General features: G+C 46.1%; 8 protein-coding genes across 8 annotated transcripts in view; 3 read left to right on the forward strand and 5 right to left on the reverse strand.

Moving 5' to 3' along the window:
• Positions 1 to 12,568, reverse strand: part of ZSWIM5 (zinc finger SWIM-type containing 5) — a 65,301-nt gene extending 52,733 nt beyond the window's left edge. The window contains exon 1 of the mRNA XM_075287211.1: positions 12,074 to 12,568. Coding sequence (XP_075143312.1) covers positions 12,074 to 12,560 — 487 coding nt within the window. The 5' untranslated portion in view covers positions 12,561 to 12,568. The remainder of the gene's footprint in view (positions 1 to 12,073) is intronic.
• Positions 12,569 to 22,188: 9,620 nt separating this feature from the next.
• LOC142218447 (selenoprotein Pb-like) lies at positions 22,189 to 27,793 on the reverse strand. The gene is made up of 4 exons (XM_075287191.1): positions 27,588 to 27,793; positions 25,204 to 25,416; positions 24,884 to 25,025; positions 22,189 to 22,443 (listed from the first exon to the last, which is right to left on the reverse strand). Exons 1-4 carry the CDS (start codon positions 27,791 to 27,793, stop codon positions 22,189 to 22,191), a joined length of 816 nt encoding a protein of 271 aa, XP_075143292.1.
• A 10,774-nt stretch (positions 27,794 to 38,567) lies between these two features.
• On the forward strand, positions 38,568 to 41,680 carry HPDL (4-hydroxyphenylpyruvate dioxygenase like). The gene is made up of 2 exons (XM_075286432.1): positions 38,568 to 38,612; positions 40,430 to 41,680. The coding sequence occupies exon 2, from the start codon at positions 40,452 to 40,454 to the stop codon at positions 41,613 to 41,615; it is 1,164 nt and encodes a 387-aa protein (XP_075142533.1). The 5' UTR covers positions 38,568 to 38,612; positions 40,430 to 40,451; the 3' UTR covers positions 41,616 to 41,680.
• Positions 41,681 to 42,264: 584 nt separating this feature from the next.
• On the reverse strand, positions 42,265 to 55,723 carry MUTYH (mutY DNA glycosylase). The gene is made up of 16 exons (XM_075287217.1): positions 55,687 to 55,723; positions 55,273 to 55,364; positions 55,081 to 55,199; positions 52,559 to 52,598; positions 48,018 to 48,091; positions 47,889 to 47,930; positions 47,460 to 47,531; positions 47,258 to 47,371; positions 47,087 to 47,184; positions 46,760 to 46,904; positions 46,450 to 46,540; positions 46,035 to 46,220; positions 45,811 to 45,956; positions 45,260 to 45,412; positions 42,698 to 42,748; positions 42,265 to 42,624 (listed from the first exon to the last, which is right to left on the reverse strand). Exons 2-16 carry the CDS (start codon positions 55,361 to 55,363, stop codon positions 42,514 to 42,516), a joined length of 1,533 nt encoding a protein of 510 aa, XP_075143318.1. The 5' UTR covers position 55,364; positions 55,687 to 55,723; the 3' UTR covers positions 42,265 to 42,513.
• A 152-nt stretch (positions 55,724 to 55,875) lies between these two features.
• Positions 55,876 to 60,956, forward strand: TOE1 (target of EGR1, exonuclease). Its single transcript, XM_075287163.1, has 8 exons — positions 55,876 to 55,932; positions 56,075 to 56,191; positions 56,950 to 56,990; positions 57,202 to 57,298; positions 57,461 to 57,619; positions 57,748 to 58,007; positions 58,284 to 58,455; positions 58,589 to 60,956. The coding sequence occupies exons 2-8, from the start codon at positions 56,081 to 56,083 to the stop codon at positions 59,204 to 59,206; spliced, it is 1,458 nt and encodes a 485-aa protein (XP_075143264.1). The 5' UTR covers positions 55,876 to 55,932; positions 56,075 to 56,080; the 3' UTR covers positions 59,207 to 60,956.
• Positions 60,949 to 95,059, reverse strand: TESK2 (testis associated actin remodelling kinase 2). The gene is made up of 11 exons (XM_075287162.1): positions 94,942 to 95,059; positions 90,281 to 90,584; positions 85,542 to 85,663; positions 83,250 to 83,298; positions 79,399 to 79,545; positions 70,251 to 70,333; positions 67,346 to 67,430; positions 66,401 to 66,484; positions 65,673 to 65,759; positions 64,646 to 64,787; positions 60,949 to 63,797 (listed from the first exon to the last, which is right to left on the reverse strand). Exons 2-11 carry the CDS (start codon positions 90,491 to 90,493, stop codon positions 62,893 to 62,895), a joined length of 1,917 nt encoding a protein of 638 aa, XP_075143263.1. The 5' UTR covers positions 90,494 to 90,584; positions 94,942 to 95,059; the 3' UTR covers positions 60,949 to 62,892.
• Positions 95,060 to 107,291: 12,232 nt separating this feature from the next.
• On the forward strand, positions 107,292 to 135,658 carry LOC142218594 (uncharacterized). Its single transcript, XM_075287401.1, has 5 exons — positions 107,292 to 107,663; positions 126,727 to 127,137; positions 127,371 to 127,610; positions 134,170 to 134,333; positions 134,806 to 135,658. The coding sequence occupies exons 1-5, from the start codon at positions 107,594 to 107,596 to the stop codon at positions 134,848 to 134,850; spliced, it is 930 nt and encodes a 309-aa protein (XP_075143502.1). The 5' UTR covers positions 107,292 to 107,593; the 3' UTR covers positions 134,851 to 135,658.
• A 630-nt stretch (positions 135,659 to 136,288) lies between these two features.
• On the reverse strand, positions 136,289 to 144,119 carry MMACHC (metabolism of cobalamin associated C). The gene is given in 5 exon segments (XM_075287881.1): positions 136,289 to 136,667; positions 142,838 to 142,894; positions 142,896 to 142,991; positions 143,084 to 143,279; positions 144,068 to 144,119. Coding segments are annotated over 4 exon segments (564 nt in total). The 5' UTR covers positions 143,189 to 143,279; positions 144,068 to 144,119; the 3' UTR covers positions 136,289 to 136,361.
• Positions 144,120 to 144,179: the final 60 nt, after the last annotated feature.

The following is a 144,179-nucleotide window of genomic DNA, read 5'->3' on the forward strand; positions in this document are numbered from 1 at the left end:
GATATAGGCGGTGGGTACAAAGCCCCACAGGCGGTATGTTTATATGGGGGGGTCCTCAGGGTCGCTCTGGGAAGACTTCACTAGGGGTCTGGGGGATTCTTAGCTACTTCTTCTCATTGTCTCCATTCACTTATAAACCTGCCGGTCACCTATAGAAACCCACGACAGTCTATAGCCCGAGGACTGCCATATGTGACCAAAGCTGCCGCTACACCGTGTCAGCCAAACCCTCCCAAATACCCCCAAACACACGCATGCTCTGCTAGGCACAACCGTGTCCCCTTATAGACTCCACTGTCACTCTGTAGGACCCCCTGTCCCCCTGCAGACCCCCTGTCCATGTGCAGACCCCCTGTCCCACTGTCCATGTGCAGACCAGCCCCCCTGCAGACCCCCTGTCCATGTGCAGACCAGCACCCTGTTCCCCTGCAGAACCCCTGTCCTAGTAGTGCGCACACCGCTATAATACTGCAGACTGGCCTAGTAGTGCACACACCGCTATAATACCGCAGACTGACCTAGTAGTGCACACACCGCTATAATACCGCAGACTGACCTAGTAGTGCACACACCGCTATAATACCGCAGACTGGCCTAGTACTGCGCACACCACTATAATACCGCAGACTGACCTAGTAGTGCACACACCGCTATAATACCGCAGACTGGCCTAGTACTGCGCACACCGCTATAATACCACAGACTGGCCTAGTAGTGCAGATGTGAACTGGCCTGTCAAGGATCTAGACTGGATACACTGTAACAAATCCTCAGCTGTGAGAATCAGGAGGTCTGTTCAGTATTTTTGCTGCTACTTGTTTTTTCTTGCAGTAAGAAGAGATATTACCTCACTAACTATCATCTATCTATCTATAATCTATCTACAGTGTTGGCCAAAAGTATCGCCCCCTGCAGTCCTGTCAGATAATCCTCGCTGTCCCCCAGATAATGATTACAAGCACAAACTCTTATATAGTATATAAGTGACACAGGGTATATACAGTATAAGTATCGCCCCCTGCAGTCCTGTCAGATAATCCTCGCTGTCCCCCAGATAATGATTACACAGCACAGACTCTTATATAGTATATAAGTGACACAGGGTATATACAGTATAAGTATCACCCCCTGCAGTCCTGTCAGATAATCCTCGGTGTCCCCCAGATAATGATTACACAGCACAAACTCTTATATAGTATATAAGTGACACAGGGTATATACAGTATAAGTATCGCCCCCTGCAGTCCTGTCAGATAATCCTCGCTGTCCCCCAGATAATGATTACACAGCACAGACTCTTATATAGTATATAAGTGACACAGGGTATATACAGTATAAGTATCGCCCCCCCCCCTGCAGTCCTGTCAGATAATCCTCGGTGTCCCCCAGATAATGATTACACAGCACAGACTCTTATATAGTATATAAGTGACACAGGGTATATACAGTATAAGTATCGCCCCCTGCAGTCCTGTCAGATAATCCTCGCTGTCCCCAGATAATGATTACACAGCACAGACTCTTATATAGTATATAAGTGACACAGGGTATATACAGTATAAGTATCGCCCCCTGCAGTCCTGTCAGATAATCCTCACTGTCCCCAGATAATGATTACACAGCACAGACTCTTATATAGTATATAAGTGACACAGGGTATATACAGTATAAGTATCGCCCCCTGCAGTCCTATCAGATAATCCTCGCTGTCTCCCAGATAATGATTACACAGCACAGACTCTTATATAGTATATAAGTGACACAGGGTATATACAGTATAAGTATCGCCCCCTGCAGTCCTGTCAGATAATCCTCGCTGTCCCCCAGATAATGATTACACAGCACAGACTCTTATATAGTATATAAGTGACACAGGGTATATACAGTATAAGTATCGCCCCCTGCAGTCCTGTCAGATAATCCTCGCTGTCCCCCAGATAATGATTACACAGCACAGACTCTTATATAGTATATAAGTGACACAGGGTATATACAGTATAAGTATCACCCCCTGCAGTCCTGTCAGATAATCCTCGCTGTCTCCCAGATAACTACTACTTTTGTCTCCTCTGACCAGAGAACATTCTTCCAGAACAGTTTTGGCTTTCTCAGGTAAGTTTTGGCAAACTCCAGCCTGGCTTCTGTCTGTGGGTAAGAAGTGGGGTCTTCCGGGGTCTCCTACCATACAGTCCCTTCTCATTCAGACGCTGACGCTGGAGAGTACGGGGTGACACTGTTGTACCCTCGGACTGCAGGGCAGCTTGGACTTGTTTGGATGTTAGTCGAGGTTCTTTATCCGCCATCCGCACAATCTTGCGGTGAAATCTCTCGTCAATGTTTCTTTTGCGTCCACATCTCGGGAGGTTAGCCACAGGGCCATGGGCTTTACACTTCTTGATGACACTGCGCACGGTAGACACAGGAACATTCAGGGCTTTGGAGATGGACTTGTAGCCTTGAGATTGCTCAGGCTTTCTCACAATTTTGCTTCTCAAGTCCTCAGACAGTTCTTTGGTCTTCTTTCTTTTCTCCATGCTCAATGTGGTCACACAAGGACACAGGACAGAGGTGGAGTCAACTTTAATCCATTTCACCTGGCTGCAAGTGTGATTTAGTTATTGCCACCACCTGTTAGGTGCCTCAGGTAAGTAACAGGTGCTGGTAATTACACAAATTACAGAAGCATCACATGATTTTTCAAACAGTGCCAATACTTTTGTCCACCCCCTTTTTTATGTTTGCTGTGGAATTATATCCAATTTGGCTTTTTGACAATTCTTATTGTGGTTTTCCATTGAAGACAAATTAAATGAAGAAAATACCAAAGAATTTGTGATTGCAATCATTATCTGGAAGAACATGAGGATTATCTGACAGGACTGCAGGGGGCCAATACTTTTGGCCAACACTGTACACTACATATACTCTATACTATACATTATACACTATATACTCTGTTCCAATTAAATATACCCGTGCAATATCTATCTTGCAGAAAACCAGAACCCCCATATGACTAGGAGGCCCCACTTCTCTGCGGTGCCCCTGTGGGCGTGCGGGGGGCTCCTGCGAACCACGGAGGGGGGCGGGTGGAATCTTTTAGGTGATGATTTTCCACCATCTGCCTACACCGATGGCAATCAGAAGAAGCGACACCAAACGCCCGCAAAAGGGCAGCAGCAGCAGCACGCCCGCACCCCCTCCTGTCAGTATCAGCCACAGTCCGATCAACAACAGCCAACATGACAGGTCAACCTGGGACAGCACCGTGTATCCAACCTCTATGAAGCCACGGCTTAGATACACCCCGTAAAGCTGGGTTATTACAATATGGCTGCCACTGCAGGTTTCACCACTGACACGGAGGCTACAACCAAAGAGCGCACCACATCTATAAAGTTGGATAACAATCAGTAGGACACGCCGTCAGCCTGCTGACAACCTTAGAGAAGTGACCATACTGGTTGTCACAAACGAACAAAGATAAGAAACTACTGAATATTTTCAAGGACCTGACAGAAGCCGAGGACTGGCGGACCAGACATCTATATACTATATACACTACCGTATACTATAATATCATTACAGGCGGAGAAACGCGCCAGCCAAATGGTGAAGTCTGGATCAAACCAGAGACATAGAAGGGGCCGAGCAGAACAGATCACAAGGGCCGCGACAAATTCTACTTCATTTTCCGCCATTTTCCCTTACACAGTATCGCCATCCATGACGTAACATGGAAACATATTCCGTGTGCGCCAAATATTTGACACTCTTGATACATTTGGTGCTGATCACTGCGCCCCGCTATACTGTTACCAGGCGGTAAGATTATCCTCTGGCCCGGAGACACCAAGTGCATTAAGAAATTACCTTCTGTCATTATCCCCTCAGCTAAGAAGGCAGGACGTCTGCGCCGCCGAGGAAGATAAGACGAGAATGTACAAACAGTATATAGAGGGCGCCCGGACCCGCCGCTGTCCCTGCGTTCTTTATAGTCACATTATTCGCTTAATCTCTCCGCACTACATTCCAGGGAAGAGTAACAAGAAAAGCCGGATCTTACATACACAGAGCAGGCACCGGGGGAGGGGGCCACAATCAGACCGCTTGTACCGCTGCGCCAGCCTGGGATTGGCACATGTGTATAGCCGGGGTAGTCACACGATGCCACCTGCATTTATGGGAGACAAGGAGACTGCGCCCCCCCCCCCCCAGCACCTTGTCAGCCCCCTCCCCATTATATGTACGCTTAGGGCAAGAAAGGGGATAAGTTATGTATGTTCTAGGAGCAAGTCCAGCAGCCAAGTGTGTCCTGCAGAGAGCCGAGGTGACAGGCGGCTACCCCAGGGGTGACGGCAGAACCCACATGTAGGGTGATACCATTATTATCGTGACCCCTACGCACACACACACACACACACACACACACACACACACACACACATATATATATATATATATATATATATATATATGTATACTAGCCGCTGCCCACAACTTCATCTACGTGTTGTCGGCATCGATGATCCGCTTATATTCAGCAAATTGCTGCCGTTGATGGTTCGCCTGCTCCAGCGTTTCGGCAGCTCTTAAGCTTTCCAACGGCTGAACTTGTTCCTCGCACTGTGCCTGTGATTGTTCCGGCATCTCAGCAGCTCGCTGGGACGTCATATAATGAGCTTGTTGTTGCATCGATGACACCCCTGAGCTCCGCTTGAGGAGACCTCTGTGACTTCTGGCTCCTTCATAGATCTCGTTGTCTTAGAATTTTGCGACAAATTAGATTTTCTTTTTCCCGCCATGTTTAATATCAGCAAACTACCAATGTGGAGTAAAGGGGTTTTCCCTGCAGTGTGTCAGCACTGCCTGGAGCAGATCAGATAATATGCAGATGCTTGTACACAATGGACTGAGGGATAGCTGAGTGTTACATAGAGAGATAACAGACCTGGGACCTGAGATAAGCGGCTGCAGGAGCAGTGTAATATAGTATGTGACTATAAATCCAGAACAGTAGTGAAGCCATGTCATGTACCGGGATACAAAGTAGCCGATGTGTTACTCCAGGTTACAGAGTATCTATGGGACACGTAATATAGTATGTGACCATAAATCCAGAACAGTAGTGAAGCCATGTCATTTACCGGGATACAAAGTAGCCGATGTTACTCCAGGTTACAGAGTATCTATGGGACACGTAAATATAGTATGTGCCCACAAATCCAGAACAGTAGTGAAGCCATGTCATTTACTGGGATACAAAGTAGCCGATGTGTTACTCCAGGTTACAGAGTATCTATGGGACAAATCTCAGCCAAATCCGCTCAGTGGTTTCTGTGATTGAGGAACAAACATCCAAACTGTCACATGTATAATACAATAGTAAAGTAATAGTAATAATAATAGTATAGTATAGTAAGTATATATATATATATATATATATATATATATATATAGTATATTAAGTATAGTATAGTATAATAGTAGTAGGATATACCGTATATATATATATATATATATATATATATATATACTGTCACATGTATAATAGTAGTAGGATGTATATATATATATATATATATATATATATATACTGTCACATGTATAATAGTAGTAGGATGTATATATATATACTCAGCCTCAGCTCCATCACCACCATTTATCTACAATTGCTGGAGATTTGGGGCCCCCTCTACACAACATACAGGACTCTGTGTCTGATCTAGTGTCAGGAGACTATTCCGGCCCATGCACAGATGTCGGCAGAGTTACACGACGGGCCGGTGATAGCACAGACCTCAGCGCTGCAGCAGGAGAAGCTCGTGTAGTCGTAGTCAGTAACCATAAGAGAAGCCGCATCTGTATACCATCAGGCCAAACCATGACGGACCTTGTTAAAAGGCAAAGTGGACGCTCACAGTGACGGGCCTGTGCTATAAACAGAAGCCTTGACATCAGTGTGAACAAAGCCTAAACAATTCCCACCATCTACTCCACATAACATTCCCTCCTCCATCCTCACTCGCTCTTCGTTCTTTCACTATCTGCTCACATATAAGCTCCATCCTGTGGAAAGTTTCGGTGGCCGCCATGTATCCTGGGGGTGGATGTGACAGGGGGGAAGTTACTAACCGTGGTCTGCTATAGATGACTGTACACATGGTGCGTCTTTGGCCACAGTCCGTTCTTGTGCCACATCGATCCTTCTTTGCCGCACTCAACTTTTTTTTTTGTACAAAGTGGTCGGAGAACTCAGTCCAACATATTTACTATAATTCACGCCAGAAAACGGTACCCGAAATCTGCGCCAGATCCTGAATGATGTAAGACTGGTGCACAGAGCGGCCAGCCGTAATAAACCTGCCCAATGTATCCTGCCTCCGCCATACTGCTTGTGTATGGCCGCACCTCGGGGGTTAATCTGGAGGACACAACCATAATGCAGGCGACCCGTGTGAGAAGGGCACTCGCCCCACCGATGGAAATCTGGACAACTTCCAGAAAATGTGTTCAAGGTCCCTTGACCATAAGAGCTTACACTCTAAGGCTGTGTGAGCTCAGCAGCATACAGTGTGCTCTCATACTGAGTCTTTGGCTCGTCCTGTGCCGCCCTATAGTGCTCTGTACAGCAGCGTATTAAGGTCATACTCAAACCTATCTCAGCATCCCATGGAACAAGCCACCATTTGTCTTCCAGGCAGACTCTTGGACTTGTAGCCATGAATGTTACAGGCCGTTCTGGTGTTCTCTGCAGGAGACAGATATAAAAGCATGGCCTTCTAGGAAGCACTATGGCTTTATTCACACGCTGCAGTCACATTGCATATTGTTGCTGTGATATTAGAGCAAGGTCTAGAACATGTGAACAAAGTGTCTGCAGACGGAGGAGCCCATAAGAGGGAAGCCATGACGGGTGCAGCACGGCGCAGAGGAGCTGACAGCTCAATATTCATTTCCTGCAGAAATTGTGCAATCACATCTACGACAAGGCTGCAGGTCCCTGAGCGTCCGTGTGCAATGCCAGGGTGCTTCATACTTGCATCAGGCTCTCGGGGGACGTCCTCTAATACAGACCCCCCAGACTATCCCCTGCACAGGGTGAGACGTCCTTCATGCAGATGTGAACCAGGCCTTAGCCATTCATCTCTATGGCCCCATACACACCTGAGTACTATCACAGCCCTGTGTATGCGGCCAGAGCCCTGGAGCAAATCTCAGGAAGCTCCTATACCTGTCCATTGGTTGCCACAGAGACACAGACAGTACACGGATATCATCCATGTGCCATTCAACCACAGAGCGGGCACATGCAGACGGGTGTATGTCGCCTAAGGCCTGAACATCGCACAGAGGTAAAATATAATAATTTGCTCCTGTTCTGCGGTTTCGACCCAATCACTGATGTGTGAATTAAGCCTAAGTGCAGACGCTCCTGAAGATCTGATTCACTGCCGGGGCTTCCAGGTTTATGGCCGCTACTGCTGCAAAGAACATGACGCACAGGTCTATCACAAGGGAAACAACGGAGATGGGCAGAAGTTTTCATCCATTTGTATCTTGGCAAAATATCTGCCAATAAATTCATAGCCCTGGACGTCCATGTGACAAGAGCTAAAGCTGCTGCAAATACACCCCAAATCCCTATGAGCAGCGACCTGTGTGTGGTCTGTGGTGAGCGGCGGTGACCAGCGGATACAGAGATCATTTCCAGAAAGCTAGATGGTGGCCGGGCGCACATCCCTGCACAGAGCTGCCGCCGCACGCTGCACACGCCGATGGCCTCTTTCTGAGCCGCTTTGTTCCTCTTTTTTTCTAAATGCCTAATTAAATCCCTTTGAATCTGGAACTGGGAATTAAAAAAAAAAAGCCTCTCGGAGGGATGAAAGGAGATGCATGTAAAAGTTTTCAGCGGCTGGATGAAGAAGGCTTTGGAGTTCTCGCTTTCCCTCCCCCTGGAAACTTGCAGCCAAATGTTAAGATTTTAGGGGCTTTTGGGTTCTGGAAGAAGTTAACGAAATTCCATAACCCTGGAAAAAAAAAATAGGAAGGGTGTCTGCTTATAAACAAGTGACCCTTTCATGGCTCCCATCGGTGGGGCGTCCGGAATCACACAAGTGGAAACTCTAGAGGGGGAGCCCGGCCTACGATAACTGGAAGATATCAGACACCAGATGATGATACAAATGTCCTCATTGTCTGATACTTGTACAAAGCCGGGGAGACTGATTGACCGCCATCACTAGTCACATCAAGGTGTTACCTGTCCCCCCCCCAGCACAGAAAGGTGGGTCACAGACATGGCAGCACAGAGCTAAACCTGGAGCCGTCCCTGAAGATGGCAAGTGCTGTCCCATGGATTCTGCAGATCGCTGGTCACTGATGTCAAACTACTCTCAGCGTCTCTAGACGGCCATAGGCTGGGAGTTGTAGTCCTGCAACACTTGGAGGACGGGAGATGAAAGACTAGCGGTGTCACTGCAGCCAGAGGAGAAAAGTACAAGATGGAGAACTCTGCAGATATCCTGCTCTGTATGAACCTATACAAGGTCACGTGGATGGATCAGTGGCTAAGGCAACCCCTAACAGGACAATCCCAAAGGCTTCATCAGGGAGTCAGAGCTGGTGACCAATCACATTATAATCGCCAGAATCCATCAGAATTATGGAGGATGTCTGGAAAGGTTGTCACATATCTTTGTCCATCCACACTACACGGTCATACTACATGGTCACACTACACGGTCATACTACACGGTCATACTACACGGTCATACTACACGGTCACACTGCACAGTCATATTATATGGTCATACTACACGGTCATACTACACGGTCACACTGCACAGTCATATTATATGGTCATACTACACGGTCATACTACAAGGTCACACTACACGGTCATACTACACAGTCATACTACACGGTCACACTGCACAGTCATATTATATGGTCATACTACACGGTCATACTACAAGGTCACACTACACGGTCATACTACACAGTCATACTACACAGTCACACTACATGTGTAATCTCTATGACCAGTAGTGTGCTCAGTACAATCTTCTGCCGGTGGCGCTATGTAGCAGCACAGGACACCAATGTGCGCGATTTCACCGTGTCAGTAACGTTGGGTTCACACCAGCTCCCTGATCTCCATTTCCAGGTTTCTGTCTTCTGCTGATAGAAGACCGAAAACCAGATTTTTTTAACTGGACACAAAGTCCTGCATGTCCGACTCTGTGTCTGGTAAAAAAAAAAAAAAACGTTTTGCCGCGGAGAGCATAAAACGCTCACGGGCGCTCACGGCCGGACACTTTCTAAACCTATTCACATGAATGAGATGGAGAAATGGCTGCAGGTTTCCGTCTCGTGTCCAGTTTCGGGCAGGAAACGGAAACCTGCAAAACGGAGACCAGGGCGCAGATGTGAATGAGCCCTTACTTTTCAGAGTGGATGGTGGATGAATCAATATTAATATCGCTGGACTTGCTCATCTCTCCGCATTGTTCTTTTTTTTCCCCGCGACTGAAAATAAACGGTGTGAAATAAGAGAGCGATCGCCCCGTGAATCGATTTACTGCATCTCAAGAAATAACCCTGAAAGAAGAGACCGTGGAGAGATAAACAGGCGGCCGCCATCAGAGACGGAAAAATAACACCACTTAAATTAGATTTCTGCCCCCCACCCCCCAGGAAAAGGGCCTGATAGAGCTCCGCTGCCCTCTGACACTGCAGGCAAGAGCAGTCATTGCTTTGTCAGGCTGACAGCCTTGTGATTGTCTGGCCCCGGGATTTTACCCTACAAAGCCTGTTAGAGTCAATCCATAGCTGATAAGGTGGGGGGGGGGATAATCTCTCCGCTTGTCTGGAGAATGTCACTTATTAGCAAAGCTTCCCTGGAAACAAACATAATTACAAAAATGCTCCGAAATAGGAGGAGACAATGAAGAGGAGGATGATGAGGAGGACGAAGAGGGCGATCGCCTCACACTGCTGCACAACACAGATTGTAATAAAAGTAGAGGATCAAACAACATAAGGAATACAATGTAACTAAATAAGGAACAACTGTGTATACAACCGCAGGAAAACAATGGAACTACAAGAAAGCAACAATATATACAATGTAACTACAGGAAAGCAATGGTATATACAATGTAACTACAGGAAAACAACGGTATATACAATGTAACTACAGGAAAACAACGGTATATACAATGTAACTACAGGAAAGCAACAGGATATACAATGTAACTATAGGAAAACAACGGTATATACAATGTAACTACAGGAAAACAACGGTATATACAATGTAACTACAGGAAAGCAACAGGATATACAATGTAACTATAGGAAAACAACGGTTTATACAATGTAACTAAATAAGGAACAACTGTATATACAACCGCAAGAAAACAATGGAACTACAGGGAAACAACGGTATATACAATGTAACTACAGGAAAGCAACGGTATATACAATGTAACTACAGGAAAACAACTGTATATACAATGTAACTACAGGAAAACAATGGTATATACAATGTAACTATAGGAAAACAATGGTATATACAATGTAACTATAGGAAAACAACGGTATATACAATGTAACTACAGGAAAGCAACGGTATATACAATGTAACTACAGGAAAACAACTGTATATACAATGTAACTACAGGAAAACAATGGTATATACAATGTAACTACAGGAAAACAATGGTATATACAATGTAACTATAGGAAAACAATGGTATATACAATGTAACTATAGGAAAACAATGGTATATACAATGTAACTACAGGAAAGCAACGGTATATACAATGTAACTATAGGAAAACAACAGTATATAAGATTTAACTATATCTATCTACATAGCAAATAGGAAAAACTAGTTGGGGACAGCTCTGCCGATACCCCCAAAACATCCCCAAATCCAAGATGATACCGGTAATGCCAAGGACAGAAGCATCAGCTAGGAGACTGTCTGTGCCTGTAGTGTCCCTGCCAGGACGGATGAAGAACCTCTGATCCCCACACTCCTGTCTAAGCTTTCAGGATGTTGTATCCTCTATCTGGAACCCCCCAATAATAAATGGGTGCTCATGTGCAGAACTAATCCACACCGACACTAAAGGCTTTCCTGTAGAATGCAGAATTTCACAGATTTTACAGGAGGACACCATGTCTAACGGGGTCAGAAGATCCAGGACTATGACCAGGACTGAACCCGACATCTACAGAAGACAGCATCAAAGGCTGACGTGAGACAGAGCTCTGATGGGAAACCTGTCAGGAGGCCGGAGCGGTGATTAGTTTGGCAGTCCCCAGGCTCAGTCCCACACCTCATTTACAGGACTGAATATCTCATTACTCATCCATCGCCTCAGCTCATCACTCAGCGTTCCCTCTCCTGGTCCTGACAACCAGACCTGCCCTACACCAGCCATCCTGTGCAGACTGACCCTCCATCCCCTGTCACATCAGTCACTGACTCACTCGGCTTCTGTCAATAGTCCGTGGTCCTGAATAGGGCTCACTCATTAAGGCCTCGGCCATGGTCCTGAACGGTACCCAACACTTAAACAGGGTCTGCAACTGATCTGCACACTCAGCCAATGCCCAACCAGCATCCTAAACTGGCCCCAACACCCAACCGGGGTCTTAAACTGGCCCCAACACCCAACCGGGGTCTTAAACTGGCCCCAACACCCAACCGGGGTCTTAAACTGGCCCCAACACTCAACCGGGGTCTTGAACTTGCCCCAACCCTGAACCGTCTCCAGCTCATCCCAACACCCACCCAGGGTCCTGACCTCGGATAACCCCCCTCCTCAGGGTCTTGCCCCGGGGTAGACACCCAGTTTGGGGCTTCACCAGTGACAGTAACATCTTCAGGGATCTGTCGCCACCACCAAGGGACCAAAGCTGTTCTTGGGCTACAGACCGGCCATCCCGAGCAGCCCTGTGCAATGCCAGAACCTAATGCCACACAGGGGGGCCTGGAGCAGCCCCTCACCAGCCCCCAGCACAGGGGCCCCCACCCTGCACAATTCAGGGGCCACTCACCGACTTGCAGGACGTTCTCCACACAGCCGCTCTCCAGGAGTCGTATTCCCCGACGGAATGGCAGCCCCTCACCTCCTCCTGTCCCTGGGGCCCCTGGTCCCCCAATGCCTGGCAGGGCAGCGCTCTGGCCCGGCCCCAGGGCTCCTCCTATGGGCCCCCCGGCCGGGGCCCCCGGCTCCTCGCCTCGGTACTGGAAGGAGGAGTACATGCAGATCTCTCGCTCGTTGCGGGGGAAGGACCAGTAGACGATGCGGCGCTGCACGGGTTCCGGGATCCGCTCGAACCGCTCCTCCACCCGTTCGAAGGCCCATTTCTCCGCCACCGCCTTGGCGGCGCAGTCCAGTAAGGACTCGGGCTGGTAGTGAGGCCGGGCGGCGGCTCCTCGCTGCTGGGGACACTGCTGGGAGGGCGGGCAGCTCCGGGAGCACAGCCGTTTGGCCGGGGGGAGCTGGAGCGGCGGTGGCGGAGCTCTCTCACCCTCCGCCATGTCCGCTCTGCTCTCTCTGACTGACTAAGCGCCGGGGCCGAGCCGCGCGTCCTCGAGCACCGCGGAGCTGACGTCTGATTGGCTGCTGTCCGGGACCGCGCATAGAAACTGCCATCTCATTGGTCAGTGTCCGGGAGCGTGCACAGAAGGAGCCCACTGATTGGTCGGCAACAAGAAAGGCCAGGAAGCCGGGGAGGAATGTGACACTCAGCAGCTGTCAAAGCCCAGAGCTCAATGTACACAGTGCAGATGTACAGCGGTATACAGCACAGGAGGGGAGTATACAGCACAGGAGGGGAGTATACAGCACAGGAGGGGAGTATACAGCCCAGGAGGGGAGTATACAGCACAGGAGGGGAGTATACAGCCCAGGAGGGGAGTATACAGCACAGGAGGGGAGTATACAGCACAGGAGGGGAGTATACAGCACAGGAGGGGAGTATACAGCCCAGGAGGGGAGTATACAGCACAGGAGGGGAGTATACAGCACAGGAGGGGAGTATACAGCACAGGAGGAGAGTATACAGCACAGGAGGGGAGTATACAGCACAGGAGGGGAGTATACAGCACAGGAGGGGAGTATACAGCCCAGGAGGGGAGTATACAGCACAGGAGGGGAGTATACAGCCCAGGAGGGGAGTATACAGCACAGGGGATACTGGAGGGGAGTATACAGCACAGGAGGGGAGTATACAGCACAGGAGGGGAGTATACAGCCCAGGAGGGGAGTATACAGCACAGGGGATACTGGAGGGGAGTATACAGCCCAGGAGGGGAGTATACAGCACAGGAGGGGAGTATACAGCCCAGGAGGGGAGTATACAGCACAGGGGATACTGGAGGGGAGTATACAGCACAGGAGGGGAGTATACAGCACAGGAGGGGAGTATACAGCCCAGGAGGGGAGTATACAGCACAGGAGGGGAGTATACAGCCCAGGAGGGGAGTATACAGCCCAGGAGGGGAGTATACAGCACAGGAGGGGAGTATACAGCACAGGAGGGGAGTATACAGCACAGGAGGGGAGTATACAGCACAGGAGGGGAGTATACAGCACAGGAGGGGAGGGAGTATACAGCCCAGGAGGGGAGTATACAGCCCAGGAGGGGAGTATACAGCACAGGAGGGGAGTATACAGCCCAGGAGGGGAGTATACAGCACAGGAGGGGAGTATACAGCACAGGAGGGGAGTATACAGCCCAGGAGGGGAGTATACAGCACAGGAGGGGAGTATACAGCACAGGAGGGGAGTATACAGCACAGGAGGGGAGTATACAGCACAGGAGGGGAGTATACAGCCCAGGAGGGGAGTATACAGCCCAGGAGGGGAGTATACAGCACAGGAGGGGAGTATACAGCCCAGGAGGGGAGTATACAGCACAGGAGGGGAGTATACAGCCCAGGAGGGGAGTATACAGCACAGGAGGGGAGTATACAGCACAGGAGGGGAGTATACAGCACAGGAGGGGAGTATACAGCACAGGAGGGGAGTATACAGCACAGGAGGGGAGTATACAGCACAGGAGGGGAGTATACAGCCCAGGAGGGGAGTATACAGCACAGGAGGGGAGTATACAGCACAGGAGGGGAGTATACAGCACAGGAGGGGAGTATACAGCCCAGGAGGGGAGTATACAGCACAGGAGGGGAGTATACAGCACAGGAGGGGAGTATACAGCCCAGGAGGGGAGTATACAGCACAAGAGGGGAGTATACAGCACAGGAGGGGAGTATACAGCACAGGAGGGGAGTATACAGCCCAGGAGGGGAGTATACAGCACAGGAGGGGAGTATACAGCACAGGGGGGAGTATACAGCCCAGGAGGGGAGTATACAGCCCAGGAGGGGAGTATACAGCACAGGGGGGGGAGTATACAGCACAGGGGGGAGTATACAGCACAGGGGGGGAGTATACAGCACAGGAGATACTGGAGGGGAGTATACAGCACAGGAGGGGAGTATACAGCCCAGGAGGGGAGTATACAGCACAGGAGGGGAGTATACAGCCCAGGAGGGGAGTATACAGCACAGGAGGGGAGTATACAGCACAGGAGGGGAGTATACAGCACAGGAGGGGAGTATACAGCACAGGAGATACTGGAGGGGAGTATACAGCACATGAGGGGAGTATACAGCACAGGAGGGGAGTATACAGCACAGGAGATACTGGAGGGGAGTATACAGCACAGGGGATACTGGAGGGGAGTATACAGCACAGGAGGGGAGTATACAGCACAGGAGGGGAGTATACAGCACAGGAGGAGAGTATACAGCCCAGGAGGGGAGTATACAGCACAGGAGGGGAGTATACAGCCCAGGAGGGGAGTATACAGCACAGGGGGGGGAGTATACAGCACAGGAGATACTGGAGGGGAGTATACAGCACAGGAGGGGAGTATACAGCACAGGACGGGAGTATACAGCCCAGGAGGGGAGTATACAGCACAGGAGGGGAGTATACAGCACAGGAGGGGAGTATACAGCACAGGGGGGGGAGTATACAGCACAGGAGATACTGGAGGGGAGTATACAGCACAGGAGGGGAGTATACAGCCCAGGAGGGGAGTATACAGCCCAGGAGGGGAGTATACAGCACAGGAGGGGAGTATACAGCACAGGAGGAGAGTATACAGCACAGGGGATACTGGAGGGGAGTATACAGCACAGGGGATACTGGAGGGAGTATACAGCACAGGGGATACTGGAGGGGAGTATACAGCACAGGGGATACTGGATATACAGCACAGGAGATACTGGAGGGGAGTATACAGCACAGGAGGGGAGTATACAGCACAGGGGATACTGGAGGGAGTATACAGCACAGGGGATACTGGAGGGGAGTATACAGCACAGGGGATACTGGAGGGAGTATACAGCACAGGGGATACTGGAGGGGAGTATACAGCACAGGAGGGGAGTATACAGCACAGGGGATACTGGAGGGGAGTATACAGCACAGGAGATACTGGAGGGGAGTATACAGCACAGGAGGGGAGTATACAGCACAGGGGATACTGGAGGGGAGTATACAGCACAGGAGGGGAGTATACAGCACAGGGGATACTGGAGGGAGTATACAGCACAGGGGCTACTAAGGGGGTTTATACTGTGTTTGCTTCTTATTAGGGAGATTCATGTGATGTCATCAGTCTGGTATAATGAGGTCACATATGGCTCTTATGTGTGATTATCCTGTATATAATATATTCCCAGCCGTATGTGACATGGCAGACTGGAGCGCACAGTTCAGTATATATCACCAGTCTATATATCTGTATGGTGATGCACAGGGGGTTAGATTGCAGATCCTGGGGCCCGATGCTATACATGGCCCCCCCATATGTCACTGGTCTGTGGATCCCTCAGGAGCCGGCTGTAACCTCTCCACCCCTACAGCTGGTGACATGAGGCCCTGACACATGGAGTAGTCGTACATGACCTGGACTGGTTGTCACCCAGAGATCATAAAGATTGTGGGGGTAAATTAACTCATTTACATAAATCCCCAAATTCTGCGGCCAAAAAGTCACTGACCCCAGGAGCTGACACTCTATCCTCCCTATAGCATACACAACGTATCAGTCCCATCATCTTCACAGTATATTGACACATGGGGGTCTCTGATACTGTCATTGTGGGGAGGGGGGGTCCTGGCTGCGGGGATTTGATGATTTGCAGCCTCCACATCCTTCCAGCAGGACATCCTATGTCATATCCTGCAGTGTGGGGGAGGGCGCCCCCTGTGTGTAAACATGGGGTGTAGGATGTTGTGTGAGGACAAGACCCTGAATGACCCCGCACACCCGTCCAGACATTACAGGACGCTTCCTCCATCTGCACCAGCTCCTTCCTGTGTAATGAGCCCCTCTCTGCCCACTGGCCACCATTCTTTACCTTCCCTTATCTCTCACAATGATTGTTATTGTAAATACAGCCATGGTCTGAACCCAGACAGTGTATCTAATCCTATCCTGTGTGACACTGTATACTGAGCCGTGTATCTAATCCTATCCTGTGTGATACTGTATACTGAGCTGTGTATCTAATCCTATCCTGTGTGATACTGTATACTGAGCCGTGTATCTAATCCTATCCTGTGTGATACTGTATACTGAGCTGTGTATCTAATCCCATCCTGTGTGATACTGTATACTGAGCTGTGTATCTAATCCTATCCTGTGTGATACTGTATACTGAGCTGTATCTAATCCTATCCTGTGTGATACTGTATACTGAGCTGTGTATCTAATCCTATCCTGTGTGATACTGTATACTGAGCTGTGTATCTAATCCTATCCTGTGTGATACTGTATACTGAGCTGTATCTAATCCTATCCTGTGTGATACTGTATACTGAGCTGTATCTAATCCTATCCTGTGTGATACTGTATACTGAGCTGTGTATCTAATCCTATCCTGTGTGATACTGCTGCTGAGCTGTGTATCTAATCCTATCCTGTGTGATACTGTATACTGAGCCGTGTATCTAATCCTATCCTGTGTGATACTGTATACTGAGCCGTGTATCTAATCCTATCCTGTGTGATACTGTATACTGAGCTGTGTATCTAATCCTATCCTGTGTGATACTGTATACTGAGCTGTGTATCTAATCCTATCATGTGTGATACTGTATACTGAGCTGTGTATCTAATTCTATCCTGTGTGATACTGTATACTGAGCTGTATCTAATCCTATCCTGTGTGATACTGTATACTGAGCTGTATCTAATCCTATCCTGTGTGTTACTGTATACTGAGCTGTGTATCTAATCCTATCCTGTGTGATACTGTATACTGAGCTGTGTATCTAATCCTATCCTGTGTCATACTGTATACTGAGCTGTATCTAATCCTATCCTGTGTGATACTGTATACTGAGCTGTATCTAATCCTATCCTGTGTGATACTGTATACTGAGCTGTGTATCTAATCCTATCCTGTGTGATACTGTATACTGAGTTACTGTATCTAATCCTATCCTGTGTGATACTGTATACTGAGCTGTATCTAATCCTATCCTGTGTGATACTGTATACTGAGCTGTGTATCTAATCCTATCCTGTGTGATACTGTATACTGAGCTGTGTATCTAATCCTATCCTGTGTGATAGTGTATACTGAGCTGTATCTAATCCTATCCTGTGTGATACTGTATACTGAGCTGTGTATCTAATCCTATCCTGTGTGATACTGTATACTGAGCTGTGTATCTAATCCTATCCTGTGTGATACTGTATACTGAGCTGTGTATCTAATCCTATCCTGTGTGATACTGTATACTGAGCTGTGTATCTAATCCTATCCTGTGTGATACTGTATACTGAGCTGTATCTAATCCTATCCTGTGTGATACTGTATACTGAGCTGTGTATCTAATCCTATCCTGTGTGATACTGTATACTGAGTTACTGTATCTAATCCTATCCTGTGTGATACTGTATACTGAGCTGTATCTAATCCTATCCTGTGTGATACTGTATACTGAGCTGTGTATCTAATCCTATCCTGTGTGATACTGCTGCTGAGCTGTGTATCTAATCCTATCCTGTGTGATACTGTATACTGAGCTGTGTATCTAATCCTATCCTGTGTGATACTGCTGCTGAGCTGTGTATCTAATCCTATCCTGTGTGATACTGTATACTGAGCCGTGTATCTAATCCTATCCTGTGTGATACTGTATACTGAGCCGTGTATCTAATCCTACCCTGTGTGATACTGTATACTGAGCTGTATCTAATCCTATCCTGTGTGATACTGTATACTGAGCTGTGTATCTAATCCTATCCTGTGTGATACTGTATACTGAGCTGTGTATCTAATCCTATCCTGTGTGATACTGTATACTGAGCTGTATCTAATCCTATCCTGTGTGATACTGTATACTGAGCTGTGTATCTAATCCTATCCTGTGTGATACTGTATACTGAGCTGTGTATCTAATCCTATCTTGTGTGACACTGTATACTGAGCTGTGTATCTAATCTTATCCTGTGTGATACTGTATACTGAGCCGCGTATCTAATCCTATCCTGTGTGATACTGTATACTGAGCTGTGTATCTAATCCTATCCTGTGTGATACTGTATACTGAGCTGTGTATCTAATCCTATCCTGTGTGATACTGTATACTGAGCTGTGTATCTAATCTTATCCTGTGTGATACTGTATACTGAGCTGTGTATCTAATCCTATCCTGTGTGATACTGTATACTGAGCTGTATCTAACCCTATCCTGTGTGATACTGTATACTGAGCTGTGTATCTAATCCTATCCTGTGTGATACTGTATACTGAGCCGTGTATCTAATCCTATCCTGTGTGATACTGTATACTGAGCCGTGTATCTAATCCTATCCTGTGTGATACTGTATACTGAGCTGTGTATCTAATCCTATCCTGTGTGATACTGTATACTGAGCTGTGTATCTAATCCTATCCTGTGTGATACTGTATACTGAGCTGTGTATCTAACCCTATCCTGTGTGATACTGTATACTGAGCTGTGTATCTAATCTTATCCTGTGTGATACTGTATACTGAGCTGTGTATCTAATCCTATCCTGTGTGATACTGTATACTGAGCTGTGTATCTAATCCTATCCTGTGTGATACTGTATACTGAGCTGTGTATCTAATCCTATCCTGTGTGATACTGTATACTGAGCTGTGTATCTAATCCTATCCTGTGTGATACTGTATACTGAGCTGTGTATCTAATCCTATTCTGTGTGATACTGTATACTGAGCTGTATCTAATCCTATCCTGTGTGATACTGTATACTGAGCTGTATCTAATCCTATCCTGTGTGATACTGTATACTGAGCTGTGTATCTAATCCTATCCTGTGTGATACTGTATACTGAGCTGTGTATCTAATCCTATCCTGTGTGATACTGTATACTGAGCTGTGTATCTAATCCTATCCTGTGTGATACTGTATACTGAGCTGTAGCTAATCCTATCCTGTGTGATACTGTATACTGAGCCGTGTATCTAATCCTACCCTGTGTGATACTGTATACTGAGCTGTGTATCTAATCCTATCCTGTGTGATACTGTATACTGAGTTGTATCTAATCCTATCCTGTGTGATACTGTATACTGAGCTGTGTATCTAATCCTATCCTGTGTGATACTGTATACTGAGCTGTATCTAATCCTATCCTGTGTGATACTGTATACTGAGCCGTGTATCTAATCCTACCCTGTGTGATACTGTATACTGAGCTGTGTATCTAATCCTATCCTGTGTGATACTGTATACTGAGTTGTATCTAATCCTATCCTGTGTGATACTGTATACTGAGCTGTGTATCTAATCCTATCCTGTGTGATACTGTATACTGAGCTGTGTATCTAATCCTATCCTGTGTGATACTGTATACTGAGCTGTGTATCTAATCCTATCCTGTGTGATACTGTATACTGAGCTGTGTATCTAATCCTATCCTGTGTGATACTGTATACTGAGCCGTGTATCTAATCCTATCCTGTGTGATACTGTATACTGAGCCGTGTATCTAATCCTATCCTGTGTGATACTGTATACTGAGCCGTGTATCTAATCCTATCCCGTGTGATACTGTATACTGAGCCGTGTATCTAATCCTATCCTGTGTGATACTGTATACTGAGCTGTATCTAATCCTATCCTGTGTGATACTGTATACTGAGCTGTATCTAATCCTATCCTGTGTGATACTGTATACTGAGCGGTGTATCTAATCCTATCCTGTGTGATACTGTATACTGAGCTGTATCTAATCCTATCCTGTGTGATACTGTATACTGAGCTGTGTATCTAATCCTATCCTGTGTGATACTGTATACTGAGCGGTGTATCTAATCCTATCCTGTGTGATACTGTATACTGAGCTGTATCTAATCCTATCCTGTGTGATACTGTATACTGAGCTGTGTATCTAATCCTATCCTGTGTGATACTATATACTGAGCTGTGTATCTGGTTCGGGGTCTCTCTGGTTCGGGGTCTCTCTGGTTCTGGTTCGGGGTCTCTCTGGTCCGGGGTCTCTCTGGTCCGGGGTCTCTCTGGTTCTGGTTCGGGGTCTCTCTGGTCCGGGGTATCTCTGGTTCTGGTTCGGGGTCTCTCTGGTCCGGGGTATCTCTGGTTCTGGTTCGGGGTCTCTCTGGTTCGGGGTCTCTCTGGTTCGGGGTCTCTCTGGTCCGGGGTCTCTCTGGTTCTGGTTCGGGGTCTCTCTGGTCCGGGGTATCTCTGGTTCTGGTCCGGGGTCTCTCTGGTTCGGGGTCTCTCTGGTCCGGGGTATCTCTGGTTCTGGTCCGGGGTCTCTCTGGTTCGGGGTCTCTCTGGTCCGGGGTCTCTCTGGTCCGGGGTATCTCTGGTTCTGGTCCGGGGTCTCTCTGGTCCGGGGTATCTCTGGTTCTGGTTCGGGGTCTCTCTGGTTCGGGGTCTCTCTGGTCCGGGGTCTCTCTGGTTCGGGGTCTCTCTGGTTCGGGGTCTCTCTGGTCCGGGGTATCTCTGGTTCGGGGTCTCTCTGGTTCGGGGTCTCTCTGGTTTTGGTCATGGGCAGCTTTGGTCAGTTCCATCTGTGTATTTGCCGCTTATCCTTTGCTTGGTTCATTCTGGTTTCGCTCTCATTTCCTCTCCCATGGGGTCTCCGGTCATCACGACCTCCCTGACCTCACGCCCCGTGTCCTGCAGGTGACCCCAGACCGCCACTTCCCTGATACATCCTCTCATCAGTCTGATGCACAGAGGGCAGCAGGAAAAGGGGGGAGACATGACAGCCCCCCCCCCCTGCGCCCCTCTCTCCAGTGCTGGCAGCCGTCTTACAGTGGAGTTATTGGCGCCGCTTATCAGTCTGTCACCTCCAGATCTAGAGAAGACAGCGCAGGTCCAGTACAGGGCTCAGCAACCCTCTGCACTCCTGCTGCTGTGAAACTACAATTCCCAGCATGGGTCAGTCACTTGTATGAGATCTGGGACAAGTGCATGCTGGGAGTTGGTTTCAGACCTGTCCTACGAGCTGCAGCCTTGTAGATTGTTCTCTGTTTGCTGTCAGTGAATTTTCATTGTAAATCTCCAGACGGAGAGACCTTGTACCGATATAGTGTAACAAATCCTCAGCTGTGTGAACAGGAACATAACCACAGATCATCTTATTCCTGTTTACACATCTGGGGGGTTGTTACATTGTATCAGTGCAGAGAGCAGGGTGGACATTCCCACTGATATATTGTAACAAATCCTCAGCTGCGAGCAGAAATATGGTCTGTGACCCCCCCCCATAAGGCTGAAGAATAAAGGGCCCCGCCATTAATAGCGCCATGTATTACAACAACTGCAACTTTATTATAAGTTACATTACAACTACAATTCCCATCATCCCATCCGTGTCCACGTTATAGAAAAATTCACTTCTGGAATCTGCAAATATCCCACAAGGCCGCGCCGACACTCGCAGCGATACAGCGCAGAGGACGGGGGCCAGAGTTCTTCCTGATGATTGGACAATGAGGATTATAGTCGCTGATGATTGGACGATACTACAAATTATAAATAATTGTCAGTGACCCTGACAGATGATTGGAGGATTCATGCTTGGTTACATGTTGATTGGATGATGAGGGTCGTAGTCCTGGTTAATCAGATTTGGAGGTTTTACTGATGTTTTCCCGTTTCTTGGAATGGTTTATGGCGTTCTTGGTTGTTGCTGATTGGTCGGGGGCTTCTTGGGCCTTTGCTTGCTGGTTATTATTGTTCTCCTCCTCCTCCTCCTCCTCGCGCCCCTCTCGGTGGTGATGATGTCGGTCACCGGGTTTATTTTCCTGCTGATCGTCTTTTTCAGGCCGCTGTTCCGGTGTGACGTCTGTCATGCTATTCACAAAGGTTTCATTCTGATAGACAATAAAGGAGACAGTCAGCAGAACAAATCCTGTGAGGTTGTGCAGTGGAGCAATTCATCTGGGGGCAGTTTTCTGGCGTATCAGGATGACATTAGGGCAGGTATTGGGGACAAGACCCTTTCTTATGCCAAATGTGCGCCACAAACGCGGAGAGCGGAGTAGGACGGGTCAAGGTTGGAGAGCGGGGCGAGAAATGGGGCCAGGAGTGGGACAAGGAGTAAGATGAGGAGCGGAGCGAGGCATAGGGTGAGGAGCGGAGCGAGGAGTAGGGTGAGGAGCAGAGCGAGGAGTGGGGTGAGGAGCGGAGAGAGGAGTAAGGTGAGGAGAGGGGGAGGAGCAGAGCGAGGAGTAGGGTGAGGAGCGGAGCGAGGAGTAGGGTGAGGAGTAGGGTGAGGAGCGGAGCGAGGAGTAGGGTGAGGAGAGGGGGAGGAGCAGAGCGAGGAGTAGGGTGAGGAGCGGAGCGAGGAGTAGGGTGAGGAGAGGGGGAGGAGCAGAGCGAGGAGTAGGGTGAGGAGCGGAGCGAGGAGTAGGGTGAGGAGCGGAGCGAGGAGTAGGGTGAGGAGCGGAGCGAGGAGTAGGGTGAGGAGCGGAGCGAGGAGTAGGGTGAGGAGCGGAGCGAGGAGTAGGGTGAGGAGCGGAGCGAGGAGTAGGGTGAGGAGCGGAGCGAGGAGTAGGGTGAGGAGCGGAGCGAGGAGTAGGGTGAGGAGCGGAGCGAGGAGTAGGGTGAGGAGCGGAGCGAGGAGTAGGGTGAGGAGCGGAGCGAGGAGTAGGGTGAGGAGCGGAGCGAGGAGTAGGGTGAGGAGCGGAGCGAGGAGTAGGGTGAGGAGCGGAGCGAGGAGTAGGGTGAGGAGTGGGGCAGGTCAGGGCAGAGGCTGATTTATTATAACTCATAACAGTTTCCTACCTGGCTTAGATTTCCATTCTGGTGAAGGGACGATTATGGAAAACCATACAGCAGTCTTACTAAATCTGCCCCAATGTATCTATACCGCTCTGTTATCATCTATATGGGGATACAATGTATCTATACCGCTCTGTTATCATCTATATGGGGATACAATGTATCTATACCGCTCTGTTATCATCTATATGGGGATACAATGTATCTATACCGCTCTGTTATCATCTATATGGGGATACAATGTATCTATACCGCTCTGTTATCATCTATATGGGGATACAATGTATCTATACCGCTCTGTTATCATCTATATGGGGATACAATGTATCTATACCGCTCTGTTATCATCTATATGGGGATACAATGTATCTATACCGCTCTGTTATCATCTATATGGGGATACAATGTATCTATACCGCTCTGTTATCATCTATATGGGGATACAATGTATCTATACCGCTCTGTTATCATCTATATGGGGATACAATGTATCTATACCGCTCTGTTATCATCTATATGGGGATACAATGTATCTATACCGCTCTGTTATCATCTATATGGGGATACAATGTATCTATACCGCTCTGTTATCATCTATATGGGGATACAATGTATCTATACCGCTCTGTTATCATCTATGTAGGGATACAATGTATCTATACCGCTCTGTTATCTATATGGGGATACAATGTATCTATACCGCTCTGTTATCATCTATATGGGGATACAATGTATCTATACCGCTCTGTTATCATCTATATGGGGATACAATGTATCTATACCGCTCTGTTATCATCTATATGGGGATACAATGTATCTATACCGCTCTGTTATCATCTATGTAGGGATACAATGTATCTATACCGCTCTGTTATCATCTATATGGGGATACAATGTATCTATACCGCTCTGTTATCATCTATATGGGGATACAATGTATCTATACCGCTCTGTTATCATCTATATGGGGATACAATGTATCTATACCGCTCTGTTATCATCTATATGGGGATACAATGTATCTATACCGCTCTGTTATCATCTATGTAGGGATACAATGTATCTATACCGCTTTGTCATCTATATGGGGATACAATGTATCTATACCGCTCTGTTATCATCTATATGGGAATACAATGTATCTATACCGCTCTGTTATCATCTATATGGGGATACAATGTATCTATACCGCTCTGTTATCATCTATGTAGGGATACAATGTATCTATACCGCTCTGTTATCTATATGGGGATACAATGTATCTATACCGCTCTGTTATCATCTATATGGGGATACAATGTATCTATACCGCTCTGTTATCATCTATATGGGGATACAATGTATCTATACCGCTCTGTTATCATCTATATGGGGATACAATGTATCTATACCGCTCTGTTATCATCTATGTAGGGATACAATGTATCTATACCACTCTGTTATCTATATGGGGATACAATGTATCTTTTCACCTCTGAGATTCATTCATTCCATTCCTTTTGGGATCTACATAAATGTGACAATTTTTACCAATTTATTCTTAGTGATATTTGAATAGAAGCTGCAGTTCTGACAATAATCTTCGAAATAGGTGGAGATGATGGCGGCTTCCACATAGGGATAGAAGAGGTAGCTGAAGGGTAGTCGGATATGGAAGGTGAGGCGTCCGCACCTGGCATGAAGAAATACAGTCCTGGTCATCACAGAGTATTACAATGGCAGCGCCAGCGACATCCCCAGGTAAGACCCTGATATCTGACTGCTCTATGTCTAATCAGGGTTTGCGGCTGCTTCAGGGGGGCCTGGGGTTAATGCAGTCCCTGTATAGTCCTGTGCCCGCGGTCACTCACCTGTCATAGATCAGGAAGTCGTCCTTATTTCCATCCAGGATTTCCCAGACGTCCTCCTGGTTGGGCAGCTGGTCGTACACGGGGATCCCGGCCGGGGCCCTTCTCTTCAGCTCGGGGTACATCAGCTTTGATACAAGGCTCTGATCATTGACAATGATGTAACTGATGTTTGTGAGCCCTCGAGCGGACAGCTTATCACGTAGCGGACCCATGCTGATAGAGAAGAAGGCCGCATAGTTAGTACAGCGCCACTCCTTGGTGATAATGTGTACTGCATGCTCTAAGCAACCTATTGCTGCAGCTTTCTAATCGGCCTTAAGTTTCAGATCTCTGTTTGTTGTCAGTGAATGAAAACCCTTCCAGTCCGAGCCCTGCTTGTTATCTACATACTATAGGAAGAACACGCAGTTGCTATAGGGCCCCCATGGAAAGGGGCCCCAAACCATGTACAGTGCATTAATGTGTGGTGAGAACATGTGCAGGGATAGGGGGCAGACAGGACGCACATCCCCACCTCCGGATAGGGGTGCTGTGAAAGTCACACATCATGCCCAAATCCACCTCAGATCCAAAGACAATCTGAGGCCAGTGAATGGGATTTCTAGAACCCTGTTCACATGCTGTAGAACCCCAGGAGGAAGAATGACAACTGATGAAACTACAGCCGCCAGCTGATATATGAGTATAAATGTATAACCCTGCCTCACACACTGGAGAGGGAAGGGGTTAAATCTGTCACATGGGTTTATGGCATCTTACAGAAATCACTGACCTGTGACCCCGAGATCTGATAAGAACCTGAAGTGTTACATTGTTTCTACCAATTACTAATAACCCCCCCCCCCCCCTTCCTCCAGGAATTCTCTCCCTATGTGTCCTCTGTACATAAATATGCAGGGTTTTATGGTTTTAAATTTACTTGAGAAAGGAGCCGAGAGATCCGAAACGTTGTAATCTGTCATCATTATTAGTCAGCCATTAATAGGGATCAACTACTGAAGACTCGCAAGATTTTTGTTTTTTTTTATATTTCCTACCCACCGGCTAACACAGTACGAGAAGAAACATTCTCCTTCTACTAAAGATGTGAATGTAAGATGTGTCTGCCCCCTAGAGGTCACACTGCAGTACTGCGCCACGGTCCTGCTACCTGTTATAGGGCTACGTTTATCCCATCAAAGGCATTAGCCGTATTAAAGTCTCACTATACAATCCCCCTGTCCTGTATACAATGTATCACTCCCATCACCCCTGACCCCAAGAGCTCACCATACATCCCCCTGTCCTGTATACAATGTATCACTCCCATCACCCCTGACCCCAAGAGCTCACCATACATCCCCCTGTCCTGTATACAATGTATCACTCCCATCACCCCTGACCCCAAGAGCTCACCATACATCCCCCTGTCCTGTATACAATGTATCACTCCCATCACCCCTGACCCCAAGAGCTCACCATACATCCCCCTGTCCTGTATACAATGTATCACTCCCACCACCCCTGACCCCAAGAGCTCACCATACATCCCCCTGTCCTGTATACAGTGTATCACTCCCATCACCCCTGACCCCAAGAGCTCACCATACATCCCCCTGTCCTGTATACAATGTATCACTCCCATCACCCCTGACCCCAAGAGCTCACCATACATCCCCCTGTCCTGTATACAATGTATCACTCCCATCACCCCTGACCCCAAGAGCTCACCATACATCCCCCTGTCCTGTATACAATGCATCACTCCCATCACCCCTGACCCCAAGAGCTCACCATACATCCCCCTGTCCTGTATACAATGTATCACTCCATCACCCCTGACCCCAAGAGCTCACCATACATCCCCCTGTCCTGTATACAATGTATCACTCCCATCACCCCTGACCCCAAGAGCTCACCATACATCCCCCTGTCCTGTATACAGTGCATCACTCCCATCACCCCTGACCCCAAGAGCTCACCATACATCCCCCTGTCCTGTATACAATGTATCACTCCCATCACCCCTGACCCCAAGAGCTCACCATACATCCCCCTGTCCTGTATACAGTGCATCACTCCCATCACCCCTGACCCCAAGAGCTCACTATACATCCCCCTGTCCTGTATACAATGTATCACTCCCATCATCCCTGACCCCGGGCGCTCCTGATTTACCTTCCATTCTCTAATACATAGAAAATGATCCTGACATAAGGTGTGCTGGGGCTCAGGGGGTAAATCGCTGACCCCGTGGCGTGAAGGTCCGGTGCGGTGTGTGCAGGGTGTAGACATAACATCAGGGTTACCTCTGTCCACATTGCCAAGTCCGCAGCCCCCACTGCTGGTAAATACGACCTTTGTCTGGTTAATATTTGCACTCTACTCCCAGTTTTCTGACTTACTTGGCCGCCTGGACAAGGCAGAAGCTGCAGCTGGCCTGTAGGAGCGCCACCACAGCCACCTGACCCATAGCGCCCCCCATGGGCTCCTCGTCCCCGATTCTCCAGGAAGGCGGCCGCTTACAAAATGACGTTTCATTGCGTGCAGATGAGGCCACAACCAGGAGCCCCAAGAGGGAGGTGATAAAGAGACAGGGACCCCTCATCATAGAGACCGGTCCCTCAAGAAACCTGCAAGAATAAACAGTAACCTCAAAAACAGCCGCCACTGCCGCCGAGACCAGTGTACTAAACATCTGCAAATTCTATGAGCTGTGTCCGACTATTGGTCTGATCTGTCTGTGCGGACACAAAATATCCAGCACTTTCCAGTTGTTACCCAGGTGCACAGTATTGAGGGGACCCCAAAATCCTCAGCTATTAGACGCGTGTCATCTCAGGGAAGGGGCTCATTCACACATGGGGGTCATTCAGGGACATTCCTGAGTCTACAGATCTGAAGTCCTCAATAATTATGGCCGTCCAGTCATCTGCGAGAGGGGTAAAGAGTGCCAAAAATGAGTCGCTACCGGTATCACCCTGCAGTCTCGGGGTGATACATTTATGACCCTGCAGTCTCGGGGTGATACATTTATGGCCCTGCAGTCTCGGGGTGATACATTTATGGCCCTGCAGTCTCGGGGTGATACATTTATGACCCTGCAGTCTCAGGGTGATACATTTATGACCCTGCAGTCTCGGGGGTGATACATTTATGGCCCTGCAGTCTCGGGGTGATACATTTATGACCCTGCAGTCTCGGGGTGATACATTTATGACCCTGCAGTCTCGGGGTGATATATTTAGGTTTCAGAAAATGTATTTTATTAATTTATGTAGCAAAGATAAAGAAAAAAAGTGTCAGAATAATAAGTTGTATAAACACCAGTATACAGGATATATCCCTGGCACCATCCCCCAGTACTCACCACAGTCTGCTCCCCAGTACTCACCACAGTCTGCTCCCCAGTACTCACCACAGTCTGCTCCCCAGTACACACCACAGTCTGCTCCCCAGTACACACCACAGTCTGCTCCCCAGTACACACCACAGTCTGCTCCCCAGTACTCACCACAGTCTGCTCCCCAGTACACACCACAGTCTGCTCCCCAGTACACACCACAGTCTGCTCCCCAGTACTCACCACAGTCTGCTCCCCAGTACACACCACAGTCTGCTCCCCAGTACACACCACAGTCTGCTCCCCAGTACTCACCACAGTCTGCTCCCCAGTACACACCACAGTCTGCTCCCCAGTACACACCACAGTCTGCTCCCCAGTACACACCACAGTCTGCTCCCCAGTACACACCACAGTCTGCTCCCCAGTACACACCACAGTCTGCTCCCCAGTACTCACCACAGTCTGCTCCCCAGTACTCACCACAGTCTGCTCCCCAGTACACACCACAGTCTGCTCCCCAGTACTCACCACAGTCTGCTCCCCAGTACTCACCACAGTCTGCTCCCCAGTACTCACCACAGTCTGCTCCCCAGTACACACCACAGTCTGCTCCCCAGTACTCACCACAGTCTGCTCCCCAGTACTCACCACAGTCTGCTCCCCAGTACACACCACAGTCTGCTCCCCAGTACTCACCACAGTCTGCTCCCCAGTACACACCACAGTCTGCTCCCCAGTACACACCACAGTCTGCTCCCCAGTACTCACCACAGTCTGCTCCCCAGTACTCACCACAGTCTGCTCCCCAGTACACACCACAGTCTGCTCCCCAGTACTCACCACAGTCTGCTCCCCAGTACTCACCACAGTCTGCTCCCCAGTACTCACCACAGTCTGCTCCCCAGTACTCACCACAGTCTGCTCCCCAGTACTCACCACAGTCTGCTCCCCAGTACACACCACAGTCTGCTCCCCAGTACACACCACAGTCTGCTCCCCAGTACTCACCACAGTCTGCTCCCCAGTACACACCACAGTCTGCTCCCCAGTACTCACCACAGTCTGCTCCCCAGTACTCACCACAGTCTGCTCCCCAGTACACACCACAGTCTGCTCCCCAGCACTCACCACAGTCTGCTCCCCAGTACACACCACAGTCTGCTCCCCAGTACTCACCACAGTCTGCTCCCCAGTACTCACCACAGTCTGCTCCCCAGTACTCACCACAGTCTGCTCCCCAGTACACACCACAGTCTGCTCCCCAGTACTCACCACAGTCTGCTCCCCAGTACACACCACAGTCTGCTCCCCAGTACTCACCACAGTCTGCTCCCCAGCACTCACCACAGTCTGCTCCCCAGTACACACCACAGTCTGCTCCCCAGTACACACCACAGTCTGCTCCCCAGTACTCACCACAGTCTGCTCCCCAGTACTCACCACAGTCTGCTCCCCAGTACTCACCACAGTCTGCTCCCCAGTACTCACCACAGTCTGCTCCCCAGTACACACCACAGTCTGCTCCCCAGTACTCACCACAGTCTGTTCCCCAGTACTCACCACAGTCTGCTCCCCAGTACACACCACAGTCTGTTCCCCAGTACTCACCACAGTCTGCTCCCCAGTACACACCACAGTCTGCTCCCCAGTACACACCACAGTCTGCTCCCCAGTACACACCACAGTCTGCTCCCCAGTACACACCACAGTCTGCTCCCCAGTACACACCACAGTCTGCTCCCCAGTACACACCACAGTCTGCTCCCCAGTACTCACCACAGTCTGCTCCCCAGTACTCACCACAGTCTGCTCCCCAGTACACACCACAGTCTGCTCCCCAGTACTCACCACAGTCTGCTCCCCAGTACACACCACAGTCTGCTCCCCAGTACACACCACAGTCTGTTCCCCAGTACTCACCACAGTCTGCTCCCCAGTACACACCACAGTCTGCTCCCCAGTACTCACCACAGTCTGCTCTGCTGCTCCCTCCAGCTGATTTCCGTTGCAGTGTGTGGCACAATCTGTCCAGGGCTCTTGCACTTTATCCCTGCAGGCAGGGTCAGGACCCCCCACCCCCACCACATAATGAAGGACACTGGGCTGCACCAGGGCTCAGGACAGAGGTACAAGGTATTGGCTGCACTTCATAGACTTTAGAGAATTTTTGCTGGAATTGTGTTTGTTTTTGTTTTTTTAAAGGAAAGTTGTAATTGTAGCGTAATAATAAATCCTCCGGCTAATCCCGACGGTGCGATCAATAACTGGGAATATAGAAGCTGGAACTGTGCTACAATAATATAATATACTACTGTATACGGTACACAATAATATCATATACTACTGTATACAGTACACTATACAATAATATCATATACTACTATATACGGTACACTATAATAATAATAACAGTATAATAAATGTTATTTCTATAGCGCCAACATATTCCGCAGCGCTGTACAATTTGTAGGGTTCAAATACAGACAGAAACATAAGAAAGAACGTCATTTCACACAATGGGACTGAGGGCCTTGCTCACAAGAGCTTACAATCTATGAGGTAGAGGGGGTGACACAAGAGGTAGCAGGGGCGGCATTGCTTATACAGGGGTCAGACAATTCTGTAATAGAGGTGACTGTCATTACACAAACATAAGACTTTATGGGCCGTCACCAGTCGTGTCCTGTAACATGTGGATGGAGCTCGGACCTATAAAGTTATCCTGAGATGACATCATATCATGTGGGGGAATGTGGGGGCGGGGACAGAGGAGGGGGAAGGGTTTACGTTAGACATTGTGATCGGCCGGTCTGAAAAGATGCGTCTTTAGTTTGCGTTTGAAACTGTAGAAATTGGGAGTTCCTCTGATTGTTCGGGGTAGAGCATTCCAGAGAAGTGGTGCAGCTCGGGAGAAGTCTTGTATACGAGCGTGGGAGGTTCTGATAATAGAGGATGGAAGTGTTAGGTCATTGAGTGAGCGGAGAACACGGGTTGGGCGGTAGACAGAGATGAGGGAGGCAATGTATGGAGGTGCAGCATTATGGAGAGCCTTGTGGGGGAGGGGGAGAACTTTATATTTTATTCTATAATGAATAGGCAGCCAATGTAGTGACCGGCACAGACCGGAGGCCTCGCTGTAGTGACCGGCACAGACCGGAGGCCTCGCTGTAGTGACCGGCACAGACCGGAGGCCTCGCTGTAGTGACCGGCACAGACCGGAGGCCTCGCTGTAGTGACCGGCACAGACCGGAGGCCTCGCTGTAGTGACCGGCACAGACCGGAGGCCTCGCTGTAGCGTCTAGACTGATAGATGAGCCGCTGCATTCAGAATAGATTGTAGAGGGGAGAGTTTAGTGAGGGGAAGACGGATTAGTAAGGAGTTACAGTAGTCAAGGCGAGAATGAATCAGAGAGACAATAAGTGTCTTTAGTGTATCTCTGGTAAGGAAAGGGTGTATTCTGGAGATGGTTTTGAGGTGGAGGTGACATGAACGTGCGAGTGATTCAATATGAGGGGTGAAGGAAAGGTCTGCGTCACACATGACCCGAGGCAGCGGGCCTACTGCCTAGGAGTTATAGTAAGGCCTGAGACTGCAATGGATATATCAGGGACAGATCTATTAGATGGTGGAAACAGTAGTAGTTCAGTCTTAGAGAGATTTAGTTTCAGATAGAGCGAGGACATGATATTAGAGACAGCAGAGAGACAGTCACTGGTGTTCTGTATGAGTGCAGGGGTGATGTCACGGGAAGATGTGTATAATTGGGTGTCATCAGCATAAAGATGGGACCTGAAGCCAAATCTGGCAATGGTTTGTCCAATGGGGGCTGTGTAGAGAGAAAAGAGCAGGGGGCCGAGGACCGAGCCCTGAGGAACCCCAACAGCAAGGGAAAGAGGGGAGGAAACAGCCCGCAAATGATAGACGGAAAGTGCGGCCTGAGAGATAAGAGGAGAACCAGGAGAGCGCAGTGTCCATGAGGCCGACTGAGCGGAGCATAGTGAGGAGGAGATGATGGTCAACAGTGTCACAAGCTGCAGAGAGGTCCAGAAGAATAAGAAGAGAGAAGTCACCATTGGATTTAGCCATTAGGAGATCATTAGAGACTTTTGTGAGAGCCGTTTCAGTAGAGTGCAGAGCGCGGAAACCAGATTGTAAGGGGTCAAGAAGAGAGATAGCGGATTAGACGAGAATAAACCAGGCGTTCCAAGAGTTTAGAGATGAAGGGGAGGTTAGAGACAGGTCGATAGTTAGCAGCACAGGACGGGTCCAGGGAGGGTTTTATCAATAGCGGAGTTATATCAGCATGAAGGAGGATGGGAAGATTCCAGAAGAGAGAGAGAGGGTAAATATTTTAGTAAGGTAAGTTGTGACAGCAGGTGACAGAGATTGGAGAAGGTGCGAGGGGAAGGGGTCACTACTGCAGGTTGTAGGGCGAGATGAAGAAAGTAGCTGAGAGACTTCCTCTTCTGTATATATAGAGAGTAGGGGGCTGTATACATTATATATATATAGAGAGAGAGTAGGGGGCTGTATACATTATATATATATAGAGTAGGGGGCTGTATACATTATATATATATATAGAGTAGGGGGCTGTATACATTATATATATATATATATATTTATATATATATATATAGAGTAGGGGGCTGTATACATTATATATATAGAGAGAGAGAGAGTAGGGGGCTGTATACATTATATATATATATATTTATATATATATATAGAGTAGGGGGCTGTATACATTATATATATATATAGAGAGAGAGTAGGGGGCTGTATACATTATATATATATAGAGTAGGGGGCTGTATACATTATATATATATATATAGAGTAGGGGGCTGTATACATTATATATATATATATATATATATATATTTATATATATATAGAGTAGGGGGCTGTATACATTATATATAGAGTAGGGGGCTGTATACATTATATATAGAGTAGGGGGCTGTATACATTATATATATATATATATATATATATAGAGAGAGAGAGAGAGAGAGAGAGAGAGAGAGAGAGAGAGTAGGGGGCTGTATACATTATATACAGTATAGAGAGTAGGGGGCTGTATACTGTCACATGGCGCTGTATATATAGAGTAGGGGGCTGTATACATTATATATAGAGTAGGGGGCTGTATACATTATATATATATATATATATATATATAGAGAGAGAGAGAGAGAGAGAGAGAGAGAGTAGGGGGCTGTATACATTATATACAGTATAGAGAGTAGGGGGCTGTATACTGTCACATGGCGCTGTATATATAGAGTAGGGGGCTGTATACATTATATATAGAGAGTAGGGGCTGTATACGGTCACACGGCGCTGTATATATATATAGTAGGGGGTGTATACATTATATATAGAAAGTAGGGGGCTGTATACATTATATATAGAGAGTAGGGGGCTGTATACTGTCACATGGCGCTGTATATATAGAGTAGGGGGCTGTATACATTATATATAGAGAGTAGGGGACTGTATACATTATATATAGAGAGTAGGGGGCTGTATACTGTCACATGGTGCTGTATATATAGAGTAGGGGGCTGTATACATTATATATAGAGAGTAGGGGCTGTATACTGTCACATGGCGCTGTATATATAGAGTAGGGGGCTGTATACTGTCACATGGCGCTGTATATATAGAGTAGGGGGCTGTATACTGTCACATGGCACTGTATATATAGAGTAGGGGGCTGTATACTGTCACATGGCACTGTATATATAGAGTAGGGGGCTGTATCCATTATATATAAAGAGTAGGGGGCTGTATACATTATATATATAGAGTTGGGGGCTGTATACGGTCACATGGCACTGTATATAAAGAGTAGGGGGCTGTATACATTATATATAGAGAGAGTAGGGGGCTGTATATGGTCACATGGCGCTGTATATATAGAGTAGGGGGCTGTATACTGTCACATGGCGCTGTATATATAGAGAAGGGGGCTGTATACGGTCACATGGCACTGTATATAAAGAGTAGGGGCTGTATACATTATATATAGAGAGAGTAGGGGGCTGTATCCATTATATATAGAGTAGGGGGCTGTATACATTATATATAGAGAGTAGGGGGCTGTATACGGTCACATGGCGCTGTATATATAGAGTAGGGGGCTGTATACTGTCACATGGTGCTGTATATACAGAGTAGGGGGCTGTATACTGTCACATGGCGCTGTATATATAGAGTAGGGGGCTGTATACTGTCACATGGCGCTGTATATATAGAGAGTAGGGGGCTGTATACGGTCACATGGCGCTGTATATATAGAGTAGGGGGCTGTATACTGTCACATAGTGCTGTATATACAGAGTAGGGGGCTGTATACTGTCACATGGCGCTGTATATACAGAGTAGGGGGCTGTATCCATTATATATAGAGTAGGGGGCTGTATACATTATATATAGAGTAGGGGGCTGTATACTGTCACATGGCGCTGTATATATAGAGTAGGGGGCTGTATACTGTCACATGGTGCTGTATATACAGAGTAGGGGGCTGTATACGGTCACATGGCACTGTATATAAAGAGTAGGGGGCTGTATACATTATATATAGAGAGTAGGGGGCTGTATACGGTCACATGGCGCTGTATATATAGAGTAGGGGGCTGTATACTGTCACATGGTGCTGTATATACAGAGTAGGGGGCTGTATACGGTCACATGGCACTGTATATAAAGAGTAGGGGGCTGTATACATTATATATAGAGAGAGTAGGGGGCTGTATCCATTATATATAGAGAGTAGGGGGCTGTATACGGTCACATGGCGCTGTATATATAGAGTAGGGGGCTGTATACTGTCACATGGTGCTGTATATACAGAGTAGGGGGCTGTATACTGTCACATGGCGCTGTATATATAGAGTAGGGGGCTGTATACTGTCACATGGCGCTGTATATATAGAGAGTAGGGGGCTGTATACGGTCACATGGCGCTGTATATATAGAGTAGGGGGCTGTATACTGTCACATGGTGCTGTATATACAGAGTAGGGGGCTGTATACTGTCACATGGCGCTGTATATACAGAGTAGGGGGCTGTATACTGTCACATGGCGCTGTATATACAGAGTAGGGGGCTGTATCCATTATATATAGAGTAGGGGGCTGTATACATTATATATAGAGTAGGGGGCTGTATACTGTCACATGGCGCTGTATATATAGAGTAGGGGGCTGTATACTGTCACATGGTGCTGTATATACAGAGTAGGGGGCTGTATACTGTCACATGGCGCTGTATATATAGAGTAGGGGGCTGTATACGGTCACATGGCGCTGTACACTCACCGGCCACTTTATTAGGTAATGAACGTAATAAAAAATTGAAGGTCCAGCGTGTCTTGAAAATGTATCTTTCACTTTATTAAATGGCACATGGCCACATTAAAAGGCATCCCACAGACATAGATGGTATAGAACAAAAAATTAAAAACTAGCACTAGGTCTGACTGACGCGTTTCGAAAGCATAGCTTTCTTAGTCATAGTCTATGACTAAGAAAGCTATGCTTTCGAAACGCGTCAGTCAGACCTAGTGCTAGTTTTTAATTTTTTGTTCTATACCATCTATGTCTGTGGGATGCCTTTTAATGTGGCCATGTGCCATTTAATAAAGTGAAAGATACATTTTCAAGACACGCTGGACCTTCAATTTTTTATTACGTTCATTGCTTGTGAAGGCTTCTAACCGGAGGAGCGGAGAGTCCGTGCGATAGGCTTGTCAGCATCGGGACATTTTCAGACGGGACAGAGACTGGATATATCACAGTAAGGAACACAATTTTGAAAAAGAACTTTTTTCCATACAAGTGTGGTTTCATTTATGCATGTAGTTCCACAATTATCACTGCTGGGAGGCTGTGTATCCACATTCCCCCCTTTTTTTCCCAAGTGTGAACTTTATTAGGTACACTTGTCCAACTGCTCGTTAACACTTAATTTCTAATCAGCCAATCACATGGCGGCAACTCAGTGCATTTCGGCATGTAGACATGGTCAAGACAATCTCCTGCAGTTCAAACCGAGCATCAGTATGGGGGGGAAGAAAGGTGATTTGAGTGCCTTTGAACGTGGCATGGTTGTTGGTGCCAGAAGGGCTGGTCTGAGTATTTCAGAAACTGCTGATCTACTGGGATTTTCACGCACAACCATCTCTAGGGTTTACAGAGAATGGTCCGAAAAAGAAAAAACATCCAGTGAGCGGCAGTTCTGTGGGGGTGGAAATGCGTTGTTGATGCCAGAGGTCAGAGGAGAATGGCCAGACTGGTTCCAGCTGATAGAAAGGCAACAGTGACTCAAATAGCCACCCGTTACACCCAAGGTAGCCAGAAGAGCATCTCTGAACGCCGCACAGTACGTCCAACTTTGAGGCTACAGATGGGCTACAGCAGCAGAAGACCACACCGGGTGCCACTCCTTTCAGCTAAGAACAGGAAACTGAGGCTACAATTTGCACAAGCTCATCGAAATTGGACACTTGAAGATTGGAAAAACGTTGCCTGGTCTGATGAGTCTCGATTTCTGCTGCGACATTCGGATGGTAGGGTCAGAATTTGGCGTCAACAACATGAAAGCATGGATCCATCCTGCCTTGTATCGGTAACGGTTCAGGCTGGTGGTGGTGGTGTCATGGTGTGGGGAATATTTTCTTGGCACTCTTTGGGCCCCTTGGTACCAATTGAGCATCGCTGCAACGCCAAAGCCTACCTGAGTATTGTTGCTGACCATGTCCATCCCTTTATGAGCACAATGTACCCAACATCTGATGGCTACTTTCAGCAGGATAATGCAATGCCATGTCATAAAGCTGGAATCATCTCAGACTGGTTTCTTGAACATGACAATGAGTTCACTGTACTCCAATGGCCTCCACAGTCACCAGATCTCAATCCAATAGAGGAGCATCTTTGGGATGTGGTGGAACGGGAGATTCGCATCATGGATGTGCAGCCGACAAATCTGCGACTGCAACTGTGTGATGCCATCATGTCAATATGGACCAAAATCTCTGAGGAATGCTTCCAGCACCTTGTTGTATCTATGCCACGAAGAATGGAGGCAGTTCTGAAGGCAAAAGGGGGTCCAACCCGTTACTAGCATGGTCTACCTAATAAAGTGGCCGGTGAGTGTATATATAGAGTAGGGGGCTGTATACTGTCACATGGTGCTGTATATTACAGAGTAGGGGGCTGTATCCATTATATATAGAGTAGGGGGCTGTATACATTATATATAGAGAGTAGGGGGCTGTATACATTATATATAGAGAGTAGGGGGCTGTATACTGTCACATGGTGCTGTATATATAGAGTAGGGGGCTGTATACTGTCACATGGTGCTGTATATACAGAGTAGGGGGCTGTATACTGTCACATGGCGCTGTATATATAGAGTAGGGGGCTGTATACTGTCACATGGCGCTGTATATATAGAGAGTAGGGGGCTGTATACGGTCACATGGCGCTGTATATATAGAGTAGGGGGCTGTATACTGTCACATGGTGCTGTATATACAGAGTAGGGGGCTGTATACTGTCACATGGCGCTGTATATATAGAGTAGGGGGCTGTATACTGTCACATGGTGCTGTATATACAGAGTAGGGGGCTGTATACATTATATACAGTATAGAGAGTAGGGGGCTGTATACTGTCACATGGTGCTGTATATACAGAGTAGGGGGCTGTATACATTATATACAGTATAGAGAGTAGGGGGCTGTATACTGTCACATGGCGCTGTATATACAGAGTAGGGGGCTGTATCCAGAAACTTTTATGGAAGAGTCCATTCTCAGAGTCAGAGGGGGAGGTGGGGAAGAAACACATGAGATATCTGCACTGAGTGACCATCAGCCCCGGGGAACAAAGACTAAATCACTGACTACACCAAGCTGACAACTCCGAAGATCCTGGCAAACACATGACTCATTCTGCCCCCTCCTCTTCCTGTTACTGACATGGTACAGTCCAGCCTTAAGACTCTGCTGGGTGAAGTCAAGAGCAAATGAATGAAAGAAGAATCCATGTGCTCGGCTCAAGGTGAGAGTTACATGGGACTGCTGTATTATATGGTGTTACATGGGACTGTACTACATTGTGTCCGCTATGTACTATATATATGTGCTACGTTGTGTCCGCTATGTACTATATATATGTGCTACATTGTGTCTATGTACTATATATATATGTGCTACGTTGTGTCCGCTATGTACTATATATATGTGCTACGTTGTGTCCGCTATGTACTATATATATGTGCTACGTTGTGTCTATGTACTATATATATATGTGCTACGTTGTGTCCGCTATGTACTATATATATGTGCTACGTTGTGTCTATGTACTATATATATGTGCTACGTTGTGTCTATGTACTATATATATATGTGCTACGTTGTGTCCGCTATGTACTATATATATATGTGCTACGTTGTGTCCGCTATGTACTATATATATGTGCTACATTGTGTCTATGTACTATATATATATGTGCTACGTTGTGTCTATGTACTATATATATGTGCTACGTTGTGTCTATGTACTATATATATATGTGCTACGTTGTGTCCGCTATGTACTATATATATATGTGCTACGTTGTGTCCGCTATGTACTATATATACGTACTACATTGTGTCTATGTACTATATATATGTGCTACGTTGTGTCCGCTATGTACTATATATATGTGCTACATTGTGTCTATGTACTATATATATGTGCTACGTTGTGTCCGCTATGTACTATATATATGTGCTACATTGTGTCTATGTACTATATATATGTGCTACGTTGTGTCCGCTATGTACTATATATATGTGCTACGTTGTGTCTATGTACTATATATATGTGCTACATTGTGTCTATGTACTATATATATGTGCTACATTGTGTCTATGTACTATATATATGTGCTACATTGTGTCTATGTACTATATATATGTGCTACGTTGTGTCCGCTATGTACTATATATATGTGCTACGTTGTGTCTATGTACTATATATATGTGCTACGTTGTGTCTATGTACTATATATATGTGCTACATTGTGTCTATGTACTATATATATGTGCTACATTGTGTCTATGTACTATATATATGTGCTACGTTGTGTCCGCTATGTACTATATATATATGTGCTACGTTGTGTCCGCTATGTACTATATATATGTGCTACGTTGTGTCCGCTATGTACTATATATATGTGCTACGTTGTGTCCGCTATGTACTATATATATGTGCTACGTTGTGTCCGCTATGTACTATATATATGTGCTACATTGTGTCCGCTATGTACTATATATACGTGCTACATTGTGTCTATGTACTATATATACGTGCTACGTTGTGTCTATGTACTATATATATGTGCTACGTTGTGTCCGCTATGTACTATATATATGTACTACATTGTGTCCGCTATGTACTATATATATGTACTACATTGTGTCCGCTATGTACTATATATATGTGCTACATTGTGTCCGCTATGTACTATATATACGTGCTACATTGTGTCTATGTGCTATATATATATATGTGCTACGTTGTGTCCGCTATGTACTATATATACGTACTACATTGTGTCTATGTGCTATATATATATATGTGCTACGTTGTGTCCGCTATGTACTATATATACGTGCTACGTTGTGTCCGCTATGTACTATATATACGTGCTACATTGTGTCTATGTACTATATATATATGTGCTATATGTTGTGTCCATGTCCCTACTGTGTTAGACACTTTACATACGTGTCAGGGCTATACGTTACTATGAAGGACTATATGGAGAGTCGAGGGCTGGACACACAGACAATCCGCTGGTCTAACCCGCTGTTCTTGTCTTTCAGCTGCTGACCCCCTCTTGGCGCCATGACCTCCCCGCTGAGCCGCCTCAGTCACATCACCCTCCAGGTCTCCAAACCCCAGAAGATCATCACTGACCTGGTGACCAAGTACAGATTCCAGCCATTTGCAGCCCGCGGTCTGGACGGAGTCGCCCCTAGTCAGGTGGCATTAAGAAGCGGAAACGTTGTGTTCGTTGTCAATGAGATCTCCGAGACCCCCGGCCTGCTCTATGACTCTCCGGTTCCGCAGCCGTCCCCGGATACGGCCTGTAATGTCAGCTACGAGGTGGAAGACGTGTCCCGATTGTGCCAGCAGCTGGTCAACAATGGCTGCCACATGTTAGTGCCACCAACCCAACTGCAGAGCGACGCCGGCCCCGTGTCCTACTGTGTGGTCAAGTCCATTCTAGGGAACGTGAGGCACACTCTTATAGACCGCTCTCGCTACACCGCCGCCTTCCTGCCGGGCTTTGAACCCCTCGAGAAAGAAGGCGCTGACGATGGACCTGCAGCAGATGTCACGCGCATAGACCATGTGACTTATGTCTGTCCACGGGGGACAATGAAACGTGTCAGTGACTGGTACCAACGCTGTTTTGGGTTCCAACACTTACCTCTCCAAGGAGAAGACCCCATCCAGGGACTTGAGATCACCGGCCCCCAGATTGGGCTCCGCCTGAGTGCAGAGGAGTGCCCGGGGCAGGCAGAGGTGGGTAAGATTGTGATTGGGGAGTCTTTACCCCAGCAGGGGTTAAACCAGATGGACCAGTTTCTCCAGCACCATAGAGAAGGAGGGATCCAGCACATCGGCCTCCTGACACCAGACATCTTCCGAGCCGTGGAGTCCCTGACTAATAGTGGGGTTGTCTTTGCTGCGCAGCCCCCATGTTATTACAATGACCCCCAGAAGAAGGCGGCCATCCTCCACGCAGGGTTCACCCCACAGCAGCTCTCCCATTTTGGGATTTTGTTGGATTCCACCACCCAAATCCAAGACGTCGACCAGAAAATCCTCCTCCAGGTGTTTGCTGAGCCTTTGTTCTCCAAGGACTCGTTCTACCTGGAGCTGATCGAGCGCAGGGGGGCGCAGGGGTTTGGGGAGGGGAATATTCGTGCTCTGTGGCGCTCCATGCAAGATATGATGGATGACCTGAGCCAGAAAGAGCAGGAAGGTGCAGCGGCCCAGTGATACAGATTAGATCTGCTGTCCTCCTCCAGGGGGCGAACCTCACTGTCCGCCTGTTCCTGTCAGTTGTGGGGCGGGGGCAGGGCAGATGTAGCCGACGTCTCTGCTGTACTTTCTGACCATCTTCATCCTCCAAACCAGAAAACTGCCAAAACTTCTGCTTTTCTAGAGACGATCACACTCACTGACTGTCTGTATTCCAGTTTCTCTGTAATCCCTCCCCGTTCTGCAGCAGAGGGCGGGGGTTGGGGATTTATAGATTTTTATTATTACTAAGGGCGGACTTTGTTTCTCATGACTGTACATCCTAATAATGCAGAACTGCAGTGTAAAGCATGGAGGAGCAGCGGAGCAGTCTGAGCCTCGGCTGTGATGTGCGTCACTGATTCTGTATCCTAGTGAAGCAGCCAATGCTGAAGAACTACTAGTCCCAGCCTACGCCAATGCTTAATACTCTCAGGCGACACAATGTAACAAAAAAGTTTTATTAGAAAATGTATAAAATCCTGCGCTAATGGACATACAAAGGGTTAAAATAGAAATCTTTAGTATAAAACCGAGGGGTTCAGGGTCCGCGCAAACCGTAATGTGCACTGACAACCCATCGCCGCAGCATCATCAGGTCCAGGGTTGTCAGACTCTGTTATGTCCAGAATCATCAGTAAATAAAGTCCCATTATTACATCGCGTCTCGCTGTCCCTCTGTACGGGGTATAACAGGCCACAGGCTGAAGTCTCGTCTTCTCACAGCTGAAGGTTTGCTACAATTATATCCAATCTGCACAATCTGTTACACTGGAGACAACAGTAACAAACCTTCAGCTGTGGAGCCAGGACAAGCTCTAAGCCCTTCTATGTACCCCAGGACATTCCCTCCAGTCACAGCAGCCGACACCAGGGCTCACTTCTGGCCCGTAGAAGCGGCTCTGAAGAAGCTCTGGATAGACCTCTGCTTGCTGATTGTCTCCACAGGAGGTCGAATGTCGCGTCTGTCTCTTTTCCTCTTCTTGGACTGGAAAATAAACACAAGTCAGAAAAATCTAATAATAAACCAGAAGAGGCGGAGCCAAAAGCGCGTCACTCACCGAGCCCACCGACCCGGCCACGAGCCCCCGACCCTCACACAGGCCCAGAATCTGGAAAAGAAGAAACGGCGGAATGAGATGAAAATCCGGCAGGTGACTAAGATACTGCTCTCTGTTATCAGCCATGTCAGGAGAGGAGAGGCCGACTGTAGGACAGGGGAATACAATCTATTACTATCTGTTATCAGCCATGTCAGGAGAGGCCGACTGTAGGACAGGGGAATACAATCTATTACTATCTGTTATCAGCCATGTCAGGAGAGGCCGACTGTAGGACAGGAGAATACAATCTATTACTATCTGTTATCAGCCATGTCAGGAGAGGCCGACTGTAGGACAGGGGAATACAATCTATTACTATCTGTTATCAGCCATGTCAGGAGAGGAGAGGCCGACTGTAGGACAGGAGAATACAATCTATTACTATCTGTTATCAGCCATGTCAGGAAAGGAGAGGCAGACTGTAGGACAGGAGAATACAATCTATTACTATCTGTTATCAGCCATGTCAGGAGAGGAGAGGCCGACTGTAGGACAGGAGAATACAATTACTATCTGTTATCAGCCATGTCAGGGGAGGAGAGGCCGACTGTAGGACAGGAGAATACAATCTATTACTATCTGGTATCAGCCATGTCAGGAGAGGAGAGGCCGACTGTAGGACAGGGGAATACAATCTATTACTATCTGTTATCAGCCATGTCAGGAGAGGAGAGGCCGACTGTAGGACAGGGGAATACAATCTATTACTACCTGTTTTCAGCCACGTCAGGAGAGACCGACTGTAGGACAGGGGAATACAATCTATTACTATCTGTTATCAGCCATGTCAGGAGGGGAGAGGCCGACTGTAGGACAGGGGAATACAATCTATTACTATCTGTTATCAGCCATATCAGGAGGGGAGAGGCCGACTGTAGGACAGGGGAATACAATCTATTACTATCTGTTATCAGCCATGTCAGGAGAGGAGAGGCCAACTGTAGGACAGGAGAATACAATCTATTACTATCTGTTATCAGCCATGTCAGGAGAGGAGAGGCCGACTGTAGGACAGGGGAATACAATCTATTACTATCTGTTATCAGCCATGTCAGGAGAGGAGAGGCCGACTGTAGGACAGGAGAATACAATCTATTACTACCTGTTATCAGCCATGTCAGGAGAGACCGACTGTAGGACAGGGGAATACAATCTATTACTATCTGTTATCAGCCATATCAGGAGGGGAGAGGCCGACTGTAGGACAGGGGAATACAATCTATTACTATCTGTTATCAGCCATGTCAGGAGAGGAGAGGCCGACTGTAGGACAGGGGAATACAATCTATTACTATCTGTTATCAGCCATGTCAGGAGAGGCCGACTGTAGGACAGGGGAATACAATCTATTACTATCTGTTATCAGCCATGTCAGGAGAGGCAGACTGTAGGACAGGGGAATACAATCTATTACTATCTGTTATCAGCCATGTCAGGAGAGGAGAGGCCGACTGTAGGACAGGAGAATACAATCTATTACTATCTGTTATCAGCCATGTCAGGAGAGGAGAGGCCGACTGTAGGACAGGGGAATACAATCTATTACTATCTGTTATCAGCCATGTCAGGAGAGGAGAGGCCGACTGTAGGACAGGGGAATACAATCTATTACTATCTGTTATCAGCCACGTCAGGAGAGACCGACTGTAGGACAGGGGAATACAATCTATTACTATCTGTTATCAGCCATGTCAGGAGGGGAGAGGCCGACTGTAGGACAGGGGAATACAATCTATTACTATCTGTTATCAGCCATATCAGGAGGGGAGAGGCCGACTGTAGGACAGGGGAATACAATCTATTACTATCTGGTATCAGCCATGTCAGGAGAGGCCGACTGTAGGACAGGGGAATACAATCTATTACTATCTGGTATCAGCCATGTCAGGAGAGGAGAGGCCGACTGTAGGACAGGGGAATACAATCTATTACTATCTGTTATCAGCCATGTCAGGAGAGGAGAGGCCGACTGTAGGACAGGGGAATACAATCTATTACTATCTGTTATCAGCCATGTCAGGAGGGGAGAGGCCGACTGTAGGACAGGAGAATACAATCTATTACTATCTGTTATCAGCCATGTCAGGAGAGGAGAGGCCGACTGTAGGACAGGGGAATACAATCTATTACTATCTGTTATCAGCCATGTCAGGAGAGGAGAGGCCGACTGTAGGACAGGAGAATACAATCTATTACTATCTGTTATCAGCCATGTCAGGAGAGGAGAGGCCGACTGTAGGACAGGGGAATACAATCTATTACTATCTGTTATCAGCCATGTCAGGAGGGGAGAGGCCGACTGTAGGACAGGAGAATACAATCTATTACTATCTGTTATCAGCCATGTCAGGAGAGGAGAGGCCGACTGTAGGACAGGGGAAGCTTAGGTTTGTGCAGGTGCTTTCTGACCTCCCACAATGCACCAGAAGTTGTCTGAGCTTTAGGTGTGAGTAGATCAGAACACTTGGCCCTGTTACTTCCCAGTGACTATAGAGATTTTAGATCCTTCTGTGATTTTACCTTTTTCATGGCGGTGGGAACAGCGGACTCCATGAATTGTCTTCTGGTGACCCATCGCTGCGCTGTGCATTCCGCTTCCTCCTCTTTCATGGAATGGCTGTGCAGGAAGTAAACCAGGTACGTCTGATTGATGTGAGAGAAGATGTGAACAACCTGCCGGGACAAGGAGCCATTACGGACTGTGACTGCCCTGACAACTCACACATCTTCGGGTCTCCTCCAGAGGTGTCGGGTGGGGTTTGTGTCACACAGGTCTCTAGCTGGTGTGGGGTTCAGGGGCCCGGGTGCAACTGCTATCTCAGCACCTCCTATAGCAGGGGTAGGGAACCTTTGGCTCTCCAGCTGCTGTGAAACTACAACTCCCATCATGCTCCATTCACTTCCATGGGAGTTCCCAGAACAGCAGAGCCAGTATGCATGCTGGGAGTTGTAGTTTTGCAACAGCTGGAGAGCCGTACGTTCCCTACACCTGTCCTATAGCATCTCATCTTAACACGTTCACTGCCACTTGGATCCCTGTGCAGCATTTACGTGGTTAACAGGCTTCTCACCTCCCCTACATACTGCAGATCGGTTCGGGTCACCTCCCAGCCGGTCACTTCCTGGAGTCGGTCACACAGGATCTCCCGCTGTTCCTTCTCGGTGGGCGTCTTCTCCAGGATCATGCTTGGAAACTCCCACATCCCTGCCAGGAGCCCTGTAGAGGACATTATACGGATATGGCAGTCAGTGCAAGCGCTGGTACACTAACACTGACCTAGATACCATGCATCACCTTTGTGGGGTCTCTGAAGCAGCAAGTACTCGGCCTCGCCCCGCTCCCCGGGTCTCTCCCACACACAGGTCACTGTCTGCTCCTCTCTTGATGGCTTCTTTGCTGCTTTGCGCGGGTAGTTGGCGACTCCGAGACTGCGATCCCACTGGTCACTGGACGGGATGCAGAGAGGACACGAGGCATCTGCTGCTGAGGAACAGCTTCGTTACAGTGTGTCAGTCATAGTCACATAGAGAACAGCACATAATGGATCAGAATGAAATATATATATATATATATATATATATATATATATATATATATACACACATACATACATGCACACTGATTTTTTTCTTTATATAGCCCAACACAACCGTATTCTTAACCTTCACAAGTAATATATTAGAAGACGCGGTCCCTTCTCCGCACTCACCACATTCCTCAATGTCAGAGATGGAGCTGTTTGGAGTGTCAGCTCTTGTGCTCACAAGTTTGCTGAGGGAGGCCGCAGAATCCAGCTCCACCTACAAGACAAAACAACAGACATCAATGGCACCATCTCAGGACTCATTAGGAGTCACAGGACACCTTGTACTAATCATCTTGTCAGACTCTCATGGTGAAGCAGAGCGCCCCTTTAATACTGTACATCCTGAAATTAGGAAAAGTAAGTGATTCCAGGACAATGAATGATGACATCACTCAATGACATCACCATCACTCCGCTGGGCGCCTGCCATCACCTTCTTGTACGCTCGGCACAAGCTCTGCAGAGGACATTCCCCGCAGAGCGCTTTCTTTGGCGTGCAGACTGTCGCTCCCAGCTCCATCATCGCCTGGTTAAAGTCTCCAGCCCGATCAGGGTCCACAAGGTTATCTGCCAAATTCCTGCAGGGAATGAAAAGGTGATAACAGACACTGTCCGGGCCGAATCAACAAAAAGTGCAACAACGTTCTAAAAAAATAGTCATGTTCAAGATGTCTGCTGGTTGTCAGAAACCTCCCCTTCACAGGCTGAAAAATATTAAAGTCAATCCCAAGCTGGACCCCTTTAATCCTACAACACTCACCACAGAGAGTCCGTGACCGTCGGGGAGGTAAAATCTGCTCCAATGCGTCGCAGGCGGCAGAGAACTCGGATGACGTTTCCATCTACGACACCTGTAACCTGCAGAAGAAGATATTAACAGAGGAGAGCACTCTCCGGGCCGCCATGCTGCTGGAGTCTGTGCCATACTTACCTGCCCATAGGAGATAGATGCCACCGCCCCGGCTGTGTACCTGCCCACGCCTGGCAGCAGCTTCTGTAAGTCTTCTGCAGTGCGGGGCATCTGACCCCCCAACACCTGCACAACCTGAGGCCGACAAGATGTCACTACATATACCAGAATCTCCCTGTTCTCAGAAATAAAAGGTTAAATTATGAGGAGAACTTTCACACACCTTCTGGGCTCCTTCATGCAGCCGCCGACCCCGGGAGTAATACCCCAGCCCGGACCACTGCTCATTCACCTCCTGGGGACACAGGGATAGGGCTGGTTAGAACTGACACTGCAGCACATAAATGGTTAAAGACAATTTCCCTTTTAACTAAAAGGTCCTGAATACCTGACCCGAGTGTCATTAGTGAATTTACCCAGCTTTCCAAGAGTCCTGGATGGAATAACTGTCACGTTCAGGACCTGTGAAAGCTGGGTGACAGCCTCTGCAGGAATCAAATTAAATTCATTGTGGACACACAGATTCCAACTGACTGTGATGGCACCACATGCTGGATCCTGCAGAGCATTACACCAGATACACATTGACACAGTCTGCACTGATACACTGACTAGGGAGTGATGGCCGCCGCTTACTGACAACATCATCTACCTCCAGTGATGCCGTGGCGAGATCCTGCACTGTCGGCCATGTCTGTAAGGAAAAGACACAATAATGTTAGAAAATGAGAATCCAACGTAGACCGAAACGCTGCAAATATTACCCCAACCATCCCATCACCTTCATCCACTTGGTGTAGTAGTCAACGACTGTGGAGACCTGAGTCTGCTGCAGCATCACCTCCGACACCCAGACTGACATGAGACAGAGACACGTGAGGATGAAGGGCTGATAACAGATAGTAATAGATTGTATTCTCCTGTCCTACAGTCGGCCTCTCCTGACATGGCTGATAACAGATAGTAATAGATTGTATTCCCCTGTCCTACAGTCGGCCTCTCCCCTCCTGACATGGCTGATAACAGATAGTAATAGCTTGTATTCCCCTGTCCTACAGTCGGCCTCTCCTCTCCTGACATGGCTGACAACAGATAGTAATAGATTGTATTCCCCTGTCCTACAGTCGGCCTCTCCTCTCCTGACATGGCTGATAACAGATAGTAATAGATTGTATTCCCCTGTCCTACAGTCGGCCTCTCCCCTCCTGACATGGCTGATAACAGATAGTAATAGATTGTATTCTCCTGTCCTACAGTCGGCCTCTCCCCTCCTGACATGGCTGATAACAGATAGTAATAGATTGTATTCCCCTGTCCTACAGTCGGCCTCTCCTCTCCTGACATGGATGATAACAGATAGTAATAGATTGTATTCTCCTGTCCTACAGTCGGCCTCTCCTCTCCTGACATGGCTGATAACAGATAGTAATAGATTGTATTCCCCTGTCCTACAGTCGGCCTCTCCTCTCCTGACATGGCTGATAACAGATAGTAATAGATTGTATTCCCCTGTCCTACAGTCGGCCTCTCCTCTCCTGACATGGCTGATAACAGATAGTAATAGATTGTATTCTCCTGTCCTACAGTCGGCCTCTCCTGACATGGCTGATAACAGATAGTAATAGATTGTATTCCCCTGTCCTACAGTCGGCCTCTCCCCTCCTGACATGGCTGATAACAGATAGTAATAGATCGTATTCCCCTGTCCTACAGTCGGCCTCTCCTCTCCTGACATGGCTGATAACAGATAGTAATAGATTGTATTCCTCTGTCCTACAGTCGGCCTCTCCTGACATGGCTGATAACAGATAGTAATAGATTGTATTCCCCTGTCCTACAGTCGGCCTCTCCCCTCCTGACATGGCTGATAACAGATAGTAATAGATTGTATTCTCCTGTCCTACAGTCGGCCTCTCCTCTCCAGACATGGCTGATAACAGATAGTAATAGATTGTATTCTCCTGTCCTACAGTCGGCCTCTCCCCTCCTGACATGGCTGATAACAGATAGTAATAGATTGTATTCCCCTGTCCTACAGTCGGCCTCTCCTCTCCTGACATGGCTGATAACAGATAGTAATAGATTGTATTCTCCTGTCCTACAGTCGGCCTCTCCTCTCCTGACATGGCTGATAACAGATAGTAATAGATTGTATTCCCCTGTCCTACAGTCAGCCTCTCCTCTCCTGACATGGCTGATAACAGATAGTAATAGATTGTATTCCCCTGTCCTACAGTCGGCCTCTCCTCTCCTGACATGGCTGATAACAGATAGTAATAGATTGTATTCTCCTGTCCTACAGTCGGCCTCTCCTGACATGGCTGATAACAGATAGTCATAGATTGTATTCCCCTGTACTACAGTCGGCCTCTCCTCTCCTGACATGGCTGATAACAGATAGTAATAGATTGTATTCTCCTGTCCTACAGTCGGCCTCTCCTGACATGGCTGATAACAGATAGTAATAGATCGTATTCCCCTGTCCTACAGTCGGCCTCTCCTCTCCTGACATGGCTGATAACAGATAGTAATAGATTGTATTCCTCTCTCCTACAGTCGGCCTCTCCTGACATGGCTGATAACAGATAGTAATAGATTGTATTCTCCTGTCCTACAGTCGGCCTCTCCTCTCCTGACATGGCTGATAACAGATAGTAATAGATTGTATTCTCCTGTCCTACAGTCGGCCTCTCCTTTCCTGACATGGCTGATAACAGATAGTAATAGATTGTATTCTCCTGTCCTACAGTCGGCCTCTCCTCTCCTGACATGGCTGATAACAGATAGTAATAGATTGTATTCCCCTGTCCTACAGTCGGCCTCTCCTTTCCTGACATGGCTGATAACAGATAGTAATAGATTGTATTCCCCTGTCCTACAGTCGGCCTCTCCTGACATGGCTGATAACAGATAGTAATAGATTGTATTCTCCTGTCCTACAGTCGGCCTCTCCCCTCCTGACATGGCTGATAACAGATAGTAATAGATTGTATTCCCCTGTCCTACAGTCGGCCTCTCCTCTCCTGACATGGCTGATAACAGATAGTAATAGATTGTATTCTCCTGTCCTACAGTCGGCCTCTCCTCTCCTGACATGGCTGATAACAGATAGTAATAGATTGTATTCCCCTGTCCTACAGTCGGCCTCTCCTCTCCTGACATGGCTGATAACAGATAGTAATAGATTGTATTCCCCTGTCCTACAGTCGGCCTCTCCTCTCCTGACATGGCTGATAACAGATAGTAATAGATTGTATTCTCCTGTCCTACAGTCGGCCTCTCCTGACATGGCTGATAACAGATAGTCATAGATTGTATTCCCCTGTACTACAGTCGGCCTCTCCTCTCCTGACATGGCTGATAACAGATAGTAATAGATTGTATTCCCCTGTCCTACAGTCGGCCTCTCCCCTCCTGACATGGCTGATAACAGATAGTAATAGATCGTATTCCCCTGTCCTACAGTCGGCCTCTCCTCTCCTGACATGGCTGATAACAGATAGTAATAGATTGTATTCCTCTGTCCTACAGTCGGCCTCTCCTGACATGGCTGATAACAGATAGTAATAGATTGTATTCCCCTGTCCTACAGTCGGCCTCTCCTGACATGGCTGATAACAGATAGTAATAGATTGTATTCTCCTGTCCTACAGTCGGCCTCTCCCCTCCTGACATGGCTGATAACAGATAGTAATAGATTGTATTCCCCTGTCCTACAGTCGGCCTCTCCCCTCCTGACATGGCTGATAACAGATAGTAATAGATTGTATTCTCCTGTCCTACAGTCGGCCTCTCCTCTCCAGACATGGCTGATAACAGATAGTAATAGATTGTATTCCCCTGTCCTACAGTCGGCCTCTCCTCTCCTGACATGGCTGATAACAGATAGTAATAGATTGTATTCCCCTGTCCTACAGTCGGCCTCTCCTCTCCTGACATGGCTGATAACAGATAGTAATAGATTGTATTCTCCTGTCCTACAGTCGGCCTCTCCTGACATGGCTGATAACAGATAGTCATAGATTGTATTCCCCTGTACTACAGTCGGCCTCTCCTCTCCTGACATGGCTGATAACAGATAGTAATAGATTGTATTCCCCTGTCCTACAGTCGGCCTCTCCCCTCCTGACATGGCTGATAACAGATAGTAATAGATCGTATTCCCCTGTCCTACAGTCGGCCTCTCCTCTCCTGACATGGCTGATAACAGATAGTAATAGATTGTATTCCTCTGTCCTACAGTCGGCCTCTCCTGACATGGCTGATAACAGATAGTAATAGATTGTATTCCCCTGTCCTACAGTCGGCCTCTCCTGACATGGTTGATAACAGATAGTAATAGATTGTATTCTCCTGTCCTACAGTCGGCCTCTCCTCTCCTGACATGGCTGATAACAGATAGTAATAGATTGTATTCTCCTGTCCTACAGTCGGCCTCTCCTGACATGGCTGATAACAGATAGTAATAGATTGTATTCCCCTGTCCTACAGTCGGCCTCTCCTCTCCTGACATGGTTGATAACAGATAGTAATAGATTGTATTCTCCTGTCCTACAGTCGGCCTCTCCTCTCCTGACATGGCTGATAACAGATAGTAATAGATTGTATTCTCCTGTCCTACAGTCGGCCTCTCCTCTCCTGACATGGCTGATAACAGATAGTAATAGATTGTATTCCCCTGTCCTACAGTCGGCCTCTCCTCTCCTGACATGGCTGATAACAGATAGTAATAGATTGTATTCCCCTGTCCTACAGTCGGCCTCTCCTCTCCTGACATGGCTGATAACAGATAGTAATAGATTGTATTCCCCTGTCCTACAGTCGGCCTCTCCTCTCCTGACATGGCTGATAACAGATAGTAATAGATTGTATTCCCCTGTCCTACAGTCGGCCTCTCCTCTCCTGACATGGCTGATAACAGATAGTAATAGATTGTATTCCCCTGTCCTACAGTCGGCCTCTCCCCTCCTGACATGGCTGATAACAGATAGTAATAGATCGTATTCCCCTGTCCTACAGTCGGCCTCTCCTCTCCTGACATGGCTGATAACAGATAGTAATAGATTGTATTCTCCTGTCCTACAGTCGGCCTCTCCTGACATGGCTGATAACAGATAGTAATAGATTGTATTCCCCTGTCCTACAGTCGGCCTCTCCTCTCCTGACATGGCTGATAACAGATAGTAATAGATTGTATTCCCCTGTCCTACAGTCGGCCTCTCCTCTCCTGACATGGCTGATAACAGATAGTAATAGATTGTATCCCGCTGCACAGTATGGCTACGGCTGTTCTGTCCCTGTAGTGGATTCTCTAACAATCACCTGAATACGCTCGCCGGTCCAAGTCCAATTCTGTGATGGCCTGAAAGAGAGAGATTTCCTCTATTGTCTTCCGTTATCAGCCACATGTCTTTATTTCAATATTAAAACATGTGCTATAATAATCCAGTATCAGCAGGAAATAATAAAATTGGGGATTATACTTCAGAGCTGCAATCTGAAATCTTGTCTGTACAGAACTCATTCTGGAAAAAGTCCTTACAGCAGGAACCAACTGCCCCCTGCATCATACTAAGCTGTCAGGTGTGCCTGACCACAGGGTGCTGACTGCTCCTAATAACTACCAGCAGAATAGTGAGCGCAGCTCTGGAGTATAATACAGGATAAGTAATGTAATGTATGTACACAGTGACTGCACCAGCAGAATAGTGAGTGCAGCTCTGGGGTATAATACAGGATAAGTAATGTAATGTATGTACACAGTGACTGCACCAGCAGAATAGTGAGCTCAGCTCTGGATTATAATACAGGATAAGTAATGTAATGTATGTACACAGTGACTGCACCAGCAGAATAGTGAGCGCAGCTCTGGGGTATAATACAGGATAAGTAATGTATGTACACAGTGACTGCACCAGCAGAATAGTGAGCTCAGCTCTGCAGTATAATACAGGATAAGTAATGTATGTATGTACACAGTGACTGCACCAGCAGAATAGTGAGCGCAGCTCTGGAGTATAATACAGGATAAGTAATGTAATGTATGTACACAGTGACTGCACCAGCAGAATAGTGAGCGCAGCTCTGGAGTATAATACAGGATAAGTAATGTAATGTATGTACACAGTGACTGTACCAGCAGAATAGTGAGCGCAGCTCTGGGGTATAATACAGGATAAGTAATGTAATGTATGTACACAGTGACTGCACCAGCAGAATAGTGAGCGCAGCTCTGGAGTATAATACAGGATAAGTAATGTAATGTATGTACACAGTGACTGCACCAGCAGAATAGTGAGCGCAGCTCTGGAGTATAATACAGGATAAGTAATGTAATGTATGTACACAGTGACTGTACCAGCAGAATAGTGAGCGCAGCTCTGGAGTATAATACAGGATAAGTAATGTAATGTATGTACACAGTGACTGTACCAGCAGAATAGTGAGCGCAGCTCTGGAGTATAATACAGGATAAGTAATGTATGTACACAGTGACTGCACCAGCAGAATAGTGAGCGCAGCTCTGGAGTATAATACAGGATAAGTAATGTAATGTATGTACACAGTAACTGCACCAGCAGAATAGTGAGCGCAGCTCTGGAGTATAATACAGGATAAGTAATGTAATGTATGTACACAGTGACTGTACCAGCAGAATAGTGAGCGCAGCTCTGGGGTATAATACAGGATAAGTAATGTAATGTATGTACACAGTGACTGCACCAGCAGAATAGTGAGCGCAGCTCTGGAGTATAATACAGGATAAGTAATGTAATGTATGTACACAGTGACGGCACCAGCAGAATAGTGAGCGCAGCTCTGGAGTATAATACAGGATAAGTAATGTAATGTATGTACACAGTGACTGCACCAGCAGAATAGTGAGCGCAGCTCTGGAGTATAATACAGGATAAGTAATGTAATGTATGTACACAGTGACTGTACCAGCAGAATAGTGAGCGCAGCTCTGGGGTATAATACAGGATAAGTAATGTAATGTATGTACACAGTGACTGTACCAGCAGAATAGTGAGCGCAGCTCTGGGGTATAATACAGGATAAGTAATGTAATGTATGTACACAGTGACTGCACCAGCAGAATAGTGAGCGCAGCTCTGGAGTATAATACAGGATAAGTAATGTAATGTATGTACACAGTGACTGTACCAGCAGAATAGTGAGCGCAGCTCTGGGGTATAATACAGGATAAGTAATGTAATGTATGTACACAGTGACTGCACCAGCAGAATAGTGAGCGCAGCTCTGGAGTATAATACAGGATAAGTAATGTAATGTATGTACACAGTAACTGCACCAGCAGAATAGTGAGCGCAGCTCTGGAGTATAATACAGGATAAGTAATGTAATGTATGTACACAGTAACTGCACCAGCAGAATAGTGAGCGCAGCTCTGGAGTATAATACAGGATAAGTAATGTAATGTATGTACACAGTAACTGCACCAGCAGAATAGTGAGCGCAGCTCTGGAGTATAATACAGGATAAGTAATGTAATGTATGTACACAGTGACTGCACCAGCAGAATAGTGAGCGCAGCTCTGGAGTATAATACAGGATAAGTAATGTAATGTATGTACACAGTGACTGTACCAGCAGAATAGTGAGCGCAGCTCTGGCGTATAATACAGGATAAGTAATGTAATGTATGTACACAGTGACTGTACCAGCAGAATAGTGAGCGCAGCTCTGGAGTATAATACAGGATGTTTAATGATGCTGCTGTTTCTGGATATTACAGATCTTTCAGACAGTCAGAAGTAACAGTGGGCAGGTATTGGTGTCCTGTGATGTCATTGGGGTATTAGCGCCCTGTGATGTCATACCAGTCTCCGCCATGGCAGGTCTCGTTTACATCGGTCATACCAGGTGAGGAGCGTCTTCCGCAGTGTCAGGGTCTCCTCTGCAGTGAATGTATGATATGGAGGATGATGGGGGTTGGAGTCTGTAATGAGAACACATGGTGTGAGTCCCTGTACGTTACCTGACAACATGGCGGCCGCTCGCTCTCTTCTCACCTCTGCTCTGGGCCGTGGGCCGCTTGCTGGAGGACATTGGCTCCTTCTTTGGCACAGCCTTTGTGGCTCGCTTTACGGCGGAGCGCCCCATTCTGCAGGGGGGGAATTGCTTGTTAGTATTTTATTGCCCTAAAGCCCACACGGTACTGAAGGACGGTCGTGCTATTGGTTGTCGCCGCGACGTTTCCATCACGTTCACAAATTGCGCAAAATAATTAAATCAACTTTACTCCTAATTTCTCAAAATACAACACAAACACATTAGACCACGTGATCAAATGCAATATACCAAAACTAAAGCACCCCCTGCCTGCTGTGAAGCATGAATACGACTTTAAGAACTTTGACGTCAAGTGGGAAAGTGTGACGTCATCACAAGCCGCCATAAATCATAATGGTCAATGTAATACTCACCGCAGACTGATCTCCGCGCGGCCCGAACACACAAGACCCGCCCTCTCTGTCCTCTGTCATCCGATTGGCTCTTGTTACATACTGGGCGTGGCTACTGCTTGGCAGACGTTGTTTTCTTCCAATGAGAAGGTTCCTACGAGTCTAATAACATATATCACGTGATGTAACGTCATCATTGTGCGCCGGAAGTGCAGCTGTGTAGCCTGGTCCTGGAGGCTTCATGTGCCGGATCTCGGTTTACGGCAGGTGTTTAGTTTTTTGATGCCATGTTTGTATCTTTGTTCGTCCCTTGTTGCTGCAGTTTGGGGCGGGGGCTGCTCGTGCAGGTCTCTCTATTCTCCTTCCTTATATATATATATATATATATCTCCCTCTTGGTCTCTGACAGGTGACGATGACAAGTCTGAGGGTCCCGGTCATCGACGTCCACAATGATAACTTTGGCGAGCTCTGGCCGTCTATGTTGCTGGCGCTGAAGACCGCCACGTTTATTGCGGTGGACACGGTAAGTGATGGAGATGTTACGGGGAGTCATCTCTGCTTCACTTAAAGGGGGGCGCCATGATAACAATAAACTGGGGGTCCCGGAGTCCCTGTGGTAGTGACTGAGGGCGCTGTACTCTGCCGTCCTATACAGTGGCGGCCAAAATAAATGTCCCATCAGAGGATTCTGTCATATGTATGTGCTGCGTATAAGGGGCGTCCCATCTGTATATGTGTGTGTATATATATATATATATATATATATATATATATATATATATACCTCCTGCCACGAAATCCTCTGAAAAATGTTACATGACATCGTGTACAAAATTACCAAATACTCCAGGAGAGAAGAGGATGGGAATGGAAAAGACGAGAAATCATTTTCACTACAATCATTACTTTTTGTGAAATGGTGCGGGTTTCTTTTGGCCGCCACTGTAGATGGCGCTCACGGTCTCTGGGACATGAGACGCCTTCATGGTGTTACTTCAGAGCTGCGCTCATGTTCCACTAGACTGGAGCGATTAGGAGTTGGTCCTGCTTGGCCCGGCCTGGATCCAGTAGGGGGCGCTGCCTCAGCTCCGGTGTCCGCGCTGTTTCATGTGCCTGTTAGTATTAGGCTCCACCCCCTGTATTCTGGGTAATGTGGGCAGAGCTAGCACACGTGGAGCTGACACCACATACTGGATCCTTGCCACACTGGCACTACCCCAATTAACCCCTCCGTTGCTGATTCTGCTGACCTCCAGTGATCGGCGGCCTTTCTTCTTGCAGGAGCTGAGCGGTCTGGGCTCCAGGAGGAGTTTACTGAACCAGTAAGTGGCCATGAATATCTCAGGAAGGATTTGCCCATGGAGAGGTTTCTGGGAAAGCTGGGTGACAGTACAGCCGCCATGACAGCTTTCCCAGGGTCCTGCATGAAGGTCTGATGTATTTTTCAGTGTCGGCCGCTCCTCTGCTGGATTAACCCTTACATGCCATAGCTGTGTCCTGTTATTATCAGTGATAGTTTGTGTCGTCTTGTAGATGTGTGGAGGAGCGGTATAAAGCCATATGTCAGGCTGCACGAACACGCTCCATACTGTCCCTGGGGATCGCCTGCTTCAAAGCAATCTCCGAAAAGGTGAGTTCTCCCAGCAGCGCAGAGTATTTCAGGAGAGGAGTGTGCTGATCTTATTGGGGAGGTCACAGGGTGAGAGTTACATAGTGGAGGAGCATGGTCTCAGCAGTACAGAGTATTTCAGATGCTTACCTGTTGACATAATTCCTGTGCAATGCTCTGCAGGGGGAGGACACCTACCTGTCTCAGATCTACAACCTGACCTTGCTGTGTATGGAGGATTACACCATCGAGCCTCAGTCCGTCCAGTTTCTTGTCCAGCATGGCTTTGACTTCAATAAACAATATTCCCGGGGGATTCCTTACTACAAGGGCAACGACAAGGTAACGCAGTATACACTATAATATGTGGCGCACTGCAAGGTCCAGCCAGCGCCGAGCACAGACTGTTCAGTACTATCATGTCACCGTCTTTGCTGGGTATTTGCAGATTGTCATTTCTCCTGCTGCAGGATGATGAGCGTCACCTCCAGAGCGCCCGCACCCTCTTCCTGGAGCTTCTCCAGGCCCAGAAGCCGCTCATCCTTCACAATGGCCTCATTGACCTGGCCTTCCTCTATCAGTGCTTCTATGCGCAGCTTCCTGACAAGATGATGAACTTCATCGCAGACCTGTCAGAAATGTTCCCGGCCGGGATCTACGACACCAAGTACGCCTCCGAGTTTGAGACTCGCTTTACGGCTTCGTATCTGGAATACGCCTACAAGAAATGGTGAGCGCAGATTTTGGGGTGTTCCAGGATTCTTGGGTTTTCATGTCTGTTCTTCCATTTTTATTTCTTGCTTGCTGTCAGTGGATTGAAACATTCATAATCAGTTCTGACACATTGTAACAAGCCCTCAGCAGTATTAGGACTGCAGCAGTGTGGACCATGACACCCCCCTCCCCCCAAAAACCCAGCACCCATAACCTAAACCTTCCTGGAGCTATTTCTGCAGATCTCTCCGTCAGCCGCCATTTTATTTCTCATAATCTATTTCTCTTCCAGTAAACGTGAGAACGGCAAACTAATGGATTCTAGCAGCCGGCACATCGTGGTGGAGTTCTGTCACTATGCCGCCACTATGTCAACCTATGTGGAGTATCGGCTCTGCTCCATCCCCCGCTCCACAGCGTCCGAAACCAGCACCGACAACCTGAACATCTGCGAGAGATTCTCTGTGAGTGCAATGTCTAGTATTGTTAGTATTTCTAGGATTGCTGGGTCATAGCCCAGTATTTGACGTCAGTCCGGTGGCGTACTTTTTGGGATGCCCCCGCCATTACTTACCTGTATCTGACCTTTGCCCGCAGGCGTACGGTTGGTGTCCTAATGGGCTGAAGTGTTTGCAGTCTCACAACATTGACCTGATCATTGAGGAGGATGAAAAATGTAAAGAGGAGAAGAAGAGAAAGAGACGAAAGAGAAAGAAAGCGGCTCCAGCAGAGTCTCAGATGGAGACGGAGCCCCCCTGTAAACAAACGTCTGGCGCCCCCCTTGGTGGTAGTGATATGGAACAAGGGAATACCAGGGTGGCAGAAGCTATCACGACTAATGATGTGCAGTGTGATATGGATGAAGACCAAACTGGGGCCAAGAAGCAGATGGAGTCTGTGCCCTCCGAGCAAGACCCCCAGCCAGGACTTCCTGAGGAGACCCCAACACCAGGAGATGGACCCAGATCCTCCGAGGGGGGGACACACAGAGCCGGCTTTGATGCCTTCATGACTGGGTACATCATGGCTTATGTGTGGATGCTGAAGAAGCAGAAGGGCTCCGACTCCTCGGCCTCCTGCTGCCTCCTGGACTGTCTCAACAAGATCTATCTGAGTGGTAAGAACGTCCCCCTGCAGATAGTGAAGAGCGTCTTCTCCAAGTCCTCCCGCGCACACGTCCAGAAGATGCGGCTGATCTCCAGGGTCGGCTCCTAAGTTGTGGCCATGTCCTGATGTCAGAGCCCACCTGCCCCTTGTAGTATAAGCCGGGGTGATGCGGTGGCCGGTGCCACAGGGGCCACTACACATGCTCTAGGATTCCCACAGCCTGTCATCCAGCTTTCTCAGACTCCTGAATGACAGACAGTAGGGATATTGGTGCGTCACTCACCTTTATTTGGTGACAGCCATATCTGCTCCGTGGCCCTGGGTCATAATCACACGGTAGAAATAATTCCTGTCTTGCTGGGTCCAGCCTGCAGTGTAAAGCATGGACTCCTTCTACCATCCTTCTCCTGGGTCGTTCTGGCATCTTTAGTTTTTCACTTGTTCTTATAGTCCAGGTCGTCTGATGTTTCTAGATGACACATATACAGTGGACTGTGTGAACACTGCTCTATTTACATCACAGATGGTCCTGGAGGGAGAATTACATCCCCCATTCTTTACCTTACAGGTGCCAAACAATTTTTTTTTTTTTTCATTAAACATCTGTGCCCCTTTAAGTGATGACCTCACCGATCTCACACTGTGAATTGCAGCCCCGTCTCTTCTTTTGCAGTGGATATTACTCTCCTTCAGTTGCTCTTTCGTGTTATAGTTTATGTACCGTCTATGGGAATGCTGAGGAGCCACTGAAGGAATTGTATAAGGCAGGGGTCGGGGGTCACAGTGGAAAGAGATGAGGTCATTACCCATTACTTAAAGGGGTGGGCGCAGTCCTGGGCTCCATTGGCTCTAATAGAAGCTGCAACACCAGCAGAGGAGCGTCTTTACTGTATAGGGTAAGGCTATTCTGCAGGATGTCCTCACCAAGATGGCCGCCTGTAGCGCTGCCTCTAGTCTAACATAGCAGAAAGGTTTTGTGACTATTGATTTTTATTACAAAATATAAAATGGAGAAGTATCCGGAATGTTCCTTTACTGATCGGCGTTGATCGCCTACACGCGGTCACATGACAATGTCTTCCTCTATTCCCTCTGCTGGTTCATGTAGTTGCTGTAAATATGGCAGCCGCCTGACTTTACTCAGAAGTCTTCCCAGGGCGCCATTACTTACATCTCATACTGCGGCAGATATCTGTATAAGAAATGGCGCCCTGTGACTACTGCAGGTGAGGAAGCAGCGGCGGCCATGAACTTCGAGGATAGCAATAACCATAGTCTCAGAATTTCTATCAAATCTCTTTTAGTGCAAAAGTTGAAATTCCAGGAACGCTCCATGCCGATACAAGCGGGTGCCGTCCTGGAGGGGGCGGAGCATGACACGGGGAAGCTTGGACACATTCTTAATCTGTGGTATGCTCCGCCCCAGCAGGCCCTGCACCAGGTATAACTCAGTATATCCGTTTTCTGTTACTCTGGTCATTTCCAGCTGTGGTCATTTAAAGGGCCAGTACAGGAATGGCTTATAGATTTCTAGTTACAAGAGATTGGGGCTCAGGTGTGATTGCTGGGCCCCCTGATACACAGCTGACCAGGGGCCACATGTCTGCCCATAGGATCAGTCGTGGGTATCAGACAGTAATTTGTCACCCGAGGGCCCGGTCACAGTGATGGGCCCTGTGCAAAGCTTTTGTGAGTGGACATTGATGGATTGGGGTATCATAAACCCGCTGTCCTGGACAGTAAATGCAGGACGGGCCCCCCCCACTACCCCCTGGTGGTAAGAGACGGTGGGACAACCCCAGAGGTTACAGCAGTTTCCGGTAAATGACGGCGCAGACTCGCACGCGGTTGCTATAGACCGTTTAATCTGGAAGATAAAGGAGAAAATGACAAAACTACAAAAATAAAACAGAAAAGATTCTGATCGTTTCCTCTTTGGTTCCTCAATACAAACATCGTATATACAGAGAGCACTGACAGGCGGAACAACAGAGTATAAATACACACAGAGGAATCCTCGCCCGCGGCGGCGGCGGCAGTGTCAGCAGCGAGAACGTAAGACTTTAATAAAACACCTTCATAAATAGGAACAGAAACCGAAGCGGGAAAAGGACAATTGCATAGAAGAAAGCGGGGGCGGGGCGGCGCCTGTCCTCAGCGCTTATACACTGCAATGGCGGCCACAGACCAGGCGGGCAGGGCATGCTGGGAGCGCTAGTTCCTCATAGTGTTCAATAAGGCAAAAAAATAATTACAATTCTGAGTTTTTTTTTTTTTTACAAAATTAAACAAAAATAAAATTTTCTTTACACTTAATCAGAAATAATTTTTCGCCTGTTCCTCGCAAAGACGGAGGCGATCGGATCAGCAAAGCGAAGAATCAGCTCTTCTCTATAGGATGAAGAATTGTTTGGGGGAAGGGATGAGGCGACTTGTAGCGCCTAAGTGTGCCGTCTACCGTACCTCGCGCCTCTATCGACCCCACCCCTCCCCCGCTATCTTGGAGTCACCTCAGCTTGATATTATGGTGTAAACAATACGGCTTGTACTATATGGCGACTTGTAGTCACATGACATTGTACCACGACACCACACCTAATAGTGACCGGGGACACCCTAGAACCTACAAAGTGCGGAGAGCTCGGAGACCCGGCCAGATCCCTGCGCGACCACATTGGCTGGACATCTGCCCCTTGTGAACAGCGCCTTACATGACGTGCCAGGAGCGTTGCACATTTCAAGTCAAAGCCCAGCAGCCCTATTGTAAGATGCAATAGTCTGCAGCCCGCACACTCTAATAATATCAGGAAACACCAGGCTAGAGTCTGAACAGCAGCAAAAGGTTTCTATCGCTTAGAGCAGCCGCCGCCGCCGCCGCGTTCAGATCCATCATGGCGGCTGCTGCTGCTTTTATATCTATTTGAGACAACGCATCCTGAGTCTGAAATCTCTAGGGGGCGCTGTTGTAACACTCCGATCAGTGAGGACCAGTACTGACAGAGTCCACCACTAGGGGGCAGCCCTGCACCACGCATTACAAGTGCTTTTATCTACACCAATATTAGCCTTACAGTGGAGGAGGGGCATTAATAGGGGCTACTCCATGGGGGCGGAGCTCTGCACACCCCAACCCCCTACCTGAGCAGAGACTTCGTGCCACTGGGTCAGTAAGTTTGTAACGTCTCTATGGTCGGATTCATACATTGAATTTTAAAAATACAAAAACCTAAAAACGCAACAATCTAAAGTCCCCCCTCCCCCACCTTCCTACCCCTGGGTTGATGTGGCAGATCTCATCGTGGCCCTCAGGCGGGGAGGGGGTGGCGTCATTCCCACAGAAAGAACTAGTGACCAAGTCAGATGACGGTGTATGGAGGAGAAGCCGGCGCAATGGCACTGGAGGGGTTAAGGCATCGCAGACTGACAGCTCGCCCCGAGCACGTCATCACCACAGACTGGCTGGTGAAGGGTTAACAGATCACGTGACACACAATAACACGGGTGGAATGCACCGTAACCAATGCAACAAATGCAACTGCATTGTCAATGTTTTTTATTTTTTGGGTCGCCATGGGTTACTGCACTTCCCGTCCCTATACAATTTATTCGGACACTTGTATCCGGCGTTACACTGACCGCGTCATCCAGGCGTTACACTGACCGCGTCATCCAGGCGTTACACTGACCGCGTCATCCAGGCGTTACACTGACCGCGTCATCAGGAACCCTGGTGTGCAGTACAGGATCATTAGGGACCTACTGGGGGAGGGGATCTGTAGACACGGGACCGCTCCTCACAGCTTCACCACTCCCTGGCGGATGCGGCAGCCGGACACAGAGTCGCACAGACAGTCCCTGCTCTCTGGATTGTCCACTGGCAGTAAGGACAGTCCTGCGAAGTGTGCGGGGGCGCTGGAGCTGCGCTGGTTGTCGTTCAGTTCGTCCTCTATTTCCATGGCCTCGGAGCTGGAGGTGAAGCCGGGGGAGGGCTCGTCCTCGGACAGGCAGTGAGTGGGGGGCTGGGAACACTGTGCAAGTTTCCGATTGCTGACCAGCAGCGGGTACTCATCCTGGTTGTGATCTCCTTCCACAGTCCCGGTCCCATCTGTACAGTCCATATCCTCAGTCTGCGCACAGTCTGGGAGGGGGGACCTGGGTTTATAGGGTGGGATTTCGGAGACCCCATATTTAACATTACAGAGTAGCCTGGCCCGGACCTCGCTGCTGAGCTGCGCAGGGTCGCACCTGCCCATGGTGGAGGAGAGGGCCGCAGACGGGGAACAGTCTCTTTTCAGAAGCTCAGGAGAGGTGGGCAGAGAGCGGCAGCGCCTCCGGGATACGTAGCAATAGTCCACCGTGTCCTGGCTGAACGGCTGCCGCACCAGCCCCGCCATCTTAGGGGAGTGCAAGTCGAAGACGTGGGAGATGACGGACTTGCTGGGCAGGTCAAAGAATTTAATCTTCCCTCCCTTTAAGTCCTCCCTGGCATTGAAAGGGTTCACCTTGCGCACCTGCCCCCTGCTGGGGGTATAGAAAGGGTCCTGGACATTTATTTTGCGCTGAGGTTTGCGGGCAAAAACATCGGACTGACTCCGGGAGAGAGTGATGTTCCGTCGGGGGCGCGGCGACTTCTGCGGGATTTTATCGTCTTGCGGGATGGTGATGAGACGTTTGACCCCCTGACTCTTCTCAATGGACCCTGCAGGAGGGGAAACACAAAAAGTCTCAGTCACAAGGGGTGCGGGGCGGAGGTCCTCCCTATGAGGTCTAGGATGAGCGACACTTCTAGGGGGGTCACAAGGGGTGCGGGGCGGGGGTCCTCCCTATGAGGTCTAGGATGAGCGACACTTCTAGGGGGGTCACAAGGGGTGCGGGGCGGGGGTCCTCCCTATGAGGTCTAGGATGAGCGACACTTCTAGGGAGGTCACAAGGGGTGCGGGGCGGGGGTCCTCCCTATGAGGTCTAGGATGAGCGACACTTCTAGGGAGGTCACAAGGGGTGCGGGGCGGGGGTCCTCCCTATGAGGTCTAGGATGAGAGACACTTCTAGGGGGGTCACAAGGGGTGCGGGGCGGGGGTCCTCCCTATGAGGTCTAGGATGAGCGACACTTCTAGGGAGGTCACAAGGGGTGCGGGGCGGGGGTCCTCCCTATGAGGTCTAGGATGAGAGACACTTCTAGGGGGGTCACAAGGGGTGCGGGGCGGGGGTCCTCCCTATGAGGTCTAGGATGAGAGACACTTCTAGGGGGGTCACAAGGGGTGCGGGGCGGGGGTCCTCCCTATGAGGTCTAGGATGAGCGACACTTCTAGGGGGGTCACAAGGGGTGCGGGGCGGGGGTCCTCCCTATGAGGTCTAGGATGAGCGACACTTCTAGGGAGGTCACAAGGGGTGCGGGGCGGGGGTCCTCCCTATGAAGTCTAGGATGAGCGACACTTCTAGGGGGGTCACAAGGGGTGTAACAAACTATCAGACTTGAGATGAAGAAGACTGTACTGATACGACTGTGACAAACCCTCAGCTGTGGGGCATGCTGGTCTGAGATCTCACCCTTAGTAAGAGGCTTGGTCTCGTGGATCTCGGGGGTGTTGGACAGTCGCTCGTTCTCGGCCTCCTCTTTCCGTAGGCGCTGTAAGATTTCCTCCAGCTGCTTCACAATGTCAACAAAGGAAGGACGAAGAGTCGGGTCCATCTGCCAAAAATGTCAAGACAAGGTCATTACTGATGGGTCACTGAATGGGGAGATCAGCAGCAGCAGCAGCACCCCGTATTAGAATACCAGAGAGGGAGGGATAAGCGGCGCCTAATATTAGCCTATGATGGGGGAGGGATAAGCGGCGCCTAATATTAGCCTATGGTGAGGGAGGGATAAGCGGCGCCTAATATTAGCCTATGGTGAGGGAGGGATAAGCGGCGCCTAATATTAGCCTATGATGGGGGAGGGATAAGCGGCGCCTAATATTAGCCTATGATGGGGGAGGGATAAGCGGCGCTTAATATTAGCCTATGATGGGGGAGGGATAAGCGGCGCTTAATATTAGCCTATGATGGGGGAGGGATAAGCGGCGCCTAATATTAGCCTATGATGGGGGAGGGATAAGCGGCGCCTAATATTAGTCTATGGTGAGGGAGGGATAAGCGGCGCCTAATATTAGCCTATGATGGGGGAGGGATAAGCGGCGCCTAATATTAGCCTATGATGGGGGAGGGATAAGCGGCGCCTAATATTAGCCTATGATGAAGGAGGGATAAGCGGCGCCTAATAGCCTATGATGAGGGAGGGATAAGCGGCGCCTAATATTAGCCTATGGTGAGGGAGGGATAAGCGGCGCCTAATATTAGCCTATGGTGAGGGAGGGATAAGCGGCGCCTAATATTAGCCTATGATGGGGGAGGGATAAGCGGCGCCTAATATTAGCCTATGATGAAGGAGGGATAAGCGGCGCCTAATATTAGCCTATGGTGAGGGAGGCCATCTTCAGCAGATGCATTGTTATTATCGGTGCGGCGCTGCCTGGTGGCGGTCCGGAGGCAGCTCACATCAGCTCTGACTTTGCCTAGTTTTGGGGGTACTCACATTGCAGCAGTTGAACGTCAGCTGGAGGAAGTCCGGGGGGCAGTCGCCGACCATGTGCTGGAAACCATCATAGTCCAAGCCAAAGTTCTAAACATGGGAAAGAAACGAGTCATGTGATCATAGGGCAACAAACCCAACAAAGCCAGGTCCGAATAACGAGCCCCGGAGCCCCTCCCCAATATACACCCGCCACTCCCATGGATCCCAGTACAGGCAGACAGGGTGTGGCTAATGGGAGGAACATGTTTACAGCAGAACGCTTTATGGCAGCCTGTACACTGTAGATAGGGGGAGCAGAGGAGAGACTGCCGTATACTGAACTGGGGGACACAAAGCCTCACTATTAACACCGGAGTACAGCTCTGCAGGCCTCAATGTCCAGAGGAATTCTGACAAGCTGCTCTTCCTTCTTCAGTCCTGTACTTCCACTGGCTGCCTGTAGAGGGCACTCTTGTACACAGATTTACATAGCCACGCCCCCTTTGTCAATGATTAATATATAAACTCCGCCCCTTCCATGACATCACAGCAGGTGAAGGTATTTATTACGCCGGTGATAACCCCGGAACCTGTATTGATCCAGATTTTGTTTCCATGGATACAATGATAACAGTTACAAACATTTACTGGGCGGCCATAAAGCGATTGGTCACATGACCAGTGATGGAGGCCGCAGAGCTGACTGAGGTGATAAATATCTGCCCCCTGCTGGATGTGCTAGATATTACCTCTGTGCGGGGCAGATAATCGGGGTCGGCCTGGATCCGGGCGATGATCTCACACAGGATGATTCCATAGGAGAAGACGTCGGCCTGCCGGGGGGGGGGAGAGACACAAGTCACTACAAGAGCAGAGCACAAGTCACCCCCATGCACAGGTTACACCCCAAGCTGCGGCGACACTCCACACCTCCGGGGTATTCTGCAGTGTTCTGTATATATCAGTGTATATATAGCTCGCGGCGGCAGCGGCGCCCTCCGATCTACTACACAGTGTTTCTGTGATTGCAGCGGACGCCCCTATAATTCTGCGGAGGACGCGGGGTGGGGTCTATGTCACCCTCAGAATCCCATGGTCAGGAGGGCGGCGGGGCGAGCCGTGTTTGCGCAGCGCGGTCGCTCCCTCTGTACAGATAACAGGCTGGTTAATCTTCCACCAGCGAGCGTCCGGCGCAGGGCGCGGCTTTACTCCACTCCGGAGGAATTTCACGTATTTCTCTGACAACGCACGGAGGATTATTGACACTTCAGATCAATGCCGCTTACTATGGCGACCGCTGGTCACACCTTCACGTAGAGGATAAAGAACGCCTGGACCCCATGACCTGGGAAGGGGGCGGGGACATGAGGGGGTGACCCTACAAATACAGGATCTGCAGGGGGCTAAAGTGGGCGGGCTCATGGGACGGGGGTCAGTACATAAACCGGTGACATCACTTCATGTTCTGGAAGGTTCTAAGAATCTGTGTTTCAGTTTTTCACCAAGATCTCTGCTGGTGAATGGAAACAACCCCTCCACTTCCTCTCACAGCTGATGGTTTGTTACAGTGTTGCAGTGAGTCCAGATACATGAAACAGCACTGACACTGTAACAGGCCCTCAGCTGTGAGAAGGACGTGATTCACTGACCGGAGGATTCTGGTGACTCCGCTGAGGTTACCGGGGCGCACTTACCTTTTCATTGTAAGGTTCATCTCGCAGAACCTCCGGCGCCATCCAATATGGAGACCCGACAACCGCCAACTTCTCACTGCCCCTACTGCAAGGGAAGCGACGGGGTCAACAATGGAAAATACATAACATATATATATATATATATATATATATATATATATATATATATATATATATCACAGCTCAGCTTCTCTCTATCGTATACCCCTATACAGTGCCGGACAGAAGTATTGGCGCCCTCAGCCTAATACTTGGTCGCACAACCTGTAGACACAATAACTGCGCACAACCGCTTCCGCTAACCAGCAATGAGTTTCTTACAAGGCTCTGCTGGAATCTTAGACCCTTCTTCTTTGGCAAACTGCTCGCGGTCCCCCCTGAGATGTGAAGGGGGCCTTCTCCAAACTGCCACCAAGAGATCTCTCCCCCTCCCCCACAGGTGTTCTATGGGATTCAGGGCTGGACTCATTGCTGCCACTTTACAAGTCTCCAGGGCTTTCTCTCACCACCATTTTCTAGTGCTGACCTGAAGTGTGTTTTGGGTCCTTGTCCTGCTGGAAGAGCCCTGACCTCTGAGGGAGACCCGGCTTTCTCACACTGGGCCCTACATGATGCTGCACAATGTGTTGGTCGTCTTCAGACTTCATAATGCCATGCACACGGTCAAGCAGTCCAGTGCCAGAGGCAGCAAAGCAACCCCAAACCATCAGGGACCTCCGCCATGTCTGACTGTAGGGGGCGTCTTCTTCTCTTTTTCCTGTAATCTCTATGTCGAGGCCTTCTCCTACTTTTGTCTCCTCTGACCAGAGAACATTCTTCCAGAACGGTTTTGGCTTTCTCAGGTAAGTTTTGGCAAACTCCAGCCTGGCTTCTGTCTGTGGGTAAGAAGTGGGGTCTTCCGGGGTCTCCTACCATACAGTCCCTTCTCATTCAGACGCTGACGCTGGATAGTACGGGGTGACACTGTTGTACCCTCGGACTGCAGGGCAGCTTGGACTTGTTTGGATGTTAGTCGAGGTTCTTTATCCGCCATCCGCACAATCTTGCGGTGAAATCTCTGGTCAATGTTTCTTTTGCGTCCACATCTAGGGAGGTTAGCCACAGGGCCATGGGCTTTACACTTCTTACTGACACTGCGCACGGTAGACACAGGAACATTCAGGTCTTTGGAGATGGACTTGTAGCCTTGAGATTGCTCAGGCTTCCTCACAATTTTGCTTCTCAAGTCCTCAGACAGTTCCTTGGTCTTCTTTCTTTTCTCCATGCTCAATGTGGTCACACAAGGACACAGGACAGAGGTGGAGTCAACTTTAATCCATTTCAACTGGCTGCAAGTGTGATTTAGTTATTGCCACCACCTGTTAGGTGCCTCAGGTAAGTAACAGGTGCTGTTAATGACACAAATTACAGAAGCATCGCATGATTTTTCTAACAGTGCCAATACTTTTCTCCACCCCCATTTTTATGTTTGCTGTGGAATTATATCCAATTTGGCTTTTTGACAATTCTTTTTGTGGTTTTTCATTGAAGACAAATTAAATGAAGATAATACCAAAGAATTTGTGACTGCAATCATTATCTGGAAGAACACGAGGATTATCTGACAGAACTGCAGGGGGCCAATACTTTTGGCCAACACTGTATATCGCACAGCTCAGCACTTCTCACTATATATAATATACAGGACCGGTTTCTCTCTACCACCAGTCTCTAAGCACGGTGTCCGGACCACTCGGCTCCTGCGGACTAACGTCTTCTGTAAATGCCGGATATCTCCAGTTAAGTTGCTAAATCGACCACAACTTCCTGCCAACCACCAGCTGCCCATCCAAATGTTCTCTGCACCAAGTAACTACCCCTGCAGTCTGCCTCCTCTCCATGTACTCAATGATCTATTGCTCTCTGTTATCAGCCTAATTCAAGGATTGCAGGCCTCTAAGAAACTGTATCAAATTCATTCACATCCAAAGCTGCATTTTCATTTCTGTTGACTTCCTGACATCCAGCTTTGGATGTGACTAGAGTAGCAGAGAAATGCAATTCACAGCCAAGAATCTTAACTGTATGTAGTCCTAACCAAAGTGGACGTATTACCAGTGAGATCACACTGACAACTATAACAACATGTCACAGAGTTGTCAGACTCCCAGCATGCACCTGACACTGGCGCGGTTCAGAGAGGTGCAATCCTGGACAACAGAGAGGGTGAGGGGGGGAGGGGGGGCTACAACTGCATTGTCTCTTCTGGTCTCGTTACACTAAAGCTCCCTCCTCCTGTTCTGAGTTTCTGCCCTCTGGTGGCTGGAACAGACATTGCTGAGCCACCAGGAGACACCAGGCAGGTACGAGCTCCGGCCGCCATGTCTGGCTTGATCTGTGGCAACCCCCCAACACAGGCTTAATGAGGGGCAACCCTGGTAGACTGCAGGCCCCACCTACAACATTTGGGGGACAGTCTCTTTGCTGGGGGTGCAGCAGGGTCAGGACATGGCAGGGTTAGTCAAGTCACGTTGGAGCAGGGTCCACCGAGGTCACATTATGGCCGCAGAGAGCGATGAAGGTCAATGATCTGACTGTACAGGACGACGCTACATAGGACCATTCTAATCTGTTACATTTTACTCCAAACACATCCAGAGCAGCACTGACTATTCTCTAGTCTACCTGACCAGAGAGCAGCTCTGGATGTGACTGGAGCAGACAACAAGTCACTGAGCTTTAGAGTATCAAGTGGCTGAACTTTATCTGGATGTTTCTAGAAGAGGCTGAATTGTGGAGCGCTGCTCCAGCAGGTCGCAGAGTCATGTGAGCGGAGGAAGGTTCTGCTGTAATAATCGGCGCTCCGCTCCGGACCTTGTCATTACGGTAATTGCCGGGTGTGCAGAGGGAGCAGCTTCATAGTCACCTGTAATCTGGAATCTTCTCCGCCAGCCCAAAGTCTGCGACCACGGCCGAGTAGCCGCCCTCGTCACTCTTGATGAGACAGTTCTGTAAGAAGAAGGAGACGGTGGTGATGTGCAGGGGACACTAAGGGGTTAATGAGGCCGGCCATGCCTGCAGCTTAACACTGACTAATGCAATAAGCGCAATCCCTGAAAAGGAGCCGAGTCTGCAAAAACCCATAGATCTGCCCCGAGCAAGGGAAGCAGCCACTGAGGGCGACCGGCGGCCCGGCGGGGTCACTGATGTGGGGCTCGTCCTGCTTCTTACCACTCTATAGGTTTCTCTATAGGTTTGCTGTCAGTGAATAGAACCATTCGTCACTCACACACAGCTGAAGGCGCGTTACAATGAATCAGTGCAACAACCACTAACAGGGCCAGTGGATCTCACTGAAAGACCGCTGTACACAAGGAGCGCCCCCTAGTGGTGGCTGCAGTGACGCAAAACCAGGTATCATGTAACGGAGACCTCTACTGTAGTGTGTAAGGAGGTGCGCTCATCCAGAGCTACCCAACTCACACATTACAGGGGCACCCACAACTATACAGGGGTCTCCACCATGACAGACCCCCAAGAGGCTACTAACCTCTAAGAATCTGAACAACAATTCACACATCTGCAGTCTGACCAGCGAGTGGCGCTATAATCTTATAAACAGCAGAGATGGCGCCAAAAGTCACAGAGGTAATACGATAAATCATCAGCGGGACACACGAGCTTAGTGCGAGTTCTGCACGGTGCAAAAATACAAAGGACCCTATAGAGGACCCGAGAAACATCTGCAGACAACCCGACAGGAGAAAACATCTGGATATTATACTGCCGAGTGCACAGAACAGGGGATGCAACTGCACAGTGTGGACAGAAGCCGAATGTGGCGTTCATACTCGCACCTTGTACCTGTCCGCTGTGATTCCACCGAAATCCCCAGAAAAACTGCATAAGGACAGATTGCCGACGGTGCCCAGTCACTGCAATGGGATTTTAAAGCAAAACGCTGGTTTTTTTTTTTGTTTTGTTTTTTGCACAGACACAAAGTCCTGCACGTCTGACACTGTCTGGGCAAAAAAGTCATCTCTATGCTGTTTTTCCAGGGATTTAGGTGGAATCATGGCGGACAGATACAAGCTGCAAGTGTGATACCGCATTACCCAGCACAGCTGATACATCATGTATTATACTCCAGAGCTGCGCTCACTATTCTGCTGGTGCAGTCACTGTGTACATACATTACATTACTTATCCTGTATTATACTCCAGAGCTGCGCTCACTATTCTGCTGGTGCAGTCACTGTGTACATACATTACATTACTTATCCTGTATTATACTCCAGAGCTGCACTCACTATTCTGCTGGTGCAGTCCCTGTGTACATACATTACATTACTTATCCTGTATTATACTCCAGAGCTGCGCTCACTATTCTGCTGGTGCAGTCCCTGTGTACATACATTACATTACTTATCCTGTATTATACCCCAGAGCTGCGCTCACTATTCTGCTGGTACAGTCACTGTGTACATACATTACATTACTTATCCTGTATTATACTCCAGAGCTGCGCTCACTATTCTGCTGGTACAGTCACTGTGTACATACATTACATTACTTATCCTGTATTATACCCCAGAGCTGCGCTCACTATTCTGCTGGTGCAGTCAATGTGTACATACATTACATTACTTATCCTCTATTATACCCCAGAGCTGCGCTCACTATTCTGCTGGTGCAGTCACTGTGTACATACATTACATTACTTATCCTGTATTACACTGCAGAGCTGCGCTCACTATTCTGCTGGTGCAGTCACTGTGTACATACATTACATTACTTATCCTGTATTATACCCCAGAGCTGCGCTCACTATTCTGCTGGTGCAGTCACTGTGTACATACATTACTTATCCTGTATTATACTCCAGAGCTGCGCTCACTATTCTGCTGGTGCAGTTACTGTGTACATACATTACATTACTTATCCTGTATTATACCCCAGAGCTGCGCTCACTATTCTGCTGGTGCAGTCACTGTGTACATACATTACATTACTTCTCCTGTATTATACTCCAGAGCTGCGCTCACTATTCTGCTGGTACAGTCACTGTGTACATACATTACATTACTTATCCTGTATTATACCCCAGAGCTGCGCTCACTATTCTGCTGGTGCAGTCACTGTGTATATACATTACATTACTTATCCTGTATTATACTCCAGAGCTGCGCTCACTATTCTGCTGGTGCAGTCACTGTGTACATACATTACTTATCCTGTATTATACTGCAGAGCTGTGCTCACTATTCTGCTGGTGCAGTCACTGTGTACATACATTACTTATCCTGTATTATACCCCAGAGCTGCGCTCACTATTCTGCTGGTGCAGTCACTGTGTACATACATTACATTACTTATCCTGTATTATACCCCAGAGCTGCGCTCACTATTCTGCTGGTACAGTCACTGTGTACATACATTACATTACATTACTTATCCTGTATTATACCCCAGAGCTGCGCTCACTATTCTGCTGGTGCAGTCACTGTGTATATACATTACATTACTTATCCTGTATTATACTCCAGAGCTGCGCTCACTATTCTGCTGGTGCAGTCACTGTGTACATACATTACATTACTTATCCTGTATTATACCCCAGAGCTGCGCTCACTATTCTGCTGGTGCAGTCACTGTGTACATACATTACTTATCCTGTATTATACTCCAGAGCTGCGCTCACTATTCTGCTGGTGCAGTTACTGTGTACATACATTACATTACTTATCCTGTATTATACTCCAGAGCTGCGCTCACTATTCTGCTGGTGCAGTCACTGTGTACATACATTACATTACTTATCGTGTATTATACCCCAGAGCTGCGCTCACTATTCTGCTGGTGCAGTCACTGTGTACATACATTACATTACTTATCCTGTATTATACTCCAGAGCTGCGCTCACTATTCTGCTGGTACAGTCACTGTGTACATACATTACATTACTTATCCTGTATTATACCCCAGAGCTGCGCTCACTATTCTGCTGGTGCAGTCACTGTGTACATACATTACTTATCCTGTATTATACTCCAGAGCTGCGCTCACTATTCTGCTGGTGCAGTCACTGTGTACATACATTACATTACTTATCCTGTATTATACCCCAGAGCTGCGCTCACTATTCTGCTGGTGCAGTCACTGTGTACATACATTACATTACTTATCCTGTATTATACTCCAGAGCTGCGCTCACTATTCTGCTGGTGCAGTCACTGTGTATATACATTACATTACTTATCCTGTATTATACTCCAGAGCTGCGCTCACTATTCTGCTGGTGCAGTCACTGTGTACATACATTACTTATCCTGTATTATACTGCAGAGCTGTGCTCACTATTCTGCTGGTGCAGTCACTGTGTACATACATTACTTATCCTGTATTATACCCCAGAGCTGCGCTCACTATTCTGCTGGTACAGTCACTGTGTACATACATTACATTACTTATCCTGTATTATACCCCAGAGCTGCGCTCACTATTCTGCTGGTACAGTCACTGTGTACATACATTACATTACTTATCCTGTATTATACTCCAGAGCTGCGCTCACTATTCTGCCGGTACAGTCACTGTGTACATACATTACATTACTTATCCTGTATTATACTCCAGAGCTGCGCTCACTATTCTGCCGGTGCAGTCACTGTGTACATACATTACATTACTTATCCTGTATTATACCCCAGAGCTGCGCTCACTATTCTGCTGGTACAGTCACTGTGTACATACATTACATTACTTATCCTGTATTATACTCCAGAGCTGCGCTCACTATTCTGCTGGTACAGTCACTGTGTACATACATTACATTACTTATTCTGTATTATACTCCAGAGCTGCGCTCACTATTCTGCTGGTGCAGTCACTGTGTACATACATTACATTACTTATCCTGTATTATACTCCAGAGCTGCGCTCACTATTCTGCTGGTGCAGTCACTGTGTACATACATTACATTACTTATCCTGTATTATACTCCAGAGCTGCGCTCACTATTCTGCTGGTACAGTCACTGTGTACATACATTACATTACTTATCCTGTATTATACTCCAGAGCTGCGCTCACTATTCTGCCGGTACAGTCACTGTGTACATACATTACATTACTTATCCTGTATTATACTCCAGAGCTGCGCTCACTATTCTGCTGGTACAGTCACTGTGTACATACATTACATTACTTATCCTGTATTATACTCCAGAGCTGCGCTCACTATTCTGCTGGTGCAGTCACTGTGTACATACATTACTTATCCTGTATTATACTCCAGAGCTGCGCTCACTATTCTGCTGGTGCAGTCACTGTGTACATACATTACATTACTTATCCTGTATTATACCCCAGAGCTGCGCTCACTATTCTGCTGGTGCAGTCACTGTGTACATACATTACATTACTTATCCTGTATTATACTCCAGAGCTGCGCTCACTATTCTGCTGGTGCAGTCACTGTGTATATACATTACATTACTTATCCTGTATTATACTCCAGAGCTGCGCTCACTATTCTGCTGGTGCAGTCACTGTGTACATACATTACTTATCCTGTATTATACTGCAGAGCTGTGCTCACTATTCTGCTGGTGCAGTCACTGTGTACATACATTACTTATCCTGTATTATACCCCAGAGCTGCGCTCACTATTCTGCTGGTACAGTCACTGTGTACATACATTACATTACTTATCCTGTATTATACCCCAGAGCTGCGCTCACTATTCTGCTGGTACAGTCACTGTGTACATACATTACATTACTTATCCTGTATTATACTCCAGAGCTGCGCTCACTATTCTGCCGGTACAGTCACTGTGTACATACATTACATTACTTATCCTGTATTATACTCCAGAGCTGCGCTCACTATTCTGCCGGTGCAGTCACTGTGTACATACATTACATTACTTATCCTGTATTATACCCCAGAGCTGCGCTCACTATTCTGCTGGTACAGTCACTGTGTACATACATTACATTACTTATCCTGTATTATACTCCAGAGCTGCGCTCACTATTCTGCTGGTACAGTCACTGTGTACATACATTACATTACTTATTCTGTATTATACTCCAGAGCTGCGCTCACTATTCTGCTGGTGCAGTCACTGTGTACATACATTACATTACTTATCCTGTATTATACTCCAGAGCTGCGCTCACTATTCTGCTGGTGCAGTCACTGTGTACATTACATTACATTACTTATCCTGTATTATACTCCAGAGCTGCGCTCACTATTCTGCTGGTACAGTCACTGTGTACATACATTACATTACTTATCCTGTATTATACTCCAGAGCTGCGCTCACTATTCTGCCGGTACAGTCACTGTGTACATACATTACATTACTTATCCTGTATTATACTCCAGAGCTGCGCTCACTATTCTGCTGGTACAGTGACTGTGTACATACATTACTTATCCTGTATTATACTCCAGAGCTGCACTCACTATTCTGCTGGTACAGTCACTGTGTACATACATTACATTACTTATCCTGTATTATACTCCAGAGCTGCGCTCACTATTCTGCTGGTACAGTGACTGTGTACATACATTACATTACTTATTCTGTATTATACTCCAGAGCTGCGCTCACTATTCTGCTGGTACAGTCACTGTGTACATACATTACATTACTTATCCTGTATTATACTCCAGAGCTGCGCTCACTATTCTGCTGGTACAGTGACTGTGTACATACATTACTTATCCTGTATTATACTCCAGAGCTGCACTCACTATTCTGCTGGTACAGTCACTGTGTACATACATTACATTACTTATCCTGTATTATACTCCAGAGCTGCGCTCACTATTCTGCTGGTACAGTCACTGTGTACATACATTACATTACTTATTCTGTATTATACTCCAGAGCTGCGCTCACTATTCTGCTGGTACAGTCACTGTGTACGTACATTACATTACTTATCCTGTATTATACTCCAGAGCTGCGCTCACTATTCTGCTGGTACAGTCACTGTGTACATACATTACATTACTTATCCTGTATTATACTCCAGAGCTGCGCTCACTATTCTGCTGGTACAGTCACTGTGTACATACATTACATACTCCAGAGCTGCGCTGGTACAGCACAATACCTCTCCCTCCCCTCCCCTACATATATATATATATACACACACACACACTCTGCACTGTCTCCAGGACTCGGAGAACGTGACTTATCAGGAATTAGTGGTCAGTTTGGGGGAAGTTTTTGCATCTTAGGAATAAACCATAAAAAAGGAAGTGAAGCTGAACATCTGCAGATATGAGCAGGACTTGTGTTCTGTAAATCCAAACTCCCAGGACCTCGGTACAGAAGTCCTTAACCCCTTAATAACACTCTACATGCTATTCCAGCTTAATGTGCACCTCTATAATACTACAGCGCTGCAGTCAGTGATCATGTGACCGAGACAAGACGAGTCCTCCATATTACTGAGCAGTGCACAAGGATTGCTGATATAGTCAGTATACAGTCTCTGTCCTATATACACTCCTATATACGCAGGTCAGCTAACAGCTTCAGGGCACAAGCCAAGGTCGTCCTCTCAGCAGTGAGCACTGAGATCTGATGTCACCTCCTGTATAATATCACTGAGATGTCCTGGATCTCCTCACACCTCATCCAACCGCCCTCTTTCTGTAGGTGTCCCCCCAAGGCTCCGTCCTAGGACCCCTCCTGTTCCCGGTCTACACCCTCAGCCAACTCATAGAATAATAATGTACAGAGCACCATGGGATTAATATAGTAATGTACAGAGCACCATGAGATTAATATAATAATGTACAGAGCACCATGGGGTTAATATAATAATGTACAGAGCACCATGGGATTAATATAATAATGTACAGAGCACCATGGGATTAATATAATAATGTACAACACCATGGGATTAATATAATAATGTACAGCACATGAGATTAATATAATAATGTACAGAGCACCATGGGATTAATATAATAATGTACAGAGCACCATGGGATTAATATAATAATGTACAGAGCACCATGAGATTAATATAATAATGTACAGAGCACCATGGGGTTAATATAATAATGTACAGAGCACCATGGGAATAATATAATAATGTACAGAGCACCATGGGATTAATATAATAATGTACAGAGCACCATGAGATTAATATAATAATGTACAGAGCACCATGGGATTAATATAATAATGTACAGAGCACCATGGGATTAATATAATAATGTACAGCACATGAGATTAATATAATAATGTACAGAGCACCATGGGATTAATATAATAATGTACAGAGCACCATGGGATTAATATAATAATGTACAGAGCACCATGAGATTAATATAATAATGTACAGAGCACCATGGGGTTAATATAATAATGTACAGAGCACCATGGGATTAATATAATAATGTACAGAGCACCATGGGAATAATATAATAATGTACAGAGCACCATGGGAATAATATAATAATGTACAGAGCACCATGGGATTAATATAATAATGTACAGAGCGCCATGGGATTAATATAATAATGTACAGAGCGCCATGGGATTAATATAATAATGTACAGAGCACCAGGGGATTAATATAATAATGTACAGAGCCCCATGGGATTAATATAATAATGTACAGAGCACCATGGGGTTAATATAATAATGTACAGAGCCCCATGGGATTAATATAATAATGTACAGAGCACCATGGGAATAATATAATAATGTACAGAGCACCATGGGAATAATATAATAATGTACAGCACCATGGGAATAATATAATGATGTACAGAGTACCATGGGATTAATATAATAATGTACAGAGAGCCATGGGATTAATATAATAATGTACAGAGCACCATGGGATTAATATAATAATGTACAGGAGCACCATGGAATTAATATAATAATGTACAGAGCACCAGGGGATTAATATAATAATGTACAGGAGCACCATGGAATTAATATAATAATGTACAGAGCACCAGGGGATTAATATAATAATGTACAGACCCATGGGATTAATATAATAATGTACAGCACCATGGGATTAATATAATAATGTACAGGGCACCATGGGATTAATATAATAATGTACAGGGCACCATGGGATTAATATAATAATGTACAGAGCACCATGGGATTAATATAATAATGTACAGGGCACCATGGGATTAATATAATAATGTACAGGGCACCATGGGATTAATATAATAATGTACAGAGCACCATGGGATTAATATAATAATGTACAGCACCATGGGATTAATATAATAATGTACAGGGCACCATGGGATTAATATAATAATGTACAGAGCACCATGGGATTAATATAATAATGTACAGAACACCATGGGATTAATATAATAATGTACAGGGCACCATGGGATTAATATAATAATGTACAGGGCACCATGGGATTAATATAATAATGTACAGACCCATGGGATTAATATAATAATGTACAGGGCACCATGGGATTAATATAATAATGTACAGACCCATGGGATTAATGGTGCTATATAAGTAAACAATAATACGAATTCGTAGAAGAAGGGAATGCTGGGAGATTCCGCCTCTGAAGCTGCAGACTAATGTAATGATGTGCGGGGACACAGACGCTGCCCTACAGGGAGACATTCAGGTGCTCAATCATATCTGCAGATAGATGCAATGTAACAAACCCTCAGCTGTGAGACATATACGATATATTACATAAACATGAAGGCACTGACAGCAAGCAGAGGGATTAAGAATGGTGAATGATGGAAACCAAGTACATTAGAAATGAACATTACAGGGTTAATCTTACTCTTCTCCATGTGACCACCATCTATACCGACCTCAGAGGTGGCCCCTAAAGCTCTGGGGCCCCCAGGTAAACCCTCTGCCCCACTTAGCATATGACATTTATAACACTATGGTCTTCTTAGGTGTCAATGCAGCAAACTCTGCACCCCCTCTAGCGCCACCCCTGACCAGTCTATTGCACCGCCCCCTATAGTCACCATAAAGCTGCTAATACACAGAAGGTGAGGAGGGTCTGGTACCCACCTTGGATGTGAGGTCTCGATGGAAGATCCCCTTGGAGTGCAAATAGGCCAGGCCCAGGGCAAGATCCAGCGCCAGCTTCACCCGCACCGTCCAGGGCAGGTACTGGTTGCTGTCCAGCAGCTGCTCCAGGTTCCCGCTATTAATGTACTGCAAATACAAAGAGCAAAGAATCAATGAAATGAGACCAAGGTGATGTCATTGTCATGGGCGGGGCACAAAGAGCATCATGGAGGTGCAGGACCAGGGGGCTTTCATCTGGGCACCCAGTGGACTCTGGACCTTGTGCACTGCCAGGGCGCCAGTACTTATGAATCAGGGTAAAATAGCGGTAATGGGGCGAACCTAATATAAGAGATACCCAGCAATGGAGGAGGAGGGGGCAGCTGCACCTGGCGCAGAATACCCCCCCATCTGATGTAGTCGTCACCTCCAGGGGTAGGAGTCATTGGTGACGGCCACTGCTCTGAGGCAGATGGCAGCAACCGGAGGTCCAGGCAGAGACGCCAGCTGAGAAAACAGACTCGACTGCCAAAGAAAACCCCGACTCCACATAAAGACGGAGCAAACCTGGAATAACTCATGGCCCGTAATGTCTGAAGTGCGGCCGCTGATATGTACTGGTGTAATATGGCCGTATGACCTGAACTATAACAGACAGTGACCTCATGTAACCTCAAGTAAGGGACACTACATGCTATATTATACAGGAGGTGACATCATCAGATATCAGAGATATTATACAGGAGGTGACATCAGATATCAGTGATATTATACAGGAGGTGACATCAGATATCAGTGATATTATACAGGAGGTGACATCATCAGATATCAGTGATATTATACAGGAGGTGACATCATCAGATATCAGAGATATTATACAGGCGGTGACATCAGATATCAGAGATATTATACAGGAGGTGACATCAGATATCAGTGATATTATACAGGAGGTGACATCATAAGATATCAGTGATATTATACAGGAGGTGACATCAGATGATATCAGTGATATTATACAGGAGGTGACATCAGATATCAGTGATATTATACAGGGGGTGACATCAGATATCAGTGATATTATACAGGAGGTGACATCAGATATCAGTGATATTATACAGGAGGGGATCAGATATCAGTGATATTATACAGGAGGTGACATCATCAGATATCAGTGATATTATACAGGAGGTGACATCAGATATCAGAGATATTATACAGGAGGTGACATCAGATATCAGTGATATTATACAGGAGGTGACATCATCAGATATCAGAGATATTATACAGGCGGTGACATCAGATATAAGAGATATTATACAGGCGGTGACATCATCAGATATCAGTGATATTATACAGGAGGTGACATCATCAGATATCAGTGATATTATACAGGAGGTGACATCAGATATCAGTGATATTATACAGGAGGTGGCATCAGATATCAGTGATATTATACAGGAGGTGGCATCAGATATCAGTGATATTATACAGGAGGTGACATCAGATATCAGTGATATTATACAGGAGGTGACGTCAGATATCAGTGATATTATACAGGGGGTGACATCAGATATCAGTGATATTATACAGGAGGTGACATCAGATATCAGTGATATTATACAGGAGGTGACATCAGATATCAGTGATATTATACAGGAGGTGACATCACTAATTTCCCGATACCTGTCCTGTATAACCCTGGTTTTTAGAAGGGGTAATATCTCTCAGGTACAGGGACTTATTAGACCACGCAGGCCCTGCAATGAATTCTGGGTAAGGAATATGCATATAAGATCTCATTGGTAGAAAAGAGGAATTTCCTCCTAGCGCCCCCTTTTGGAAGGAGCTCCCTATAGATTATTGCCACCCAGTCCCTGCGCTGCACAGATGAGAGGCAATGACCTGGAAACATCCGAGTGTGGACGGGAGTCGCTTTCCTTTGGAGATATTCTGTCTTGGTTATTCACCACATTATACCCTTCGGTTTCCATTATTCTCTAGGGAGCTCCTTCCAAAAGGGGGCGCCAGGAGGAAATCCTTCTTTTCCACCAGTGAAGTCTTCCTGGCCTTGTCCCTGGTTATTCGGACACTTTCGCCGCCTCAGCTCTGGATTTTATGGGATACACGATAGTTGGTGCGGCTTCACAATGGCAGGAAGGTGCGGGGCACTGAGAGCGTTCCCCGTGTCCCACCGCACGCTCCATCCACTGTAATACACGCAATATCATCTCCAGGCTTCCGAAAGCACAACAATGGAATTTTTATGAGATGGAGCTGTTTGGTTTGGCAGTAACCCTGCGCCCTGTGTGTACAGAGGAGTCAGCGCCAACAATACCGGATTGTGCAGGACACCACAGCAGCAGCGCCGGCGATTCACTGAATACACGCTCCGATGTGACTGAGAGGGAGGAGGGAAGAAGGCGATGGCGGCCTGGGGGGTAAGTGGACGCCCTCCATGCATGTTACAGAGAGCTGGGAGTCTGAGCTACTGTAGTACCTGGTGCATGTAGTGTGTGACTATAGATGTATAGTGTGTAATGCAGAATGGAATATATATATGTTAGGTCTGCGCACATGTATGTATGTACATAGAGGAGGGTGGAATGTAAGATTGTAGTGTATGCATGTAGATAATTGATATGTATGTATCAATGAAATCCATGTAATGTATGTAACCTATGCATAGTAGGTCAAGTATACTTGTATGTATTGTATGACTACTGTATGTAACATATGTAAAGTATACATGTTATGGATTTATTGGGTTCAGAGGTTCTCTATAAAGATATCTGCCTAAATCTATGAGTGTGAGCTCTGTGGACGACTCCGGCTGCTACATTATACACCACGTACAGGACGTTATCATGAGATCGCTCGCCTCGCACCAATGTACTGCAACACGTGAATACAAAGACGGTGTATTGTAGAAATCTCACAGCGGCCGGATACCATTACCTAGTAATTGCGCAGGGGACGCTCCACGGGATCCTTTGTTCAGGAGACGGAGTCTGATCTTACAAATTAATACTTTACAAAGCAGTCACCTGACCCAATCAGAATGAGGAGGTGAAGGGGGGAGGGGCAGCTTAACCCTCGCCCTGAAAATCAATCACCCGCTTGGGGAATGATAACTCCCTACACCGCCGCCTCAGATCCGGAAACCCAAGGAGATCCGACACAGTAGGAGGGTGAAAGAACTAACCTCTAGATTAAGGAGAGCAGCAGAGCGCCCCCTAAGGGATGTCACCCAGGCTAAGAAATCTGCATGACAATCCTGAGAGATGCAATTGTGCTGGGTAAGGTTGTCCGTCAGTGTTCCCTGAATGTGTCCTGCTGCTACGGCTTATATCTAGCTTGGGATTTCCACATCTGTTTGTGGGGTCTGTAGCAGAGGGATTAGATTGTGAGCTCCACAGGTCACTGCAGATTATGGCAGACACCGTTGATCTGATCTATTCTGCAATGTTATTGCTACAAATCCTCCACTTATTGCATCAATAACGGCTGTGATACAACGAAAGACTGAGGCTGACTGACAGCAGAGAGCACAGAGCGAAACGGAAGAGAAACCCCCGGAGCAGGGAACAGTCTATAAGATCCTGCACCCTACGAGGGAGGGCTCTGGTGCGGATACCTCAACCCAACACACTGCAATGACGCCCTGGCAGAGTAGAATTCATACAGTCAGGAGGGGGTTAACAGTAGGAGTGTTATTTAGTGCCGTCCTGGGACATTTCACAAGTGACTGCAGCATCGGGGAAGCTTCAACACCCGGAAATGTCTGCAATAGCTTATCTTCCTGCATTAGAGAGAAACGATGAAAGATGAGGGGCAGTTGCCCAGGGTCTTACCTCTGTCAGTGCGTGTAACTGCCCCTGATGGACGCAGACCCCCATAAACCTGTGGAAGAGATAACAGGACTGGCATTAGAGCAGCCATACTCAGGACACAGGCAGGTACACACACAATAGTGGCAGTAACGGTCACCCGGCAGCTCCACGTATACAGGACAAGGGACTGACTGCAGGGACTGCCACGGATCAGGAGAACACGGGGATCTGTATGAATGGAGCAGAAGGTCGGACAGGCCTCACCATTCACCTCTATGGGACAGATCAATAGTGTGCAGAACCAGACACTCCAACCACATGGGGCAGACAGGAGCCCTGTCAGTCAGACCCCCCAATCAATCACCCCCCTGGAATCCTTTAAAGGGTTAATGGGGAGAATCCATTATCTGTATAGCCAGGATCGGAGTGAAATCAGACCTCTCCCTCCTGCAAAAGTCAAACGCACTAAACAGTAACCGGATCCAGGCGCTGCGTCCTGCTGGAGGGCGGCCAATCGTTAAAAGGGCTGACATTATAACATGACGCTCCACAAACCGCTCCGTATCAGACAGTCAAGCTGGGCCCTGACCCCGCAAATATCACCACAAGTGAATGAATGTGACCCCTCAGACATTAGGGGGTGGGAGTTCAGGACCACTCCTATAATGATCAGCACCTACATCAGGAGTCCTTACCAGCTATGGTGTAACACCAGGAATGTACCACAAGTATTGGAATCTGCCACTCAGGACTCCGGGAAAGCTGGGTAATGACCGCTGGGAGTGCTATATTGGTTTCATGATGATGGCCGATCTGATCTTAAAGGGTAAGGCTCTAGATGAAGCAGCGTACTGACTGCACCGCATCAATGAAACTCGCCCAGTGGCCAGGATGTCACTGAAGAGGCCATTACACATCTAGTAGTAACAACCGCACAACCGTCTGCACAGCGAGCGCCATGGCTGCCACACTTATGTCTACTCTGCGTGAACATGGAAAACGTGCATAAGTTTTGAACTCTAATAAAAATGATGTTTTTGGCGCCCCCTCCCCCCGGAGCCGCTGCTGGATCTCTGGAGTATGAGCTCACTCGGCAAACATTTTACTTGCTAAAAATACCTCGTAAAGAGCCGCGCGGCAAAACGGCAACACAAGCCGGAGAGACTCATCAAATACGAGGAGATCTCGCAGCAGAAATAGAAATGGCCGAAAGCTGCCAAAAACTCCAGCAGCCGAGCCAAGAGGCAGCGGGCCAACAACAACAACCCGACCGGAGCTGCGAGCACTGGAGAGCCAGGAAGGGGTTAACAGAAGCTTCTCCCGCAGGCTCACGCCCAGGTTCATACCTGTGGCCGCGACTCGCCCAGTTACAGTTGCTAAATTGTTTTTGCACCTTTTGTTCGGCGGCAGAGAGCAGGAGACAGGAGATTTCCTTCTGTTTATTCTGCGACATCCTAGAGAGATCCAGTTACACAGAACAAGAGCAGCAGCCAGGTGCAAAAGTATCAGCGCCCCCCAAGACACTCCAACGAGAACCTCAAGTACTGACCAGCAGTGTACAACATCTACATGTACAGAGCGGCAACCTGACCTACACCCTCTCCAATAACTGACTGCTACAGTCATCCATGTTCACTCCATTTACCTCCAGCAGCGGCCTGGTCTAGAACCTCTCTCCTTCTGGACCGGTCAGATCTAGAACCTCTCTCCTTCTGGACCGGTCAGATCTAGAACCTCTCTCCTTATGGACCAGTCAGATCTAGAACCTCTCTCCTTATGGACCAGTCAGATCTAGAACCTCTCTCCTTATGGACCAGCACATGACAATCTAGAACCTTTCAGCTAATACACAAGCAGCTCAGCTGAACCTCCCCATTTACTGACGGGTATTCTAGTGTAGGATCTCTCCTTTTACTGACATATAGCGCCTCTCCGATGATCAGTTGTCAGATCTAGAATGGTGGCTGACTGCTGCTCACACCTAACCCTTTGATGCCATGAGGTCACAGACGTGTAGACCCCAGTATCCGGCTGTCCATTATACATGCCTCAGAACATGAACTACAGAGCCCCGAATCACCACAGCTGGAGCGTCCCCCGATTACTCTCCTCATATAGAAAGCACGTTCTGCACTGTACTCCATGGACTGACACTCCAACCACTCCATAGCTAAGCTTTTAGGGGACTCTGTGCTTACAATGTAGTGATGCAGCTTTAGCAGGTACTGGAGTAGTATGGGGAAACTAGAAGTAACCAGACAACCTGCAGAGACGGGAGGGAACTGACTGCGCCTCAGCCCTGACAGCTCCTACCTCAGTATATTGGGGTGTGACATGCGGTTCATCAGCTGCACCTCCTTCAGCATGTTGGCCCGGTTACTGCTGAGCTTGTTCATCTTCAGCGCCATCACTTGGTCAGATGTCCGATGACGAACCTGGAGAATGAAAACAGTACAAATAAGAAGGAGGCGTCAGCTTACGTCACTAGTCACACAGCAATCAGATAAAGCTGCACCCCAAAGGGTTAAACTATAATAAACGAACCCGCTAGAATAAAAAGCTGCAGTAACGAGAAATCCTTGAAGTGAGGCCGACACGAAGACCTCACTAAAATCTCCTCCAAGAAAACCATCAGCTGCATCATCAATGACCATCAATATGGCCGTCACTCAGCTTTCCCGCAGTAAACTAAGAGTGTGTCACAACAAGTATAGAGGACTTAGGAGACCATGCCCTGGCATTCAGATTGGTCATCACCCAGCTTTCCCATGTTCCTGCAATATGTGGAGACTTAAGATTCAGCGAGTAATCCTGCAATGGTGGACGGAAAACCTGCCAACAAATTCAAAGTGACGTCCAGAAGAGAGGCGAGAGCAGTGTGGGGCCTGCGAGGGTTAAATGGCCCAGGCCACAACAAGTGAGAAGCATCAGGACCTCCTCGCTGTTGATGGTGCTGGATTTGGTGGGCCGAACATTTGGCTCCGAGCTCGTCCTAAGATTTATGGACATCGGATCGCACCTTCACCATATTCCAAAAACTCACTGACTGCCACCCAATGTCCAGGGAACAGTCACCCCCAAATCTCTGACATCACAGCACTGCATGCTCAGATAATGGACGCCATGGTGCGGGGAGCGAGAGCAGTCACGTACACACAGGAGGTGCCTACAGATTATACGAGATCTCATCACATATGACAGAATGGAAACCTGCAGTCAGGAACCCTCCCCGGGGCAGATATCACTCCTCACCTGCACAGTGCGCCTGTCTGAGCCTTTACCTCCATGACAACAACCCCACAAGCAATCACATTCTAGATGGGAGATTATAATCCAGATTCACATCCGAGATCAAGGAAGTTCAAGGGTTAATGGTGTGGATGTGAGACTCAGGGGTTAATGATCTGGATAGGGGGAAAATAGTCTGGCACGGTGGGGGGGGGGGGGGGAATAAAATCCAGGGGGTCGTGGTCTGTATTGGGGGGTATATAATCCGTGGGTTCATGTTTTGTATAGGGAGTATATAATCTGGGGGGGGGGTTCATGTTCTGTATAAAGGGTATATAACCGGGGGGAGGGGCATGTTCTATATAGTATAGTAGTATATAATCCAGGGGATCTTTTCTGTATAGCGAGTATATAATCTGGGGGGGGTCATGTGCTATATAATCCAGAGGTCCTGACATGACCGGGCCTGAAATGTTCTGGAACATTCCACATTACTTTCTCAAGATGAAACATCTCTGGCGGCTCAGACACATCTCTAACCAATCACTGTACTGGATACCCAGACAACATGGCCGCCAGACCAGAGGGAGGGCTGAGGAGCAACCAATCAGATTCTGACTAGCAATATTCTATCACAGAGCGTCAGAAGTAAGCAGTGCTCTGATTGGTTGCCATATGAATCTCCTGCACTAGTATATTATGTTTGAAGTAGCTTTATTGACAATAATACAAAATGGTCAAATAAAATTAGACAAACTATGAAACAGGAAATGATAGGGTTAACTATCTGCCTTTATAGAGAAACTGCACGTAGCTCAGTCTGGGACTTGTAGTCCTACACAGCACAACACACAGACCTCACAGGACACAAACCGCACAAACCACAGATGTGAATGGAGAAGACGACCTGTAATAATCAGATCAAAGAGAAAACCACATCCGAGCAATACAACCAGACGTCACACGTGACCATAGCAGTCATCATGGCAACCGAGACCGCGTGATCATGGCAACTGCTCCAAAATAGTAATATAGTCTAAATATACAGAATACAGCTATATACAGCACCTGGCGGGACACAGCGTACAGCGCCAGAAAGTGAGGATACAGGCAAGACAACCTATTACTATCTGATATCAGCCATGTCAGGAGAGGAGAGGCCGACTGTAGGACAGGGGAATACAATCTATTACTATCTGTTATCAGCCATGTCAGGAGAGGAGAGGCCGACTGTAGGACAGGGGAATACAATCTATTACTATCTGTTATCAGCCATGTCAGGAGAGGCCGACTGTAGGACAGGGGAATACAATCTATTACTATCTGTTATCAGCCACGTCAGGAGAGGCCGACTGTAGGACAGGAGAATACAATCTATTACTATCTGTTATCAGCCATGTCAGGAGAGGCCGACTGTAGGACAGGGGAATACAATCTATTACTATCTGATATCAGCCATGTCAGGAGAGGAGAGGCCGACTGTAGGACAGGAGAATACAATCTATTACTATCTGTTATCAGCCACGTCAGGAGAGGCCGACTGTAGGACAGGAGAATACAATCTATTACTATCTGTTATCAGCCACGTCAGGAGAGGCCGACTGTAGGACAGGAGAATACAATCTATTACTATCTGTTATCAGCCATGTCAGGAGAGGCCGACTGTAGGACAGGGGAATACAATCTATTACTATCTGTTATCAGCCATGTCAGGAGAGGAGAGGCCGACTGTAGGACAGGAGAATACAATCTATTACTATCTGTTATCAGCCATGTCAGGAGAGGAGAGGCCGACTGTAGGACAGGAGAATACAATCTATTACTATCTGTTATCAGCCATGTCAGGAGAGGAGAGGCCGACTGTAGGACAGGAGAATACAATCTATTACTATCTGTTATCAGCCATGTCAGGAGAGGAGAGGCCGACTGTAGGACAGGAGAATACAATCTATTACTATCTGTTATCAGCCATGTCAGGAGAGGAGAGGCCGACTGTAGGACAGGAGAATACAATCTATTACTATCTGTTATCAGCCATGTCGGGAGAGGAGAGGCCGACTGTAGGACAGGAGAATACAATCTATTACTATCTGATATCAGCCATGTCAGGAGAGGAGAGGCCGACTGTAGGACAGGAGAATACAATCTATTACTATCTGTTATCAGCCATGTCGGGAGAGGAGAGGCCGACTGTAGGACAGGAGAATACAATCTATTACTATCTGATATCAGCCATGTCAGGAGAGGAGAGGCCGACTGTAGGACAGGAGAATACAATCTATTACTATCTGTTATCAGCAATGTCAGGAGAGGAGAGGCCAACTGTAGGACAGGGGAATACAATCTATTACTATCTGTTATCAGCCATGTCAGGAGAGGCCGACTGTAGGACAAGGAATACAATCTATTACTATCTGTTATCAGCCATGTCAGGAGAGGAGAGGCCGACTGTAGGACAGGGGAATACAATCTATTACTATCTGTTATCAGCCATGTCAGGAGAGGAGAGGCCGACTGTAGGACAGGAGAATACAATCTATTACTATCTGTTATCAGCCATGTCAGGAGAGGAGAGGCCGACTGTAGGACAGGAGAATACAATCTATTACTATCTGTTATCAGCCATGTCGGGAGAGGAGAGGCCGACTGTAGGACAGGAGAATACAATCTATTACTATCTGTTATCAGCAATGTCAGGAGAGGAGAGGCCAACTGTAGGACAGGGGAATACAATCTATTACTATCTGTTATCAGCCATGTCAGGAGAGGCCGACTGTAGGACAAGGAATACAATCTATTACTATCTGTTATCAGCCATGTCAGGAGAGGCCGACTGTAGGACAGGGGAATACAATCTATTACTATCTGGTATCAGCCATGTCAGGAGAGGCCGACTGTAGGACAGGGGAATACAATCTATTACTATCTGGTATCAGCCATGTCAGGAGGGGAGAGGCCGACTGTAGGACAGGGGAATACAATCTATTACTATCTGTTATCAGCCATGTCAGGAGAGGAGAGGCCGACTGTAGGACAGGGGAATACAATCTATTACTATCTGTTATCAGCCATGTCAGGAGAGGCCGACTGTAGGACAGGGGAATACAATCTATTACTATCTGTTATCAGCCATGTCAGGAGAGGAGAGGCCGACTGTAGGACAGGAGAATACAATCTATTACTATCTGTTATCAGCCATGTCAGGAGAGGAGAGGCCGACTGTAGGACAGGAGAATACAATCTATTACTATCTGTTATCAGCCATGTCAGGAGAGGAGAGGCCGACTGTAGGACAGGGGAATACAATCTATTACTATCTGCTATCAGCCATGTCAGGAGAGGAGAGGCCGACTGTAGGACAAGGGAATACAATCTATTACTATCTGTTATCAGCCATGTCAGGAGAGGCCGACTGTAGGGGGGTGTTTCAGCCATGGGAGTGTTAGCTGTGCAGTCCAAGTGGTAAGTAAAAATATCCTGAACGCAATGCGTACCTGTCCCGCCTAGTTCTGTATGGACACTGGAGCTGGAGCAGCGCCACCTACAAGATTCAGGCAATGCCAGGGAGAACCTACAAAATCTGGTCAATGTATGAACCAGATATTCGGGTCTGAAAGACTCCATGTGCATGAGACCTTAACCCCTGCAGTTTGCCATGCACCAATCTAATCTGGTAGATGGTGGTAAACCCTCAGTTAGTTGGAGCTCCAGGTGGGTTTGCCGGCTCCGGAGGTCTCCACTCACTGACAGCCAGCAGAGACCTTAACAACAGTGAGGAAGAGAGACAAGGAGGGCCTGACCACGCACTGAACGCTGATCATTACCTTAAAGACCTCGGAGAAGAAGCCGGATCCGATCTTCTCACAGGTGAAGTCATCGAGCCGCGTTAGCCTGGAGAAGGCGCTGATGAGCGCGTTGTAGGATGAGGAGTAGACTCTGCCCAGCTGACCAATCCCGCCCTCTCCTGAGACATTGTCCTCTATACGCTCTAAGCGAGGCGGGAAGCCGGCAATGGAATTCCGTTTATTCCGATCCATTCTCCCTGAGTTCAGTTTGGCTGGGAAGAGGAGACGCTCACATTTTAGGACGTCCAGGGGTCAGGGTGTCCGGTACGGTGGTAACAAAGTGCTGAAAGGTAAAAGGGAAAGACGTTATCATGTGACTAAAGAGACAATATGGCAGAAGTGCAAAGTATCACAGGAGAGCAGAGGGGTGACGAAAAATCACGATTTTACAAATGATGAGGCCAGACAACCCTCCGTGAGGCTAAAGCATCGGCAGAACAAACCTCTCCTGTGCTGACTGTTTATTACAACGTATCATCAGTACTCCGACTGTCTGCAGAGACTGGATATTACTGTAACAAACCCTCAGCTGGCTCAGACACAAGCAGACTGACAGCAGGAAGAGAATGTGAACAAAGTCTAAGAGAATGTCACAGCATTGTGCAGATAAGAGCAGGGAATAGTGACTACAGCTCTGGATGTGACTGGAGCACAATGCAAAGCTCAAGATCAATAAGAGAAACAAAGTTACTCAGCTTTTATAGCAGATGTGACCCGGAAAGTGATTTTCCGGCGGTGGGGGATGTCGTACGGTCGGACAGCTGATTTGGGGGAAGGGGGGGCTGAGAAGCGTTTTCCCAGCTGCCAAACAGGAAAAGAAATCAACTCAATCACTTCTGGAGCTGCGAGCTGGGACGCCCGGGGGACAGATAAGACGGACGGCAGCCAGCGCACATATATGAAGGAGCTGTACAACATGCTGAGACTTGTAGTTCTACAGAAGTTGGAGAACTTCATACTGCATTCTTAAAGATGATAACATAAGCCTTACCTACACCCGGGGGGTTGTGGGAGGAGCCTTACCTACACCCGGGGGGGGGGGGGTTGTGGGAGGAGCCTTACCTACACCCGAGGGGGTTGTGGGAGGAGCCTTACCTACACCCGGGGGGTTGTGGGAGGAGCTAGTCCACAATGATGAGATTCACTTAAATCCTCTACGTGCTTGTGCAGACTGCGTCCATTAAAGGGGCGGCGCTCTGTGCACGGCCGCGTCCGGTACAATAGGTCACATTACATGACACAGCACGATTATCAGTGTCAGGGATCAGAGGGCACAATCTGCGAGCACACTGCTTAGGCTGCCATGATGAGGGAGGGGCCTACCTGACAAGATCCCCGCCTCCTGCGACCCTGTCCCCCACACCCACAAAGCCCTAATTTGTCAAAATCTCCTCCTCATCTTTAAGATCTCTGCTTGCTGTCATTGAACAGGAAGAAGTTCCATTTACGTCCAGACTAGTAATTCTCACAGCTGAGGGTTTGTTACATTTGCAGCCAGAGTAGACAATGCTGTGTGAGCTGCAGTGCCAGGACTCCAGGCTGGACTATGGAGAGAGCGCTGCAGCTGATGCTTCAGGACAGGCTTTCAGTCTTTGGATGGAAATAATAAAGTGACCGACAGGAGCAATGGCAGGAGGCCGGGAGATGACAGTCATCCACCTGTGCAGCGCCCCCCTCAGGCGCTGTCACACATCGCAAGCCATGACACCAATTAACTCTCCCCACATCAATGTACAACAAGCACTTGGGAAAGCTGGGTGACAATCCAGGGGAGCGGTAAGAGAGGCCACAGAAATTGTCACCCAGCTGTGCCATAACAAGATGAAAGAGCGAACACAGTGATACAGAACTGCTGCAGAACATCTTTAATGCCAACATATAATGAAAAGAATATTTATCAGCTATAACCCGCAGGGAACTGATACTAAGCCACGGGCAGTATATACCGAGCGACGGGGAGTATACACAGACCTACAGAGCAACACCAAGGTATACAACACCGTATATAAAGAGCTATACACCAGGTATACAACACCGTATATAACCATCCATACGACCAGCTATATAACACTCTATATAATGACCTATACACCAGGTATATAACACCGTATATAATAACCTATACACCAGGTATATAACACTCTATATAATGACCTATACACCAGGTATATAACACCGTATATAATAACCTATACACCAGGTATATAACACCGTATATAATGATGTATACACCAGGTATATAACACCGTATATAATGACCTATACACCAGGTATATAACACCGTATATAATGATGTATACACCAGGTATATAACACCGTATATAATGATGTATACACCAGGTATATAACACCGTATATAATAACCTATACACCAGGTATATAACACCGTATATAATGATGTATACACCAGGTATATAACACCGTATATAATAACCTATACACCAGGTATATAACACCGTATATAATGACCTATACACCAGGTATATAACACCGTATATAATGACCTATACACCAGGTATATAACACCGTATATAATGACCTATACACCAGGTATATAACACTGTATATAATAACATATACACCAGGTATATAACACCGTATATAATAACCTATACACCAGGTATATAACACCGTATATAATGATGTATACACCAGGTATATAACACTGTATATAATGATGTATACACCAGGTATATAACACCGTATATAATGATGTATACACCAGGTATATAACACCGTATATAATGATGTATACACCAGGTATATAACACTGTATATAATGACCTATACACCAGGTATATAACACCGTATATAATGATGTATACACCAGGTATATAACACTGTATATAATGACCTATACACCAGGTATATAACACCGTATATAATGACCTATACACCAGGTATATAACACTGTATATAATAACCTATACACCAGGTATATAACACCGTATATAATGATGTATACACCAGGTATATAACACCGTATATAATAACCTATACACCAGGTATATAACACCGTATATAATGATGTATACACCAGGTATATAACACCGTATATAATAACCTATACACCAGGTATATAACACCGTATATAATAACCTATACACCAGGTATATAACACCGTATATAATAACCTATACACCAGGTATATAACACCGTATATAATGACCTATACACCAGGTATATAACACCGTATATAATGACCTATACACCAGGTATATAACACCGTATATAATGACCTATACACCAGGTATATAACACCGTATATAATGACCTATACACCAGGTATATAACACCGTATATAATGACCTATACACCAGGTATATAACACCATATATAATGACCTATACACCAGGTATATAACACCGTATATAATGACCTATACACCAGGTATATAACACCGTATATAATGACCTATAAACCAGGTATATAACACCGTATATAATGACCTATACACCAGGTATATAACACTGTATATAATAACCTATACACCAGGTATATAACACCGTATATAATGATGTATACACCAGGTATATAACACTGTATATAATGATGTATACACCAGGTATATAACACCGTATATAATGACCTATACACCAGGTATATAACACCGTATATAATGATGTATACACCAGGTATATAACACCGTATATAATGATGTATACACCAGGTATATAACACCGTATATAATAACCTATACACCAGGTATATAACACCGTATATAATGACCTATACACCAGGTATATAACACCGTATATAATGATGTATACACCAGGTATATAACACCGTATATAATGACCTATAAACCAGGTATATAACACCGTATATAATGATGTATACACCAGGTATATAACACCGTATATAATAACCTATAAACCAGGTATATAACACCGTATATAATGATGTATACACCAGGTATATAACACCGTATATAATAACCTATACACCAGGTATATAACACCGTATATAATAACCTATACACCAGGTATATAACACCGTATATAATAACCTATACACCAGGTATATAACACCGTATATAATAACCTATACACCAGGTATATAACACCGTATATAATGATGTATACACCAGGTATATAACACCGTATATAATAACCTATACACCAGGTATATAACACCGTATATAATAACCTATACACCAGGTATATAACACCGTATATAATGATGTATACACCAGGTATATAACACTGTATATAATGATGTATACACCAGGTATATAACACCGTATATAATGATGTATACACCAGGTATATAACACCGTATATAATGATGTATACACCAGGTATATAACACCGTATATAATAACCTATACACCAGGTATATAACACCATATATAATAACCTATACACCAGGTATATAACACCGTATATAATAACCTATACACCAGGTATATAACACCGTATATAATGATGTATACACCAGGTATATAACACCGTATATAATGATGTATACACCAGGTATATAACACCGTATATAATGATGTATACGCGCACACCTCTCCTATAATACGGTCAGTGGCCCCGGCTGTGGCACCTCGGAGGTATACGCTGCTGCTCCAGGTACGGGCCGCTGTAGCAGAAGGAGGTTCAGTTCCAGCCGCAGCTATGAGAACCAGGACTCACCGTACTAGAGGTTCCCGGTGTCCGGAGCACACGGGCCGCCTGCAGAGCCCTCAGCGTCCTCCCCCGGCCGCCATGTTCTCCAGTCCCGAGCTCACAGCGGAGACTCCGGGGCGAAGCAGCTCCTGCAGGGGGCGGGACGCTTCCGTGTATCCCGCCCATCCCTAGTCCTCCAGCCAATCCAGTCTCGCCAGAGCATGACTGACAGGACAGGCTGTAATCCAATCACAAGCAGTAACCTTCTCAGCGCCGGGGTCTCTCAGACAAGCCATGATTCTATTGGTTACATTCTAATGACTGACAGCACAGTTAGCGAATGAGAAGCGCAGATTGCTGGGGCGGGCTCGTGTACTCTCCGCCAATAGCAGCGAAGAGGTCGCATGTCGCAGCTCAAAGTTGGTAAATAGTTTTGTGGGCACAATGTTTCTCTTCTGGGATTGGTCCGTACAACTAAGAGGGCGTGTCCTTAGGGAAAATATTTCACCAATAGCTAAACAGAAAAAATGACTGACAGGACACCTGACCAATTAAAAGCGACCAATCATGAAGTACAGTATCTGATATCAAACTTACCTCACGGCTTCTTGTGTCCTACCAACTGCAGCACAGACGGGGCGACACAGGTGACTGTTCAGTAACACTGGAGGCAGAGGCTTGTACTGTATTACTCTGACTGTAACATGAGATACAGCACTCAGCAGACTGTATCACACAGGATAGGATTAGATACAGTAACTCAGTATACAGTATCACACAGGATAGGATTAGATACAGTAACTCAGTATACAGTATCACACAGGATAGGATTAGATACAGCTCAGTATACAGTATCACACAGGATAGGATTAGATACACGGCTCAGTATACTGTATCACACAGGATAGGATTAGATACAGTAACTCAGTATACAGTATCACACAGGATAGGATTAGATACAGCTCAGTATACAGTATCACACAGGATAGGATTAGATACACAGCTCAGTATACAGTATCACACAGGATAGGATTAGATACACAATAGACAGTATCACACAGGATAGGATTAGATACACGGCTCAGTATACAGTATCACACAGGATGGGATTAGATACACAGCTCAGTATACAGTATCACACAGGATAGGATTAGATACAGCTCAGTATACAGTATCACACAGGATAGGATTAGATACACAGCTCAGTATACAGTATCACACAGGATGGGATTAGATACACAGCGCAGTACACAGTATCACACAGGATAGGATTAGATACACGGCTCAGTATACAGTATCACACAGGATAGGATTAGATACACAGCTCAGTATACAGCATCACACAGGATAGGATTAGATACACAGCTCAGTATACAGTATCACACAGGATAGGATTAGATACAGCTCAGTATACAGTATCACACAGGATAGGATTAGATACACAGCTCAGTATACAGTATCACACAGGATAGGATTAGATACAGCTCAGTATACAGTATCACACAGGATAGGATTAGATACAGCTCAGTATACAGTATCACACAGGATAGGATTAGATACAGTAACTCAGTATACAGTATCACACAGGATAGGATTAGATACAGCTCAGTATACAGTATCACACAGGATAGGATTAGATACACAGCTCAGTATACAGTATCACACAGGATAGGATTAGATACACAGCTCAGTATACAGTATCACACAGGATAGGATTAGATACACAGCTCAGTATACAGTATCACACAGGATAGGATTAGATACAGCTCAGTATACAGTATCACACAGGATAGGATTAGATACACAGCTCAGTATACAGTATCACACAGGATAGGATTAGATACACAGCTCAGTATACAGTATCACACAGGACAGGATTAGATACACGGCTCAGTATACAGTATCACACAGGATAGGATTAGATACAGCTCAGTATACAGTATCACACAGGATAGGATTAGATACACAGCTCAGTATACAGTATCATACAGGATAGGATTAGATACACAGCTCAGTATACAGTATCACACAGGATAGGATTAGATACACAGCTCAGTATACAGTATCATACAGGATAGGATTAGATACACAGCTCAGTATACAGTATCACACAGGATAGGATTAGATACAGCTCAGTATACAGTATCACACAGGATAGGATTAGATACAGCTCAGTATACAGTATCACACAGGATAGGATTAGATACAGTAACTCAGTATACAGTATCACACAGGATAGGATTAGATACAGCTCAGTATACAGTATCACACAGGATAGGATTAGATACACAGCTCAGTATACAGTATCACACAGGATAGGATTAGATACACGGCTCAGTATACAGTATCACACAGGATAGGATTAGATACACAGCTCAGTATACAGTATCACACAGGATAGGATTAGATACACAGCTCAGTATACAGTATCACACAGGATAGGATTAGATACACGGCTCAGTATACAGTATCACACAGGATAGGATTAGATACACAGCTCAGTATACAGTATCACACAGGATAGGATTAGATACACGGCTCAGTATACAGTATCACACAGGATAGGATTAGATACACAGCTCAGTATACAGTATCACACAGGATAGGATTAGATACACAGCTCAGTATACAGTATCACACAGGATAGGATTAGATACAGCTCAGTATACAGTATCACACAGGATAGGATTAGATACAGCTCAGTATACAGTATCACACAGGATAGGATTAGATACACAGCTCAGTATACAGTATCACACAGGATAGGATTAGATACACAATAGACAGTATCACACAGGATAGGATTAGATACACGGCTCAGTATACAGTATCACACAGGATGGGATTAGATACACAGCTCAGTATACAGTATCACACAGGATAGGATTAGATACACGGCTCAGTATACAGTATCACACAGGATAGGATTAGATACACAGCTCAGTATACAGTATCACACAGGATAGGATTAGATACACAGCTCAGTATACAGTATCACACAGGATAGGATTAGATACACGGCTCAGTATACAGTATCACACAGGATAGGATTAGATACACAGCTCAGTATACAGTATCACACAGGATAGGATTAGATACACAGCTCAGTATACAGTATCACACAGGATAGGATTAGATACAGCTCAGTATACAGTATCACACAGGATAGGATTAGATACAGCTCAGTATACAGTATCACACAGGATAGGATTAGATACACAGCTCAGTATACAGTATCACACAGGATAGGATTAGATACACAGCTCAGTATACAGTATCACACAGGATAGGATTAGATACACGGCTCAGTATACAGTATCACACAGGATAGGATTAGATACACAGCTCAGTATACAGTATCACACAGGATAGGATTAGATACACAGCTCAGTATACAGTATCACACAGGATAGGATTAGATACACAGCTCAGTATACAGCATCACACAGGATAGGATTAGATACACAGCTCAGTATACAGTATCACACAGGATAGGATTAGATACAGCTCAGTATACAGTATCACACAGGATAGGATTAGATACACAGCTCAGTATACAGTATCACACAGGATAGGATTAGATACAGCTCAGTATACAGTATCACACAGGATAGGATTAGATACACAGCTCAGTATACAGTATCACACAGGATAGGATTAGATACACAGCTCAGTATACAGTATCACACAGGATAGGATTAGATACAGCTCAGTATACAGTATCACACAGGATAGGATTAGATACACAGCTCAGTATACAGTATCACACAGGATAGGATTAGATACACAGCTCAGTATACAGTATCACACAGGACAGGATTAGATACACGGCTCAGTATACAGTATCACACAGGATAGGATTAGATACAGCTCAGTATACAGTATCACACAGGATAGGATTAGATACACAGCTCAGTATACAGTATCACACAGGATAGGATTAGATACACAGCTCAGTATACAGTATCACACAGGATAGGATTAGATACACAGCTCAGTATACAGTATCACACAGGATAGGATTAGATACAGCTCAGTATACAGTATCACACAGGATAGGATTAGATACAGCTCAGTATACAGTATCACACAGGATAGGATTAGATACACAGCTCAGTATACAGTATCACACAGGATAGGATTAGATACACGGCTCAGTATACAGTATCACACAGGATAGGATTAGATACACAGCTCAGTATACAGTATCACACAGGATAGGATTAGATACACGGCTCAGTATACAGTATCACACAGGATAGGATTAGATACAGCTCAGTATACAGTATCACACAGGATAGGATTAGATACACAGCTCAGTATACAGTATCACACAGGATAGGATTAGATACAGTAACTCAGTATACAGTATCACACAGGATAGGATTAGATACAGCTCAGTATACAGTATCACACAGGATAGGATTAGATACAGCTCAGTATACAGTATCACACAGGATAGGATTAGATACAGCTCAGTATACAGTGTCACACAGGATAGGATTAGATACACAGCTCAGTATACCGTATCACACAGGATAGGATTAGATACAGCTCAGTATACAGTATCACATAGGATAGGATTAGATACACAGCTCAGTATACAGTATCACACAGGATAGGATTAGATACACAGCTCAGTATACAGTATCACACAGGATAGGATTAGATACACAGCTCAGTATCACACAGGATAGGATTAGATACACAGCTCAGTATACAGTATCACACAGGATAGGATTAGATACACAGCTCAGTATACAGTATCACACAGGATAGGATTAGATACAGCTCAGTATACAGTATCACACAGGATAGGATTAGATACAGCTCAGTATACAGTATCACACAGGATAGGATTAGATACAGCTCAGTATACAGTATCACACAGGATAGGATTAGATACAGCTCAGTATACAGTATCACACAGGATAGGATTAGATACAGCTCAGTATACAGTATCACACAGGATAGGATTAGATACACAGCTCAGTATACAGTATCACACAGGATAGGATTAGATACAGCTCAGTATACAGTATCACACAGGATAGGATTAGATACACAGCTCAGTATACAGTATCACACAGGATAGGATTAGATACACAGCTCAGTATCACACAGGATAGGATTAAATACACAGCTCAGTATACAGTATCACACAGGATAGGATTAGATACAGCTCAGTATACAGTATCACACAGGATAGGATTAGATACAGCTCAGTATACAGTATCACACAGGATAGGATTAGATACAGCTCAGTATACAGTATCACACAGGATAGGATTAGATACACGGCTCAGTATACAGTATCACACAGGATAGGATTAGATACAGCTCAGTATACAGTATCACACGGGATAGGATTAGATACAGCTCAGTATACAGTATCACACAGGATAGGATTAGATACACAGCTCAGTATACAGTATCACACGGGATAGGATTAGATACAGCTCAGTATACAGTATCACACGGGATAGGATTAGATACACAGCTCAGTATACAGTATCACACGGGATAGGATTAGATACAGCTCAGTATACAGTATCACACAGGATAGGATTAGATACACGGCTCAGTATACAGTATCACACAGGATAGGATTAGATACACGGCTCAGTATACAGTATCACACAGGATAGGATTAGATACACAGCTCAGTATACAGTATCACACAGGATAGGATTAGATACACAGCTCAGTATACAGTATCACACAGGATAGGATTAGATACACAGCTCAGTATACAGTATCACACAGGATAGGATTAGATACAGCTCAGTATACAGTATCACACAGGATAGGATTAGATACAGCTCAGTATACAGTATCACACAGGATAAGATTAGATACAGCTCAGTATACAGTATCACACAGGATAGGATTAGATACACAGATCAGTATACAGTATCACACAGGATAGGATTAGATACACAGCTCAGTATACAGTATCACACAGGATAGGATTAGATACAGCTCAGTATACAGTATCACACAGGATAGGATTAGATACACTGCTCAGTATACAGTATCACACAGGATAGGATTAGATACACAGCTCAGTATACAGTATCACACAGGATAGGATTAGATACACAGCTCAGTATACAGTATCACACAGGATAGGATTAGATACACAGCTCAGTATACAGTATCACACAGGATAGGATTAGATACACAGCTCAGTATACAGTATCACACAGGATAGGAGTAGATACAGCTCAGTATACAGTATCACACAGGATAGGATTAGATACACAGATCAGTATACAGTATCATACAGGATAGGATTAGATACACAGCTCAGTATACAGTATCACACATCATAGGATTAGATACACTGCTCAGTATACAGTATCACACAGGAGAGGATTAGATACAGCTCAGTATACAGTATCACACAGGATAGGAGTAGATACACAGCTCAGTATACAGTATCACACAGGATAGGATTAGATACAGCTCAGTATACAGTATCACACAGGATAGGATTAGATACAGCTCAGTATACAGTATCACACAGGATAGGATTAGATACAGCTCAGTATACAGTATCACACAGGATAGGATTAGATACACAGCTCAGTATACAGTATCACACAGGATAGGATTAGATACACAGCTCAGTATACAGTATCACACAGGATAGGATTAGATACACAGCTCAGTATACAGTATCACACAGGATAGGATTAGATACACAGCTCAGTATCACACAGGATAGGATTAAATACACAGCTCAGTATACAGTATCACACAGGATAGGATTAGATACAGCTCAGTATACAGTATCACACAGGATAGGATTAGATACAGCTCAGTATACAGTATCACACAGGATAGGATTAGATACAGCTCAGTATACAGTATCACACAGGATAGGATTAGATACACGGCTCAGTATACAGTATCACACAGGATAGGATTAGATACACAGCTCAGTATACAGTATCACACGGGATAGGATTAGATACAGCTCAGTATACAGTATCACACAGGATAGGATTAGATACACGGCTCAGTATACAGTATCACACAGGATAGGATTAGATACACGGCTCAGTATACAGTATCACACAGGATAGGATTAGATACACAGCTCAGTATACAGTATCACACAGGATAGGATTAGATACAGCTCAGTATACAGTATCACACAGGATAGGATTAGATACAGCTCAGTATACAGTATCACACAGGATAAGATTAGATACAGCTCAGTATACAGTATCACACAGGATAGGATTAGATACACAGATCAGTATACAGTATCACACAGGATAGGATTAGATACACAGCTCAGTATACAGTATCATACAGGATAGGATTAGATACACAGCTCAGTATACAGTATCACACATCATAGGATTAGATACACTGCTCAGTATACAGTATCACACAGGAGAGGATTAGATACAGCTCAAGTATACAGTATCACACAGGATAGGATTAGATACACAGCTCAGTATACAGTATCACACAGGATAGGATTAGATACACAGCTCAGTATACAGTATCACACAGGATAGGATTAGATACACAGCTCAGTATACAGTATCACACAGGAGAGGATTAGATACACAGCTCAGTATACAGTATCACACAGGATAGGATTAGATACACAGCTCAGTATACAGTATCACACAGGATAGGATTAGATACACAGCTCAGTATACAGTATCACACAGGATAGGATTAGATACACAGCTCAGTATACAGTATCACACATCATAGGATTAGATACACTGCTCAGTATACAGTATCACACAGGAGAGGATTAGATACAGCTCAAGTATACAGTATCACACAGGATAGGATTAGATACACAGCTCAGTATACAGTATCACACAGGATAGGATTAGATACACAGCTCAGTATACAGTATCACACAGGATAGGATTAGATACACAGCTCAGTATACAGTATCACACAGGAGAGGATTAGATACACAGCTCAGTATACAGTATCACACAGGATAGGATTAGATACACAGCTCAGTATACAGTATCACACAGGATAGGATTAGATACACAGCTCAGTATACAGTATCACACAGGATAGGATTAGATACACGGCTCAGTATACAGTATCACACAGGATAGGATTAGATACACGGCTCAGTATACAGTATCACACAGGATAGGATTAGATACACGGCTCAGTATACAGTATCACACAGGATAGGATTAGATACACAGCTCAGTATACAGTATCACACAGGATAGGATTAGATACATAGCTCAGTATACAGTATCACACAGGATAGGATTAGATACACAGCTCAGTATACAGTATCACACAGGATAGGATTAGATACATAGCTCAGTATACAGTATCACACAGGATAGGATTAGATACACAGCTCAGTATACAGTATCACACAGGATAGGATTAGATACATAGCTCAGTATACAGTATCACACAGGATAGGATTAGATACACGGCTCAGTATACAGTATCACACAGGATAGGATTAGATACATAGCTCAGTATACAGTATCACACAGGATAGGATTAGATACACGGCTCAGTATACAGTATCACACAGGATAGGATTAGATACAGCTCAGTATACAGTATCACACAGGATAGGATTAGATACAGCTCAGTATACAGTATCACACAGGATAGGATTAGATACAGCTCAGTATACAGTATCACACAGGATAGGATTAGATACACAGCTCAGTGTACAGTATCACACAGGATAGGATTAGATACAGCTCAGTATACAGTATCACACAGGATAGGATTAGATACAGCTCAGTATACAGTATCACACAGGATAGGATTAGATACAGCTCAGTATACAGTATCACACAGGATAGGATTAGATACACAGCTCAGTATACAGTATCACACAGGATAGGATTAGATACACAGCTCAGTATACAGTATCACACAGGATAGGATTAGATATATTCTTTTTCTAGCAGTCTCCAGTCTCCCTTTATGTTTTGCTGACCTCTTCTGGACATTCCTGGTATTGCACTTTTGGTCGCTGACATGCTCAGTTCTATGACTTGGGTGTATTTTCAGGCTGCTTTGGCCACAATCCACACTGTGCAGTTATAAGGCTCGTTCACACGGGGCTAGTGAGGTGGAATTTGGACCCTGAATCCGCCTCCATACAATAGTGGTCTATGCAGACTGATAGCGTTTGTTTTTCCGTTAGCATTTTTTTTGCCGCTAGTGGAATAACGAAGCGACATGACATATCAGATTCCGCCTCAGGAAATCAATGCAAGTGAATGGGAGGTGGAAATTCAGCTAACGTTTTTTTTTTGCCAAAAACCACAACGCAGTTTTTGGCAAAAGCCTCCTCAAAAAAGCACCCGGCGTTTTATCAAGATCCATTAACAGTTTTCTGAAGCGTTTTTTTTAGGACCAAATTCCACCCCCCGTACACGTGTGAACTAGCCCATAGATCGCAGTTTCGCCCTCGCTGCTTTTCTTGTAATGAAAGTAAATGTCTTTATTGTGCTGAGACACAATGGTCAGAAAAATCCCTGCTGAGGTTAGTTCACACCTGCGCCAGGAGAGCAGGACTGCTATAACACGGACACCTGCGGACTCCTAGACTATGATGGCGTCTGTCGGGTTTCCACTGCTTTTATATACCAACGAAGAGAAAAGGAGGTGTCAGGTTATGCTTCATTATTAGTGATAGTCAGCGCTGTACCCCTAGTGATGGTAATATTGGGTGTAGGCTGCACTCAACCACGTTGTGAAAGTAGGTCCAAATATCAGACTGATCCCTGATAAATCTTGATTTGTTACATATATGGGTTCCGTCTTGGGGTCCCAGAAATTGGGGTGCTATTACGTTTATACTGGACAACCCTCCCCTCCTTTTTCCCCTCCGTCTCCTCTCTCTGTCCGGTCCTCTTCCTTCTCTCCTCTCCCTCCTCCGTCTCCTCTCTCTGTCCGGTCCTCTTCCTTCTCTCCTCCGTCTCCTCTCTCTGTCCGGTCCTCTTCCTTCTCTCCTCCGTCTCCTCTCTCTGTCCGGTCCTCTTCCTTCTCTCCTCCATCTTCTCTCTCTATCCGGTCCTCTTCCTTCTCTCCTCTCCCTCCGCCGTCTCCTCTATCTGTCCGGTCCTCTTCCTTCTCTCCTCTCCCTCCTCCGTCTCCTCTCTCTGTCCGGTCCTCTTCCTTATCTCCTCCATCTTCTCTCTCTGTCCGGTCCTCTTCCTTCTCTCCTCTCCCTCCTCCGTCTCCTCTCTCTGTCCGGTCCTCTTCCTTATCTCCTCCATCTCCTCTCTCTGTCCGGTCCTCTTCCTTCTCTCCCTCCTCCGTCTCCTCCCTCTGTCCGGTCCTCTTCCTTCTCTCCTCCGTCTTCTCTCTCTGTCCGGTCCTCTTCCTTCTCTCCTCTCCCTTCTCCGTCTCCTCTCTCTGTCCGGTCCTCTTCCTTCTCTCCTCCGTCTTCTCTCTCTGTCCGGTCCTCTTCCTTCTCTCCTCTCCCTCCTCCATCTCCTCTCTCTATCCGGTCCTCTGCCTTCTCTCCTCTGTCTCCTCTCTCTGTCCGGTCTTCTTCCTTCTCTCCTCCGTCTCCTCTCTCTGTCCGGTCCTCTTCCTTCTCTCCTCCGTCTCCTCTCTCTGTCCGGTCCTCTTCCTTCTCTCCTCCGTCTCCTCTCTCTGTCCGGTCCTCTTCCTTCTCTCCTCCGTCTCCTCTCTCTATCCGGTCCTCTTCCTTCTCTCCCCCCTCTCCTCTCTCTGTCCGGTCCTCTTCCTTCTCTCCTCCGTCTCCTCTCTCTATCCGGTCCTCTTCCTTCTCTCCCCCCTCTCCTCTCTCTGTCCGGTCCTCTTCCTTCTCTCCTCCGTCTCCTCTCTCTGTCCGGTCCTCTTCCTTCTCTCCTCCGTCTCCTCTCTCTGTCCGGTCCTCTTCCTTCTCTCCTCCGTCTCCTCTCTCTGTCCGGTCCTCTTCCTTCTCTCCTCCGTCTCCTCTCTCTATCCGGTCCTCTTCCTTCTCTCCCCCCTCTCCTCTCTCTGTCTGGTCCTCTTCCTTCTCTCCTCCGTCTCCTCTCTCTGTCCGGTCCTCTTCCTTCTCTCCTCCGTCTCCTCTCTCTGTCCGGTCCTCTTCCTTCTCTCCTCCGTCTCCTCTCTCTGTCCGGTCCTCTTCCTTCTCTCCTCCGTCTCCTCTCTCTGTCCGGTCCTCTTCCTTCTCTCCCCCCTCTCCTCTCTCTGTCCGGTCCTCTTCCTTCTCTCCTCCGTCTCCTCTCTCTGTCCGGTCCTCTTCCTTCTCTCCTCCGTCTCCTCTCTCTGTCCGGTCCTCTTCCTTCTCTCCTCCGTCTCCTCTCTCTGTCCGGTCCTCTTCCTTCCCTCCTCCGTCTCCTCTCTCTGTCCGGTCCTCTTCCTTCCCTCCTCCGTCTCCTCTCTCTGTCCGGTCCTATTCCTCCTCCGTCTCCTCTCTCTGTCCGGTCCTCTTCCTTCTCTCCTCCGTCTCCTCTCTCTATCCGGTCCTCTTCCTTCTCTCCTCCGTCTCCTCTCTCTGTCCGGTCCTCTTCCTTCCCTCCTCCGTCTCCTCTCTCTGTCCGGTCCTCTTCCTTCCCTCCTCCGTCTCCTCTCTCTGTCCGGTCCTCTTCCTTCCCTCCTCCGTCTCCTCTCTCTGTCCGGTCCTATTCCTCCTCCGCCTCCTCTCTCTGTCCGGTCCTCTTCCTTCTCTCCTCCGTCTCCTCTCTCTATCCGGTCCTCTTCCTTCCCTCCTCCGTCTCCTCTCTCTGTCCGGTCCTCTTCCTTCCCTCCTCCGTCTCCTCTCTCTGTCCGGTCCTCTTCCTTCCCTCCTCCGTCTCCTCTCTCTGTCCGGTCCTCTTCCTTCTCTCCTCCGTCTCCTCTCTCTGTCCGGTCCTCTTCCTTCTCTCCTCCGTCTCCTCTCTCTGTCCGGTCCTCTTCCTTCTCTCCTCCGTCTCCTCTCTCTGTCCGGTCCTCTTCCTTCCCTCCTCCGTCTCCTCTCTCTGTCTGGTCCTCTTCCTTCTCTCCTCCGTCTCCTCTCTCTGTCCGGTCCTCTTCCTTCCCTCCTCCGTCTCCTCTCTCTGTCCGGTCCTATTCCTCCTCCGTCTCCTCTCTCTGTCCGGTCCTCTTCCTTCCCTCCTCCGTCTCCTCTCTCTGTCCGGTCCTCTTCCTTCTCTCCTCCGTCTCCTCTCTCTGTCCGGTCCTCTTCCTTCTCTCCTCCGTCTCCTCTCTCTGTCCGGTCCTCTTCCTTCCCTCCTCCGTCTCCTCTCTCTGTCTGGTCCTCTTACTCCGCCGCCACATCTGGGACATTTGTGAGTTTCTTCTAGAATAAATCCACCAATCACAGCTCTAGGTGAGGCAGTAGGCGGGGCTGTGGCTGTGCCTCGTCCTATCAGCGCGCAGTGGGCGGGGCCTCGGAGCCCGATCTTTTGTTGGCTTGCGCTGTGTAACATTGTGGCTGTGGTGTCTGAGCGGAGCGCTGCGCTTACGTCACACTCCGGTCCGGCTTCATCGTGACGTCACACCCGGCTCGTCAGGTCAGGAGGAGGCTGTGCCGGGTCTGAAGTGTCGCTGGAGCCTGCCATGTCATATGACTGAAGTACAAGCTGCGACGTGACGTCATAGAAGAGGGGATTACGTGACGTCACAGGAGGCTCCTGTACCCCCCCAGAGGGAGGACCTCGGCCACAGTCACACGTGGCAGCTCCACCAGGACGCGGCTGGGATGGGAGGACGGAGGCTGAGCTCTCTGCTACTGGGGCTCCTGAGCCTGCTCTCAGGGGCTCTGCCCCCAGGTAAGTGCCGGGGCACTGGGGGTTAACTTGGGGATACAAGGGGTTACAGGGGGACTGTGGGACAATATGGGGTTAATTGTGGATGAGGGGCTAAGACTGGGATGTAAAAGGTAATGTGTGTGGCATCCAAAGGGTTACGGGGGAGGGGGGGGGATTAGGAATAACAGCTGGGGGGGAGGGGTCACTATATAACTGGTCCTAGGGGGAGGGGTCACTATATAACAGGTCCTAAGGGGAGGGGTCACTATATAACTGGTCCTAGGGGGAGGGGTCACTATAAAACTGGTCATAGGGGGAGGGGTCACTATATAACTGGTCCTAGGGTGAGGGGTCACTATATAACTGGTCCTAAGGGGAGGGGTCACTATATAACAGGTCTTAGGGGGAGGGGTCACTATATAACAGGTCTTAGGGGGAGGGGTCACTATATAACAGGTCTTAGGGGGAGGGGTCACTATATAACAGGTCCTAGGGGGAGGGGTCACTATATATCTGGTCCTAGGGGGAGGGGTCACTATATAACTGGTCCTAAGGGGAGGGGTCACTATATAACTGGTCTTAGGGGGAGGGGTCACTATATAACAGGTCTTAGGGGGAGGGGTCACTATATAACAGGTCTTAGGGGGAGGGGTCACTATATAACAGGTCTTAGGGGGAGGGGTCACTATATAACAGGTCTTAGGGGGAGGGGTCACTATATAACAGGTCCTAGGGGGAGGGGTCACTATATAACTGGTCCTAGAGGGAGGGGTCACTATATAACAGGTCTTAGGGGGAGGGGTCACTATATAACTGGTCCTAGGGGGAGGGGTCACTATATAACTGGTCCTAGAGGGAGGGGTCACTATATAACAGGTCCTAAGGGGAGGGGTCACTATATAACTGGTCCTAGGGGGAGGGGTCACTATATAACAGGTCCTAGAGGGAGGGGTCACTATATAACAGGTCCTAAGGGGAGGGGTCACTATATAACTGGTCCTAGGGGGAGGGGTCACTATATATCTGGTCCTAAGGGGAGGGGTCACTATATAACAGGTCCTAGAGGGAGGGGTCACTATATAACAGGTCCTAGGGGGAGGGGTCACTATATAACTGGTCCTAGGGGGAGGGGTCACTATATAACTGGTCCTAGGGGGAGGGGTCACTATATAACTGGTCCTAGGGGGAGGGGTCACTATATAACTGGTCATAGGGGGAGGGGTCACTATATAACTGGTCCTAGGGGGAGGGGTCACTATATAACTGGTCATAGGGGGAGGGGTCACTATATAACAGGTCCTAGGGGGAGGGGTCACTATATAACAGGTCCTAGAGGGAGGGGTCACTATATAACAGGTCCTAGGGGGAGGGGTCACTATATAACTGGTCCTAGAGGGAGGGGTCACTATATAACTGGTCCTAGGGGGAGGGGTCACTATATAACAGGTCTTAGGGGGAGGGGTCACTATATAACAGGTCTTAGGGGGAGGGGTCACTATATAACAGGTCTTAGGGGGAGGGGTCACTATATAACAGGTCCTAGGGGGAGGGGTCACTATATATCTGGTCCTAAGGGGAGGGGTCACTATATAACTGGTCCTAGGGGGAGGGGTCACTATATAACAGGTCCTAGGGGGAGGGGTCACTATATAACTGGTCCTAGGGGGAGGGGTCACTATATAACTGGTCCTAGGGGGAGGGGTCACTATATAACTGGTCCTAGGGGGAGGGGTCACTATATAACTGGTCCTAGGGGGAGGGGTCACTATATAACAGGTCCTAGGGGGAGGGGTCACTATATAACAGGTCCTAGGGGGAGGGGTCACTATATATCTGGTCCTAAGGGGAGGGGTCACTATATAACTGGTCCTAGGGGGAGGGGTCACTATATAACTGGTCCTAGGGGGAGGGGTCACTATATAACTGGTCCTAGGGGGAGGGGTCACTATATAACTGGTCCTAGGGGGAGGGGTCACTATATAACTGGTCCTAGGGGGAGGGGTCACTATATAACTGGTCCTAGGGGGAGGGGTCACTATATAACTGGTCCTAGGGGGAGGGGTCACTATATAACAGATCTGGAGGTTACTATATAACATAGGGGGGGGAGCAGTAATATAATGGGGGGGGGGGTTAGTCACATGATGGTTCTGACCTCATATCCCAACATGGAGGGCTCTGGGACCCTGTGGACATCACCTGTCATGTAGCAGGAAGGGGGTACAAGGTTTGAGAATGGGGGACAGGGCTAAGGCACTACAAGTCTCAGCCTGGCCATTCTGGGGCTTGTCTATTAGCTCTGCAGCTGCTGATAAGATCACTAGTAGGTTGTGCTGGGATTTGTGGTTCCGCAGCAGCCGGCTCTTCCGCCTGTCACATCATCCCATGTAATACACAGGGGTCGGTGGTCCTGTCTGGTCTCCCGGTTATTGTATTGTGGGTGATGTAACAGATGAGACGTCCTCCGGGCCAGGGAGACAACTGGTGCACCAAGTGCTGTCAGAGGGCGGGGGTCTCCTGGGCACGGCACAGGCAGCTGCTCTATAACTGTCACCTGCAGTAATGACGGGGTTAATGTGTCAGATTAGTGAGTGCACTTTCCTGGAAGTATCCTGCATGTGTGAACCTGCACATCCCGAGTGCGACTCAGGCTCTGCTACATGGCCTGCTGGAGTCCCCGGTGGTCTCATGTCCTCAGAGTGTTGTACCAGAGCCTCAGATCTGTCCTGCCTCATGTTTTATACCGCAGCTCTGCCCCATGTGCTATTCTGCAGCTCTGCCCCATGCTTTATACTGCAGCTCTGCCCCATGCTTTATACTGCAGCTCTGCCCCATGTGCTATTCTGCAGCTCTGCCCCATGCTTTATACTGCAGCTCTGCCCCATGCTTTATACTGCAGCTCTGCCCCATGTGCTATTCTGCAGCTCTGCCCCATGCTTTATACTGCAGCTCTGCCCCATGTGCTATTCTGCAGCTCTGCCCCATGCTTTATACTGCAGCTCTGCCCCATGCTTTATACTGCAGCTCTGCCCCATGTGCTATTCTGCAGCTCTGCCCCATGCTTTATACTGCAGCTCTGCCCCATGCTTTATACTGCAGCTCTGCCCCATGCTTTATACTGCAGCTCTGCCCCTTGCTTTATACTGCAGCTCTGCCTCATGCTTTATACTGCAGCTCTGCCCCACATGGCTGTGATCAGGGTCTGCCTCAGCTGTCTTCTATCCCGGGGGTGTGACGAAACCCTACTCCAGTTTGATTGCAGTCCAGGTTTTCATCTCTTTCCATCCCTAATTCTTTACTCTATATACACCTATATGGTATCTGTATAGAAATAACAATATAAATAAGAAACAGAGCGAGTTCTTAATACAAAAATACATCTATAAATATTACACATCAAGAAAAGACAAAACAGGTAAAAACAATTAAAAAAAGAATCGCATCGAAAATGTGAGTGGAGGTCGCAGGGTCACGTGTAGATGCAATAGACGACATATAGGAGTCAGTACTGTGCCTGTATTATTATTGTTGTTTAGTTATATAGCACCATTAATCCCATGGTGCTGTACATTATTATATTAATCCCATGGTGCTGTACATTATTATATTAATCCCCTGGTGCTCTGTACATTATTATATTAATCCCATGGTGCTCTGTACATTATTATATTAATCCCATGGTGCTCTGTACATTATTATATTAATCCCATGGTGCTGTACATTATTATATTAATCCCATGGTGCTGTACATTATTATATTAATCCCATGGTGCTGTACATTATTATATTAATCCCATGGTGCTCTGTACATTATTATATTAATCCCATGGTGCTCTGTACATTATTATATTAATCCCATGGTGCTGTACATTATTATATTAATCCCATGGTGCTGTACATTATTATATTAATCCCATGGTGCTGTACATTATTATATTAATCCCATGGTTCTGTACATTATTATATCAATCCCATGGTGCTCTGTACATTATTATATTAATCCCATGGTGCTCTGTACATTATTATATTAATCCCATGGTGCTCTGTACATTATTATATTAATCCCATGGTGCTCTGTACATTATTATATTAATCCCATGGTGCTCTGTACATTATTATATTAATCCCATGGTGCTCTGTACATTATTATATTAATCCCATGGTGCTGTACATTATTATATTAATCCCATGGCGCCCTGTACATTATTATATTAATCCCATGGTGCTGTACATTATTATATTAATCCCATGGTGCTCTGTACATTATTATATTAATCCCATGGTGCTGTACATTATTATATTAATCCCATGGTGCTGGACATTATTATATTAATCCCATGGTGCTGGACATTATTATATTAATCCCATGGTGCTGTACATTATTATACTAATCCCATGGTGCTCTGTACATTATTATATTAATCCCATGGTGCTGTACATTATTATATTAATCCCATGGTGCTCTGTACATTATTATATTAATCCCATGGTGCTCTGTACATTATTATATTAATCCCATGGTGCTGTACATTATTATATTAATCCCATGGTGCTCTGTACATTATTATATTAATCCCATGGTGCTGTACATTATTATATTAATCCCACGGTGCTCTGTATATTATTATATTAATCCCATGTGCTGTACATTATTATAGTAATCCCATGGTGTTCTGTGCATTATTATATTAATCCCATGGTGCTCTGTACATTATTATATTAATCCCATGGTGCTGTACATTATTATATCACTCCCATGGTGCTCTGTACATTATTATATTAATCCCATGGTGCTCTGTACATTATTATATTAATCCCATGGTGCTGTACATTATTATATTAATCCCACGGTGCTCTGTATATTATTATATTAATCCCATGGTGCTCTGTACATTATTATATTAATCCCATGGTGCTGTACATTATTATATTAATCCCATGGTGCTCTGTACATTATTATATTAATCCCATGGTGCTCTGTACATTATTATATTAATCCCATGGTGCTGTACATTATTATATCACTCCCATGGTGCTCTGTACATTATTATATTAATCCCATGGTGCTCTGTACATTATTATATTAATCCCATGGTGCTCTGTACATTATTATATTAATCCCATGGTGCTCTGTACATTATTATATTAATCCCATGGTGCTGTACATTATTATATTAATCCCATGGTGCTCTGTACAGTATTATATTAATCCCATGGTGCTCTGTACATTATTATATTAATCCCATGGCGCTCTGTACATTATTATATTAATCCCATGATGCTCTGTACATTATTATATTAATCCCATGGTGCTCTGTACATTATTATATTAATCCCATGGTGCTCTGTACATTATTATATTAATCCCATGATGCTCTGTACATTATTATATTAATCCCATGGTGCTCTGTACATTATTATATTAGTCCCATGGTGCTCTGTACATTATTATATTAATCCCGTGGTGCTCTGTACATTATTATATTAATCCCGTGGTGCTCTGTACATTATTATATTAATCCCATGGTGCTGTACATTATTATATTACTCCCATGGTGCTCTGTACATTATTATATTAATCCCATGGTGCTGTACATTATTATATCACACCCATGGTGCTTTACATTTGGGGGTTACATACAATACACAGAATATACAGGTAGATATAATACTAACAGTGACCGACTGGCACAGTGAGGTAGAGGGCCCTGCCCGCGAGGGCTTACAATCTATGAGGGAAGGGGGTAGAGACAGAAGGAGAGGGGGAGACTGTACAGATGGCGGTGCGGTGATAGTGTTATTGGGGGTGTAGGCCTTCCTGAATAGGGGAGTCTTCAGAGCCTTCTTGTGATTGTGGGGCTCAGTCTTATGTGTCGTGGTAAGGAGTTCCAGAGTATGGGGGATGCACGAGAGAAATCTTGGAGATGGTTGTGTGAGGAGCGGATGAGAGCGGAGCGGAGCAGGAGGTCATTGGAGGATCTGAGGTTATGTGTGGGCAGGTAGGGAGATGAGGTCAGAGATATATGGAGGGGACAGGTGAGGTCAGAGATATATGGAGGGGACAGGTGAGGTCAGAGATATATGGAGGGGACAGGTGAGGTCAGAGATATATGGAGGGGACAGGTTAGATGTCCATCCATTGTAAGCCCATATGGTGCAGGTGATAAAAATAATCCTATAAATCTATGGGGTCAACTGGCTGAGGCAGAACACACGTCTGATTTTCCTTTTGTCAGTAACTCCCCTCCCCCAGCATTTCATTGCTCTTTGATGTTGCTGGTCCCCATTAAATGTCTCACCATGACTTGTTGTCATCACAGCTCCTCAGGGGCGGTCACAGTCACAGCTCCTCAGGGGCGGTCACGGTCACAGCTCCTCAGGGGCGGTCACGGTCACAGCTCCTCAGGGGCGGTCACAGCTGCCCAGAAGTGGTCACGGCCACAGCTCCAAAGGGACAGTCATAGCTCCTCAGGGGCAGTCATGGTCACATATCGCCAGGGGCGGCCACGGGCACAGCTCCACAGGGGCGGTCACCTTTGCAGTAATTATTGCACACAGTTCACATCTGCCATCCTGTTTCCTCTGTGCACACGTCCCGCTCCTCCAAGCCCCAACCTGCCGGGGTAACAGTGTCTCCTCAGCCGCTGGGCGTGAAATCTACATGTTCCTACAAGGAAGCTTTTCACTCTCACCCGCCACAGTCCTGACAGATCCAACGGGGAACTGGTGTGATGGCTCAGCTCACACCTCCCTGCTAAAGCTGCAAGAAGGCCACTGTTTATAATCATCCTATCCTGTGTGATACTGTATACTGAGCTGTGTATCTAATCCTATCCTATGTGATACTGTATACTGAGCTGTGTATCTAATCCTATCCTGTGTGATACTGTATACTGAGCTGTATCTAATCCTATCCTTTGTGATACTGTATACTGAGCTGTGTATCTAATCCTATCCTGTGTGATACTGTATACTGAGCTGTGTATCTAATCCTATCCTGTGTGATACTGTATACTGAGCTGTGTATCTAATCCTATCCTGTGTGATACTGTATACTGAGCTGTGTATCTAATCCTATCCTGTGTGATACTGTATACTGAGCTGTGTATCTAATCCTATCCTGTGTGGTACTGTATACTGAGCTGTATCTAATCCTATCCTGTGTGATACTGTATACTGAGCTGTATCTAATCCTATCCTTTGTGATACTGTATACTGAGCTGTGTATCTAATCCTATCCTGTGTGATACTGTATACTGAGCTGTGTATCTAATCCTATCCTGTGTGACACTGTATACTGAGCTGTGTATCTAATCCTATCCTGTGTGATACTGTATACTGAGCTGTGTATCTAATCCTCTTCTGTGTGATACTGTATACTGAGCCGTGCATCTAATCCTATCCTGTGTGATACTGTATGCTGAGCTGTGTATCTAATCCTATCCTGTGTGATACTGTATACTGAGCTGTGTATCTAATCCTATCCTGTGTGATACTGTATACTGAGCTGTGTATCTAATCCTATCCTGTGTGATACTGTATACTGAGCTGTGTATCTAATCCTATCCTGTGTGATACTGTATACTGAGCCGTGTATCTAATCCTATCCTGTGTGATACTGTATACTGAGCTGTGTATCTAATCCTATCCTGTGTGGTACTGTATACTGAGCTGTATCTAATCCTATCCTGTGTGATACTGTATACTGAGCTGTATCTAATCCTATCCTTTGTGATACTGTATACTGAGCTGTGTATCTAATCCTATCCTGTGTGATACTGTATACTGAGCTGTGTATCTAATCCTATCCTGTGTGACACTGTATACTGAGCTGTGTATCTAATCCTATCCTGTGTGATACTGTATACTGAGCTGTGTATCTAATCCTCTTCTGTGTGATACTGTATACTGAGCCGTGCATCTAATCCTATCCTGTGTGATACTGTATGCTGAGCTGTGTATCTAATCCTATCCTGTGTGATACTGTATACTGAGCTGTGTATCTAATCCTATCCTGTGTGATACTGTATACTGAGCTGTGTATCTAATCCTATCCTGTGTGATACTGTATACTGAGCTGTGTATCTAATCCTATCCTGTGTGATACTGTATACTGAGCCGTGTATCTAATCCTATCCTGTGTGATACTGTATACTGAGCTGTGTATCTAATCCTATCCTGTGTGATACTGTATACTGAGCGGTGTATCTAATCCTATCCTGTGTGATACTGTATACTGAGCGGTGTATCTAATCCTATCCTGTGTGATACTGTATACTGAGCTGTGTATCTAATCCTATCCTGTGTGATACTGTATACTGAGCAGTGTATCTAATCCTATCCTGTGTGATACTGTATACTGAGCTGTGTATCTAATCCTATCCTGTGTGATACTGTATACTGAGCTGTGTATCTAATCCTATCCTGTGTGATACTGTATACTGTGCTGTGTATCTAATCCTATCCTGTGTGATACTGTATACTGAGCTGTGTATCTAATCCTATCCTGTGTGATACTGTATACTGAGCTGTGTATCTAATCCTATCCTGTGTGATACTGTATACTGAGCTGTGTATCTAATCCTATCCTGTGTGATACTGTATACTGAGCTGTGTATCTAATCCTATCCTGTGTGATACTGTATACTGAGCTGTGTATCTAATCCTATCCTGTGTGATACTGTATACTGAGCTGTGTATCTAATCCTATCCTGTGTGATACTGTATACTGAGCTGTGTATCTAATCCTATCCTGTGTGATACTGTATACTGAGCTGTGTATCTAATCCTATCCTGTGTGATACTGTATACTGTGCTGTGTATCTAATCCTATCCTGTGTGATACTGTATACTGAGCGGTGTATCTAATCCTATCCTGTGTGATACTGTATACTGAGCTGTGTATCTAATCCTATCCTGTGTGATACTGTATACTGAGCTGTGTATCTAATCCTATCCTGTGTGATACTGTATACTGAGCTGTGTATCTAATCCTATCCTGTGTGATACTGTATACTGTGCTGTGTATCTAATCCTATCCTGTGTGATACTGTATACTGTGCTGTGTATCTAATCCTATCCTGTGTGATACTGTATACTGAGCTGTGTATCTAATCCTATCCTGTGTGATACTGTATACTGAGCTGTATCTAATCCTATCCTGTGTGATACTGTATACTGAGCTGTGTATCTAACCCTATCCTGTGTGATACTGTATACTGAGCTGTGTATCTAATCCTATCCTGTGTGATACTGTATACTGTGCTGTGTATCTAATCCTATCCTGTGTGATACTGTATACTGTGCTGTGTATCTAATCCTATCCTGTGTGATACTGTATACTGAGCTGTGTATCTAATCCTATCCTGTGTGATACTGTATACTGAGCCGTGTATCTAATCCTATCCTGTGTGATACAGTATACTGAGCTGTGTATCTAATCCTATCCTGTGTGATACTGTATACTGAGCCGTGTATCTAATCCTATCCTGTGTGATACTGTATACTGAGCTGTATCTAATCCTATCCTGTGTGATACTGTATACTGAGCTGTGTATCTAATCCTATCCCGTGTGATACTGTATACTGAGCCGTGTATCTAATCCTATCCCGTGTGATACTGTATACTGAGCTGTGTATCTAATCCTATCCTGTGTGATACTGTATACTGAGCTGTATCTAATCCTATCCTGTGTGATACTGTATACTGAGCTGTGTATCTAATCCTATCCTGTGTGATACTGTATACTGAGCTGTATCTAATCATATCCTGTGTGATACTGTATACTGAGCTGTATCTAATCCTATCCTGTGTGATACTGTATACTGAGCTGTATCTAATCCTATCCTGTGTGATACTGTATACTGAGCTGTGTATCTAATCCTATCCTGTGTGATACTGTATACTGAGCTGTATCTAATCATATCCCGTGTGATACTGTATACTGAGCTGTATCTAATCCTATCCTTTGTGATACTGTATACTGAGCTGTGTATCTAATCCTATCCTGTGTGATACTGTATACTGAGCTGTATCTAATCCTATCCTGTGTGATACTGTATACTGAGCTGTGTATCTAATCCTATCCTGTGTGATACTGTATACTGAGCCGTGTATCTAATCCTATCCTGTGTGATACAGTATACTGAGCTGTGTATCTAATCCTATCCTGTGTGATACTGTATACTGAGCCGTGTATCTAATCCTATCCTGTGTGATACTGTATACTGAGCTGTGTATCTAATCCTATCCTGTGTGATACTGTATACTGAGCTGTATCTAATCCTATCCTGTGTGATACTGTATACTGTGCTGTGTATCTAATCCTATCCTGTGTGATACTGTATACTGAGCTGTGTATCTAATCCTATCCTGTGTGATACTGTATACTGTGCTGTATCTAATCATATCCTGTGTGATACTGTATACTGAGCTGTATCTAATCATATCCTGTGTGATACTGTATACTGAGCTGTATCTAATCCTAATCTGTGTGATACTGTATACTGTGCTGTATCTAATCATATCCTGTGTGATACTGTATACTGAGCTGTGTATCTAATCCTATCCTGTGTGATACTGTATACTGAGCTGTGTATCTAATCCTATCCTGTGTGATACTGTATACTGAGCTGTGTATCTAATCCTATCCTGTGTGATACTGTATACTGAGCTGTATCTAATCATATCCTGTGTGATACTGTATACTGAGCTGTATCTAATCATATCCTGTGTGATACTGTATACTGAGCTGTGTATCTAATCCTATCCTGTGTGATACTGTATACTGAGCTGTGTATCTAACCCTATCCTGTGTGATACTGTATACTGAGCTGTATCTAATCATATCCTGTGTGATACTGTATACTGAGCTGTGTATCTAATCCTATCCTGTGTGACACTGTATACTGAGCTGTGTATCTAATCCTATCCTGTGTGATACTGTATACTGAGCTGTATCTAATCATATCCTGTGTGATACTGTATACTGAGCTGTGTATCTAATCCTATCCTGTGTGATACTGTATACTGAGCTGTGTATCTAATCCTATCCTGTGTGATACTGTATACTGAGCTGTATCTAATCATATCCTGTGTGATACTGTATACTGAGCTGTGTATCTAATCCTATCCTGTGTGATACTGTATACTGAGCCGTGTATCTAATCCTATCCTGTGTGACACTGTATACTGAGCTGTGTATCTAATCCTATCCTGTGTGATACAGTATACTGAGCTGTGTATCTAATCCTATCCTGTGTGATACTGTATACTGAGCTGTATCTAATCCTATCCTGTGTGATACTGTATACTGAGCTGTATCTAATCATATCCTGTGTGATACTGTATACTGAGCTGTATCTAATCCTAATCTGTGTGATACTGTATACTGTGCTGTATCTAATCATATCCTGTGTGATACTGTATACTGAGCTGTGTATCTAATCCTATCCTGTGTGATACTGTATACTGAGCTGTGTATCTAATCCTATCCTGTGTGATACTGTATACTGAGCTGTGTATCTAATCCTATCCTTTGTGATACTGTATACTGAGCTGTGTATCTAATCCTATCCTGTGTGATACTGTATACTGAGCTGTATCTAATCCTATCCTGTGTGATACTGTATACTGAGCCGTGTATCTAATCCTATCCCGTGTGATACTGTATACTGAGCTGTGTATCTAATCCTATCCTGTGTGATACTGTATACTGAGCTGTGTATCTAATCCTATCCTGTGTGATACTGTATACTGAGCTGTATCTAATCCTATCCTGTGTGATACTGTATACTGAGCGGTGTATCTAATCCTATCCTGTGTGATACTGTATACTGAGCGGTGTATCTAATCCTATCCTGTGTGATACTGTATACTGAGCGGTGTATCTAATCCTATCCTGTGTGATACTGTATACTGAGCGGTGTATCTAATCCTATCCTGTGTGATACTGTATACTGAGCCGTGTATCTAATCCTATCCTGTGTGATACTGTATACTGAGCGGTGTATCTAATCCTATCCTGTGTGATACTGTCGGCCGTGCAGGGTGTTCCCTGTGCTGAGATACGTTGTGGTTTCTCCGGTGATACATTATTTATCTGCAGATGTCAGACGGACATTAGAAGTGACAGTGTTCGCGTTGCGCTCCCCTTATGTGAGTCCCCCAGGACCTGGCGCTGTAGTGTCGGCGCTCCGCACGTCCATAGTGACAGGAGATTTCTGACAACTGTCCTTCCTGTCTGCAAGAACTGGGTCACGGAACAAAGGATCAGAAAATAATCCAGGTCACTGAAATGTGTCTGAGGGTTGGGACCCGGAATAATTCTCTGAGGTTTCTCAGTCCTTCATCTCCCCCTGCTATGTCTGATCTCCAGACCCTGTTCACACTTGGCAGAATCTTCAGACTGTGGAAGCTCTGAGAGCGCAGCCGTGTAGGTGACAGAGTGAGATTGTCTGAATAGCAACGAGAGACCCTTATACTACAGTACAGCTATTCATCTGTTACTACTGAAAAACAGCTGTATATATCATGTCTGAGAGGTAGTCACAGCCCCGCCCCCTGTTACTGACAACCAGCCTGTATATATCATGTCTGAGAGGTAGTCACAGCCCCGCCCCCTGTTACTGACAACCAGCTGTATATACCATGTCTGAGAGGTAGTCACAGCCCCGCCCCCTGTTACTGACAACCAGCTGTATATACCATGTCTGAGAGGTAGTCACAGCCCCGCCCCCTGTTACTGACAACCAGCTGTATATATCATGTCTGAGAGGTAGTCACAGCCCCGCCCCCTGTTACTGACAACCAGCCGTATATATCATGTCTGAGAGGTAGTCACAGCCCCGCCCCCTGTATATACCATGTCTGAGAGGTAGTCACAGCCCCGCCCCCTGTATATACCATGTCTGAGAGGTGTCACAGCCCCGCCCCCTGTTACTGACAACCAGCCTGTATATATCATGTCTGAGAGGTAGTCACAGCCCCGCCCCCTGTTACTGACAACCAGCTGTATATATCATGTCTGAGAGGTAGTCACAGCCCCGCCCCCTGTTACTGACAACCAGCCTGTATATATCATGTCTGAGAGGTAGTCACAGCCCCGCCCCCTGTTACTGACAACCAGCTGTATATATATCATGTCTGAGAGGTAGTCACAGCCCCGCCCCCTGTTACTGACAACCAGCTGTATATACCATGTCTGAGAGGTAGTCACAGCCCCGCCCCCTGTTACTGACAACCAGCCTGTATATATCATGTGTAGAGGTAGTCACAGCCCCGCCCCCTGTTACTGACAACCAGCCTGTATATATCATGTGTAGAGGTAGTCACAGCCCCGCCCCCTGTTACTGACAACCAGCCTGTATATATCATGTCTGAGAGGTAGTCACAGCCCCGCCCCCTGTTACTGACAACCAGCTGTATATATCATGTCTGAGAGGTAGTCACAGCCCCGCCCCCTGTTACTGACAACCAGCTGTATATATCATGTCTGAGAGGTAGTCACAGCCCCGCCCCCTGTTACTGACAACCAGCCGTATATATCATGTCTGAGAGGTAGTCACAGCCCCGCCTCCTGTTACTGACAACCAGCTGTATATATCATGTCTGAGAGGTAGTCACAGCCCCGCCCCCTGTTACTGACAACCAGCTGTATATATATCATGTCTGAGAGGTAGTCACAGCCCCGCCCCCTGTTACTGACAACCAGCCTGTATATATCATGTCTGAGAGGTAGTCACAGCCCCGCCCCCTGTTACTGACAACCAGCTGTATATATCATGTCTGAGAGGTAGTCACAGCCCCGCCCCCTGTTACTGACAACCAGCTGTATATATCATGTCTGAGAGGTAGTCACAGCCCCGCCCCCTGTTACTGACAACCAGCCTGTATATATCATGTGTAGAGGTAGTCACAGCCCCGCCCCCTGTTACTGACAACCAGCCTGTATATATAATGTCTGAGAGGTAGTCACAGCCCCGCCCCCTGTTACTGACAACCAGCCTGTATATATCATGTCTGAGAGGTAGTCACAGCCCCGCCCCCTGTTACTGACAACCAGCCTGTATATATCATGTCTGAGAGGTAGTCACAGCCCCGCCCCCTGTTACTGACAACCAGCCTGTATATATCATGTCTGAGAGGTAGTCACAGCCCCGCCCCCTGTTACTGACAACCAGCCTGTATATATCATGTCTGAGAGGTAGTCACAGCTCCGCCCCCTGTTACTGACAACCAGCCTGTATATATCATGTCTGAGAGGTAGTCACAGCCCCGCCCCCTGTTACTGACAACCAGCCTGTATATATCATGTCTGAGAGGTAGTCACAGCCCCGCCCCCTGTTACTGACAACCAGCCTGTATATATCATGTCTGAGAGGTAGTCACAGCCCCGCCCCCTGTTACTGACAACCAGCCTGTATATATCATGTGTAGAGGTAGTCACAGCCCCGCCCCCTGTTACTGACAACCAGCCTGTATATATCATGTGTAGAGGTAGTCACAGCCCCGCCCCCTGTTACTGACAACCAGCCTGTATATATATCATGTCTGAGAGGTCGTCACAGCCCCGCCCCCAAAGACATTTGTAGATCATTGACCAGTTTGCACCCCAATATCACGTGGATCTGGGGTGAGAGGTCTCTCTCTTCTTTGGGGGGTTCTCTCTCTTGTCAGGGGGTGGGGGGTCTCAATCCCTCTTTTGTTGGGGGGTTTCTCTCTCTCTTGTCGGGGGTCTCTCTCTCTTGTCGGGGGAGGTGCAAGCTTCTGCTCTGTCTGAGCTCTGAACAAATATTTACCCCATGCTGCCACCTGCGTCAGTGCTGCAGCCCCAGCTCTTCCTAATAGGGTCAGGCTCAGCGTCTTGGGACGGCCCCGTCCTGGGAATCTTCTTCTTCCTTCTCCTCAGTCACACGGCTGAAGTGTAAATATATAACTGTGAGTGTGAAAGTGTCGGCTCTGAGCGCAGAAAAACCTTCTAACACCTGAGATTTTTATAGGCAGTGATATAAGACTGGAGTCACACTACACCCTGCGCCGTCTGCACTCTGCTACATCATTGATAGTCAGGGAGAGCTTTCTGATTGCACATAATCAAATGTATTAGCATAGAACATCCCCCGAGACCCCCCCACGAAAGACAGGTCACTGCTCCCCCCAAGGGCAGCACATACCTCTCCTGAAACCCTCTGTACTGCTGGCGACCCTGCTTCTCCACTGTCACTCACACCCTGTGACCTCTTCTATAAGATCAGCACGCTCCTCTCCTGAAATACTTTGTACTGCTGTGCAGTCTTCCCTGTTACAATTTACAGATACATATATCAGTCTATTGTGTTTATTGTGTAATTGACAGCTGCTGTTTCTCAGGGCCCGGGGCCCCCCAGTCCTTGTCTGCGCCTCAATCTCATTAGCAGAAGGAATAGTAGGGTTCTAAGCTGGCGCAGCTCACTCTATGGCACGGGGCAGAGCTGAAAGGGTGCAGTGTCTTGTGGTCGGGGGCACGATACTCCTGTGTATTTACCCGGCCTCACTTATGAATGGAGCAGTGTGTTACTATTATTAACACGTTCCCATCGAGTGACCCCGGAGCAGAACATCATGGAGCTTTCCTGCAGCTACCGCCACTCACAATCCGCTTTTCATGGAGAAAAAGGGGGTGAAATATGGGTACAATACAGTGAGTGTCCGGGGTATATCCCAACGTATCACTGTATACACAACATATCCCATCTGCACGGGAGTCCACAGGGGCCGGCAATGGACCATATATACAAGTATACTACCATATATATGTTCTACTAGGTTATCTTTCTCAGGAATAAGGATCAGTGTGAGGGGGCTAAAGCAAGAATATAACTACTATAATACTACTCCTATGTACAAGAATATAACTACTATAATACTACTCCTATGTACAAGAATATAACTACTATAATACTGCTCCTATGTACAAGAATATAACTACTATAATACTGCTTCTATGTACAAGAATATAACTACTATAATACTGCTCCTATGTATAAGAATATAACTACTATAATACTACTCCTATGTACAAGAATATAACTACTATAATACTGCTCCTATGTACAAGAATATAACTACTATAATACTACCTCCTATATACAAGAATATAACTACTATAATACTGCTCCTATGTACAAGAATATAACTACTATAATACTGCTCCTATGTACAAGAATATAACTACTATAATACTGCTCCTATGCACAAGAATATAACTACTATAATACTACTCCTATGTACAAGAATATAACTACTATAATACTACTCCTATGTACAAGAATATAACTACTATAATACTACCTCCTATGTACAAGAATATAACTACTATAATACTACTCCTATGTACAAGAATATAACTACTATAATACTACTCCTATATACAAGAATATAACTACTATAATACTGCTCCTATGTACAGGAATATAACTACTATAATACTACTCCTATGTACAAGAATATAACTACTATAATACTACTCCTATGTACAAGAATATAACTACTATAATACTACTCCTATGTACAAGAATATAACTACTATAATACTACTCCTATGTACAAGAATATAACTACTATAATACTGCTCCTATGTACAAGAATATAACTACTATAATACTACTCCTATGTACAAGAATATAACTACTATAATACTACCTCCTATGTACAAGAATATAACTACTATAATACTGCTCCTATGTACAAGAATATAACTACTATAATACTACTCCTATGTACAAGAATATAACTACTATAATACTACCTCCTATGTACAAGAATATAACTACTATAATACTGCTCCTATGTATAAGAATATAACTACTATAATACTACTCCTATGTAAAAGAATATAACTACTATAATACTGCTCCTATATACAAGAATATAACTACTATAATACTACCTCCTATATACAAGAATATAACTACTATAATACTGCTCCTATGTATAAGAATATAACTACTATAATACTGCTCCTATATACAAGAATATAACTACTATAATACTGCTCCTATGTATAAGAATATAACTACTATAATACTGCTCCTATGTATAAGAATATAACTACTATAATACTGCTCCTATGTATAAGAATATAACTACTATAATACTGCTCCTATATACAAGAATATAACTACTATAAATCTACTCCTATGTACAAGAATATAACTACTATAATACTGCTCCTATGTATAAGAATATAACTACTATAATACTACCTCCTATGTACAAGAATATAACTACTATAATACTGCTCCTATGTACAAGAATATAACTACTATAATACTGCCCCTATGTACAAGAATATAACTACTATAATACTACTCCTATGTACAAGAATATAACTACTATAATACTACTCCTATGTACAAGAATATAACTACTATAATACTGCCCCTATGTACAAGAATATAACTACTATAATACTACTCCTATGTACAAGAATATAACTACTATAATACTACTCCTATGTACAAGAATATAACTACTATAATACTTCTCCCTATGTACAAGAATATAACTACTATAATACTGCTCCTATGTATAAGAATATAACTACTATAATACTACCTCCTATGTACAAGAATATAACTACTATAATACTGCTCCTATGTACAAGAATATAACTACTATAATACTGCCCCTATGTACAAGAATATAACTACTATAATACTACTCCTATGTACAAGAATATAACTACTATAATACTACTCCTATGTACAAGAATATAACTACTATAATACTGCCCCTATGTACAAGAATATAACTACTATAATACTACTCCTATGTACAAGAATATAACTACTATAATACTACTCCTATGTACAAGAATATAACTACTATAATACTACTCCTATGTACAAGAATATAACTACTATAATACTACCTCCTATGTACAAGAATATAACTACTATAATACTACTCCTATGTACAAGAATATAACTACTATAATGCTACTCCTATGTACAAGAATATAACTACTATAATACTACTCCTATGTACAAGAATATAACTACTATAATACTACCTCCTATGTACAAGAATATAACTACTATAATACTGCTCCTATGTACAAGAATATAACTACTATAATACTACTCCTATGTACAAGAATATAACTACTATAATACTACCTCCTATGTACAAGAATATAACTACTATAATACTACTCCTATGTACAAGAATATAACTACTATAATACTACTCCTATGTACAAGAATATAACTACTATAATACTACCTCCTATGTACAAGAATATAACTACTATAATACTGCTCCTATGTACAAGAATATAACTACTATAATACTACTCCTATGTACAAGAATATAACTACTATAATACTGCTCCTATGTACAAGAATATAACTACTATAATACTACTATGTACAAGAATATATCTACTATAATACTACTCCTATATACAAGAATATAACTACTATAATACTACTCCTATGTACAAGAATATAACTACTATAATACTACTCCTATGTACAAGAATATAACTACTATAATACTACCTCCTATGTACAAGAATATAACTACTATAATACTGCTCCTATGTACAAGAATATAACTACTATAATACTACTCCTATGTACAAGAATATAACTACTATAATACTGCTCCTATGTACAAGAATATAACTACTATAATACTACTCCTATGTACAAGAATATAACTACTATAATACTGCTCCTATGTACAAGAATATAACTACTATAATACTACCTCCTATGTACAAGAATATAACTACTATAATACTGCTCCTATATACAAGAATATAACTACTATAATACTACCTCCTATGTACAAGGATATAACTACTATAATACTACTCCTATGTACAAGAATATAACTACTATAATACTGCTCCTATATACAAGAATATAACTACTATAATACTGCTTCCTATGTACAAGAATATAACTACTATAATACTGCTCCTATGTACAAGAATATAACTACTATAATACTGCTCCTATGTACAAGAATATAACTACTATAATACTATAGATTGTATGCTGTTCCACTCCTGTCATGTGATGTCTTGTCTTCTAGGTGAGGCTCAGGAGAGGTTGTTGCTCCTCCCCTCTGACAGTCCTGTGACCACCAGTCGCCCGTTTCCTGTGAGTCCTGTAGATTTGGGTGTGAGCTCGGGGGTCTCGGTTCCCCCTGACGTTACAGGTCCGGATACAGTCAATGCTCAGTCGTCGTCTCCTTCCTCGTCCACAGTCAGTGTAACAGAATCTTATGGTGCAGGAAGTGATGTCACTGCAGCAGGAAGTGATGTCACCACAGTAGGAAGTGATGTCACCACAGTAGGAAGTGATGTCACTGGAGCGAGCAATGAGACAACATCTGACCCCAGCGCTATAACCATGGTGACCGGCAGCCGTGATGCTACCAGTGCAGATGTCACCGAGCCCCGTCCACCTAACCAGACGTCATCAGCAGAGGACAAGAGGAGCGGTGAGTGACCTGTTACATGGGGGGTCTTCTTGGTCCTGTCCCCTTTGTGTTACCTTGTAGTTGTCACTGGGGTTTGGCAGCCATTATTGTGCAGGCCTGAGGCATCATGGAAACCATCAGTAAGTTGTTACTGTTTCTGATCTATTGTTATGGTGGAAACAGTCAGTAGGCTGAGGCTTTGCTACGTCTCTCTGTTATCAACCATACATGTTTCTTCCTCTCATTTTCTGTAGACCCCGCGACACAGACGCCCGCACTCCTCGCCACCCTCAGGTCGACAAAGACTCCCGGTGATGACTCCACCCCGGTCACTGCGACTGCCATTTTGTTCCAGTCCACGTTGATAACGGCAGTCACCACAAGCACCGTCACCTCCACGGAACCCCGCAACACACAGAGCACGGCTGCAGTGCACACCACCAGGGCGGAGGTGCAGAGGGGGCCGTCAGTGCTGGAAGTCGGGGATGAGAAAGGTGAGTCTGGGGGCTTCATCAGGGGAGTCCTGTCCAGGCCGGAGGGATTGCTGCAGTGTATAGAGCAGCACAGGAAGCATTGTAACATTAGAAACAGTCAGCAAGGTTGTGGATACCCCCCTCTGCTCCATATGCAGCCTCGCCAACTCTCCGTCCACAACCTGCTGACATTCTCTGCCCTCTCCTCTGTAATAGACCCCCCAACCCCTAAACCAACGCCCCCTGCAGGAACCTCAACCGCATTGACCTCCGCACCCTCTCAGACTCTCTCCTACCACTCGCTGACATCTCCTCACTCCAGGACACAGATGCCGCTGCTGTCTTCTATAATACCGCCATTACCTCAGCCCCTGACTCTGTGGCCCCCTACACATACACCAGAGCCCGACCGACCAATAGACAACCCTGGCACACTGACCTGACTAAGGACTGAGACTCGCGGCTGCAGAACTCCTCGGAAAGGAAAGTCACTGCCAGGAAGACTCCACTAGGTATAAGGAGGCCGCAGTCACATTCAGGAACACTCTCACCTCTGCTACACAGGTCGCTACACCGCACTCATATCTGCCCTGTCCCGCACCCCAAACAGCTATTCACCACCTTCACCTCCCTCCTCCTGCGCCCCCTCTACTCAACTGCCCTACCCCCGACAACCCCTCTACCCAACTGCTCTATCACCAACATGGAATTAATATAATAATGTACAGCATCATGGGATTAATATAATAATGCACAGAGCACCATGGGATTAATATAATAATGTACAGAGCACCGTGGGATTAATATAATAATGTACAACACCATGGGATTAATATAATAATGTACAGAGCACCATGGGATTAATATAATAATGTACAGAGCACCATGGGATTAATATAATAATGTACAGAGCACCGTGGGATTAATATAATAATGTACAACACCATGGGATTAATATAATAATGTACAGAGCACCATGGGAATAATATAATAATGTACAGCACCATGGGATTAATATAATAATGTACAGAGCACCATGGGATTAATATAATAATGTACAGAGCACCATGGGATTAATATAATAATGTACAGCACCATGGGATTAATATAATAATGTACAGAGCACCATGGGATTAATATAATAATGTACAGAGCACCATGGGATTAATATAATAATGTACAGAGCACCATGGGAATAATATAATAATGTACAGAGCACCATGGGATTAATATAATAATGTACAGCACCATGGGATTAATATAATAATGTACAGAGCACCATGGGAATAATATAATAATGTACAGCACCATGGGATTAATATAATAATGTACAGAGCACCATGGGATTAATATAATAATGTACAGAGCACCATGGGATTAATATAATAATGTACAGCACCATGGGATTAATATAATAATGTACAGAGCACCATGGGATTAATATAATAATGTACAGAGCACCATGGGATTAATATAATAATGTACAGAGCACCATGGGATTAATATAATAATGTACAGAGCACCATGGGATTAATATAATAATGTACAGCACCATGGGATTAATATAATAATGTACAGAGCACCATGGGATTAATATAATAATGTACAGAGCACCATGGGATTAATATAATAATGTACAGAGCACCATGGGATTAATTTAATAATGTACAGAGCACCATGGGATTAATATAATAATGTACAGAGCACCATGGGATTAATATAATAATGTACAGAGCACCACGGGATTAATATAATAATGTACAGAGCACCATGGCATTAATATAATAATGTACAGAGCACCATGAAATTAATATAATAATGTACAGAGCACCATGGGATTAATATAATAATGTACAACACCATGGGATTAATATAATAATGTACAGAGCACCATGGGATTAATATAATAATGTACAGCACCATGGGAATAATATGATAATGTACAGAGCACCATGGGATTAATATAATAATGTACAGAGCACCATGGGAATAATATAATAATGTACAGCACCATGGGATTAATATAATAATGTACAGAGCACCATGGGATTAATATAATAATGTACAGAGCACCATGGGATTAATATAATAATGTACAGAGCACCATGGGATTAATATAATAATGTACAGAGCACCATGGGATTAATTTAATAATGTACAGAGCACCATGGGATTAATATAATAATGTACAGAGCACCATGGGATTAATATAATAATGTACAGAGCACCACGGGATTAATATAATAATGTACAGAGCACCATGGCATTAATATAGTAATGTACAGAGCACCATGAAATTAATATAATAATGTACAGAGCACCATGGGATTAATATAATAATGTACAACACCATGGGATTAATATAATAATGTACAGAGCACCATGGGAATAATATAATAATGTACAGCACCATGGGATTAATATAATAATGTACAGAGCACCATGGGATTAATATAATAATGTACAGCACCGTGGGACTAATATAATAATGTACAGAGCACCATGGGATTAATATAATAATGTACAGAGCACCATGGGATTAATATAATAATGTACAGAGCACCATGGGATTAATATAATAATGTACAGAGCACCATGGGATTAATATAATAATGTACAGAGCACCATGGGATTAATATAATAATGTACAGAGCACCACGGGATTAATATAATAATGTACAGAGCACCATAGGATTAATATAATAATGTACAGAGCACCATGGGATTAATATAATAATGTACAGAGCACCATGGGATTAATATAATAATGTACAGAGCACCATGGGATTAATATAATAATGTACAGAGCACCATGGGATTAATATAATAATGTACAGAGCACCACGGGATTAATATAATAATGTACAGAGCACCATGGCATTAATATAGTAATGTACAGAGCACCATGAAATTAATATAATAATGTACAGAGCACCATGGGATTAATATAATAATGTACAGCACCATGGGATTAATATAATAATGTACAGAGCACCATGGGATTAATATAATAATGTACAGAGCACCATGGGATTAATATAATAATGTACAGAGCACCATGGGATTAATATAATAATGTACAGAGCACCATGGGATTAATATAGTAATGTACAGCACCATGGGATTAATATAATAATGTACAGAGCACCAGGGGATTAATATAATAATGTACAGAGCACCATGAGATTAATATAATAATGTACAGCACCATGGGATTAATATAATAATGTACAGAGCACCAGGGGATTAATATAATAATGTACAGAGCACCATGAGATTAATATAATAATGTACAGAGCACCATGGGATTAATATAATAATGTACAGAGCACCATGAGATTAATATAATAATGTACAGAGCACCATGGGATTAATATAATAATGTACAGCACCAGGGGATTAATATAATAATGTACAGAGCACCATGGGATTAATATAATAATGTACAGCACCATGGGATTAATATAATAATGTACAGCACCATGAGATTAATATAATAATGTACAGAGCACCATGGGATTAATATAATAATGTACAGAGCACCATGGGATTAATATAATAATGTACAGAGCACCATGGGATTAATATAATAATGTACAGCACCATGAGATTAATATAATAATGTACAGAGCACCATGGGATTAATATAATAATGTACAGAGCACCATGGGATTAATATAATAATGTACAGAGCACCATGGGATTAATATAATAATGTACAGAGCACCAGGGGATTAATATAATAATGTACAGAGCACCATGGCATTAATATAGTAATGTACAGAGCACCATGGGATTAATATAATAATGTACAGAGCACCATGAGATTAATATAATAATGTACAGAGCACCATGGGACTAATATAATAATGTACAGAGCACCATGGGATTAATATAATAATGTACAGAGCACCATGGGATTAATATAATAATGTACAGAGCACCATGGGATTAATATAATAATGTACAGCACCATGGGATTAATATAATAATGTACAGAGCACCATGGGATTAATATAATAATGTACAGCACCATGGGATTAATATAATAATGTACAGCACCATGGGATTAATATAATAATGTGCAGAGCACCATGGGATTAATATAATAATGTACAGAGCACCATGGGATTAATATAATAATGTACAGCACCAGGGGATTAATATAATAATGTACAGAGCACCATGGGATTAATATAATAATGTACAGAGCACCATGGGATTAATATAATAATGTACAGCACCATGGGATTAATATAATAATGTACAGAGCACCATGGGATTAATATAATAATGTACAGCACCATGGGATTAATATAATAATGTACAGCACCATGGGATTAATATAATAATGTGCAGAGCACCATGGGATTAATATAATAATGTACAGAGCACCATGGGATTAATATAATAATGTACAGAGCACCATGGGATTAATATAATAATGTACAGGGCACCATGGGATTAATATAATAATGTACAGAGCACCAGGGGATTAATATAATAATGTACAGAGCACCATGGGATTAATATAATAATGTACAGAGCACCATGGGATTAATATAATAATGTACAGCACCAGGGGATTAATATAATAATGTACAGCACCATGGGATTAATATAATAATGTGCAGAGCACCATGGGATTAATATAATATTGTACAGAGCACCATGGGATTAATATAATAATGTACAGCACCATGGGATTAATATAATAATGTACAGCACCAGGGGATTAATATAATAATGTACAGAGCACCATGGGATTAATATAATAATGTACAGCACCATGGGATTAATATAATAATGTACAGCACCAGGGGATTAATATAATAATGTACAGAGCACCATGGGATTAATATAATAATGTACAGCACCATGGGATTAATATAATAATGTACAGCACCATGGGATTAATATAATAATGTACAGCACCATGGGATTAATATAATAATGTACAGCACCATGGGATTAATATAATAATGTACAGCACCAGGGGATTAATATAATAATGTACAGAGCACCATGGGATTAATATAATAATGTACAGCACCATGGGAATAATATAATAATGTACAGCACCATGAGATTAATATAATAATGTACAGAGCACCATGGGATTAATATAATAATGTACAGAGCACCATGGGATTAATATAATAATGTACAGAGCACCATGGGATTAATATAATAATGTACAGAGCACCAGGGGATTAATATAATAATGTACAGAGCACCATGGCATTAATATAGTAATGTACAGAGCACCATGGGATTAATATAATAATGTACAGAGCACCATGAGATTAATATAATAATGTACAGAGCACCATGGGACTAATATAATAATGTACAGAGCACCATGGGATTAATATAATAATGTACAGAGCACCATGGGATTAATATAATAATGTACAGAGCACCATGGGATTAATATAATAATGTACAGCACCATGGGATTAATATAATAATGTACAGAGCACCATGGGATTAATATAATAATGTACAGCACCATGGGATTAATATAATAATGTACAGCACCATGGGATTAATATAATAATGTGCAGAGCACCATGGGATTAATATAATAATGTACAGAGCACCATGGGATTAATATAATAATGTACAGCACCAGGGGATTAATATAATAATGTACAGAGCACCATGGGATTAATATAATAATGTACAGAGCACCATGGGATTAATATAATAATGTACAGCACCATGGGATTAATATAATAATGTACAGAGCACCATGGGATTAATATAATAATGTACAGCACCATGGGATTAATATAATAATGTACAGCACCATGGGATTAATATAATAATGTGCAGAGCACCATGGGATTAATATAATAATGTACAGAGCACCATGGGATTAATATAATAATGTACAGAGCACCATGGGATTAATATAATAATGTACAGGGCACCATGGGATTAATATAATAATGTACAGAGCACCAGGGGATTAATATAATAATGTACAGAGCACCATGGGATTAATATAATAATGTACAGAGCACCATGGGATTAATATAATAATGTACAGCACCAGGGGATTAATATAATAATGTACAGCACCATGGGATTAATATAATAATGTGCAGAGCACCATGGGATTAATATAATATTGTACAGAGCACCATGGGATTAATATAATAATGTACAGAGCACCATGGGATTAATATAATAATGTACAGCACCAGGGGATTAATATAATAATGTACAGAGCACCATGGGATTAATATAATAATGTACAGCACCATGGGATTAATATAATAATGTACAGCACCATGGGAATAATATAATAATGTACAGAGCACCATGGGATTAATATAATAATGTACAGAGCACCATGGGATTAATATAATAATGTACAGCACATGGGATTAATGCTGCTATATAAGTAAACAATAATATGAAGTCCTAGAAGAAGGGAATGCTGGGAGATTTCGCCTCTGCAGACTACTGTAATGAAGTGGATTTTCTTTGTGGATGGTAATTTGGGGTCAGAGGTCAGCGGCTTGCTGTTGTTGGATCCATTAATTGTCCACTCTGTTTCCACCTCTTGTAGATCTTACAAGTTACCACCCCAAGGGCAGCTCCAACCCGCTGTTTGTCATGATTGTCTCGGTCTTCACCATCATGGTGGTTATGCTGGTAGTTGTAGTTGGTTTCCATCGATACAAGAAGAGGAACAGCCGCACCGAGTTCAGACGCCTGCAGGACCTGCCCATGGTGAGCGCGGACATCACTGTCACACTGGCACAGCATCTGCTTTCTTTGACATTTGACACTGTAGTTACTTACCTGGAAACCATCAGCAAGTAGGCGGCAAATAACTCAACCATATTATGCAGTTTTGTATCTTAATTCTGATTCATGTGAACTACAAGACCTGCACAAAGTAATAAGCAGAGAGACACACAATACAGTGACATCAGCCTGCTGACGGGTTCCAGGGAATCACAAAAAATGAAGCTTTATTTTGAGGGTTTTCTGATATTTGTTTGTGTCTGTAGCGTTATTGAGCACTGATACAACCTGACATTGAGAGTGTAGTCAGCAGAATAGGTGGAAACCATCAACAAGTAGGCAGGAAAGCAAAGTCGTATTAATTGGCCTTGTTCTGCTGACTCAGCTGCCTGCCACACTGTCACGACCTCAGCAGCTGTGTAGTCCGCCTGTCACTTGTCTCTTTCCTTTGCAGGATGACATGATGGAGGACACGCCGCTCTCCCTGTACAGCTACTAGAGCCGAGACGCCGGAGCCTTATTTTGCACAGCCCCTCCCCCTCTGTAGTGGGCGGAGTCGCCGTTCTCTCTGCGCCTCCAGTTTGTCAGGGCGGCCCGGTCACAGGTTATGTGTGACAGAAACGCAACTCGGACACTAGGCCTGCTGCAGACCCCGCCCCCTCCCGCACCATTGCGTTCTTTTAGCGGTTGCCTTTACCGCCATCTAGTGACCTTGTCATTCACCCCTGAGCTCCGCCCTCTGTCGCCTCCCCCCATGTAGTTGAGGGATTTGCCGCAGAGTCTCCGCCCCGTTGACTGTCACAGCATCGGTGACTTATTTTTTAGGTATTTGTGCTGAAATTGGCATCAGGAGGCGAAACAGGCGGAGCAGCCGTAACATCTGCCAGCGACAGGGGGTGGGGCCACAATGCATATCATGGCGGCCATCTTGGACATGGCGGCCAGCGCTGCAGCATCCTGCACAATCTCACAGACAATCAGCGCCATGGAAGTCGCCTCCTAGTGGTCAGGTGTGGTTTGGGGCGGGGTTATGTTAGTGGGCGTGTCACAGACTGTGCGTCACACGGTCGCTGCCGCCGCACTTGTCGTAGGTTGTTAACCCATTGTCTGCACTCAGGATAGTGAATCAGGGGGGAGGGGGGATAGACACAAGTCACCACCAGAGCACAGGCTGGCGCACTACAGGACCCAGCCGCAGTCACAGGAGGAGCCGCCATATTGCGGAATTGCGTTACGGCGGGATTCGTGGACGTCGCACTGAAACCGTTTCCTGTTTGTTTGTTACATTGAGACAATAAAGTTTTATTTTCCCCAGTTACGGTGCGTTTCATTGTTTTCTGGAGAGCTCCGGGGTCAGAGGTCGGGGCGGGGCCAGGTTCAGAGTGACAGTTATACTCCAGTCACCACCAAAGCTGCCTGCGAGGAATCCATCGGGAGGAAACCTGAGGAGGGGTCAATGAGGCAAACCTTACAGGGGTCCCGGGGGCCACAGCCGACCTTACAGGGGTCCCGGGGGCCACAGCCGACCTTACAGGGGTCCCGGGGGCCACAGCCGACCTTACAGGGGTCCCGGGGGCCACAGCCGACCTTACAGGGGTCCCGGGGGCCACAGCCGACCTTACAGGGGTCCCGGGGGCCACAGCCGACCTTACAGGGGTCCCGGGGGCCACAGCCGACCTTACAGGGGTCCCGGGGGCCACCGCCGACCTTACAGGGGTCCCGGGGGCCACCGCCGACTTTACAGGGGTCCCGGGGGCCACCGCCGACCTTACAGGGGTCCCGGGGGCCACAGCCCACCATACCCCCCTCCCCTCCCGTTACCCCCCTCCCCCACACAAAGACCAATATAAAGCAGCAAAATAGCGAACTTTATTTAAAATCACAAAAATAAAACTTTGTCTTTTCAGAAAACAAATAAATAATTAAAAGGTCCAAAAATAAAATAAAATCTGTTTTATGGATGAGAACGCTGCCCCTCCCCCTCCCTGTGACCCCTGACCCCGAGCAGGCTCAGCAGGGGGGGATGGGATGACCCCAGAGTTCTAGTAACTTCCATCTCTCTGCCGGGGGTGTGGCGAAGTACAAGGTCTGCTCTGCCGAATACGTCTCCTCGGCCGCCACCGCGTCCCGATACTTCCCGTCCCTCCAGTTAAAGTTGAAGTTCTCCAGAAGGCTGATCCGATCCTCGCGGGCGGGGACACAGTCTATGGGCGGAGTCTGCGCCAACCCCGGAGCCTGAACGTCCGTAAACACCAGCACAGCGCGGATGGCGAACCAACCCCCGAACCGCGGATGGACGCAAACACCAAAGATCTTCTGCAGGAGCAAAAGACACAGAGAGGAGTCACCAGACACCTAGTGGACAACAGGAGCAACTGCAGGTCATAGACATAGAGGGGACAACCACTAAATGTGTCCTGGAGGAATCATAGTAACACCTAGTGGACACCAGAGGAACTGCAGGTCATAGACATAGGGGGACAACCACTAGATGTGTCCTGGAGGAGTCATAGTGACACCTAGTGGACACCAGGAGCAACTGCAGGTCATAGACATAGGGGGACAACCACTAGATGTGTCCTGGAGGAATCATAGTAACACCTAGTGGACACCAGGAGCAACTGCAGGTCATAGACATAGGGGGACAACCACTAAATGTGTCCTGGAGGAATCATAGTGACACCTAGTGGACACCAGGAAGAACTGCAGGTCATAGACATAGGGAGACAACCACTAGAGGTGTCCTGGAGGAATCATAGTGACACCTAGTGGACACCAGGAAGAACTGCAGGTCATAGACATGGAGGCGACAACCACTAGATGTGTCCTGGAGGAATCATAGTGACACCTAGTGGACACCAGGAGGAACAACAAGTCATAGACATAGGGGGACAACCACTAGATGTGTCCTGGAGGAATCATAGTGACACCTAGTGGACACCAGAGGAACTGCAGGTCATATACATGGAGCGACAACCACTAAATGTGTCCTGGAGGAATCATAGTGACACCTAGTGGACACCAGGAAGAACTGCAGGTCATAGACATAGGGGGGACAACCACTAGATGTGTCCTGGAGGAATCATAGTGACACCTAGTGGACAACAGGAGCAACTGCAGGTCATAGACATAGAGGGGACAACCACTAAATGTGTCCTGGAGGAATCATAGTAACACCTAGTGGACACCAGAGGAACTGCAGGTCATAGACATAGGGGGACAACCACTAGATGTGTCCTGGAGGAATCATAGTAACACCTAGTGGACACCAGGAGCAACTGCAGGTCATAGACATAGGGGGACAACCACTAAATGTGTCCTGGAGGAATCATAGTGACACCTAGTGGACACCAGGAAGAACTGCAGGTCATAGACATAGGGGAGACAACCACTAGATGTGTCCTGGAGGAATCATAGTGACACCTAGTGGACACCAGGAAGAACTGCAGGTCATAGACATGGAGGCGACAACCACTAGATGTGTCCTGGAGGAATCATAGTGACACCTTGTGGACACCAGGAGGAACAACAAGTCATAGACATAGGGGGACAACCACTAGATGTGTCCTGGAGGAATCATAGTGACACCTAGTGGACACCAGAGGAACTGCAGGTCATATACATGGAGCGACAACCACTAAATGTGTCCTGGAGGAATCATAGTGACACCTAGTGGACACCAGGAAGAACTGCAGGTCATAGACATAGGGGGGACAACCACTAGATGTGTCCTGGAGGAATCATAGTGACACCTAGTGGACACCAGGAGCAACTGCAGGTCATAGACATGGAGGTGAAAACCACTAGATGTGTCCTGGAGGAATCATAGTAACACCTAGTGGACACCAGGAAGAACTGCAGGTCATAGACATGGAGGTGAAAACCACTAGATGTGTCCTGGAGGAATCATAGTGACACCTAGTGGACACCAGGAGGAACAACAAGTCATAGACATAGGGGGACAACCACTAGATGTGTCCTGGAGGAATCATAGTGACACCTAGTGGACACCAGAGGAACTGCAGGTCATAGACATAGGGGGGACAACCACTAAATGTGTCCTGGAGGAATCATAGTAACACCTAGTGGACACCAGGAGCAACTGCAGGTCATAGACATGGAGGTGAAAACCACTAGATGTGTCCTGGAGGAGTCATAGTGACACCTAGTGGACACCAGAGGAACTGCAGGTCATAGACATAGAGGGGACAACCACTAAATGTGTCCTGGAGGAATCATAGTAACACCTAGTGGACACCAGGAGGAACTGCAGGTCATAGACATAGGGGGACAACCACTAAATGTGTCCTGGAGGAATCATAGTGACACCTAGTGGACACCAGGAGGAACTGCAGGTCATAGACATAGGGGGACAACCACTAAATGTGTCCTGGAGGAATCATAGTAACACCTAGTGGACACCAGGAGCAACTGCAGGTCATAGACATAGAGGGACAACCACTAAATGTGTCCTGGAGGAATCATAGTGACACCTAGTGGACACCAGGAAGAACTGCAGGTCATAGACATAGGGGGGACAACCACTAGATGTGTCCTGGAGGAATCATAGTGACACCTAGTGGACACCAGGAGGAACAACAAGTCATAGACATAGAGGGGACAACCACTAAATGTGTCCTGGAGGAATCATAGTAACACCTAGTGGACACCAGAGGAACTGCAGGTCATAGACATAGGGGGACAACCACTAGATGTGTCCTGGAGGAATCATAGTAACACCTAGTGGACACCAGGAGCAACTGCAGGTCATAGACATAGGGGGACAACCACTAAATGTGTCCTGGAGGAATCATAGTGACACCTAGTGGACACCAGGAAGAACTGCAGGTCATAGACATAGGGAGACAACCACTAGATGTGTCCTGGAGGAATCATAGTGACACCTAGTGGACACCAGGAAGAACTGCAGGTCATAGACATGGAGGCGACAACCACTAGATGTGTCCTGGAGGAATCATAGTGACACCTAGTGGACACCAGGAGGAACAACAAGTCATAGACATAGGGGGACAACCACTAGATGTGTCCTGGAGGAATCATAGTGACACCTAGTGGACACCAGAGGAACTGCAGGTCATATACATGGAGCGACAACCACTAAATGTGTCCTGGAGGAATCATAGTGACACCTAGTGGACACCAGGAAGAACTGCAGGTCATAGACATAGGGGGGACAACCACTAGATGTGTCCTGGAGGAATCATAGTGACACCTAGTGGACACCAGGAGCAACTGCAGGTCATAGACATGGAGGTGAAAACCACTAGATGTGTCCTGGAGGAATCATAGTAACACCTAGTGGACACCAGGAAGAACTGCAGGTCATAGACATGGAGGCGACAACCACTAGATGTGTCCTGGAGGAATCATAGTGACACCTAGTGGACACCAGGAGGAACAACAAGTCATAGACATAGGGGGACAACCACTAGATGTGTCCTGGAGGAATCATAGTGACACCTAGTGGACACCAGAGGAACTGCAGGTCATAGACATAGGGGGGACAACCACTAAATGTGTCCTGGAGGAATCATAGTAACACCTAGTGGACACCAGGAGCAACTGCAGGTCATAGACATGGAGGTGAAAACCACTAGATGTGTCCTGGAGGAGTCATAGTGACACCTAGTGGACACCAGAGGAACTGCAGGTCATAGACATAGGGGGACAACCACTAAATGTGTCCTGGAGGAATCATAGTGACACCTAGTGGACACCAGGAGGAACTGCAGGTCATAGACATAGGGGGACAACCACTAAATGTGTCCTGGAGGAATCATAGTAACACCTAGTGGACACCAGGAGCAACTGCAGGTCATAGACATAGAGGGACAACCACTAAATGTGTCCTGGAGGAATCATAGTGACACCTAGTGGACACCAGGAAGAACTGCAGGTCATAGACATGGGGGGACAACCACTAGATGTGTCCTGGAGGAATCATAGTGACACCTAGTGGACACCAGGAAGAACTGCAGGTCATAGACATGGAGGCGACAACCACTAGATGTGTCCTGGAGGAGTCATAGTGACACCTAGTGGACACCAGGAGGAACAACAAGTCATAGACATAGGGGGACAACCACTAGATGTGTCCTGGAGGAATCATAGTGACACCTAGTGGACACCAGGAGGAACAACAAGTCATAGACATAGGGGGACAACCACTAGATGTGTCCTGGAGGAATCATAGTGACACCTAGTGGACACCAGAGGAACTGCAGGTCATATACATGGAGCGACAACCACTAAATGTGTCCTGGAGGAATCATAGTGACACCTAGTGGATACCAGGAGCAACTGCAGGTCATAGACATAGAGGGGACAACCACTAAATGTGTCCTGGAGGAATCATAGTAACACCTAGTGGACACCAGGAGCAACTGCAGGTCATAGACATAGAGGGACAACCACTAAATGTGTCCTGGAGGAATCATAGTGACACCTAGTGGACACCAGGAAGAACTGCAGGTCATAGACATAGGGGGGACAACCACTAGATGTGTCCTGGAGGAATCATAGTGGACACCAGGAGGAACTGCAGGTCATAGACATAGGGGGCCAACCACTAGATGTGTCCTGGAGGAGTCATAGTGACACCTAGTGGACACCAGGAGGAACAACAAGTCATAGACATAGGGGGACAACCACTAGATGTGTCCTGGAGGAATCATAGTGACACCTAGTGGACACCAGGAGGAACAACAAGTCATAGACATAGGGGGACAACCACTAGATGTGTCCTGGAGGAATCATAGTGACACCTAGTGGACACCAGAGGAACTGCAGGTCATAGACATGGAGCGACAACCACTAAATGTGTCCTGGAGGAATCATAGTGACACCTAGTGGACACCAGGAAGAACTGCAGGTCATAGACATAGGGGGACAACCACTAGATGTGTCCTGGAGGAGTCATAGTGACACCTAGTGGACACCAGGAGGAACAACAAGTCATAGACATAGGGGGACAACCACTAGATGTGTCCTGGAGGAATCATAGTGACACCTAGTGGACACCAGGAAGAACTGCAGGTCATAGACATATTGGGGAGGGGACAACCTCTAGATGTGTCCTGCAGGAATCATAGTGACACCTAGTGGACACCAGGAAGAACTGCAGGTTATAAACATAGGGGGGACAACCACTAGATGTGTCCTGGAGGAATCATAGTGACACCTAGTGGACACCAGGAGGAACTGCAGGTCATAGACATAGAGGGGACAACCACTAGATGTGTCCTGGAGGAATCATAGTGACACCTAGTGGACACCAGGAAGAACTGCAGGTCATAGACATAGGGGACAACCACTAGATGTGTCCTGAGGAGTTGTCAGGTCATTTCGGCCTCTTGTGATGACTTTGGCGCGGCCGGTTCTCAGTGGACTTTACCCCGAGTCTCTGCTAATCTTCAGGAGGGGGAGGGGATAATCCGATAAACCTGCACAAGATGTTTGGACTGACCCAAAAGTCGCCACATGACAGCCCCTGCCCATTATAGATTACAGTAACTCATGAACTTCCATAACCAAGATGTTCTGCAGCAGCTGGGGAAACATTCCTCGCAAAACACACCACACCTGCAGGAGAACCTCTACATGAAGTTTCTACTCTTTCCAAGAAGTTCTGCAGCAGCTGAGGAGTATTAGCAGGAACACTAACCCCTAAGCCCTGCAGGTAAGTAATGAAGTGTGGGGAGGGGGATCTTATCTTTGTGGACAGGATCCCTCCTCCCCTCCGGTGCCCATAGTGAGCAGGATCCCTCCTCCCCTCCGGTGCCCATAGTGAGCAGGATCCCTCCTCTCCCTCCTCCTGGCAGGTGCCCATAGTGAGCAGGATCCCTCCTCTCCTCCTCCTGGCAGGTGCCCATAGTGAGCAGGATCCCTCCTCCCCTCCGGTGCCCATAGTGAGCAGGATCCCTCCTCTCCTCCTCCTGGCAGGTGCCCATAGTGAGCAGGATCCCTCCTCTCCTCCTCCTGGCAGGTGCCCATAGTGAGCAGGATCCCTCCTCCCCTCCTCCTGGCAGGTGCCCATAGTGAGCAGGATCCCTCCTCTCCTCCTCCTGGCAGGTGCCCATAGTGAGCAGGATCCCTCCTCCCCTCCTCCTGGCAGGTGCCCATAGTGAGCAGGATCCCTCCTCCCCTCCTCCTGGCAGGTGCCCATAGTGAGCAGGATCCCTCCTCTCCTCCTCCTGGCAGGTGCCCATAGTGAGCAGGATCCCTCCTCCCCTCCTCCTGGCAGGTGCCCATAGTGAGCAGGATCCCTCCTCCCCTCCTCCTGGCAGGTGCCCATAGTGAGCAGGATCCCCCAATCCCTCCTCCTGGCAGGTGCCCATAGTGAGCAGGATCCCTCCTCTCCTCCTCCTGGCAGGTGCCCATAGTGAGCAGGATCCCTCCTCTCCTCCTCCTGGCAGGTGCCCATAGTGAGCAGGATCCCTCCTCCCCTCCTCCTGGCAGCCACTCACCCGTGCCCCCCAGGGGTCCCGCTCCACGTCTTTCCTCTGGTAGTAGTACGCTCCCCCCGGACACGTGCGCCGCCGTCTGCATCAGAACCTTGGGGCGGCGATTGGGATGGAGCTCGTAGTCGTAGATGACGTCAATTGTGTGCGAGGAAAATTTCTGAGAAGAAGAAAGAAAAGTGACAATGAGAAGACGGACTACAGATCCCAGCAGCAGCGTCCCCTCCGGCCCTGCCCCACCCCCGTCCTCACCTCCCTGGTCAGTGCCATCTGATGGGCCACACACTGGTCAATCGGATCTCGCAGACGCTGCAGCTTGTGCTGAGCAAGGAAAGGCTTAAAGGTTTTCTCAAACATGGCGGGGCGCGCTCAGAACCACGAAGGCCAAAGTGTCCGGGGGGTGCGGCAGGTGGAAGGCCGGATCCAAGACATCATTGTACCAGCCCACCTGCACATAATAGACAAGGGGGAGGAGCCACAATGTACAGGCACTACAAAGCCTCCTACTGACCGAGCCACATAATGCTCAGAATTCCTGGGTGCGGTCTCTTAACTATCGAGCCACTCAGGTCAAACCTTGTTCACAAGATCAGCAATAAACCCAACACGCCTAATGTTTTTACCCACTGACCCTCCATCTCGGGTCATAAACCCACACCCCAGAGGTTTTACCCACTGACCTTCCATCTTTGCCATATACACAACAGCACAGGTGTTTTACTCACTGATCCTCTATCAGCCATATACCGTCACCCCAGCTGTTTTACCCACTGACCCTCCATCTCACCCACATACCTTTCCCTAGTCTCTTACCCACTGTCCTTCCACTGTAAAATGCCCCTTCCCCGCTGTAATGCAGATCCTTTATCTCATACATAAACCGCCTCTTACCCAATGCCATCTCCTTGCCTCTTACTCATTGATCCACCACCTCATCCACCCTTTCCAGTCTCTTAACCACTGATTCTCCACTACAGACATGCAGCTCTTCTTTACCTCTCACTGTCTTACTCACTGAGCCTCAATTTATGATCTCCTCCTCCTGAGGTCTCTTCCCGCCTCATACTTACACCTAACCCATGTTTTAGCCTCTTACTCACTGCGCCACCACCTATGTTAGCTCTACGTCCACCAACTGTCATCCATGCTCCGCAGTCACTTACTCACTTGGTCACCTTCAGCCTCTTACACACTGAGCCTTCTTCAGACTCTGCAAGACTACAACTCCCAGCATACCCTGTCAGATGTTACTGAGAGCTGTAGTTTGGCTGATCCCTCCTGTGTCCTGTCTGCTCATTTATCACCAGTTACCTGGAAGGGATGAACCTCGAAGCCCCGCGGCTGTAGC

This window comes from Leptodactylus fuscus, chromosome 9 (genome assembly GCF_031893055.1).
Source record: "Leptodactylus fuscus isolate aLepFus1 chromosome 9, aLepFus1.hap2, whole genome shotgun sequence".
Classification (NCBI taxonomy): domain Eukaryota; kingdom Metazoa; phylum Chordata; class Amphibia; order Anura; family Leptodactylidae; genus Leptodactylus; species Leptodactylus fuscus.

What these genes read in the sequence shown, in the direction of transcription:
- TOE1 (XM_075287163.1), top strand. Translation starts at nt 56,081, where the DNA reads ATGACAAGTCTGAGGGTCCCGGTCATCGACGTCCACAATGATAACTTT. An exon ending in TCAAAGCAATCTCCGAAAAG is followed by an intron (nt 57,299 to 57,460) that starts GTGAGTTCTCCC and finishes AATGCTCTGCAG; the next exon opens with GGGGAGGACACCTACCTGTC. An exon ending in ACTACAAGGGCAACGACAAG is followed by an intron (nt 57,620 to 57,747) that starts GTAACGCAGTAT and finishes CTCCTGCTGCAG; the next exon opens with GATGATGAGCGTCACCTCCA.
- TESK2 (XM_075287162.1), bottom strand. Translation starts at nt 90,493, where the DNA reads ATGGATCGGAATAAACGGAATTCCATTGCCGGCTTCCCGCCTCGCTTA. An exon ending in ATTATCTGCCCCGCACAGAG is followed by an intron (nt 65,760 to 66,400) that starts GTAATATCTAGC and finishes TCCCATGTTTAG; the next exon opens with AACTTTGGCTTGGACTATGA. An exon ending in TGACGTTCAACTGCTGCAAT is followed by an intron (nt 64,788 to 65,672) that starts GTGAGTACCCCC and finishes CATTTTTGGCAG; the next exon opens with ATGGACCCGACTCTTCGTCC.
- LOC142218447 (XM_075287191.1), bottom strand. Translation starts at nt 27,793, where the DNA reads ATGATGAGGGGTCCCTGTCTCTTTATCACCTCCCTCTTGGGGCTCCTG. An exon ending in TGCCTTGTCCAGGCGGCCAA is followed by an intron (nt 25,417 to 27,587) that starts GTAAGTCAGAAA and finishes CTTCTCTATCAG; the next exon opens with CATGGGTCCGCTACGTGATA. An exon ending in ATATCACTAAGAATAAATTG is followed by an intron (nt 22,444 to 24,883) that starts GTAAAAATTGTC and finishes ATTGTCTATCAG; the next exon opens with AATGAAACCTTTGTGAATAG.
- MUTYH (XM_075287217.1), bottom strand. Translation starts at nt 55,363, where the DNA reads ATGGGGCGCTCCGCCGTAAAGCGAGCCACAAAGGCTGTGCCAAAGAAG. An exon ending in CATCTATCTCCTATGGGCAG is followed by an intron (nt 47,185 to 47,257) that starts GTAAGTATGGCA and finishes CTTCTTCTGCAG; the next exon opens with GTTACAGGTGTCGTAGATGG. An exon ending in GCTTCAGAGACCCCACAAAG is followed by an intron (nt 45,957 to 46,034) that starts GTGATGCATGGT and finishes TGTCCTCTACAG; the next exon opens with GGCTCCTGGCAGGGATGTGG.
- LOC142218594 (XM_075287401.1), top strand. Translation starts at nt 107,594, where the DNA reads ATGGGAGGACGGAGGCTGAGCTCTCTGCTACTGGGGCTCCTGAGCCTG. An exon ending in AGCAGAGGACAAGAGGAGCG is followed by an intron (nt 127,138 to 127,370) that starts GTGAGTGACCTG and finishes CATTTTCTGTAG; the next exon opens with ACCCCGCGACACAGACGCCC. An exon ending in GGAAGTCGGGGATGAGAAAG is followed by an intron (nt 127,611 to 134,169) that starts GTGAGTCTGGGG and finishes CACCTCTTGTAG; the next exon opens with ATCTTACAAGTTACCACCCC.
- HPDL (XM_075286432.1), top strand. Translation starts at nt 40,452, where the DNA reads ATGACCTCCCCGCTGAGCCGCCTCAGTCACATCACCCTCCAGGTCTCC.